This window comes from Impatiens glandulifera, chromosome 1 (assembly GCF_907164915.1).
Source record: "Impatiens glandulifera chromosome 1, dImpGla2.1, whole genome shotgun sequence".
NCBI lineage: Eukaryota > Viridiplantae > Streptophyta > Magnoliopsida > Ericales > Balsaminaceae > Impatiens > Impatiens glandulifera.
The window spans coordinates 16296762-16440940 of NC_061862.1; the positions used below are offsets into that span (position 1 = coordinate 16296762).

The following is a 144179-nucleotide window of genomic DNA, read 5'->3' on the forward strand; positions in this document are numbered from 1 at the left end:
TTGAAAGATTTTTGAAAACAAGTTTCAAAAACTGTTTTGATTGAAAACTCTCTAAAACTTTAGGTCATAACTTCTGATCTAACCGATGAAATGACTTGAAAATTTGACAAGTTATAGTTTACATACTCTCTAAGATTAGACTGTGTAAACATTTTTTAATCTAATCTAGACACATTGAGAGTGGATTTGTGTTAGAACCAAATCGAGACATGATCTAGTCTAATTTGAATTCCAGAATCTATCCACTTGTTTTCAAATGGCTTAAAAACTGATTTTCTCTTTATAAGATGAGCTCAATATTTGCTTTAAAATGTTGACAATGATGGTGGCTACTTATTTACACACAAAAAACATAGCTAATTTAAACTTCCATAATTTGAGTTTTTTCTCAAATGGGCCGAAAAGATAACTTTTCTTAAAAATCAAAAGTTAGGCCTGACAATTTCTGACCCTATACAAAAACACATACTTAGCGCGAAAAAAATAGGGTTGGGTCATTATCTTGGGTTCGAGTCATCAACCTGAAATGATCCAAAATAGACTCGTCAACTAGTTTTCTTCTGAAATAGAAAGACGAGAAACATCGAGTTGAATTCGGGTTGTATCAAGACAATCGGATCATATACAGATCAGGGTCGGTACACAAATGACTAAACAGGGTTAATACCCCTCGAACAACCTGAATTGACACCACTACCGAAACATGATCAAATAAACTTAAAAGGGTCTCGATTAAGACCACAAATACTCAAAATTTCATACTATATGATAACATTTGAGATATAACCATCCCTATCCCAACACTAACTTATACATTATATATAACTTATAGTTTATACTAACTAAACACACACTTATGATACATATACAAACCAGAAACAAAAGTAAGAGTGTCTACAATGTGGGTACCATAATCCAAACACTTCCCAGGATCTGCAAATACAAAGAAATACATATAGTAATAACTTCATCAACTAATTCACCACTCATTTGAAAACCTTTTTCAAACACAACTTCATTTATAACTAGAACCCCATTTCTCAAACTCTGCCAAAGTTTATCCAACAAAAACTCCAACAACGATCTGATTGTCTCAAACGTCACCCTTCCAGTCAAATCAACAATGAATTTCCTATTCCTCGGTGGTTTATTTCCTTCTGATATGTCTTCAATTTGACAATACTTGGTCGTCGGATTCGCCAAAACTTGATCTGTCGTGGTAACAAGAGTATGAATCGCACCATTACAGATCGAACCCAAAAGCTCTTTCATCTTCATATCATGTTTAGGATTCGTCAAACCAGAGAATATCTCATTATAAGGGTTTATATGCATCGTGCGATCAAGATAAGCAGCGACCGCAGTACCAACAAACATCTTAACACAATCTCCAATCAATTGTTTGCATTTCTCATCACAAACAAAGTTGAGAAGAACAGATTCTTTATAATTCGCCAACCCACCTCCCCCAATTGAATAAAACGCCATGACTAAATTCTTTGCAAAACTACCGACAATAACAGAAGCAAATCCAGACCCGGCTGCAGAAAATAGCTTATCAAAGATACGGTCGGAGAAGGCTGAGCCTGGTTTAATATCACCTCTTCTAATCTCAGATCTATACCCTTTGACGATTCCTAATGTTAAAGCTCTGGTGATTCTAACAACAGAGTCTGAAACTTCATCAGATCTTGCGATTTTTGTGATTTGTCTGAAACTGGTGGGGATGAAATCTGAATCGGATAATACGAATTCTTTGAAATCTCTTGAAACGACACCAATGGTTTCGGCGGTATTAGCTACAGCTTCTGCAACGAACATTAAGGCTCCCATAAGCTTTAGTAATTTCTTTTTCTTTTTGGTTAAAGATGGTGATTGGTAAACTTTGTATGCTCCATATCCGGTGAAACCAAGACCTGCTAGGATAAGAACCCAGTTTCCTTTTTTGGGGATGAAGTCTGATTGTTTCTTGAAAAGACCCAAATCCATGATTAAATTTGTGAACTAGAGAAGAAGAATGGATACGTTTTTGATCAGATGAGATAGAGGAGGAGGAGGAAGAGGGCTGACGTCAAAGCGGTGAAAGAGTTGTCAGCATGGGATAAAAGCGGCGCAGCGTGCATGTAATGGTGGGTATAAGTGGCAGCTTATCGTTTTTTAGATATAAATATAAACAGAGCAAAGAGACAAGAAGGGAAGGGAATGAAAGTCAATTGTGAATTACGGATCTCATTATTATTTTAATTCAATTTTATCTCTTTACGTCACCATTTTATTTTATTTATTTTTTATTTTTTTTCGTATAATAAGAAGTTAGGACAATATTACCAGCATCCTTATTTTCTATCCCTAAAATACTATAAAATATTAATATCCCTATTTTATAATAAAAAAATAAAAATTATCCTACATCAGACTTCCCCATCCTTATCCCTATATCAATTCATTATTAATTTATTCATTTACTTTTTAAAACTTCACTTAATTTCTCAATTACCTCAAACAACCACCTCAAAATTAAATGAAAGGTAATTAATAAGTCTCTTCATATTTGACCATGTCAAGGAGTAACATTATTCATTTTTCTGATCGGATCTTCACAAATTTCTGGATCAAGTTCCATTTGAATCTTCAAAGGTATGTTGGATGATATGTTGTTTGTTTATTCATGTATCTTTTGAAAATAAACTAGAATTTTATGTATACAAGTATTTTTTTTATTTTTTCAAACTATGCATAGTGGGTGTGATAGATCATAATATAAATAATGTATTATTTCCCTATTTCGTTTGAGACCTTGCGAATGATGTTTTTTATTAAGATCTGATTGTTTCATTTTTGGTTTGTACACAAATTTATATGGGGATAAATATCTCTATTTTTTAGTCAATATAAGTGTATGGTATGATTCATGTGATCCTCAATGTATGTAATACACATTTTTATGCTTTCCAGGTAAATTAACACGTGAAGGCGTGAGTTCTATACATAACACAATGAATAGTGACGAGAGTTTTCTAAATGAATTTTTGAATGGAAGCGATGATGACGATACAATTGAAATTTTAGCCTTGAGACGTGCAAGAAAAAAGCAAAACGAACAAAGTGCAAGCTCAAGGAAATCACGGAGCTATATTGACCGGGCCACTCTAGAAGGGCATAACCGCTTATTCAAAGATTATTTTGCAACGATACCAGTTTATTCATCTCAAATGTTTCGTAGGAGATTTCGAATGAGTCGTGAGCTATTTATGAGGATTCACTCGAGAGTGGAAGCACATGAGCCTTACTTTCAACAAAAAAGAAATTCTGCTGGCAATTTAGGTTTATCATCACTTCAGAAAATCACTGTAGCACTACGAATTTTGTGTTATGGGGTAGCAGCTGATTTCATGGATGAATATATACGAATTGGAGAAACCACAACTATAAAAAGTCTAAGGTATTTTGTTCAATCAATCATTGATATTTTTGGTCATGTGTATCTACGAAAACTAAACTCAGAGGATATTGCAAGATTACTTCAAATTGGCAAAGTTCGTGGTTTTCCAGGAATGTTGGGCAGCATCGATTGTATGCATTGGAGGTGGAAAAATTGTCCAACCGCATGGAAAGGTATGTTCACTGGTCATTGTCACGAACCTACAATTATATTGAAAGCAGTGGCATCGTATGATTTGTGGATTTGGCATGCATTCTTTGGGCTACCAGGGTCACATAATGATATTAATGTCCTAGAACGATCTCATGTATTTTCTGAAATAACAAGTGGTGAGGGTTATCCCGTTGACTACTCTATCAATGGTCACAACTACAATATGTGGTATTATCTAGCTGATGGTATATATCCCCCATGGGCAACATTTGTCAAATCAATTCCTTTACCTATGAATCGAAAGACCAAACATTTTACTGCTGCTCAAGAATCTGCAAGAAAAGACGTTGAACGCGCATTTAGTGTGCTCCAGGCTAGATTTGCAATTGTCCGTGGTCCAGCACGATATTTTGATCGTGACACACTTAATAAGATAATGATGGCATGTATTATTATGCACAATATAATCGTGGAGGACGAACGTGAACTTCATCCACAACCAGATATCTCTGAATATGAATAAATCTCTACAAGTCCTCTTGTTGCAGTCGTATCACGCACTCAAACTCCAGAACTTATGAATTTTATTCAACCGCTTCACAAAATCAGAGATAGTGCAGTGCATAACCAACTTCAAGAAGATCTAGTGGAACATCTATGGAATACATACAGCGAGTCATAAAAACTTCAAGAAGATCTAGTGGAGCATTTCAATTCTATTTCAAATTCTATTTCAGGCTTTCTTTCTATTGATGTCATTTTCTCTCTTTTCTACTTCTTGAACTGATAGTCTTGGATTCACAACAAAGCTTACACTAAGAGATGATAGAATTGAATAGACATAAGAGGATAGAATTGAATAGACATAACCATACTGCAAGAATTCCATAAACTTAAGTGGATGCAAACCTATAAATTTGATACTTTAAATAAGTCTTTTAAAATTATATACAACTAGAAGAGACAATAATTACTTTTATCACTACCCAAACCAGCCATATTACTTCATCCTTGCTAGTTTATAAAATGCATCCAAAAGTTGGGGTAGCTTAGATTTCATCAAAAGGCTACAAAATACACATCAATATAAGATAACAAAAAGTACTAGTTTAATTTTCTGGCTAGAATATCAGCTTGTAGTCTTGTAAAATATTCTCGTTGAACAACATTCTCCATCTTGCTTACATCAATCATCATAGTAGCAATATCTGATTTTTCTTGATCAGCGTCCATTTTAGCCTTTTGTATCTTTAAGTGTTGTTTGGCAATTTCCACTTTGATTTCTTCATTTTTCATTTTTTCCTCTGTCCATTTGATAATAGCATTATCAAATTCAGATATATCAGCATATTTACCTTTACCTCTTTTAGCTTCTTTCTTTGCTTTCTTTTGTCCCATTGGTCTCTCCAAATCAATAAAATCATTACTAGTATTTTCTTCATCATCGCAATTAATTGTGTCACCTGAAGATACTTTTCTTTTTGTTGGTCCTTGTCGCATGTATTCGATCCACTTAGCATTAAATCTCAACTTATTCCAGCAGTTTTCTAATCGAAATGGAGTTTTTTGGATCTCATGGTAGATCTTTTTAGCCTCTTGAAGCTGAAAGATAAAAGAACACGATTCAAATAGATAAATAGAAATAATTTATACATTTAAAGAGCTAAGAATATTTCATGAACTGCCAAAATTATATACCACGTCTATGCCGGTATCACCAGATTTACGGAGACTTCCTTCTCGTTGTGTGTAATAGCCGCAAAACTTGTTTACAGCTTGTTGGATTGTACTCCATCGATTTGTAACAGATTTGTCTGTCCGTGGCCCATACTTTGTATTTTCTATGGCTGCCTTATAATATGACCCTACTTTTCTCCAATATTGAATATTTGTTTGATCTGTCCCAATAATTGGATCAATACTTGTGTTAAGCCAAGCTGAAACCAACACAAGGTCCTCCTCCGGAGAAAAGTTTTTAGTTCGAATGGATTTTTTGCAAGGATCATCCGTCTCTAACTCTTTCAACTCAATAGGGATAATTTGACTATATGATGGCAGAAGTTGAGAGTAATGATCATCACTAATCTGGGATTGGTAGGGTTCACCATACACTTCACCATCTAGTCCTTTTGCCATATTTATAATTGGGGAAATACCATAAATATTGTTATTCATACCTAAATGTCAAAAGTAAATGATTTCAAAAAGGAAATCAAACATTTTATAAACATTTAGAATCCAATTTTAAGTCAAACAAAATAATATTAACAAAACTCATGAATCTTCTTGTTTGTAAACCATTCTAGTACACTATGACACAAACAGGTGGTCAAACACAACAATCTCAAAAATACTCAATAATCTTTTTGTTCTTAATCGTTCTAGCACTATGAGAGATGAATCAAATTAAACAGATAAAATAAAAGTGAATGAAACAGAGAACAACGCAAACAATAACAATAATAAATGAAGAGTATAAGAAAAATTGTTAGAGAAAGGAAGATGAAATATTACGATGATGGGAGATGAATTAATAGGGAGATAAAATATTACCTGTGAGAGAACGGGAGATGAATTAATTCTTTGAGATATAATGTTAAACATTAGTTATTGAGAGTTAATGTTGATGGCATTTTAGCGGGAGAAGGAACTCATTTGGCGGGATAGGAAGAGATGAAAGAGAAATAATAATATTTTATGTCTTGCCGATGCTACAGTATAAATTAAATATGGAGAAAGATTGTTCATCATCTCCAAAAAGATTTGAGGATACAGAACCTGATAAAGTCTAAATTCATTCATTTGTTGGTATTCTATCTTTATTTTAAAGATAGTGAATGATATACAGAATTTGGTACAACTGCCCTTAGAAGCTTGAATGAGAATCAAGAACACCGAACAAAGTTGAGGCAATACTCATTGGCAATGGGCAATAACAGAACAATATAGACGATTTCAGAAATTAGGTTTATGATGGGTTGAAAGTAATGAATAAAAATTGGGATGAACATGAAAATTTTGAAGAGAAAAAAAAATGTAACCGCAATATGTTCAGTGCTAATTTAATGTTAATTATTTTAAAAAAACAATTATTTATTATAAATATTATTTACATATAAATAAAATAAACACAACTAGTATGTATCCCGTGCATTTGCACGAATAATAATATAAAAAATATTGAAAAAAATATTACGGTAAAATTTTTATTTGCGAGTCAACCCACAATCCGACCCAAGTATCCATTTATTCTCACATATATCCAAATTAACCATAGCTTCAACCCGGCAATCCGGACACTTTAAAAATTAAGCATCATTATATATATATAGATTCGTTAGTTAAAAAGTTGAACTTATATTGTTAAAATGTCACGCGTTTATCAAATTTTAGGTTAAATTTAAAATATAAAGTGTTATTAGTCTAGTTGGTTAAAAGGTTGTACTTGTTTTGTTAGGTTGCAAGTTTGAACTATAACTATAACATTTTTAATTTTATTTTTAACCGTTTTAAGTTTATAGGCGGGTCAACGCACAATCCGACCCAAGTATTTATTTACTCTCACATATATCCAAATTAACCACAGCTCTCGACCCGGCAATCCGGACACTTTAAAGCATCATTATATATATATATATATAGATAGACTAGGGAGGTAAAATTATTTATTTTATTAAAATTTATTGTGTGACTTTTCAAAGTATTTATCATTACAATTATATCTTAAATACTTCATTTAATTTCTTATTTATTCTTCACTCCAAACATTGTCATAAATACACTACACTACAACTTTAATTTTTTTTATATTTCAAAAAAAATATTTTTTTACATAAATTTTCTAACTTCAACTTTTATTTTAACTAGCATGTATCCCGTGCATTTGCACGAGTAATAATATAAAAAATCGTGAGAAAAATATTACGGTAAAAATGTTTATGGACGGATCAACCCATAATCCAACCCAAGTATCCATTTACTCTCACATATATATTCAAATTAATCACAACTCTCGACCCGGCAATCCGGACACTTTAAAAATTAAGCATCATTATATATATATATATATATATTAGTTAGTTAAAAATGTTGAACTTATATTGTTAAAATATCCCGCGTTCATCAAATTTAGTGTTGAATTTAAAATATAAAGTGTTATTAGTCTAGTTGGTTAAAGGGTTATATCAATCTGACCCAAATATCCATTTAGTTTCACATATATATCCAAATTAACCACAACTCTCGACCCGGCAATCCGGACACTTTAAAAATTAAGCATCATTTTATATATATATATATATATATATATATATATATATATATATATATATATAACTTGTCTCTTATCCTTCTTCATATTCAATCTCTAATTATTTTTCAATTTTCATTCTATTTTTTCTCCACTATAATTTATCTTTAATAAGATCTACAAAAATAAGTATATAGGTAATTAATATTTTTATTTAAATTTTTAACATTTTCAATATTACTAATTTTAAAATTATTTATTAAAGTTGGTTATTTTTTCTTCAATCTTTATAATCTTATAAGTTTATTAATCGGATAATGTGTTACCCATCGGGGATCGGGTATCCGACGAATTGGAGATGGAGATAAATCGAAGTACAAATATTCATTGATTCGGGATCGAATAGTGAAATAAAAATCGGGTTCGGCTTCACTACCCGTCAGGTAGGGTACCCGTTACCATCTCTAAACACAACCTAAAAAATAAAATAATAATAATTAAACCAATTAAAAACTATGATTTATTTTATCAAATAAATAAAATTTTCAAATAATCTATAACATCAGATATTTCGATTTCAGGCTTAGACCGACCCTCAAGCCCATTTTTGGTATGGGCCTGGCCCAAAACACCATATTATTTGAATATATGCTCAAATTTGATATAGGCAAATCCAGATTATTCAGAAAGGTAATGATCCTATGTATTTAAGGAGTTTTTAAGTAAAAATATTTAAAGAGTAAGTTAGAAATAGGTAATGATTGAATAGTTATTTTAGTTAATAATTATAAAAATAATAATAATAATAATAATAATAAAACCACATGACAAAATTTTAACAGTTATTTTTTTTTACCAACTTAGGAGAGTTCTTTATTAATATTAAGCATATAAACAAAAAATTTGGATAAATTTAAGAAAAGATCCAAGATGAATAAAAATATTCTTCTCATATATATATATATATATATATATATAATTAAAATGAGAATTGGGTTCTATAGTAATTTTAATATATTTTGTATTCAAAATAATTGATATATAATATTAAAAATAAAATTAAAAAAATGTAATATAATCGTTAAATAACATTTTAGTTAAGTTTAAATTCTCTAAATAATATTTTTGTTTTGACATGTTAATATGACCTCAAATTTTGAAGCGTCCACCAAAGGGAAATTTGAGGAAATGACTCTAAAGAGGGGTCAAATAGCCGATGGTGAGGGCTGATAATTTTAATAGCGCTGGTGATCCCCAATTTTTTTAATGACCATTATACTCCTGCGTCACGCACCCTCCAGCTGCGTGACGCACCCTAAACCATATAAAGTCATAATTTTTTTTTCATTTTCGATTCATTTTCTCTCTTCCATGTCTTCCCCGTCTTCTCCGTCGTGAACCCTAATGGTGGCGGAGAAGACTTTCTCTTCTTTTTCATCGCCGAAGAGCCAATCGAAGAGGCACCGTCGACCATTCCACCATATTCAATGGCCTATAGCTGCGAAGAACTTCCAACGGAGACGAGTTTGCACAGCGCGGAGGATTTTGAACAAATTGACATTTCATTCGACCATTCCACTATATTCGTTTATATTTTGTGTTTATTTCGTGATTGTTTGTGTTGATTTCCTATACAGTTTGTGTTGATTTTCTTTACAGAACGTTCCCCATTGATTCGCCCTGATTCGTTGAATGCAGGTTATTTGTTTGGTAGGATGTGTCACGTAGGATGCGTCAAGATGGATGCATCAAGTCGGATGCGTCAAGATGGATGCGTCAATATGGATGCGTCAAGTCGGATGCGTCAAGTCGGATGCGTCAAGTCTAATGCGTCAAGTCGGATGCGTCAAGTAGGATGTGTCAAGTAGGATACAATGCATCACATTTATTTTTATTTTATATAAAAACCCAAATAAGCCTCGACCACTATTCATGCTCTCTCTCTCTCGCACCCGACGACGCACCTGCCTCGACGACGCACCTGCCTCGACATCTCTTCCTGCTCGTTTTCGTTTTCGTCTTCGTCTTCTCGTTCATTCATTGACTTCATCAGGTTAGTTTTAGTTATGTTGGTTTATGTTATGGTTTAGGGTTGCGTCTTGCTTGGAAATGGTTCATGCATGATTTATGCTCATGTTAGGTTTTAGGGTTGGTTGCTTCTTGCTTGCAAATGGTTCATTCATGGTTTATGTTAGGGTTTAGGGTTGCTTCATGTTTGCAAATGGTTCATGCATGTTTTATGTTAGGGTTTAGGGTTGCTTCTTGCTTTCAAATGGTTCATGCATGGTTTATGTTAGGGTTTAGGGTAGGTTGCTTCTTGCTTGCAAATGATTCATGCATGGTTTATGGGTTGGGTTGCGTCTTGCGGTTACGTCACTCAGTTTTGTCACGCAGTTGCGTCACGCAGGTTGCGTAACGCAGGTGACAGTTGTTTCTAGCTATTTTGACGGTTGCTTTTCTTCTCGTTTGTTTATATTTGTTGTGAAAGGTTTTCACAAACATTGTTGTTTTTGTTTTTCCTTTTGTAGATGGCAGACTTCACGGTTTATGATTTTCCTGGTAGGATTTCATTGAAATATGTCCTAGCCCTGAAAAAAGTATCTGATAGGTTTGAAGCGCTGGATCTTATGGAGAGAGCTCTAAATTCCCAATTTCAGTATTTATTGAAAGGAGTCCCAGACTTGTTGTTCTCAAGGACAATTTTACATCAGTTGCTGCTTCGGAAGGTTAAGGCCAATTTGAATAGGGTGATTTTCAACTTGAATGGGGAGGAATATACTTTTGGTATGAAAGAGTACGCATTGATTACAGGCCTCAACTTCGACAGATTGCCTATATACAAAGATGAATGCCGAGGTTGTCCACCATTGCTGATTAAATATTTCAAAAGGAATACGTCAATTCGAATGCAGGAGTTGGAATCTATTTTTATGAAATGCACCGATAAAGAAGACGCATGGAAGATCGGGTTGATCTGCTTGATTAACCAGTACCTCTTCTCATATGACCCAAAACGGATTTTAAATCTCAAAATCATTCATATGGTTGAAGATGTTGAAGATTTCCTCCGATTTCCATGGGGAAAGTTGTCCTTTAGATTCACCATGAGGGGTCTTGACCAGGACATGAAACACCACAGGTCCGTATATATGTCCAGGAAAGGGAGTGGAGTTACTAGTTCTTTTTCTTATAACGTTTATGGGTTTGTACTAGCACTACAAGTGTGGAGCTATGAGGTTATTCAAAACTTTGTCCCTAAATTCGCCACAAGGAAGAATGTTAATGGCCCTTTTCGCCCAAGGATACTATTGTATCAATCCAAAAGGAATAACACATTTCAGGAGGTACAATCTGCCTTTAATAGCTCTGTATTTTCTAAGATGGAAAAGTCCTCCACGGAGACGAGTTTGTACAGTGGGGAGGATTTTGAACAAATTGACAATTCATTCGATTATTTGTTTGAGGGAGTTACTGATGGGGGGAGAAAGAGAAAGGCTGATGAAGATCAAGATCAAGATGTTGATGAAGATGTTGATGAAGAACCTACTACTGTCCAACCTTCCAAGAGGAAGAGGAAGGTTGAATATGATTATATATCCCCCCAGCAAAGCAGCCACCAAGCGTCGTAGCCTGCGTCACATGAGTCCCCCATCCGCAACTTCAACACGTTCATCATCACCGGCACCTGCACCTGCACCGGCACCGGCATCTCCTGTTCAGATAAAGGATGCCGAAGTGATAAAGAAGGATGTCGAAGAGATAAAGAAAGATTTCGAAGAGATGAAGAGAGACATAAGAGACATCAAATTGAATCAACAAAACTACTTTATTCTGTTAGAAAAGATGATTCTCAGTCTAAGCAACCAGTTCGCCAACCATGTCGCCAACCAGGTAATTCGCCAACCTTTGAGCTTTCTGTTTTTTACTACTTTATGTCTGACGCATCTTGGTTATTGTTTGGTTCTGTTTGGTTGCTTCTTGATGCATCTTGCGTGACGCAGCTGCTTGACGCATCTTGCGTGACGCAGCTGCTTGACGCATCTTGCGTGACGCAGCTGCTTGACGCAACTGCGTGACGCATCCTGAATATAAATTCTTTTCAATTTTATAGCAGGAGGAAAAGGTGAATGACATTGGTCTGAATGACATTCGTGACGAAGAAGGGGAAAAGGAGAATGACATTGGTCTGAATGACATTCGTGATGAAGAAGAGGAGGAAAAGGAGAATGACATTGGTCTGAATGACATTCTCGATGAAGAAGAGTAGCAAAAGGAGAATGAGAAGGTTAATAATGGAGCCATTTTACAGGACAGTGTTGAATTGGAGCAGAAGAAGATTGAGAATGAGAATGAGAACGTTGTTGAGGATCCGCCGATAGAGAACATTCTTCAAGAGGCAGTGAATGAGAATGAGAAGGTTGTTGAGGATCTGCTGATAGAGAACATTCTTCAAGAGGCAGTGAATGAGAATGAGAAGGTTGTTGAGGATCCGATTGACAACCTTGTTGAAGATCCTATTGAGAACCTTGTTGAAGATCCTATTGATCCTATTGAAGGGGAGAACAAAGAAGAAGGGGAGAACAAAGAAGAAGGGGAGAAGAAAAAAGAAGTGGAGAAGAAAGAAGAAGTGGAGAAGAAAGAAGAAGTGGAGAAGTCAGTGAAGAGAAAGCCTATACAGAAGACTTTTCAGAAGAAGGTGGGGAAGAAGAAAGAGGAAAATGATGAAGATGAACTGAAAATAATTAATACTTCTCCTCCTCTTCCTAAGAAAGACATATTGGTCACGAGAAGGAATAGGAGGCCGGAGAATGATCCAGATTTCACCGACCCTAATATGAAACTACCCAAGTTAAAAGATCCTATCACCGTCAATCCATTTCTAAAATATGACGATCAACTTCTTCATCAATTGAAAACATGGCTTAAAGATCCAAACACTGACGGCACAAAAATTGAGCTCCATACTACGTTAGGTGATAAGGACTTATTTCGCCGAGTGCTAAAAAAGTTCAACTGGCTGCAAGATGATGTAAGTAATATTCATGTTAGAATAATTTCACAATTGCAGATTGTATTTTGAATGTTTTTCTCTCGTGTAGGAAATCGATGCAGGCTGCTTCATTCTGAGAAGAAAAATCTTGGCTATATCCAAAGACATATAAGAAGAACTTCTTTATTGGAGATTGTTGGCTCCACACCAGGTTCACTGCTGGTTACCCTGAATTTAAGGAAAGTCGTATTGAGTATGACATTGAAAACTTTTTCGAATACTTCTTGGCCAATGAAAACAACTTTATGAATAGTTGGAAAGTATGCGATGATATATATATTCCCTTGAACATCAAAGACGTCCACTGGATACTTTGTGTTGTCCGTCTACAGCAATGGCGCGTAGACGTATATGACTGCGATCCTGGATGTTATGCTGATCTTGATGAATTTGTGCTACCGATGTGCGAAATGATTCCGGTTATATTTGACAAGGCATTGCCTCATGAAGATAAACAAATATTTCCGCTGCTTAACCCTAATTCCGTTTTGCCATACACAAGACTTCCAGAGTCAGAAGTCCCCAAAGCAACTAAGAGTGGAGATTGTGGTGTCTTTGTACTAATGTATATAGAGTACTTGACTGCAAACTTGAATCTAGCAGAAGTGACCTCACATGAGATGAAAGCTTGGAGAGAAAAGTGGGCGGTGAGGTTATTTCATGGACTTGTAGATCCATAGGTTATTTATGAAACTTTTGTACTGATATCAAATTTTTGTAATGTTAATCCCAAACCTTTGTAATATGGTTGATTTAATGATATGAAACGTTGTTGATGTTATATATGTTATTGTAATAGGTTCTGCACTAATGTAAACCATGTTACATAATTATTTTAATGCCTTAAGTTACACAGTTATACAAACCATGTCTAATGTAATAGGTTCTGCACTAATGTAAACCATGTTACACAATTATTTTAATGCCTTAAGTTACACAGTTGCGTAATGCAGTTGCGTAACGCAGTTGCGTAACGCAACTGCGTCACGTAGTGAAAACCTTTAGCAGTTATCTGAATGCACCTTGTCCATGTATTACATCAGCCAGCTAACACCAGAAAATGAGTCTACAAAAACACCAGAAAACAACATTGACTGAATGCAAAGACAACATTAATAAGTCTACAAAAACACTAGAAAACAACATTGACTAAATCCTTGAAACAATACACTTGACTTGGTAATAAGTCTACAAAAAACAACATTAACACCACAACACAAGACTTGACTTGGTAATAAGTCTACAAAAACAACATTAACACCACAACACAACACTAACAAGTTCATTCTAAGCTAATGGCTCGTACGATTGAGATGATGGCTCGTATAGTTGAGATGATGGCTCGTAGAGTTGAGATGATGATGGCTCGTAGAGTTGAGATGATGATGGCTCATAGAGTTGAGATGATGATGGCTCGTATAGTTGAGATGATGATGGCTCATTCTACTGAGATGATGCTCTTGCTCTTGCAGTAGACGGTGCAGGCATCACTGCTTTGCATGTTGCTCTATTGTGTCCTAGACCTGTCTGTACATGAACTGCATCGTCTCGGGACCTTACGGACCTCACCTTGGGATGTCCTACGTTTAGTTTGTGGCCGACCTATCTTAACCTTGACAGGTGGTTTTAGACACACACATTGTTTGATAATATCGGGAATATCCCAATTCTCTTCATCACAAACCGGATAACATGTCTCCGCATATGCATTCAACCAAGATACAGTTGTATAATACCTATGAGAAGGAAAATAAAACGATTAAAAATAGGTTCAAAACGATTAAATACCTTGAGCATAAGTCGTAAGGAACCACATTCCTGTGACGGGCAGCAGCCAGTGTATGTGTACAAGGAAGACCGGAGACTTCAAATACCCTACAAGTGCAGTCCTTGTCCTTCAAATTGACTTTAAAATGTGCCTCATTATCATGCACATATAACTCAAATCGGTTAAGGGATGATACGGTATAGAATCTGGCTTTCTCAAAACCATCACATAATAACTTTTCATACGTTGGAGATAAAAATTCTTGGTGGTTGGACGTTTTTTCTCTTTTATCATTAAACCATACTTGTAATGTTGTTCTTAAAGACTCGAGCATTGCTGAAATTGGATACTTCCTGGCTTCCCTGCACTGACTATTCAAACTCTCTACATAATTGCTTGTGAATTGATTGTATCGCTTACCGGGGAAATATGCTCTACTCCATCTTTGAAACCCAATTTCTTCCAAATAGGCAGCAATCCTATGATCTTTAACCCTGATCTTGTCAAAAAAAACCTATTAAATTGGGGGATAGTGTACGCACGAGAAGACAAATCAAACTCGACATGACAATTATCAGTTTTGAATTTGACATTAATATTCATCTTTATGTGATATGTGCACGCACCGTGGTCTGCTTCTGGAAAAACAACACACAAGGCATTGGCGATGCTTGGGTTTCTATCGGATACGAAGACGAGATCATCAACTAATCCAATTGCTTCTCTAAGTTTTTGTATAAAATAAGTCCACGAGTTATTATTCTCTGAATCAACAACGCCGAATGCAACAAGATACAGTTGCTCATTGGCATCCAATGCAACAACCACCAATAGTTGACCTCCCACCTTGTGCTTGAGAAAACTTGCATCAACACATAATACGGGACGACAAAAGGCTTTGAAACCCCTAATTGAGAAGCCTAGAGACATGAACATATACTTGAAGTGGCCGAGCTCGTCTATCTGAATATCTGTTATGGTACCCGGATTATTCTTCTCCAACATGTATAGGTATGAAGGCAATTTTCCATAGGAATCCTCTACCGTTCCTCGCACCACCGTTAAAGTCGTTTCCCTTGCCCTCCAAGCCTTATTATAAGTCAAAAACATCCCATAAGCTGACTGCATGTTTCAATTATTTTCTTAGGCAAGTGGTTATGGTGATGGTCCATGTACTTACCCTTAATGCACTGCCCAATAACCCATGCCAGTGTTTGCATTTTTTTTTCGGCCTCGACAAAACTGAGCATGAGTGTTGTCGATTGAATTTCCGAATCTCAAACATCTCGGAAAACTTACTTTTCACAGCACGTAAGCTCCACTTGCATGTCTCATCCATACATTTCACATACCAAAGATGTTTTTGAGACTTTTTCACTTTGAATTCAAAATGATAAGTCATCGCATATTTATATAGCGTCAGTTGAAGTTCTTTTTTAGTATCAAATAACGTACCGACTTCCAATACGGTTTCACTAGTTAACGCCAATGCAAATGAAGGGTCTATCGGTGATACGTTTGTCGGTGATACGTCTGTCGGGTCTGTCGATGGTGTATCCATTGATGGTCTTGCACTAGATGGTGTACCATTGATGGTCTTGCACTAGATGGTGTACCCATTGACGCTCTTGCACTAGACGGTGCACCCATTGACCCTCTTGCACTAGATGGTGTACCCATTGACGCTCTTGCACTAGATGGTGTAGGTATTGACCGGTGCGGCGTGCGTGCAATTGCTGATGCAGGACTAGTAGCTTGGAAGTCACTAACCCGTTCATAATTAAAGTCAATAACCCGTTCATAATTAACGAGTTCATGATGAGCCCGTTCATCTTCTTCTCCTCCTCCTTCATTTTCACTTTCAAATAAAATCTGTTGAGAAACAACTCGAGAAACAACGCCAGGTATAGTTTTTTTAGTAAAGATTGGTAGTGTACTATCTTGACTTGGGTACTTCTCTACTAATGAGACACAAAGTGGTGACGAAGATGACAAACTTCGACCCGATATCAACCGTGATAAATACATGCCCACATCTTTATCTCCCTCAATAACAACAGGGGGAAGTTTTGCAGAAGGATCATACATGACTTTAATCACTAAATCATATGCAGACTTTTGCACGTTAATCGTCTCATAGATTATATCAATTAATTCAGCAAATGTAGTACATTGGGGTATATCCATAGTTTTGCATGATTGTGCAGAGAAAGACCTGGTACCATTGGCTGCAATTTTCCACTCTCCATTGTACACAACAAATACGTCAGCAAATACTTCAGCTACAATTAAAAAAATGATACTATCAATCGAGAAACACCATAACAATGAAATGCAAGTAAATAGCTATAAATGGTATGGGGTGCGTTACGCAGATGCGTAACGCAACTACGTGACGCAACTACGTGACGCAACTACGTGACGCAACTGCATGACGCACCCGAATTCCGCCGCAACGGTGGCATTCACCTACTCAATCCCTAATCACTAAACCCTAACAAACAAAGCGTGAAAAGAGAGAAATAAAGGAAAGAGGAAGAATACCAGTAGCAGCGGACATCTCCTTCGTTGGGATTCCGCCGTCTTCGTCGGGGATCGTCGTCGATGATTGTCCTTTTTAGAGAGAAGGAGGAGAAAGGGAAGTGAAGAAAGAGAACAAGAAAGAAAAAAATGAAAAGAAATGGGAAAACTGAAATTTTTTAATTATATACTAAGGGCATTGTGGACTTTCACAATGCCCTCGGGTGCGTCACGCAACTGGAGGGTGCGTGACGCAATAGGGGCATTTTCGTCAGAAAAAAAATGGGAGTCACCAGCGCTATTAAAATTATCAGCCCTCAACATCGGCTATTTAACCCCTCTTTAGGGTCATTTCCTCAAATTTCCCCACAAAATTGTATTATTTTTTATAAAAGTTTTATATTATAATTAATAAAGTTAATATAGTTTAATTAGTTAAGATATAATAATGTTTACTATGGTTATTTTCTTTACTCAGGTTTATTATTCGGTGAATAGTGTACTTCAAACCAAAAAAATAATATCGAAATGATTTGATACTTCAAAATTAAAGAGAAAATAATTCTTCAATTACAAATGAAATAAAAATGGGAGTCATAATTATGGAAAGGTGAAGCTTATAATAAACCCAACAAACCTATAAAACAAACCTATGAGTTAAGACAGATTAATCTTAAGATAACCCATCTAAAAATAATTAATAAATTTAATAACAAAATTTTCCTAATTTACTAAACAATCATTTATAAATAAAAATATAATTTATATCTTAACGTGAAAATAACCTATTGGCATGATTTATTTGTTAAATTATATTAAAAAAAAAATCAATTATTCTTACGAATAGCTAAGATGATTCTAAACGTCCATGGCTTTGTGGCTCACGTCAGCATTATTGAGGTGATATTAATTTTATATTGGTTAAGTTAATGGGTAAAAAAAATAAACATATAATAATGGGATATTTGTTTATTATTATAATAATATTAATCCAATATTTTATACGTCGTCTTTAATAAAATAAAAAAAAAAAAAAAAAAAGTGTTATCTTCTTCTTTCTACCTTTCTTGCACTTTCCTCAACTTCTCTCTCATCATTTCGCTTTGACATCCATCCATCCATCTTTCTTCTTAAGTTTTCTTCAACATTTCATTCCAAATCCTCAAAATTTCGTGTCTTTTCCGACATATGACTATCAAACCTTCATAATTCTCATCATTCTTACTATTTGTTTCATCATGTCTGAAGAACAGAGCAATTTTCCCAACAACAATTGGAATTCTGCAAATTATGGTGTACAAATCAAATTCAATCAGCTTAATTGTGTTTCCCCATACTTTTACAACCCTAGTTTGGATAATTCATTGGATCAGAACGATCCCTTTGAATCTACACTCAGTTCCATTGTTACTTCTCCAAACGCCGCCGGCAATGGAGGCGGGAAGACCATCGTGCTCAGTGAACTAGTTGATAAATTGGGTGGTTCCATTAGCGGAAACTTGCCAAGGGTTGATCATCATCATCATCAGAATCAGATCAGTGGGAATTTCCAAATTCCAGACAGTAATTTGACTGCCCGTCAAATATCTGTCCCATTTGCAGCCAATTTTTCATGTTTCAACAATAATTTGAGTGGGAATCCACGATTTGGGATGAATGGGAATGAGTTTTCTCATAAATTGGAGGAACCCATAAGCCAATTTGGTAAGATTGGTGGATCCCAAATTGGAGGAGAAGATAGACAGAAATTAGCTACGGAATTTGTTGATTCAAGAGAGGGATCTTCAGTTTCTTATCAGATCTCGGGTGGGGAAAATGGAAATGCCAGAAAGAGGAAATCAGTTGCCATAGGAAAATCACTGGTTAATAAGAACAATTCAAATGGCAAGAGAAACAAGGAGGCAAATGAAGATGATGAAGAAGATGAAGATGCAAAGTCAGAAGCAGCTAATGATAATAAGAGCAATTCAAAGCCTCCTCCAACAGACTTTATTCATGTCAGAGCTCGAAGGGGGCAGGCTACTGACAGCCATAGTCTTGCTGAGAGGGTATGAATTCATCATTCCTCAACAGTTTCTTCAGATTAAGATAAGAAAAAAAACCTTTTCTTTCCTTTATCAATGATCTTCTTCTTTGGGCAGGTCAGGAGAGAAAAACTTAGTGGAAAAATGAAATTCCTGCAAGATCTTGTACCAGGTTGCAATAAGGTAAGTGTTTACCCATCTCCCATTTCATTCCTTTTTTGGAAATTGTAAAATTTAGTAAGCAAATCTCATGAAAACAGGTGACTGGAAAAGCTGTAATGCTAGATGAGATAATAAATTATGTGCAGTCATTACAGAGACAAGTTGAGGTACACCTTTTAAACTTTGTAAATTCTAATAATCCTTTTAAGAAGAAGAAGATCATGATGATGATGATTAACAATCCTGTTTGATCTGTTCTTCCTGTTCTTCCTGCAGTTTCTTTCAATGAAATTGACCACTATTAACCCGAGGATGGATCTAAACTTGGAAAATTTTCTCTCAAAAGATGTAAGTAAATACTGTTTTAATGAAATTATCACAACTGTTCTTCACCAGATCTTCACTTCAATGTCACAGAATCAATTATCAGGATTGCCCCCTTTTGCATATGGATTTCAATATTCAAAAGGATCTGGAGACATTGCTTCTTCTTCTCAGGTGGTTTGTTGTTATTATTATGAATTCTCAATCATAGAACAATCTCTGCAGTTTCATTAACATGTTTATGGGTTGATCTATAGATGACTAGAATTTGGAATGATGATGAAGAAGAACTCCAGGGGGAGAACCTGTTTCAGAATGTTCAATGTGAGTGATAATATATTTCTCTGAAAAAAAGTACATTTGATTTTCATAATGTTAACAAATTATTGTCTCTTGTTTTCAGATTAATTTCTAGATTATTTTAAAGTGATGGGTGGGTTTACTAAACGTGGGCACAACCAAGAACACCCTGAGTTTGATTCTTTAATTAAACATTCAGACTGTAAATTTATTTGGAAGTCATCATAGGAACTTGTGTAAGATAAGATGATAATATGATAATATGCTTCTTTTCTTCAAAAACTAATTATGTACGAATTATTAATAATTTTTTCAAGTTTATTATTTTTGTATTACATTGAATTAGTTTGATTTTAAGTTTAAATTTTAGATTAAAAAAGAGTGATATTATTGTTACTATTCTTTAAATATTATTGTGGGGGTGTCTGATTCGAATCAGGTAAATAAAATTAGTTTGCGAATTAAGAAAGGTTACATGACGATGAAGTTTGAAATAAAAATTAAATTTATGATTTTTTAAAGTTATTTTTTTATTAGAATATGATAGTTGAACGCAAGTTACACATAAGACATTAGGTTGAGGGCACGTCTGGTGTCTCGTTTCATCAGGTTTTGGGACATAATTCTTATTTGGGATCATGTTAATTTTATAAATAATAATAAATAAAAAAGAGATATCATGTTGCATTTTACTAATAGAGATTTTTAAGTTGAGGGGCTTGAGGTGAAACATAATTATTATGAACTTTTTTTTTTCATAAAATATAATTTTAATTAACTAAAGATGTTGTATATTTAAAGTTGAAATAATTACCAACCGATCATGGTTGAAGAGTGATGTTGCAGTTCATCAACTCATATCTCAATTATATGATTTAATGGACCCACATTGATATAGTATTTTATTATTATTATTATTATTATTATACAAAAAATGATGCCACTGATTGGGGCTTTCTTTATCACTAGAAAATAAAGTATAACATATTCTAAACTCACCCACTCCCAATAAGTTAACCTTTGGAAAACAACTTTTATATAGGTTAATTCAGATATCGAAATCCTTTCAAATATAATAAAAGGCATATTTAAAAAGTATTTCAAGTGGGCTATTATAGAATTTATATTAACCAACAAATTAAAGTCAATTATTAAATATATATATATATATATATGTTAAGATGTTAAAATTTGATAAATGAACTTTTAATTGTGTCAAATTTTATCCAAGTAATAACCTAAATTATGTTTTAATTTGTAATATATCTAGCTAGATCCAAAATTAAGTTGACTATATATATAGTTACAAATTTGATAGATCTGAATATTTAAAATACATAAATATATTTAAGTAATTTTTTATTTAAAAAGAATAAATTTTTAATCTCTTATTTGACTCATTAATTATTCTAATTAACCTAAAATAGAATTTATATTAAAATATGAGAAATGATAAGAAGTTCGTAATTTTTTTACAAGAAGGTTGATGTGTATTTTCTGTAGTCAATTAAAAATTTAATATAAGAGAATTTTCAAATTTTTAATCCACGAATTTGTAGATCAATGAAACAGGTTTAGAAGGATGTCGTGATTATGAAAATTCATTCATACTTGGAGGTGTATTCGAGCAAGCGAAGAAACTTAAGTGCTTAGTCAAAATTGGAGTATCATTTTGATGAAGTTAGTAGTACTATATGATTTAACATTCACTAAGTTTCTGCTATTTTATTTTAAAAAAAATGTTTCTGCTATTTTGATGTACATTGATTTTTAATTTGTGTTAAACTTTCTGTTTGTTTGTCTTTCTTCTATGTCTTTTATTTTGGAAAAAATTAAAACTAGGCTTTTTTTTACCTTGATTTGATGTTTCTTCTCCCTTTTTGGGCTTTTAATACTAAGTCATTTTCTTAAAAAAATATATTAAAAAAATAAATAAATCTCCCTACTATATAATAAGGCTATACATATTATTTGATTTGAGTTGTTTTAGAATAAATATTTTAAAAAAAATGTATCATTTGTTAACAATTTCATTTAATACATGTAGCCTAAGCACTTAGATAGAGAGGAGTAGAGGACTCTAAGTTATGAAAAGCCCAAATACACCAGCTTCAAGACTTACATTTGGAGTTTGTGAGTTGTGACATAATTTTGTGGATAATTATTTGAGTTAAATATTGAAAACAAAATATAATAAAATTTGAACTTGGGCTTTGATACCTATGTTTTCTTTTATGGGATCTGTCTAAATAATAATAATTAATCCAGGAGCATACAAGTTCACTATGAAGTTTCTAACATCTTGATCATAATAATAAAAACATATAAATACTTTATTTATATACATATGAGTTGTCAATTTAAAATATTTAATATTTATTTCATAATTTATACATATATTTCATAGTTTATTTGAACATATTAAAAAATGAGTTAATATTCATATGATAAGTTATTTTATAATTTTTTTTTACTTCAATTTAATAAGATCTTAGATACATTTTTGTATCTTAGTCTAGACTTAAAAAAAATATTTGCATCATAATTATCAATATTATTTTAATTAAGTGGTTAAGTAAATTAACTCAATTCAACCGTTTAAATCAAACCAAATATCAAATCCGACCAAATCGAATTCATTACAATTTTGAGTCCAACAATTTTCAACTAACAACTATAAGTTTTGAATTATAATTATAGGTCATAACATACATTTCAATTAAAAACAATGATAGAACGAATAAACATTCTTAGTCTTAATTGTTGACCAACTCTTGGTATAATGTTAAATATATATTTTTAATATAATATAATAGTGTTTTTTAGAACAATATTTTTTAAATAGTAGATCTTATAATTCATAACAATATTGTTTGGTGTCCGACCCAACTTGGGCTAATAATATTAGTCAGCTAGTTAGATACATAAAACTAGACATAAAGAAAATAAATAAAAGTATAATTAAATATTGAGAATTACTGTTAAGAAAAATTATTCTATTCGATATTTATTTACTTTATGGTGAATAAGTTAGTATTGAGGTTTATTTATTTGTTTATTTATTTTAGTAAGTAGTGTTAGTGGATAGTATTAGTGGTTAGGATTAAATTCTTATTTTATTAAATTTAGGTAGTTTGATTATTTATTTGTTTTATAGCTATTTAAAGTTGAAACATATCCATAAAGATGTGTGGTTTTTCATTTCATTTATTCTTATTTCACATTTGATATGAGAGCAAGTGAAAGCTAGAAGCACCGAGTGATTGACATTTGAAAGAAAAAAATTCTTTGAACAAAGAAGATGGGCGAGGAAAGAAAAGCTTTGTCGAAGATTCCAGCTTGAATGGTCAGTTCTATGACCATTGGAGCGAAATGATGAAGAACTTTCTTAGGTCAAAGAATCTGTGGAGCCTTGTTGAAGATGGAGTTGAACAATCAGAAAGAGCGGATGTTCTTGATCGACAACAACAGACGAAACATTGGAGAGAAAGAAATTCTTTGAACAAAGAAGATGGGTGAGGAAAGAAAAGTTTTGTCAAAGATTCCATCTTTAATGGTCAGTTCTATGACCATTGGAGCGAAATGACGAAGAACTTTCTTTGGTCAAAGAATCTGTGGAGCCTTATTGAAGATAGAGTTGAACCACCAAAAAGAGCGGATGTTCTTGATCGACAACAACAGACAAAAATTGAAGAAGCCCAGACAAAAAATTACAAGGTAAAACATTACTCGTTTTGGCGCTAGATAGGGCTACATTTAAGCAGGTGTTAGACAGAAGCTCTGCGAAATCCATTTGGGTATCCCTTAAAGGCAAATATGGAGGAAATGAAAGAGTGAAAAGGTCTCTCTTGAATGCGCTGAGAAGAGAATTCGAGGTCTTAATGAAGAATGGTAAGCCATTAAAGACTAAGCTCCCAAAATGGTATTGCCGAAAGAAAAAACTGTCATCTACTCGAGGTAACTCGATCGTCGGGATGTGCTAATTTTGTCTACAAAAATGATGAAAAACAGGTTATTTAGTTTTTCTTCTACACAAATAGCACGATCTTCTAAATATGGTTCATCCAAACAATGTTTTCAAGCTAGCTCCGGAATCCTCTATTAACTCTACTCCAAGAAGACCCTCTATCAATTATGCTCCTGGTGTAAGGTCTTCTGAAAATGATTCATATATATGGCACTAAAGATTTGGACTTCTTAATTACAACATTCTTTAGAGAATGCATTCAAAGAGAATGGTAAATAGATTGCCAGAAATCAGAGCACTAGAAAAAAGATGTGATGATTGTCTGGTGGGAAAGCAGCATAGAGACAAGATGATAAAAAAGAGCACATTGAGGAACAAGAGAAAACTGCAACTTGTTCACACTAATTTGTGTGGACCTATAAATCCAGCATCTACCAATGGAAAAAAAAGATACTTTCTTTCGTTTATTGATGATTATAGTAGAAAGATGTGGATTTATTTTCTGGCTGAAAAATTAGAAGCATTTGAACAATTTAAGAATTTCATAGTCAGCATTGAAAGAGAATGCAAAGAAAATGTAGCATGTTTAAGAAGTGACAAGGAGGTGAGTTCACATCAAGAGAATTTGAAACATTTTGCAAAACAAAAGGAGTTAAGAGACAACTCACAACTTCATTCATGCCACATCAAAATGGAGTAGTGGAAAGAAGGAACCGAACCATTATAAATGCTTTAAGAAGTATGTTGGCTAATAAAAATCTACCAAAAAGTTTTATGCGAGAGGCAGTACAATGGAGTGTTCATGTGATGAATCGAAGTTATATAACAACTCTAGAAGACAAGACACCTGAGGAGATATGGTGTGGTTCTAAACCTTCAGTGGAACACTTTAGGATATTTGGGTGTTTGGGTCATGTACATATAAATGACCAAAAGAGGACAATATTGGATGATAAAAGTCATGTATGTATATTACTTAGTGTAAGTAAGGAGTCCAAAGCCTATAAACTATATGATCCTATATCTAAGAAGGTGATAGTGAGTAGAGATGTGATATTTTAAGAAAGTGAGTACTGGAATTGGAAAGAAAATGAGGTTGACAGAAGTCAAGAACTTGAATGGAAAGATGATTATCTTAGTGATGGTAGTGAGAATGAAGAAGAAACAACAATTGTTGCAGAAGATAGAAAAGTCATTCAATAAGATGCATCAACATCAAAATAGCTAGGAAATGAAGAAATTGATGCACCATCTAACACAGTCACCCTAGCAACTAAAAGAAGAAAAAGACTAAATAGGAGGGCTCCTAGTTGGTTGAGAGACTATGTAACTAGTGACTATGAAATAGATGAAGATAGAGAATAGATTGTTATGTATGCTCACACATATCCTATTTCTTTTGAAGAAATAGTTGAGAATTCAAAATGGATGGAAGCTATAAAACAAGAAATATCTTCCATAGAAAAAATGATACTTGGACACTAATGGATCTGCCTCAAGGAGCTAAAAGCATTGGAGTTAAATAAATTTTTAAGACAAAGCTCAATGAGTGTGGTGATAATGACAAGTTAAAGGCCAGACTTGTGGTGAAATGGTATGCTCAACAATATGGAATTGATTATATATAGGTATTTACCTCTATTGCAATATGGGATACAATTAGGATGGTAATAGCAATGACAGCTCAAAACAGTTAAAATATCTTTCAAATGGATGTAAAAAACGCTTTTCTAAATGGTAATTTAAGTGAAGAAATATACGTTGAGAAGTCCAAAGGATTCAAGAAAAAGGGAGAAGAACATAAGATGTACAAGTTAAATAAGACCTTATATGACTTAAAACAAGCTCCTAGGGCGTGATATAGTTGAATTGACACATACTTTATCCAAAAGGGGTTCGAGAGATGTCCATATGAACCTACATTATTTATCAAAACTATTGGTAACATTCATATGATTGTTATTAGCATTTATGTAGACGATCTCATTATTATAGGGAATGATGAATTTCTTATAAAAACTATTATGGAATAATTAATGCTAGAGTTTGAGATGACAAACCTAGGAAAAATGAAGTTTTTTTAAGAGTTGAAGTGTCTCAAACTGAAACTGGAATATTTATTAGACAACAGAAATATGTAACTAAGCTTCTAGAAAAATTTGGTATGGCTGAATGCAACTATGTCATTAATCCAATAGTTCCAGGTACAAAGATATCCAAGGATGAAGGAGGTAAAGAGATTGACAACACATATTACAAGCAAATGGTTGATAGCCTTAAATATCTAACTACTATTAGACCAGATATCTTGTATGTAGTGGGTATTGTTAGTAGGTATATGGAGAGAACTACACTTAAGTATAGTTAAGAGGATACTTCGATATTTGAAGGGAACTATTGTTGGAGTGATGATCAATTGGCTGATGTGATGACAAAACCATTGAGGACAAGTGTGTTTCAGAGGTTGAGAAGATTGATTAGAGTTATCGATTATACTAAACTAAATGCTGATGAATATTAGTTTAAGGGAGGATATGTTAGAAAAAATTATTCTATTGAAGTTATTTGCTTTATGTTGAATAAGTTAGTATTGACTTGGTCATTTAGAGGTTTATTTATTTTAATTAGTAGTATTAGTGGATAATATTAGTGGTTATGATTACATTCTTATTTCAGTTATTTTTTAAAATTTAGGTAGTTTGATTATTGATTTGTTTTATGGCTATTTAAAGCTTAAAATATCAATAAAGATGTGTGACTTTTCATTTAATTTATTCTTATTTCACAATTTCAGCGAGACGATTGAGCAGTCAAACGGTGTTGGTTTTAGCTCGAAACACAAATGGTGAATCCTTGTAAAGTTCTCTACAATCTAATTAGTCTAAATTTTTGTTTGAATTTCTCTCACATACTCTTTAAGTATTCCACTTCGGTGAGATCTTTTCTTGTCATTGCTCTTGTAATCCACCATTAATGGTGAAAACTTTGTAATAACGAACTTCTAGCGTGCTAATGAAGAATTTGGTGTAACTCACTACAATACAGTGAATATGTTTTAAGAGACATACAAGTTCCGTGGTTTTATTCTCGTTGGATTTTCTAAGTTAAAAATTGATTTGTCTCTGTGTACTTAATTTTACTGTTTGCTATATCGTTTAGTTCTCGTGATTATCTCATTAGGCCATACAAAGAGGGAAAAAATAATTATTCTGCAATTGTTATTATGTGGTTTTCCTAACAAGTGGTTTTAGAGCATTTGGTTGGATTGGTCAAATTTCTTATATATGTGCCCAATGGAGGAACAAAATTCGACCGGGATGATAAAGTTAACCTTGATGAACTTTTTGGTTTGTAAATGTAAGATGCTAGATTTGTTGATTTACAAAGATTTTTTTAGGCATGTACACGGTATGACAAAGCTAGACAAGATGAGCGATGCAATTGGAAAATTATGAATTTGAAAGCAGCTACTATGATCAGACAATGTGTTGACCAAAATATTTTTCACCACATTGCAAAAGAGAACGAAACGCAGACTCTTTGAAAGAAGTTAGATTCGATGTTTGAGAAGGGTTCTTCAAGGAACAAAGCGATGATAATTCGAACGACTCATGAACTTGATGTACAAAGACATAGAGAGTATGACAGAGCACACTAACTATGATGAACTACATGATGTACTACTTCTCAACTCGTTACCAGACAGTTGAGAAACATTGATGATTTTGTTGAGCAATTCAGTGAAAGATGGTATTCTATCCAAGATCATGGTTGATGATAGTTTTTTTAATGAATAGAAGAAGAGAAAAATGTGAACCAGTTTTAGAAGCCTTAGTAGGTGAAACTTCAAAGTCGCATGGAAGGAGTAAGAACAGATGTCCACATGACAAAAAGAAAAAGAATGACTCGAACAAAGGAAGATCGAGAGAAAAATGAAGGGCATAATGGTAAAAAGGAAACCAATGTGTAGAGGGCAAAACTATTATTATGTGCGAGAATGGTTGTGTTAATCCCATAAGTCAATATAGTGACTGAGTGATTGATTTCGATGCTTCTTTTCACGTTATTTATCATGACGATTTTTTCTCTATATATTCGAGAGAAGATTTTGGCAATCTCCGAACAAGTAACGACGGTTCATTAAAGATAGTAAGTATCAATGAAATTTTCTTAGAGACTACTGTTAGCTTCAAATTGATACTCAAAGATGTGATGCATGTTTTAGACATTCTCCTTAACTTTATTTTTACTGGAAAACTCGACGATGAGGGGTTCAAAAACTATTTTGGTGAAGGTAAGTGGAAGCTCACTAAAGGTTCACTTGTGATGGCTAGAAGAACGAAGACGAACACATTGTATGTAATGCAAGCCAAATTGTATAAGGAAAAGATAAACTTAATCCAGAAAGATGTGTGTATAATTTTCTCTCCATCTTACTTGCACTCAACATTTGTTTTGCTTATACTCTACACATTACTTGTTGTCAGTACTTGCTTTATTTACACTCAATGTCTTTTATATATCAAACATCTCTCTGATATAACTTAAAGTAGATTTAAACTGATAACTTAGTTATAAGTGAGAGATACCTTGATTTAAAGTGGAGAGTAGAATAGAATGGAAGGTGAGAATGAGATTCACAATTGCAGTCTGCAATTGAAAGTATTATGTGAGTAAGAAATTAACGATAAGGAAGAAGAAGATAGAAGATAGAGAGAAAAATTGATCTTATAAGGTTTATGTAAAAATGTCGGGATACCCTTACAGATTATGATCTCTTCTTTATATATCCATCATCTGCCATAATTAACTTCCCGTCAATTCCATATATTTGGCTACTACCTTATTAATAATTATTTATTTCCATATAAATAATTATTAATTAAGTATTCCATATCCTGGCTAACTAACTACCTTATTTATAATTATTTATTGTGCATAATTAAAAATAGAACTGCTGACATGGGTTACGTCTACCCGTCAGCTTATTTTAGGGTTAGGAAACCTAACCCTAACAATCCCTTGTAACACTCTCATGTAAACCATAAGTCATATGTGAATAATATTATCAAACGTTACTATCAATCTTCACTCTCAAAAGTTCAATATTCTACATGGTATTAGAGCGTTCTTGAGCTCTTTCTTGACAATTTTGTCATTTCAAAAATTGTCACTTTATATCTCGGCCAAATCTGTCTATATTCGTATCTCGACAGATTTTTTTCAAAAAAATATCACTTTTCACCTCCATTCAGCGACACTTCGGCGATTCAAAACCAATTCACAATCATCAATATTCAGCGATATTTCGGCGATTCAAAGTCACTCGCTGAAGTGAAAGAATGTCATCAATACTTCATCCTCTTGACATTATCTTCTCTGCAACTCACTTTGGCGGCACAATCAACTTCAACTGACCTAAAGCGTTTAACACTAACATAGGTACATGTAACTCAAAAGATTGGATTGTCGATGTAGGGGCATCCGAGCACATGACGAAAAACCTATCTCTGCTACATGATTTTCATATACAAAATCCTATGTCCACCGTTCGCGTGGCTAACAACGCATCCGCAAAAGTTCTAAGAATTGGATTAGCTTACGTAACACCTAACATTTGTTTAAAAAATATTATATATGTTCCAAATTTTGATTGCAATATATTGTTAATTAGAAAGATTTATCATTATTTAAAATGTCTTAACAAATTCTATCCGAATAGTTGTGAATTTCAGGATATGGGAACGAGGAGGATGATTGGAAATTATAAGTTGTGTTTGGGACTCTACATATTGCAACATTACCCACATATAGAGAAGGTTTCAAGTTATTCAACTTCTCTCAAACAAACGGCCCGAAATAATGTTATTGCATCGTATATTTGGACATCATAGTTTTTTGTATTTGACTAAAATATTTCTGAACTTATTTATCAATGAAATCACCACTTCTTTTCATTGTGACACTTGCCAATTTGCCAAACACACTCGATCATCTTACCCAAACATTGCATTTAAACCATCTAAACTATTTTCATTAATTCATAGTGACGTGTGAGGACCCGTCCACTAAAACTTTAAATGGTAAACACTAGTTTGTGATCTTTATCGATGACCACACTCGCCTCACTTGACTCTTCCTAATAAAAGAAAAACCTGAAGTTTGTCAAATTTTCAAACACTTCTTTATCTTAATTCAAAACCAATTCCAATCATCCATCAAAGCCTTCAAAACCGATAACGAACGTGAATTCTTTTCTTCAAACCTCGACGACTTCCTAAAATCAAAGGGCATCATTCATTTAAGCTCTTGTGTTCATACTCCTCAACAAAATGGCATTGCCGAAAGAAAAAATATGTCATCTACTCGAGGTAACTCGATCTCTTCTAATAGATTAAAATGCTCCCAAAATATATTGGGGAGATGCTATATCCACTGTTGCATTCCTTATCAATCGTATTCCATCACACATTCATCAATTCCAAAGTCCAATTGAAATTCTCTTAAAAATATTTCCCGATTCTAAAATTGCATTCAAACACACTCCCGTAAAGATTTTTGGATGCACCTCTTTTGTCTACACTCATAACCACAATCAGAACAAACTCGACCATCAAACCAGAAAATGTATCTTTTTAGGGTACTCACCAAATCAGAAAGGATACAATGCTACTGTCCTCACTTTAAAAGACTTTCTACTCCATGGATGTTTTATTCTTTGAAGATCAACCCTTCTACCACCATGTTGAGGGGGAGAACTCAACAATCTTCAACATGATGTTCCTCCCCAAAGTATCATTCCTCGTTCCTTAATACATGTACCCAAATATGTACTTGAAACCACAATATCATCTTCAATCAAAGTTACATCTGAACTTACAACCCGAGGAAATGGAGGGTTGGTTTTAATGAAAGGGCCAATCTGAAAGGACTTAGAAATCAGATAACGAAATTATTGATACTGGGAAAGAAAGGTCAAATCGTTTTAAGCAAAGAGAAAAGCCAACAGTACACAGAGCAGCTCAACCTACATTACCTACAAGACTGGAATCTCCTCAAAAAAGAGGAGTACGATACTATTGTGAGCTGGTCTATTGAAACTTTGAGAGATCTCTCTAAATGCCCCAAAACCAGAGTCTACTTCATCAAGAACAATTCTAATTGGAATGTAGACCAGGTCTGGAAGAAAGCTGAAGAATAAAGAAAAACTCAAGGGAAGGATCAGAAAACAGGGCAAAACCAGAGTAACGAGTAGAATGAACAACAGAAACAGAATGTAGGGCAGAAGAACATAGGGGAAACAAAAGCTGACAATCCAGTTCAAGAGAGGGGAAAGATTTTTCTTGGAACATTTAAGCCAAAAGTTGAAATTATCGGTTCCCCGTTTGAATTCAAACTACCCCAAGAAGTTGAGGAAAACTGCGTAAATTCATGGAAGAATGTCATAGTGGGAAACTTCATCGGAAGAAATAAGGTGCCATTTCTAGTAACCAAAAAAACTCTAATGGAACAATTGGGGGAAAATGGTCTAGAAAAGGTAACATCAAACATTCATGACTTGTACTTTCTCAAATTCAAAGAAGGATCAGATCTCGAAAGTATTCTGATCAATGGGCACACATTTGTTGGAAAAAACTACATGAAACTCGAAAAATGGACAGAAGGTATGAACCTCTTCAGCAAGCCCAAAGAAACTGCGCAAATCTGGTTCCAATTGCGCAACATCCCTCCCCACATGTATAACCCTGAAGCATTAAGTCACTTTGCGAGCCTATTGGGGAGTCCACTCTACATGGACCCAACTACAGAAAAAGGTGAGCATATGACTTATGCTAGGATGTGCATTGAGATACACCCGAGATCAAATCTTCCATACCAGATGACAGTAACAGACAGAAAAGGTGAACCCACAATTATGAGAATCTCATATGAGTGGAGGCCGAATAGATGCTTTGACTATAATACATTCGAACATGTCTGTTACAAGTGCCCGAAAATAATTGAAGAAGAAAGGAAGAAGAAGATCGAGAAAGAGACAAAGATAGAGACAGAAAAGAAACAGAAAGAAGAACAAGAAATGTTGGAAAAGGAAAAGGTTGAGAATGAAAGACAGAAAATGGTTACTAAAGAATTAGTATTGAGTAAACAGAAGGATCAAGATAAGGAAGGAAATTCAGAACATGGTTTTGAAGAACAGGGGAAGGAAGACAGAGTGGTAAGAGATTCAGAATCAAAGGCTGAGAATGAAGAGGTAACAAAGAAACTTGAATTGGAAGCAAGAATCAATAACGAAGAGGTTGTGGAAAGGGAAAGTGTGGGAGAAAGCAAGAAAGGGGAAGTGGGTGAAGGAAATGGGAAAGATAAAGAAGAGGAAGCTGAATCGATTGAAACTGTACAATCTCCAATTCAAAAAAAAGTTGACCAGAGAAACACAAAAATCCCAAAACAAGAAGGTAAGAAAATTAAGGAAAATACAATTCCTTATAGCCCTACTATATGGGAAAAACAGAAAGGAAGAAAAAGTAAAGGAAGGGGAAGTAAAGCTGGAACATCTTCTTTTCATTAATGAACTTAATGACATGGAATATTAGAGGGTTAAATGACCCCATAAAAAGAAGAGAAGTTAGAAGAATAGCAGAGAAGAATGAAATCACAGTATTTGGAATTATTGAAACAAAAGTCAGACAAAGTCAAATAGAGAATGTTGCCCAAGGTTGCTTCAAAGAAGAATGAGAATTTATTCATAACTCTGATGGGATTAAAAGTAGAATCTGGGTAGGATGGGATAAAAGAAGGGTTGAAATCAAGAAAATTTTTGAAAACAAGCAAGTTATTTTGACAGAGGTTATCAATTTGATGACAAGGGTAAAAATATTTTTTGCGGTAGTTTATGCAAGCAACTCTGGGACAGAGAGGAAGACACTTTGGAATGATTTAAGAAAAAAGCATTACGGACGACGAACCATGGGTTATTATGGGAGATTTTAACGTTACAAGATTCAGGAATGAAAGAGAGCCTGAGACAGACATAACACAAGACATGCAAGATTTCAACGAATGCATTCGAGACATAAACTGCATTGAACCGTCTTTCTCAGGTAATCTATTTTCATGGTCAACTACAAGAGGGGCGGACAACATGAGAAAGAGCAGAATTGATAGAGGCCTAGTGAATGAAAAATGGGTGGAATTTTACCCAAGAAGCCAAATACAGGTTTTGCAACCAGGTATATCTGATCACTGCCCTTTGAAATTCTTTTGGGAAAAGGAGAAAAAACAGAAAAGACCCTTTAAGTTCTTCAATTTCTGGATGAAAGATGAAGAATTTAATAAAATCCTTAATGAAACTTGGAACATCAGAATTAATGGAACAAAGATGTTTAGAGTTTGTGAGAAACTAAGATTACTTAAAGGGAAGCTGAATAAACTAGACCGGAAAAAATATAGTGGGATTTCTAAAAGAGTAGAGGAAGCCAGAATGAAACTAGAGGAAATACAAAGCAAGGCACTAAGAGCCCCAAATCTACCTTATAACAGGGAAGAGGAAAAAGAGGCTCTTACGCGATTCAGAGACCTCTGTTCTAAAGAGGAAAGTTTTGCTAAGCAAAAATCTAGAGAAAATTGGCTTTCATTAGGAGACAAGAATACTTCTTTCTTCTATAAAAAATGTTCATCAAGGAATTTCAGAAATCAGGTCCTAAGGCTCACAAACTCAAATGGAGATGTTTTACAGGGACAAAAAGCAGTTCATGAGGAAGCAATAAGTTTCTACAAAGAGCTGATTGGAACAGAAACTAGCACAACAATAGAGGACAACCGAAGATTGCTTCAACAGATTATGCAAAGGAAAATCAGTGAAGAAAGTGGTAACAAATTGATTACAATAGTTAGTATGGAAGAAGTTAAAAAAGCTGTGTTTTCGATGAAAGGGGATAAAAGCCCAGGGCCAGATGGTTTCAACGCGAACTTCTTCAAAGAAAACTGGGAAATAGTGGGTAAAGATGTAAGCGAAGGGGTTTTGGAATTCTTCCAAAACAGGAAAATGTTGAAGCAATGGAACGTCACAGTGTTGAATTTGATTGCTAAGAATTCAATTCCGGAAAAAATTCAGGACTTTCGTCCTATTTCATGTTGCAATGTTATTTATAAAATTATTTCAAAAATTATTTCGCAACGTTTGAAAACAGTTATTGATAAACTTGTAGGATTAAGGCAATCAGCATTTATTCCCAAACGCTATATTTCCCATAACATCCTACTCATGCAAAGCTTATTGAATGGATATGGAAAGAAAAACATATCGCCACGTGTGGCTTTCAAAATTGACATTAAAAAAACTTTTGACTCGATCAGATGGGGATCAATCCACGAATTCCTCCTTGATGCAGGTTTTCCAATTATTTTCATTGATTGGATTATGCAATGTGTTTCCACTCCTCACTTTGTTGTGAGCGTGAATGGTATTCATGGAGGCTTTTTCAAGGGTGAAAGGGGAGTAAGGCAAGGAGACCCTATATCTCCTTACTTATTCGTCTTAATAATGGAAATTCTTGACTGCATTTTAAAAATGCTTCTGAGAAGTCATCATTTCAAATTTCACCCGTACTGCAAAGAAGAAGCAATAACCCATATATGTTTTGCAGATGATCTATTTTTTGTGGCTTATGCGGATGTTGAATCTGTTAGTATAATCAAAGAAGCTCTAACAATCTTTTCGAGTATTACAGGTCTATACATCAATGAGGACAAAAGTCAGGCTTTCTATGGAGGGGTTAATGAAGAAAGGAAAGAAAACATTTTCAATATTATGAGAATCAAGGAAGGTGAACTACCAGTGAAATACCTTGGAGTACCCCTGTCATCAAAACAACTCCGATACAATCACTTTAGACAACTGGTAGAAAAGGTTAGAAATTCTGTTTTGGGTTGGGCTACGAAAAAACCGTCTTATGCAGGTAGAATCGAGCTCGTTAAAAGAGTCATTTTTGGAATTATTGGCTACTGGGCACAACAGATAGCCATCCCAAAGAAAGTAATGGCTGAACTCGATAGAATCATGAGAGACTACATATGGGGAACACAAGGCAGAGGAGGAAAAAAAGTCAAATGGGAGGATGTTTGCACTCCCATAGAAGAAGGAGGACTAGGAATAAAAAGTTGTGTTGAATGGAACAAAGCCCTCACCATCAAGAGCTTATGGGAGTTGGAGCAAAAAGCGGACTCCCTATGGGTCAAATGGGTGCATACAAGATTTATGAAAGAAGAGCAGAGTATCTGGACACTAAGCATCAACGAAAGAATGGCATGGTCATTGAAGAAAATCCTAAAAACAAGAAAAGATGCCTTTCAAATGGTGAAAACCACAATTGGAAATGGAAGAGGGGTACTATTCTGGCATGATCCTTGGCTGGATAATATTCCCATTATATTCAAAGAAGAAATGCAAGGAAACAGAGTTAGAAGAGAATACATCAAGTACTCATTTAGAGACGTATATGAAGGTAGATGTGATTCACTTTTGAGGCGTATTCCAGAAGGTGATAGAATCCTAAACCTAATGAGGCAGAAGCAACTCAATGAAAATAATGATGAAATAAGCTGGAAAACAGAAAGCAATGAGAAGTTTATTACAGGAAAGACATGGGAAATTGTTAGAACAAGAGGACAGGAGGTAGATTGGCATAATGTGGTATGGTCTCCAAAGATTATTCCTCGTCACCAATTTATTCTCTGGCTGGTATACAGGAAAAGGTTGACAACAAAAGACAGAATTCGAAAATATATAAACATTCCTGATATAAACTGTGTCCTATGTTCGGAAGTTGAGGAAAACATAAACCATTTATTTGGGGAATGCTCTTTTGTAATACAAATCTGGAGGATGTATGCTGCAAACATGAACATCATCAACTTTCCAAGAATATGGGAAGAAATCCAATAGTGGATGAAGAATAAAGCAAAAGGAAGATCCTTCTATGTAAGTATGTTGAAATGCTACTTTGGAGCAGTAATCTACAATATCTGGAAAGAAAGAAATTCAAGAACTCACAGTGGAAGAAGTAGAACCGCTGAAGATATTTGGAGAGATATAACTTCAGATGGAAATGCACTCATTCAATCCTGGAGAGGAATCGAAAGGAATGAAGAGAATAGAAAGCTCTGCCATATATGGGATATTTCGTTTGAGAAGGTCACAAGTAGAATAAAAGTAAAAACGTTGTAGGCGCTAATTGATTATTGTTATTGTCTGTAATTCAATTATTGTTTCATTGTCAAATCTAGAAATTGTCTAGATCTGATCTTAAACTTTTGTATTTTTTTTCCCTCTTTTGGGTTTTTTTAATGAAATGGCACTAAGCTGTTTTCCCAAAAAAAAAAAAAAAGAACTTACAACCATTTCTTCACCAACATCACATACCTTCACACCTATATCTGGATCTGTACCTGAAACCACAATATCATCTCCAATCGAAATTAAATTTGAACCCACAACCACTCTTCCACCAACCTCACATTAACCTCTTTTGGAAAAGAGTTAAAAGTCTACATTCGACGAAGATCATAACTTGCACTCATCATGGATCCTCCTCAGGACCGAGTCTAACAGAAATTTCAGGTACGATAGTTAATTATGATATTCCTTCTATTGATTTATCCATTGCTCTTAGGAAATGTGTTAGGTCATGCACAAATCACCCGATCTCAAAATTTGTTTCATACAAATGTTTATCAGTCATATTGGGCATGCATTAACAACCAAAATGGAAACGTGTTGTTGATGAGGAAATTGAGGCACTTATAAAAAATCATACATGGTCCCTTTGTGAGCTTCCAAAATGAAAGAAACCCATCGAATATAAATGGATCTTCAAGACGAAACATAACTCAAACGAATTGATTGAAAAGTACAAAGCTCGTCTAGTTGCCAAAGGATTTTCCCAATCATATGAGATAGATTACTTAAAACCTTTGCGCAAATTGTCAAATTCAACACAATCCGAATACTTCTATCTGTAGCGGCTAACAAAGATTGGGAACTACATCAATTCAACGTAAAAATACTTTTCTAAATGGAGACCTTAAAGAATAAGTCTACATGAACGTATCTCCTAGTATTAGTGCTTCACCTAACGAAGTTTGTCACCTCCATAAATCTCTCTATGGTCTCAAACAATCACCAAGAATGATTCTAAATTTTTTCAATCTCTATCATCGAGAATGTCTTCTTGCAATGTTAAGATGACCACACTATGTTTGTCGAGATTGTTCAGAATAAAAAGACCACAATCCTTATTGTCTACGTTGATGAAATCATTTTGATCATGAATAATGAAAAAGAGATTAAAAATTTGAATGAGTTCATTAGAAGTTGATTCGACACCAAAGATCTCGGACTTCTCAATTTTTTTTCTAAGAATGGAACTTGCTCGATCAAAGAAGGGATCTCCTTATCTCAAAGGAAGTATACCATAAACCTTTAATAGGAAACCAACATTCTTGGATGTAAGCCTGTTGACACCCCCCATGGATTTGGTCCACAAACTTGGAAATAACAACGATGTACTCCAACCGATAAAGGTAGATGTTAGTGACTCATGAGACGACTCCTATACTTATCTCACACTCGTCCCGACATTGGCTTTGTAGTGAGTGTTGTTATCCAATTCATGAATCGTCATTCAAAGATCATATGAACGCAATTTTCAGGATCTTAAGGCATCTAAAAGGTTTTCTAGGAAAAGACTTTATATTCACAAATAAAAACGACGAGTCAATTCATGTGTTCACCGATGTCGATTAGGAAGGAGACATTATTGATAGAAAATTTACCTTTAGATATTATTCATTTGTATGGGGAAATCTCGTCACATGGAGAAGCAATAAACAATCTGTTGTTGCTCGGAGTAGTGCCGAAGCTAAGTATGTTCTCTTGCACTCAAAATTTGTGAAGGAATTTGGATACGTCATATCCTTGAAGAGTTAGGATTGTCTCTTAATGGACCTATTCAAATGATGTGTGAAAACCAAACTACAATCAATATTGCAAAAAATCTGGTTCATCATGATAGAAAAAAATAAATTAAAATTGATCGTCCCATCATTTTTGAGAACGTCAATAAAGAGTTTATTACACCCTTTTACATTACATCACGTAATTAGGTGGCTGACATACTCACCAAAGCTCTTCCCAAGTCGAATTTTGAGAAACTATGTGGCAACTTGGGCACTCTCAACATTTATTACTCAACTTGAGGGGGTGTAGAATTATTTATCCATCTTATTTGCACTCAACATTTGTTTTGCTTATACTCTATACATTATTTGTTGTCAGTTCGTGTTTTATTTACACTCAATGTCTTTTATATACCACACATCTCTCATGTAAACCATAAGTTATATGTGAATAATATTTTCACTATTTACTCTCAATATTCACTCTCAAAAGTTCAATATTCTACAATGTGGATATTGATTTGTAACACAATAAGCTCGGCCACGTTAGTGAGAAGAACTTCAAGCTCTTGCTAGGAAACAATTTATTCCCGTTTTGCAATGTACGTCTCTAAAATCTGTGATGTTTGTTTAACTAGAAAAACACACAAAGTTTTGATTCATACCCTCCTTCCACATAGAAAATCAAATATTCTTGATTTTATTCATACTAATGTTTGTTCTATGCAAGAAAAATTTCTCGGTGAAACATATTATTTTGTAACATTTATTGATGATCACTCTAAAAATGTTTGGTTATAATCTAAAATCTAAAGATCAAGTGTTAGAAAATCTTTAAAGATTTTTAAATCCAAAGTTGAGAGAAAAACAAATAGAAAATTGTGATGCGTGAAGTCAGACAATAACGATGAATATAGGGGTTAGTTTGAACGATGTTATAAAGATCACGACATAAGATTAGAGAAAACACCTTCAAAGACACCTCCACACAACGATGTGGCTGAAAAAATGAACCGAACGATTAAAGAAAAGAGTGCAGTTTATGATGTCTCATACGAAGTTGCACAAGTCCTTTTGAAGGGAGGCAGCGAAAACCACAATTGGCTTGATAAACCTTTCTCCTACTACAACATTGAACATTACGTTCCGAATAGAGTTTGGATAGGAAAAATGTCTCTTACAAGCATTTGAGAGTCTTTGACCGTAGGAAGTTCGTTCATATCCCAAAAAATGAAAGGTCGAAACTCGACGATAAAGAGAAATTGTGTGTCTTCATAGGGTACGGTCACGAAGAGTTTAGGTACAAATTATGGGATCTGATGACAAAGAAGATCGTGAAAAATAGAGATGTTATGTTTCTTGAAGACCAAGTTATAAGAGATAGTGACAAAGTTGAAGAAGCTAGTTCTTATACTAAAATTTTTGTTAGTTTGGATGCAACTTCATTAGGGCTGCATATGAGTCAAGCCGCTTGTGAGCCGATCACGAACCGCTCGGTCAAAATTCGACTTGAGCTTGATTTTAACCGAGTTCGAGCCGACTCGTTTAATATTTGAGTCGAGCTCGAGCTCATATAATGTTTGCTCGATGCCTTGTTGAACTTTTTCGAGCCTCATAATATATAATATATTTATTTATTTAATATTAAAACTCAAAATTTAAATAATATTTTTTTTCTTCTCTCTTTCTCTTCAATGCTCATATGAAGGCTCGATATCCCTAAATTAAAACCTTAATTCTTAATGTATCTACGTGATTCTTCATCTGTTCTTCATTCATTCTTCATCATTTTTTTCACTCACTCTTCACCATTTATTTCATTCTTCATCTCTTCTTCATTCATTCTTCACCATTTTTCACTCATTTTTCTCTTTTTCTTCTTTTTCTTCAGTTTTCACAATTTCTTTCACTCTTCGTATATATTCTTTTTCTTATTTTTCAGTTTTCACCTTTCATTCATTCACAAGCCCACCCCTACCTCATTCATAATAATATATATATATATGCCTGTAAGCAAACCGACTGGACCATTGGGAACCGACCGAACCGAAGCTAACCGAACCGACTGTCAAACCGAACCGGTTAAACGAGAAACCGGTGGTCCGAAATAGCGTGAACCGAACCCATCCGGTTCGGTGCACCGGTTCTTTAGTTGTGGAACCGTGCCACCGACCGACCGAACTAATCGATTGTATTTAAACTTAAATGGAGATCTACATATCCTTCATTTACTCTCTTCGCACCTCTTCGACTTCAACGACTTCAACGTTGTAGATCGGGAATCTCCAGATCTAATTTGAGAAACTTAATTTCAATGTAATACTTTAAGGTTGAAGAGGAAGATCTTCTCTTCTGTAGAGAGAGAATCGATTATATGTTATAATATTATAAGCTATGGAGGCTAGAGCCGCTATGGAGGCTAGAGTCAGTGGAGCCGTATGACCAATATTTGAGTGTCTTGTTTAATATTTTTTATTGATTTTTTTTTTTATGTTTATAGTTATTTGTAGCAGATATTTTAAGTTTTTTAGAATAATAAATTATGTTTATTTTGTATGACTATAAATTTGATTAATAAAGTTAAATGTTTAAAATTTATTTGTTTTTTTTAAATACTTTTTTAAAACCGAATAAACCGACCGAACCAATTGTAAAACCAATCAAACCGAACCGTTTAGTAAACCGAAACCGACGGTTTGTGATTTAGACAAACCGACGTCAACGATTTGGTTATATATTTCGGTCTATAAACCGACTGAACCGAACCGCTTACACGCCTATATATATATATATATAATTCAGAGGAATGTGCACATATGGTTGAGGATACAATTTGAAGTTCTTTAAGTCTTGTTTGAGAGAAAAAAAAGAAGAAGTTAGGTATATTTATTTTATGTTTGTTTGATTTGAATGAATATTTGGATTTTAATTATATTTTAGAATTTGTCTGATATAATTTTTAGTATTTTTACAATTTATGAATACTTTTTATTTTCAAATTTATTTATTTTTTTATATTTAAATTATATTTTATAATAAATAATTATTTTATTTAAATTATTTAATATTAAAGTAGTATATTCCAATTTTTTAAAAATAATAATATTATTATTTACATAATACCTATTTTAATCTTTTTCTAAATTATATCTTATCATTTTTTTCAGTTACATATTATTCATTTTTTAATTTTTTTGTCACAAATATTATTTTATATTTTCTCTAAATCTGCCATGAATGAATCCGACATTAATAAAAACATATATAAGAAAGTCTTTTAATAAAAATTAATTATTGTAGAAAAGTTTTTTATTATTATTTACCGGTTACAAATTGAATTTGAAATATTTTATTATATAAAACTTAATTAAAATTTTGCTTTATTAAATTTATTTCGATTTTATAATATATATTTTTTAATATTCCCTTATATATAAGAATGACTCTTTCTCGGAGTGAATCTATGTTATAATAAAAAATAATATTTTGTTATAGTAGAAAAGGGACATAGCTCCTTCATTTTTTGTTTCATTTTTATTCATTATTTTCTTTTATAAATCTAAAAAAAATTAAATTCACGTTCATACCTCGTTAAATCTATAATTTTTTCATTATATTATTCAATCCCATCTAAAAAAAAATTAAACCCATTATAATTTTTTTTTCAAGTCCCTGTTAATGATAATTTCTAGGTCCGTCTTTACATCACTAGAAGAAAAAATGCTTTCTGTAATGAAATTCAGTAACGGCTGTATACAGCGGTTACTAATGTATTTATATCAGTAACAGTGGCATAGTACCGTTACTGATATAAATACATTTGTAACGTCTATATAATACCGCTATTGATCTTATATATCAGTAACGACTGTTAGATAAATAGCACCGTTACAAATATTTCATAAGAACTTCGTTTTTAAGATAAGATATCTGTAACGGTGTTAAGAGAAAGTCGTTACAGAAGTGTGAAGCTATCTGTAACGGCATTTGTGTTTAACCGTTATAGATAAGTAATTAAAAAAACGTTAAAAAGGAGGAGTATCTGTAACGGTGTTAAGAGAAAACCATTACAAAAGTGTGAAGCTATTTGTAACGACATTTGTGTTTAACCGTTACAGATAAGTAATTAAAAAAACGCTAAAAAGGAGGAGTATTTGTAACGGCGTTAAGAGAAAACCGTTACAAAAGTATGAAGCTATCTATAACGGCATCTGTGTATAACCGTTACAGATAAGTAATTAAAAAAACGTTAAAAAGGAGGAGTATCGGTAACGATGTTAAGAGAAAACTGTTACAGAAGTGTGAAGCTATCTGTAACGGCATCTGTGTTTAACCGTTACAGATAAGTAATTAAAAAAACGTTAAAAAGGAGGAGTATCTGTAACGGCATCTTGATTTAACCGTTACAGAAGCCTTTATGTCGATTCGTTTTCTGGGCGCGTTATCTGTAACGGTTCACAACAGTGTCGTTACAAATGATCATAAATAAAAATTTCCAGCCGCTTTCTTTCTTTCTTCTCTGCGCTCCCGTTTCTTCTTCTCCGTCATCGATCCACCGCTGTCGTTCATTGAAGTCGCCGCCGTTCGTTAAAGTCGCCGTCGTCGATCCACCGTGCCACCAGGTAAGGTTTCTTCTTCTCTCTCTTCCGCCTCCGGAGATCCACCGCGCCGCCAGTTCAATCCGATCTCCTCCCGCCCCTACAATCAATCGGTAAGTTAAATAGAAAACCTAATTTATAATTATTTGATACAGCAAGATTGTCTCCTTTGCTTTTGATTTCGCAAATGTAAGTTCATATGTTTTTGATTCCGCAAATGGTCTTCCCTTTTCTAGAATATTGTTTCTTTTGTTCTGATCTTAGAGTAAAACACGGATTAGATTTCCATTAATGTTGAACTGGATTAGAATATAAAACGAATTTCAATTTGCTTGAATCTGGTTGTGCAGTATCTTCTCACCATATTTATTCGCGGCATAACTATATTTCTCTTTCTCATCCATCAACATCATTCGAAACTGCACACAGATGCTCCCGATTGCTTGAAGATTCATTTGGTTTTGGATTCTTACTACTTGAATCATCCATTGCTGCAGTTTCTTTTACATTTCTCAGGTATATATTGAATTAGATGACTTGTTTTGCTTGTTCTAAATGTCAATGAGCAACTTATCCAGTTCTTCAATTCTTCAATTCTCCATGAAGAAGAACTGTATGCTTCTGTCTTAAGAACTGTTGTTATGTGTGTGATGATAGATTAGGTATTTGAATGTTTCAAGAATTGTCTTAAGAACTGGTTTCATTTCAATTTGTTTCATTTTTGTATGTGATGATAGATCATGTTAGGAAAGAAATTCTTTGGTGTTATGTGTGCCAATTTTCTGTTACCCCTTGTATCAGGTTAGGTATGTAATGAATTTTCTGTTCAATTTTGGTATCCTTTCATTTATTTGATACATATTATTTGATATAAAAAACCTAAAAAATACAGCATCTTTAGGAATGCATTTGAAACAAATTATTTGGTATCATTTCATTTATTTGATACACATTTTTTCTATATGCATATTTTATGCTTAAATCATGGCTGTTTATATATTTAATAACTTATATTTATGCATGTTTTATCATGCTAGGTTATATGTGTAATATGTTTTATCATACTATATTTGTTATATGATTGTGGTAGTCGCTTTTGATTCTTATATATTTTCTTCTTTTAAGTTTGAAGACTCTCTGCCGTTGATTGAAGTTGATGTTGTTGTTGCTGCTTCTACCGCCGCTGTCTTTCGTCGATATACAGGTTAGTCGATATCTGTATGTTATTGCATTATTGGATTATTTGCATGTTAGGTTATTGAATTGTATGTTAGGTTATTGAATTTTTTGTTAAGTTATTGAATTGTATGTTGATTAGGTTATGATATGATTATTTGTATGTTAGGTTATTGAATTGTATGTTGATTAGGTTATGATAGAATTATTTGTATGTTAGGTTATTGAATTGTATGTTGATTAGGTTATGATAAGATTATTTGTATGTTGATTAGGTTATGATAAAATTATTTGTATGTTAGGTTATTGAATTGTATGTTAATTAAGTTATGATAGAATTATTTGTATGTTAGGTTATTAAATTGTATGTTAGGTTATTGAATTGTATGTTGATTAGGTTATGATAGTTGATTGAATTATATGTTAAATAATTGGAATAGTTAGATTTATGATTCATTAAGAAATAAAAAACTTCATTTGACTTAGTAATATTTTGTCTAGTCCCAATGGAAGTTCCTGACAAAACATGAATGACTATACTTCGTACTAATCCAAAATATATCGAGGGGGTTGACAAGTTCATAGAATTTGCTGAAAAATCTACGGGTAGATCTTCAATTGCATGTCCTTGTGTAAAGTGTGCAAATCGAATATATGAGAATAAACATGTTGTTAGAACTCATCTGATTGTATTCGACATCAGACAAAACTATGGTTTTTGATATTTTCACGGGGAACATAGAATTGAACATGACAGTGTAATTGCTGCTAGTGAGAGTGATGAAGATGAATCAGATGATGAACTTGTAGAAGAACCGATAAATGATGTACAACAGAATAACGAGACTAATATCATCGACGAACCTGTTGATGTTTATGAGGATCACCTAATGAAAGATATTATCGCTGATTTGTACCCTAAACCCGTTGAAAATGATCATCCTAGTGAAAATGACCATCCTGTTGATGATGCTAAGGAATTTTACAAATTGTTGGATGATTCGAAACTACCTTTGTACGAAGGTTCTCGCATTTCCAAAGCCTCATCTCTTCTTAAACTTCTTCACATAAAAAATGTAGGCCAGTGGACAAACACGTCATTTGATTTATTGTTGGGTTTATTGACGGATGAAATTCTACCAGTTCCTAATCAGTTGTCAAAATCGTATTATAAGTGCAAAAAATTCATTACAGACATGGGTCTATCGTACGAAAAAATTGATGCGTGTAAGAATGATTGCATGCTTTTTCGTAAACAACATAAGGATTTGCAGAATTGTAAAGTTTGTGGGCTGTCTAGATGGAAAATCAAATTCGGAAAAAAGTGAATGGAAAATTTATTCCCAATAAGGTGTTGCGGTATTTTCCATTAAAACTGAAGTTGCGAAGACTTTTTATGTGTTCCAAAACTGCTCCAATGATGACTTAGCATAAAGATAACAATTCTGAAGATGATGTGTTGAGGCATCCGGCTAATTCAATGACATGGAAGACCTTTGATAACTTGTATCCAGATTTTGCTGCAGACCCTCGAAATGTACGACTTTCTTTGGCAAGTGACGAATTTCAACCATTTACTAACGGGAAAACATCGTACAAGATTTGTCCAGTAATTCTCATCCCTTATAATGTCGCTCCGACTATATGTATGAACACCAACAACTTTCTTTTGTCCATGTTAATTCCAGGACCAAAGAGTCCGGGAGATTGCATTGACGTATTTCTTAAGCCACTTATTGAAGAGTTGATGGAATTGTGGCATACCGGTATGAAGACATACGATGCAAGTAGAAAACATTTTTTTAACTTACGGGCAGCTCTTATGTGGACTATTAATGATTTCCCCGCATATGCAAACTTGTTTGGATGGGGTACCAAGGGGAAATTTGCATGTCCATCTTGTAATCAGAACACAACATCATTGAGGCTGACAAATTACCAGAAGGAGTGTTACATGAGTCATCGACGATTCCTCCCGCCTAATCATCGTTGGTGTAAAGAGACCGATACGTTTTACGGACGTACTGAGCATAGAGGTCCTCCAGTTCTACTATCGGGTTCCGAAATTCAATTGCAAGCACGAGATCTAATGGAAATTTGTTTGACAAAGTACATGCCTAAGAAAACGAAAGTTATTCATGAATCCCGGGGAGATAACTTGAACAAATTTAGTATATTTTTCCAATTGCCTTACTGGAAATCGTTGATGTTGAGACATAACTTGGATGTCATGCATATTGAGAAGAATATATGTGATAGTTTATTGGAAATCGTTTATTCAGGAATTTATTCCTCCCGCCTAATCATCGTTGGCGCAAAGATTTGATGGAAAATTTTTACTCCAATAAATCCCCGTTATTCTAATTAAGGTTTAATTGTGTTTATTAAGGCATGAGTTCAAATCGCACGTTTCTCTAATAAACATTACATTGTATATTTATAGCGACTAGAGGATTATGGAACCTAAGAAGGGTAGTGGCTTCGTGCATCAGTTAGAGAACCTCGTTCAGAGGACCGATGATTAGTCTGAGGACCCTTTAGCGTTACTCAACTCTATTAGTGGCATCGATTTGGACGAGGATTTACAGAGTGATGATGATATGGCCGTTGATGGTGTACCAAATACTATAGATGATGATGAGACACAACCCTCGTCTAAGCATGACGCAGGTACCGGTGTTTGATTATGTATGTTTTTATGATCCCTATATAAATTTGTGTTCATCTTTAGGATCTTCGAGGAGGAGACGGGGTAAGAACAAAAATACTGCAGTTGGTAAGTTGCAGCCTAGAGAGAAGATGTCACAAGTGTTTAATCCGACAGATGGTAAGCCCATGTGCGATAATAGGACTGCATGGTTGAGGCATATTGGGAGTGTCATTCGGAACTCCAATGCAGTACCGCATAGGACCCTACGTTGGACGGACCTTAGCTCCACACAGTTGGATCACATACGAAGGGCTATCACGGTAATTTATTTGTTTTGATGTATTAATTAATCACAATCTATAATTGTATTTTTAGATTAAATTGTTATTTTTTAGGATCATTTCGAGTCTACGGAGGGGAACATCAACACCTATCGGTGTGAAGGGCTACATCATGCAAAACAACTTTGGGATAGATGGAGATGTCATTGGAACACTTTGTACATTAAGCCCTTTGAAGATAACGTGACAGCGATTCAGGCCAATCCCCCCCGGAGATCGCACTTAGTGATTGGCATTATCTTCTAGAGCGTTGCTTCTTCACTCCGAAGTTCAAGGTAAGTGATCGCACTATTACTTTTTTAACGAACTCTTACTTTAATAATCTATTAAACAAAAAACTATTCAAAATTTCAGAAAACAAGTATTTCAAATACGAGTAATAGAGCGAATGTCGTGTATAAGAATCATGCGGGTAGCATCTCTTTTTCACAAGTCGAGAGGCAACTGGTGCGTTTTCTCAATTCATATAAAGTTTCGAATATTTTTTTGGTTTTATTATAATTTGTATCATTGAATTTGTACAGGAGAGGACTACTGGACAATCGCCTATTTCGCTGACTTATTTCTCCACACACATACTAAGAAACCAACTCTACAGGATCCAAATCCGGAGGTCCCCGCTATTATTATTGAGAAAGTGGTAAGTGTGGTTTATTTATATGTTTAATTTGTGTTTGTTTATGTTTTGTAATAATCCAAAATTAATTGTGTTTATAGTCTGCGTTGCGCACTGCTATAGAAGAAGACCCAAGTAGAAATGAACTTTAGTCGACAGAGTACGCTTTCGGGTCTTAAGGACATGGTAGAGTTGTAGGTATGGGGGCAGGCGTATGACCTACATCGTTTAGAGCAGATGCCCGGGGTTCTTCGAGTAGTCATCATCGCACTGACACTCAACAATTATGCGATGACAACCTGGTTCTACAGGAAGAAATGCGCAAAATGCGAGAGGAACATGAATTGGAGATGAGGAAGTTTCGAGAGGAGCGTGAAGCAGAGAAGATAGAGCTGCGAGAGGAGAATGAGGCTCAGAGACGACTGTCACGTGAAGAGATTGAGGCTGAGAGACAAATGTCACGTAAAGTGATTGAGGCTGAGAGACAGCGTTGCGAGGAAGTGAGAAAACGTTCTGAGGAAGAGAGACTATGTTCTGAGACTGAACGTGATCAAATGAGGAAAAAAATGCTTCAGATGAAGAATCAGATGGCAATGATGTTATCTATGTTTCCTGGTGGCCTTCATCCCCGTCCTCCACCTCCTACTTGATTTGGGTATTTGGGCATTTTGGGTGTTTGTGTATTTTGAATTATGATATTTGGGTATTTAGAATTATGATGTTTGGGTATTTTAAATTATGATATTTGGGTATTTAGAATTATGATGTTTGGGTATTTTGAATTATGATATTTTGGTATATTTAATGATATTTTTGTGTATATTTAATGATATTTTTGGGTATTTTGGATTATTAAATTTGCCTATTTTCGGATTACATGTTTTAATAATAATTAAAATAAAAAAATATCTGTAACGGTTTTATAATTACGAATGCTGTTACAGATAATCTTAACAGTAACGGTTCTTCGATTTCAATGCTGTTACAGATAATTCTATCAGTAACGATTTTCCTTTCAATTTCCGTTACAGATAGTGATAATAGTAACATCTTTTCCTTTCAATTGTCGTTACAGATAGTGATAACAGTAACAACTTTTCCCTTAAACTGTCGTTACAGAAACAAATAACAGTAATTGTTTTTCCCTTAAACTGTCGTTACAGAAAGCATTAACAATAACGATTCTACTGTGCTAATGCCGTTACAGATATAATCAATAGTAACAGCTCTTCCATTATAGTGTCGTTACAGATATTAATAACAGTAACGACTCTTCCATTATAGTGTCGTTACAGATAAATATAACAGTAACGGTATGAATGTCGTTATAGATAGTAATATCTATAACAGTGTTAGATAGCCGTTATTAATTATCCGTAACTATCTATAACGCACTAACGGCGTTATGTGCCGTTACAAAAGATTAATAGTAACGACATTTAGTGCTTTCTGTAACATCGTTAACCCTTATTGATGCCTGTTTTTTTACTAGTGCATGTAATTAAAAATTATTTTCACTTTTACGTTAACTATTGTTTTTTCTTTTAGATAACTTTGATTTCTTTTTGTTTTAAGGAAATCTAGCGAAAAACTATTTGGTTGGTTAACTCATCGATAAGTCTTGTTTATCATTTTTCATGTATTAAAAGAAACTTATGTTTATATATCTTTTTTCATGTATTAGGAGAAACTTATGCTTATATACATAGGGTTGGATGAATATAGAAAAACACTAATTTTCGATTCATATCAAAATATGATTGGTTAATATAGAAAAAAAAAACGGTCAACAGTATTATAGGGTTATAATAATTAGTATATTATATATAATATTGAAAGAGATAAAAAAAAAAATATTATTATATTATCTATAATAAAAATATATTATATATAATATTGAGAGATAAAAAGGTCAATATATTATATATAAGAAAAGTAAATAATTAAGAATATAATAATTAGTTTATTATATATAATATTGAAAGAAAAAAAATAATTAATATATTATATATAATAAAAGTATATTATATATAATATTGAATGAGATAAAAAAAAAATGTTAATATATTATATATAATAAAAGTAAATAGTATAGATATAATAATTAGTTTATTATTCGTATTCTGTGAAGGAAATAAAAATGGTTAATATAATAAAAAATGTTATTATTTTAATATTTATTTTTTTATTAATTATTTTTAAGATTAAACATTTCATATTATTAAATGTATGTAGTTGTAAGTGTGCTATGATGGGAGAACCTGGGTTAAAAGAAATTAATATATTGAATGTTCAAATAATTTATGTATTTTGTACTTTGATTTTGGAAATTTATTTTTAAAATATTGATTAATAATGGTGATTTAATATTTTGGACTATCATGTTTTATAATTTTGAATAGTTATGATTGTTTTATATTTTTATATTTTTATTTTAAAATATCATATTTTAAATGTTAAATATGTATGAAAGTTTGATATTTTAATTTTGAAAATAAAGTTAGTTTTAAATCGAGCTCGAGTTCGAGTTTGAAAATTTAATTTTTGTTCAAACTTTTCGAGTCGACCGAGCTTGTAGATAAATAGTCGAGTTCGAGCTCAAATTTATAAACTCATTCGAGCTCGAGTTCGAATCGAGCTAATAAATACTAAATTGAGTCGAGTTCGAGCTCAAGCTAGTTTGAGCTCGGCTCGACTCATTTATAGCGTAAACTCCACCTTTCATGAGTTTTGATAATGGGGGAGACACTCAGGAAGGCAACGATGATGGTGTTAACGACGATGAGCCAATTGAACACATTGAGGAAGAAACTACACTAACGCTAGTTTAGCAACATTTGAGAATATCTAATAGGGATAGTCAACCCTCTATTAGATATCCTTCTAATGAGTATTTCTTTCTCAAGGATGGAGGAGAACCAAAATCTTACCAAGAAACAATTAAAGTTAATGAAAAAATGAGTTATTGAATGCAAGAAGATATGCAATCCTTACATGATAATCACACGTACAACTTGGTAAAGCTACATCAAGGAAAGAAAACACTCAAGAATAATTAGGTGTACAGGTTGAATAACGAAATAATAACTCACAGCTTAACTACAAGGCTCGATTAGTTGTGAAGGGTTTTGGTCAGAAGAAAGGGATCAACTTTGAAAAATATTATATTCGGTGGTAAATAATTGTTTAATCCGAGTTGCACTATGGTTGCACGTCTGAACCTAGAGGTGGAAGAATTTGACGTAAAAACGACTTTTCTTTATGGTGAATTAGAAGAAAGATTTATATGGAGCAACCCGATGAATTAAAAATCAGAGACACGTGTAAATTTAAAGAAGCTTGTATGGAGTCAAACAAGCTCTAAAGTAGTACAAAAAAAATGACTTATTTATAATAAGTCATGGATATAGCAATACTACATCAATCACCGCGTGTTTATTAAAAAGTAATCAGACAACGACTTCATCATTCTATTGTTGTATGTTGACGACATGTTGATCATTGGTCGTAATATTGCCAAAAATAACAAACTGAAAACAGAATTGAGCAAATCTTTTGCAATGAAAGACTTAAGGTCATCAAAAAAGATACTTGTAATGAAGATCTCGCGTGACGAAAAATATGAAAAGTTATGGATATCTTAAGAAAGTTATATTAAGAAGGTTTTTGAATGGTTTAACATGAGTAAAATGAAAACAGACAACTCTCCACTTGTGAGTCACTTCAAACTTTTTACAAAACAATGTTCAACAAATGAGAAAGAAGAAGCGAATATGGGGAAAGTTTTCATACACATATGCAGTTGGGAGTTTGATGTATGTTATGGTCTGCACTAGACCGGACATCGCTAATGTAATTGGCGTTGTTAGCAGATTTCTCTCAAATCCGAGAAAAGAGCATTTAGAAGTAGTCAAGTGGATATTGAGGTATCTGAAAGGCACTTCAAATGCGTGCTTATGTTTGATAGTGACAAACATATTCTAGTTGGATACACGGACTCAAATATGGCTGGTGACGTTGATTCTTGGAAGCCCGTTTCATGATTTTTGATAACCTTCGCAGGAGGAGCTGTCTCTTGAGAATCTAAGTTGCAGATGTGTTGCTCTATCCACTACGGAGATAGAGTATATCGCAATCACTTAGAGTTATAAGGAAGTGTCGTGGATGAGAAAGTTCTTAGAAAAACTGGGTTTGCGACAAGAAAAGTACACTGTGAACAGTGATAGCCAAAACGTTATTTATCTCTTCAAAAATTCCACATTTCATTCGAGATCCAAACATATCGAAGTGATGTACCATTGGATTCGAGATGTGCTCGAGACGAAGCAATTAAACTTAGAGAAAATTCATACATGTAAAAATGAATCCGATATGATGACCAAACATTTGTCGAAAGAGGAACTTGAAGTTTGTCAGCGAATAACGGGCCTATTTGAGCCCATTATATGAGTCGGTTCGACCCATTGAGCTTGGACTAGTATAATATATAACGCCGAATTTCGAGAATAGTAAATTAAATATTTTGATGTGCATTAAAGTAAATAAAATCAGTCTAATCCAACTTGTTATCTCATTAATTTAAGTTGAAATGTGTAATTATTATTACATATTTTAATTTATTTACATAGTGTCTTCCGTTAACACAAAACCATCAACCGCGCGATCTGGCGATCAAGCGATATCTTCTGTGATGATCGTCTGCGGTCTTACAAAACGAGCGAATAAGCATCCATCCATAACCCAAAATTGAGCTCCTTTTTCTGTGCATTTACAGACAGGCTGCGGCGTAGTGCGTCTCCGTTCGTCAATTCATCCTCTCTCTCTCCCCTTTCTAGCTCTAGGGGTTGCAAGTCGCAACTTGCAATCTCTCCATCTGTAGTAATTTACTGTGCAAAAACCCCTCAAGTGAAACAGCAGCTAAGATGTCGGAGATGGCACAGACAGATCCAGAGGGAATCGACGGTGTTCGCATGACTTGGAATGCTTGGCCTCGCTCCAAAGTTGAAGCCAGCAAAATTGTCATCCCAATCGCGGCCTCAATCTCTCCGATCCGTTCCCATCCTGAAATTCCCACCGTCCCTTACCTTCCTCTTCATTGCAAGACATGCTCCGCTGTTCTAAATCCTTTCTGCCGTGTCGATTATTCCGCTCACATCTGGATCTGCCCTTTCTGCTTTCAGCGGAATCATTTCCCTCACCATTATTCCGCCATCTCCGAAACCAACGTCCCTGCTGAGCTCTACCCTCAGTACACCACAATCCAATACACTCTCCCGCAGAATTTAGCCAACCCTAACGCTGGCGCTGATTTACCTTATCAGCCGCCGGTTTTTGTCTTTGTGCTCGATACTTGTGTGATCGAGGAGGAATTTAATTACGCTAAATCTGCTCTAAATCAGGCTATCACATTACTCCCTGAGAATGCTCTGGTCGGGTTTATATCGTTTGGGACGCAGGTGCAGGTTCATGAATTGGGGTTCTCGGAGATGTCCAAGGTTTATGTTTTCCGTGGATCAAAGGAGTTGTCGAACGATCAGGTTTTGGAACAACTGGGGCTTGGTATGCTTGGCCGTAGGGTGGCAAATCCTGGCTTCCAGAAGCAGTCAACAGGTGGTTTTCTACCGAATGCAGGGGTTACTCGGTTCCTGTTGCCGGCTTCGGAATGTGAATTCAGCCTAAATGCGGTGAGATGATGAAAAACTACAAATCATCACTTGTAAATTCGTTTAATTTCAGAAATCTGAGGATTGTTCAATGCTTATTTAGTAAGAAAAAAGCTGAAATTTTTATCCAAATTTCAGTTATTAGATGAGTTGAGCAAAGATCAATGGCCAGTTCCACCTGGTCAGCGGGGATCGAGATGCACTGGAGCTGCATTGAGCATTGCAGCAGGCTTGCTAGCAGCATGTTCAGCCAACAGTAATGCTAGGATTGTTGCTTTGGTTGGTGGTCCCTGCACTGAAGGACCTGGCACGGTATGATCTCTGATCTGCTTAGTGTTTTTCCTGATGTTATAATTGTCATGTCATCTGTCTTTGCCTTCATTTTTTGGGATTGTATTTGCCAGATTAATGAATTCAGAATACAAACCTGGTGATTTTGATGAAAAGGGTCATACTATGTCACATTTGTGGGCTACCGTTTAATGCTTTGTGGTTATTTTAGGGGCACTTATCCCTTCAAGCAAAAGAGGAAAACCTCAAAGTTGATGTGAAAATTTCATTAAGATAGTTTTGTTAACAATACATAACCATTGGAGTAAAAAGTTTATGGCGGCCAAGTTCATTATTTTCCTCTACTTGCTTTGTGCAAATTTCTCTCAAGGGTTGGAGATTTCATGCATAGCTGTGTCCGTGTGTCAAAGATTTGGAAAAGCTCTGGTTTAATTTGTCTTTTTTACTTGATTGAGTGAAGCGAATGTATCGTGTAAATGATTTTTAATAAAAGTGGTTATTGTTTTCTTGGGAAAAGACAGTCTCTTTTATTATTTATAATAGAAGTGTCATCTTATTATACCACTTTCATAAATGAGGTTTAGTGTCATCTTCTCCTGGGGCAGGATGTGTCTACCGTATCAGTAGTTGATTCTTTGTTCTTGTACCTAAATGCAGATTGTGTCAAAAGATCTATCTGATCCGGTACGTTCACATAAAGATCTTGATAAGGACGCAGCTCCACATTTTAAAAAAGCTGTTCAGTTTTACGAGGAACTCTCGAAGCATCTTGTCAGCCATGGGCACATCTTAGACGTTTTTGCTTCCGCACTTGACCAGGTATTCTTTATGTGTGTACTTGTTGGTGTTCTCAGTTAGAATGATGTCACACTGGTTGTTTATTGCACTACTTTACCTATGATCCTTTGCTTACTAGTGGTTTACATCCAGTAGCATTACCATGTGGTTGAAGTTTGTGTTTGAGGAATGGACCTATCATTTTATCCTTTGTAGAGAGCATAGCTGGGTCCTTAGCACTGAAATAAGTGCCTTCCTAGCTCCACTTGGAGTCTTGATGGATGCAGCGAGTGGTACCCAGTGAAACTGGTGTCAAACTGGTTGATACGCTTTCAGGGTATCATGACTAAAGCTCGGAAGTTGCAGATTTTTCATTTACTTTCATGCTAGACTTTTTCAAGAGCCTTTAGATAACACTATTGAAAATATAATTTCGCGAGTCCTTAAAAGCGTATCAGTTGCGATTCATTTATTCACATCATTGTGGGTTTCTAGACTTTGCTCTTTAATCCAGTGAAGTTATCTTTGCTGAAGACTAGATTGTTCTTCACAAGACAAGGTCAGATTCTTATGTTTCTCTAATAAAATCTGCAACGTATTTTCAGGTTGGCATTGCAGAAATGAAGGTTGCTATTGAACGCACTGGTGGACTTGTGGTTTTAGCTGAAAGTTTTGGCCATTCTGTTTTTAAAGATTCATTCAAGCGAGTTTTTGAAAAGGGAGAGCAGTCTCTTGACCTGTCTTTCAAGTAATTTTTCCAGAGCTATATTGTTTTTCTTTTCTTTGGTTTCTATATAGTGAAGATTCTTTACCTTCTCTCTGTTTTTGGTAGCTTCTCAACTATCTTCTTGTGTTCAATACAATCTTGGTATAAATGATATTTCTCTAAGATTATTGCAATTTGGATTCATGTACCATAAAGTATGTTAGTTGAACTTTATCATCAACTGTACATCATACTTCTTGTGCTGCTGGATGAAGTTGGGTTATCTCTATTGACATGCACTGGCTTTATTGGAGCTGTTATGTCAAATTACTGTGGATTTTTCTCCTCTATGTTCTCAAATAGTATTAGTTCAATCAGAATAGTTTCATCACCAACCGGCATATGTATCTCTAGTAGTCATCTAAGCTCTCTTAGATGATCATAGAAAGAAATATTTTGCAGAAAGCCAAAGCAGTTAACAAAATAAATTCCCCTTGGAAGATGGTATTCATTTCTCTGTTCCCAAAAGGCATTGAGGGTTATTGTTTTCTGAAAAGCCCATATTTTGATTACTTTGTTGTCCCTAAAGACATGGGAGTTTTTTTCTGCAAATCTCATACACTGATTCCTCTATATCTTCCCCCCTTCCATTTTCAAGTTACTCTAGAAGTAGTAGAAGTCTCAATTAGAAGTGCAGAAATTTCTTAAAATGCACTTGTCTTATTGTAGCCTTAGGAAAACATTGAAGGTTCTTGATTATATTGCATATATAAGCCTATTTGACGAGAAAGGGCTTGATATTCATCTACATAACTACATCCTTGTCTGATAATGTTGTAAGCTGTAGTCTGATATTATCTGGTCAAACCACATTCCACCTGTATCCACTTGCATTTAGCAGACAGAATCTTGTTTACTCTACCTTTTTTGGTGGTGAAACTTGATTTTGATGTCATTCTTATAAATCCAATTTCCACTATTGTGGTCATGCGTGATAATAATAAGACAGTATTCCCCTGAACTAAGGTGAGATGTATAATAAGTAATATAAAAAAGGATCACAATCTAAACTTTGAGATTTATGTGTTATGTTGAAATATTTTGTTTTTTGAATTTAGATATTTCAGCAATATAATTTTGATTTTGTAATTCATTTAATGTTAGGACAAGTAATGACTTATGTAGGATGTCTTTGATTGCATTAGGATATATGTTTTCCTCTTCTAACATTTTTCGTGGAGATGTCTGAATGAATTGATTTAAGCTTGATCCTTGTAGAGAGCAGTGTTTTTAATGGTGGGTTTGTTCTTTGCTTTTCATGTGAAATGCAGTTTTTTAATTGCCTCGTTTCCAGCTTGGTATTTCCAGTTTATTTGTACTCTAAAATCAAGATTTCTCTTTTTTTCCATGATACTGATTGGTTGCGTATGATGTGGCATTGAAAGTTCATCGACTTGCATTTCAAGAAAGAATGATTGTGGGATCATGCATTTTTTTGTACTCTGTTGGCTCATCTCTGCCAGTTCAAAGCATAACTTGGCTCAATTACTTTTCTTGTCCTTGCATATCTCTCTATTCTCATGCTAATTGTGTTAACTGTCCTTTTTTTTCTTTATCTTTTTTGTCACCTGATGTGAAATGTATAAGCTATAAAAATAATAACCATTTCTTTGGCCATATGTAGTGGTACACTCGAAATAATCTGTTCAAAGGATATAAAGATTCAGGGTATAATTGGACCTTGTACTTCTTTGGAGAAGGTCGTTACTTTTGTACTCTTCTTTTATTTTGCAGTAATTACCTTATTCAAACATAGTAGTGATGAATTCCCCCTCCCTCCTTCAATCCATTTTTGCAGAAAGGACCAGCTGTTGCCAATACTGTCATTGGCGAGGGAAATACAACATCTTGGAAGTTATGTGGCCTGGACAGAAGTACATGCTTGACAGTGTTGTTTGATGTATCTGCTAGTGAAAAGCCCGACCCTTCAGGAAATGTAAATCAAATGTTATACATACAGATCCTAACAAGGTATATTAGGGAATCAATGAGTTATATTTCCCATCTGATTGGATATTAAAAGGAAGTCTTATTTTCTAATATGTAGCTTCATGTTGAATTTGTATACTTCTGAATAAGGTGCATATTTTCCTGTCTAATATTTGTTTCTGCTTATGGTTTGAGATGCAGCTACCTGAGTGCAGAAGGTCAAGCACAAAAACGGGTTACCTCCCTTTGTAGAAGATGGGTAGATAGTACCGTTGGATCAGAGGTAGTAAGAAGTGATTGTACGGTAGTTTATTTTGTCAGGTGTTATATTTTAAGGATTGAAAATTACTTTCAAAAGCACTTGTCTAGAGCCTCATGGAACTTATCTATTTAAATGAATCAATGACCTCGCATATGCTTCAACAGCTATTGATAGAACATATTACTACCTTGTTTCAAAATGAACGAAAAAGAAAACTAACTACATATTAACGGTTGCGGATATTAAACTGTAATAAAAAAATCCTTAAATGTTTATTTCTTTCTATAACATTTGTCTTTTTTGGACCTATTTGCAACATTTAGAGTGTACAAGCTCATCATACTCATTTTAAGCTGTAACCTATATAATACATTCATTTTGAAAAAAATGTAAATTGGCTTATTCATTTTTGTGATGGTGTTTCTCTATCCTAAATGAATTTCCAGCAATTCATATTCTTCATTGTTATCATTATATTAACGTGAAGCAAGTTAGAATGCAAATGATGCACATTTTCATACATTTCACTTGCACCAGTTTGATCTCAATAACTGAATAAGCCTTGTTTTCCAGGAGTTAGTACAGGGATTTGATCAGGAAACTGCTGCTGTAGTAATGGCCAGATTAGTCTCTTACAAAATGGAGATGGAGGTACTTCATAATCTTTGTTAAAATCTCTTGGGCTGAATAATCGGTCTCTCAGTCATGGCATGTCATGTTCTGCATTCATGTAAAACTTCTTTATTCCTTTTCTGCTAATAGAAGAGTGAACTGCATCACAAACTGGTCATACTTTAAGTGTAGGTAAAGCTTGACATCGTGAAGTTACATTGCATTAACAACTGTGTTATGCAATGAATCTTTTCTCACACTTTCTTCTTTTTTTGTTCCCGTAGTTTCTTTAATTTGTATGAAAATCTCTGTAATGGATTTTTCATTTACCAGGAAGGATTTGATGCAACAAGGTGGTTGGATCGTAGCCTCATTCGGCTTTGTTCAAAATTTGGTGACTACAGAAAGGATGACCCAACTTCTTTTACTTTAAACACTTACTTTTCCTTGTTCCCCCAGTTCATGTTCAACCTACGGCGCTCACAATTTGTGCAGGTAAATTCTTTTGACACCCCCACCTCCACCCCTAATTTAACACATCAAGTCTCACCTTATGCATTGCAGTTTTCTTTAACTCGTTTTGTGTCTTGTTGGCAGGTGTTTAATAATAGTCCCGACGAGACTGCTTACTTTCGCATATTATTAAACCGGGAGAGTGTAGTCAATGCCACTCTGATGATCCAGCCATCGCTAATGGCATATTCATTCAATTCATTGCCTGCTCCAGCTTTGCTAGATGTGTCTTCCATTGCGGCTGATCGAATACTCTTGCTCGATTCTTATTTTAGTGTAGTTATCTTCCATGGAATGACAATTGCCCAGTGGCGAAATATGGGTTACCATAAGCAGCCTGAGCATGAGGTATGATACTTATTTTCAACGAACATGTATCTATCTGTTTAGTATGCATGTTTTGCACATTCTGTTCCCTTTTAGATAGGTTTCTTTCCAGAGAGAATGTTTCGTCCTTCTCTCTGTGATGATTATGAATGGATAATGCGTATATCTTGAATAATCCATTCATACAGCTTTTGGTTACCAATGTTTAACTGTGATCTTAACAAGTGATTTTCCAGATAAGGGAACAATTTAGCATACCAACGATCTGGTAGTGTATATATATGATAAATTTTAAAAGGAATAAACTATTTTCATTAATCCACAACATGTCGCATGAATCGTGGTGAAACATCCACATAACAAATTCAAGTACAAGTATTGACACGAGTTAATAAAGAAAAATACAACATTCCAAAAAAACATCAGAGGGGACCAAATTCCCCAAACCAACTCAAGTTATCATCCTTGACTATGCAAAGAAGCCTTTAGAATAACTCTTATCATCCTTTAGGTGCCTCTGTTCACTTACCTCATTTTCTGTCAGCCAAACACATAATGCAAGCAAACTGAACTTTGCTGTCATGTTAATATGGAAATATATTGAGATCTGTTATTTCTGAATCTAATGAACACTGCTTCTTCAAATTTAGTCTTACCGAGATGTTGAGTTCACTGTGTTACAAATGTTATATCAGACTAGTTTTGTACTCTTTTCTTTATCAATTATTCTCTTTCCTCTCGTCTTTCTGAATAACATGCTTATAGTCAAATGGGTAGATCTTGAAATAAATAAATAAATCTTGGAGATTCTAAACTTTCATTACTAACTCCGTCCCATTTGATGAGATCCTTAAGGTTTTGTGGTGAGTTTTATGGAGGGGGGTAGTATGAAACTTAATATTCAGTAAGATGCCCTTAAATATAAAAGAGAGGCAGAAAGACTAAAAGTAAGTAATGATATTGAGTGATATGTGGGGGTAGCTTAGTGGCAAAAGCTTACATGTTTACCACCCTAAGATCTCAGGTTCGTTTTATTTATAAAATAAAATTGCATTTGTTTTAATATTTTTAAGACATGAGCTGGAATATAAATATTAAAACTTCAAAATTTTATTTTTTAAGTCAATGCATTTTAAAGTTTTTTTTATTAAGAAAAAAAAATCTTATTTTGAATACAATTAAAATTTGGGTCCATATTTGAATATTTCTAAAAACTTTAGGTCCCATTTGGTATGTTAGTCTTTATTTTACTAATGATAACTTATTTCACATGGATATTTTAATTAAGAATCTATTAATTTGTATCACAGGTTATGCTTATTTCCTTTCTCTTTTATTTCAATCAATGAGCTTAAGAAGCACATTAAACTGTTCTCATTATTTGTTCTTCTTCTATAGGCATTTGCACAGCTGCTCTTAGCTCCTCAGGATGATGTCCAAATGATTATGCGTGAACGATTCCCTGTTGCCAGATTGGTTGTATGCGATCAGCATGGCTCTCAGGTGACACTTATATTCATAGCCACTTTATTTCAGAATGAGATCGTAGTCCATACATAAGAATATTATTCAGATCCCTATTTCAACAGCTTGGGTAACACATTCTATACTGTTATTTCACTAGTGAGTGCACCTAAACTATCATCATTCATACACGCGTTGTGCAGAATAATATTAAGCATTCTCTAGACATGTTAGTTTATATTGGGGAGACATGTCAATAAGGTGTTGTGTGGTGATGTTACTTATCTTTAATTCTGGTTACAACTATCTGTAAAGACAGAGCAATCAGTTAATATTCCTACAATAAATGTTTGCTTGGAGTAAATTGTCTTGGTTTCCATATGTAGTGATAATTTTTTAAGTACTAGTAACATGAATAGAACATTTGGTGCTATGGTAGTATTTTTATTATAAATTGTTGAATGTATTCATTTTTTTTATGTTTGAACAGGCAAGATTCCTATTAGCAAAACTGAACCCATCGTCGACTTACAGTAATGCTCATGAAATGAGTGCTGGCACAGAAATGATATTTACTGATGACGTTAGCTTACAAGTTTTCGTAGAGCATCTTCAGAAGTTGGCTGTCCAATCGTCTTAATGATCTGATTTTGGAAATTGCAAAATGAAAGAGGAGGGACTATAAGGGGCTCGCAGAATTCGGTCTGTTTGATATCCATCCTTTTTTTGTTTGTTCCAATGCAAGCTGTGTTATATTTGTTTTCTCATGGATTTTTTGATGGTAAAAGGTTGAATATTTTGTTTTTGAGACAAACCGGGGTTGGGGAAAAGGAGAAATTAGAGCATCATCCTTTAGGGTTTGTTTATTGCGTGATTTATACAGAATTAAGGTAACTAGAATGTAAGTTATAAGAAGATATGAACTTACATTTCGTTGGATAGGAAATCTCTTTTTTGCCCCCTCCCCCATTCTTGTTATTGTTATTTCCTGTAATGAAGATTGTTTGTTTCTCTGTTACATTTTGCTACTTCTTTTGGGAGGGACAAACAAACAGCTCCTAATAATTTATTCCAGTTTTTGCAATATTTGCTCCTTTTTTTTATCATTTGTTTAGGAAGTCAAAATGTAAAATTAGTAATGCATGTTTGTGTTTTGAATCATTCCTTTTTCTCATTTTTCCAGTTCAATTTGAATAATATTGTAACTTTCCAAATGTTCTTGTATTGTTGAAATCATTTCATATAAAATCAAAATTTAAAAACAACTGCTAGGAAGCTAATATTATATTTTCTCACTTTTTATAAGGGTTAACATTTATGTAATATTTGTCTACATATTAATAATTTAATATTGTCGAGGTGTTTAAACTGAAATATTTGAAAGAGATTAATTATATATATATATTTTTTTTGTTCATATTTGATTTAATTTTTTATTAAACAAATTTCACAAAGATCAAATTTATATTCGATTCTTACTACGATGATTGGAATAAACAAATGTGGATTAGATGTAATGATAAACTTATTTAACCAATGGAATTTTATCGTTTCTCCACTTTTGACTTCGTTCAAAAGGTGAAATGATCATCCTACTCTAGTGATCATTTCTCTTATACATGAATGCATCATCATACCTATATCTGGCTCGAGAATAACCAAAAACATCATCAATGGCCTTTTAACTTAATCTGATCCGCTTAGATGATAAACCGACATTGGGAGTCTATAAATAGACTCTTCTAAGAAAACCAAAGGCATAAGAAGCCCTCAATAACCCTCTAAAATTAGAAAACCTTAAATTTAAATTTAAAAATTTTCAAAATCGAGTTTTAGTTTTTGAGTTGAAATACTTCTCCTTTTAATCTCATATATTGTATAATAAAAACTATTTTGAAAAACTCTAAAACTGTTTAAATCAAAATAAGGTTCGAAATATTAATGTTTTTTTTCAAGTGTTAATAAATGACCAACTAACTTGGTTTGTTTAATTTGAAGTGAATAGACTTTAAAAATTGGTTAGTTATATAACTCTAAATTAAATAAACAAATAGCGGGGATAGCTCAGTTGGGAGAGCGTCAGACTGAAGATCTGAAGGTCAGGTGTTCGATCCACCTTCACCGCATAAATTTTTCATTTTTCTTTTACCAATCTATTCTTCCATATAATACCTTTGAATATAAGATCACATGGGATTTGAGACTATAAAATCAGGATAATTAACAGTTTGGGAATGGCAATGATGAAATAAGGATTCCCATGAGAATCAGGTACAAGAACGTGATCAGACATTCATTGCAAAAGTAATAAACCTATTTGGACTAAATGTTCTTCCCTAACTTAAGGAAAGACGAGGATTATTGGACCACCAGTTCCAGATCTTAAGGAAAGACAAGGATGATGACTAATTTGATTTTGTACAGTTGGGCAATTTGGATAAGAAGGAACAAAGTTACTGTTATAAAAAACGCGCAAAAATAAATAACACCAATCTTCCAACAATACTTTCATTGCCGGTAAGGAGGGAGCTCCGTGCTCATTAATTGCATGTTTTATTAGGTTTTCCTCATGTAATGATGTTTAAACAACTTTAATTTTGTCAAGAACAGTGAACTTAAGTAGCTCTGCACATAAAAAAGGCAAAAGAAAAGAATATTCTATATTTGTTGTGTATGTACATTACATTGTCCATAAAGAATTGCAATTCTCTGCTAATTCCCTCCTCCTCTAAAAACAACAAAATTATAAATGCCTTTTCGACACCAAATCTCTCTTCTTCTTCTTCTTCTTCAAAACTACAACTCCATTGTTTATCTTCTTCCAAGGGACTTCTGTCTATATCCATATTTCATTCTTTCAAAGAGTTTCTCTCTTGTTTTCCTCTTCTTGTCCATTTTAAGCCTATATCTTTCTTCTCTCTCTCTTTCATATATACCTTGCCAATAAACTTCGCCGGTTAAGGGCCACAACCACATCGAAGAAGAAGAAGAAGAAGAAGAAGAAGAAGGATAATCGTTGTCGTCTGCAGCCTCTGCTAGGTCTTCGTCCATACTCTTTAATAACGTCAAATTGAAGAACTTTGTCCACATTTGTCCTTTACGCTTCTCTATTGCATGCTGCTCTTTAAGTATACCAGAATGTGGCTCAATGTATACCATTTTCCTACCACTATGGTATGCCCAAACATTAACCAACACTTCCAGTATCCGGCAGTAACAATGTTTTCTCTGCTCCATCATATCAAAAATAAACACATTACACAAATTCCAAGACACCCTAAAAAACTCAATTTGGTTACAATCTAGATTTACTTACCTCAATGTTGGAGGACCCCAGTATACAATGGGAGATTTCACTTGAATTATTATTGTGCAGCTCATTGAGAGAATCAGCAAACATCCTAACCCCAAAAGAAAATGAAAATAATGTCGTGTTATTGCGTTTCTATTCTAATTATCAACTGCATTATATTAAGAGATTTTTGTACCTGGAAAACATTATGAACTCTAGAAATGAAGGAGTTGGCATCACCCAGCTATGTAGAGAAGACCACTGATCTCCATCTTCAGGCATAGGAGGAAGAGTGTCAACATATAATGACAGACCATACATCCGTCGGAAGGCATCTCCAAAAGTAGTTCTGGAGAATGCATTTGAAAGTTCAACAACTTACTTTTGGTAAACATAAAATGGAGATTTCAGATCTACCTATTTATACATTTCACCCATGTGTCTTGTCTTCATTGACTATGAAGATTGTTAAAAATCAGGATTAAGTGTAATTGCAAAATACATCATTTTTTTTAAATAGAAAAGGATTGGATATTTTTAAATAGACTCCAACGCATTACTAAGAGATTGATGTTATTCAATAGACAATTAAGTAATGCATTGAGGGAAGATGCTCAAGAAAATTAGGGCCTTGTTTGATATGAGCTTATTTGAATAACCAACTTTGTTTGGTGTAATAAAATGTCCTAATTATTTTAATATCTTGGTTGATGATTTGATTGATCAGATGATAATTCCAAATAACACACATCAAACAAGGCCTAGGAATTCAGAACACCTAGTTCATGTTCATTCTCATCCTTAGTAACCCCCCTTTGGGATTTTGGTGGAGAAAGTGCAGTATTGACACAGCTTACCTGCAGTTTCCACCATTTAGGATATCACACATGGACCAAAATGAGGTAACGCCGTTATTCCCTGGAAGTCCTGAAGCCATGTCCAACTGCGACCAAAAGTATATCACATCTCCTTTACTTTCCTTTTGTATCAATTCTCCCAACACTTGTTCTGCTTTTGGAGACAAGGAAGCCTGCTTTTTGGAGAAAATTATGGTGAAAAGGTTTATGTCAGAATCTGGGGGGCAGACATTCAAGCCTAAAGTAATTGAGGAGCTTTGGCATGTTTCTCAAAATGAATTGATGATAACTCTATAAATGGCTCCAGGATCTATTCTCATTGTTTTTGTATTAGTTGTAAAAGTACCAAGTGGTATTACAAGGAAGAGAACACACCTTCTTACCAGCTGCATGCCATGATTGGAACCCAATCCATGGTCGCTTGTGGATATTATCCACACTGTTAGCCATGGCAAACATGCCTCCCATCTCACACAGAATATCCTTGTAGTACGAGTTGTTCAAGATGGGTAGCCTTCCAACAGCATCAATATCGTCTGACCTCAACCTCCTTGTCCTGGTAGACTGAGGTTATTTATAAGAAAATTAGATACTACTGATACAGTTATTATTCACTTAAACACTAACAGCCCAATTGAGTTTGAAATATTTAATATAACTGTCATGCCAATGGGATTTGTAGTAACTTGTTCTCAAACTTAAATTAAAGCTCTCAAATGTATTAATACAAAATCAACCCCAGAAAATAGATTCACTGTTCAGATCATCTGCTAATACAGGAAAAATGATTAAAAATGGAAGTTCCTTCGATTTGCTATTTCACTAAGAGCTTGTTTGATCTAGGATTATTTGAAAAAAAGTGGGTTGTTTGAGATTATTTGGGTTAAATTACTAAAATGTCCATTTAAAATTATAAAAAATAAAGTAAGGGTATTTTGGTTGATAAATTGAGTCATTTGATGGTTGAAAGGATAAGTGATTTGATAAAGTTTTTTTTTAATAATCAAATAATCCAAGATCAAACAAAATGTCAGATAGGATGCCTGATTGGAACATAAGAAGAATAGAAACTGAAAATGTGTCATTGCAAGGATGGTGGTAACTCACAAGGCTTAACCCACGGTATAAAGAGCCATGGTGTAAAAATGGCCAGGCACCTTCACCATCATATATTTCATATATGGACAAGGGTTGTCCTGTTCGTTCAAGTTCTCCTTCATCCCTTTCATTTGATTCAAACCTAATCTTCTCAGACTTTCGAGCATTACGATATATATCATCCCAAACACCAGAATCCTTCTCCATCCTTCCCTCTATCTGCAAATAATATGAGAAAATACGTCATTCATAAAGTAAAGGGGGTGTACATTGTAAGAATAAATTAATTATTCTGCAATACATTGCTATACCTCCTCCCTTTCCAGCCTTTCTACTTCATCCATGGTTTCTATTTCAGTCAAAATACTCCAATCCAATTCAGTGGGAAAATCATTCGCTATATCAGTTTCATTCAGAGAGGCGCTGTTTCCAATCAGTCTGTTAAGCTCTTCCTCAATCTGGTATATATAATTCGCATTTTTCATATTAGTACTATTCTCATCCCAAGTTCCATTGCTACCAAGACTCTGTTCCATTTCCATGCTGAAAAAGTTCCATTCCCATCCCACTCCTTTGAGCTGAGAAATCTGACTTGGAAGTCGAATATATGATGGATAAGTGAGAGTATCCTCCAATAGTTTTGCAAATGTGGCAATATAATCCAATGCCTGCATGTTTCTAGCCAACAGTTTCCCAGAAGAGGCTACTGAGTGAGCAAATTTAGAAAGCTTTCCATTAGATATTAACCGTGAAAAAGCTTTTTTTAGTGCTTCAGCATCATGCTTTGGATATACCAACCCATGTACTCCATTAAAAACCTGAGAATTTCATCAGTTTTATCAGGTATATTCCATAATTTCAAAGCTAGGGAAAATAGAACTTACATATTTTTTTATGTTGGGATAGTCTGGTGCAACAACAGGAACTCCATATGACAAAGCACGGAGTACTAGTGAAGGAAATCCTTGTTCATCTTGGGATGAACCATACAGCACAATATCCGACATCATTAACAACCCATTCACATCATCACTGAAGCCATAATGTCTTACAGATCCGCGTGGGATTCCTAAATGACTAGTTAATTCCTACAAAACATTAACAACCCATTCAGATCATCACTGAGGAAAAAAATAATTTTTTTAGGTCTTCTGTATATAATAAATATGTCCTCTGGTCTTGTCACGGAAAGGAAAAAAGTAACATAGAAATTAAGTTTCACTTGGTTTCTCTTTCTTATTCAGTTTTATTAGAATTACATTGTATGGATGTACATATGCAAAAAGAAAAAGGAAAGGAGGAAAAAATAACATATTGGATATGACGTATAAGAGAATTTGAGAAACATTCTAAGAATAAATTCACAAATCGTAACTCATACTTGCTTAGATTTTACCTTAATTGTTGCAACTAATGGCCCTCTACTTAAGAGATACAAAGAAGTTTAGTTGAAGCAAGAGCCTGACACTCTACATTTGGTACAATTTAGTTCTAGGTCCAAGGAAGGGGGTCATTCCATTTCTCCCTTCCCATGTCTATATATAGGACACAATGTGCATATTAATTAGTGATCAAGTTATCAGTCGCTTGAGCCTGAAACTCAAATACTACCATATACTTTGTTCTGGTTTAATTCTTCACTACAAATAACGAATGAGAGCGTAGAAGAGCAAGAACCTGTGGTTCATCCATTACACGAGAAGAGATTTGATAAATTATAATCTTGAATAAGGACGAACTAGGACATGAAACTCTTCTATGGTTTCAAGGTAATAGCTATCTCTAACATAATAACTTACTAAACTACTACTACTTGGCACAAGGTTTCCATTTGGAAACAATGTTTTAGTAAATTTGTATTTGTGGTTGAGTTTCACTAAGAAATTGTTCTTTTTTTCTTTTTCTTTCGAGAAACTAATACAGAGACTATTTGATATAAAAGTGTAGTTGGTTGAGGAAACAATCAAGGTTGAGAAATAGGTAAGACCATTTGGTATAAACGTGTGGTTGTGGCTAGGGTGATCTAATTGGGATGTGCCATATAACAAATGGTGGGTAGGTCTGTTATGATACCGAATGAAAGAAGGGGGGATGAGATTCAATAGACTTTCCGATAGAACAGGGTTGAGACACTTTAGAGATGGAGGAGAGAGAAAGACTGAGCTACTATCTTCTTATTCATCATATTATTCTACTGATTACATTGTCTTATATTAATACTACTATTGTAACCAACTAACAAAACTACAAACGAACATACTACCTACAATACTAACTACTATACTGACAAGTGACAAGGTCTCACTAGGAAACCACAAATTTATTTTGAGAAACTGATACAAGATCATTTGGTATAAAAGTGTAACTAATTGAGATCCCTGTAAAGGTTGAGAAACATATATAAGTTGATATAAAAGGGTACATGATTGCTAGGGTGATCTAGTATGGATATGCCAAAAAATGTCTCTTCCAAGAAAGGCCATCTAAAGCAGCATATAATCAAATGCGGAAGGCAACTCCGACCTATTTGATGAGCTTATAATGGAGTAATTTCTGATAAGTGAAAACATAGAGGAAATTAGCGTTATAAAAAATTATCAAATGAAAAACCCAATTGGAGATTATGTGCTTGGCTTATGTCACTATGACTTCATGAATGAGTTCTGTCCATTTCCAAATGATAATAATTCACTCAAAACATCAACATTGCACCTTTAAGCACGACACTTGAGTGAGATAATAGAACATAAAACAAACCATTAACCATTAGATTACCTGTAAATCATAAACATATTCACCCGAGGAATTTCCACACAGGAAGATGAACTTAAATGCATCTCCGGAATCTTTTTCCCTTGCATATTTGATTAGAAGGGGGCCTATATCATGCAACGCAACTGCATAGTCCCAAGATAGCTCATTGTAGAAGAATGCACTTCCAATAACTAGGACCAACATATCATCTTCACTGAATCCATATTCTTTTCTTAAATGGATCTTTGAGTGGGTTTTACTGTAGCTTTCTGAAACCCAGAAATCAATAGGTGATCCCGGAATCACAAAGAAGTTCCCGGTATCAAGCTCACTATATAACATCTGAGCAAGGGAGCAATGACTGAGAAACAATTTTAGATAAACAAATACAGGATGAAACTAGCATCACATAGACAACAATGGTATAAATCTAAGCTTACCGGAAGAGAATAATCTGGAAACACCACAACGTCAGCCCTGCTAAAAGTGTTTTTCCAATAGGAAACAAGATGTTCCCATCCCCTTTCCTTGTAAACTAGAAGACGGTTTGCAAGGGCATCTTCATGAATTGTCCATATAAGAGGGATAGAACAAAAAGGCTCCTGCATGAGGCTGCATAAATATAAACTTACTAATTCTAGCACGTAAATAAGTGTAGGACAATGCAATGTTCATTATATATGAAAACTGATGCCTAATAAAAAGCAGTCAAACACTTAAGATGGAGAAAGTTTCCATTATCAATAGACAACAATTGCTGAACTAAACTAGACAAAAATAAAGCAATAGATGGCAAAACCACAAACAATCATACTAAATGTGATGTATCAACATAAACCAGCAAATTCTCATTAATAAGTTACTTGTTAAAACCCTCAGAGTACTTACTAATTTTGTGTCTTCTCTTGCCCAAAATACACTGTTATTCACTAAAAATAATCCAAGAACCTTAGTTATTAAGTATGGATAAACATTAGGCATAACTTTTTTTCCATTTTAAATACTCTGAAGTTTATATAGATTATTAAATGTTTCACAAATACATTCATAAGGAAATCATTATTAAAGCTAAGGGAAGAGGCATGGCATATTAGAATAGTGGTAAACAAATAAACAGGCACCCAAATGCAAATAATTTTGGTGAGAGTGATGCAAATCAGTTAGTCATACCTACCTAGAAATAACATCTTTTACTTCAATTGAATCTGCAATTATACCTTGAAACCTGCATCAATGTTACAATAATTCAAATACATACTTACATATAAAAACAACTACAATCTGTTTATGTCTAAAAATTGTAACCGTACAAGACATTACATTGACCAATCAATGTTGTGTTCTCCCTCATGAGGTATGATTGAGATACGGCCTCCTATTTTCTCCCAAAATGAGCGTGCTTTTCCATCCTCCACCGCAAAGATCTGGCATAATGGCATTATTTAAGAGAAGCCTCAGGGTTACAACTTTGGTATCAAATTTAAGCTGATTTGTTTTCTAGTAATACATAGGTATTCAATCATTAAAAGGGCATGCCCTTACTCCTTATGCAATCAAGAAATATAGAAAAGGTTAAAGGCAATCACCTTAACCATGTAACCAAGTCTCTGCAAATTCTTCATCACTGTGAACAGCAACAATGCTGATGGATCTTCTTTCATGTTTCCTAACACCTAACAACCATAACTGGTTTCAGACATTTCCATATTCACATGGAAAAATGTAACAAAGAGATAACTCTATGCACATATCCTGCTAAAGAACTATAGTGACTTTGTTTGAACATTGTAGACTGAAAACAAAGGAAAACTATCTTGAGAACATGCAATCAACCACTTGAACCAGATATGTTACCAACAGTCAGGAACCCCATCATCCAATCAATTGTCACAAGAAAATATATTCGGAAAAAAGCTTCTCATGTGCTACCTTAAAACTACGGATAAGCATATCATACTGCGACTTTTTGGGAAGTAACTGCGATTTTATGGGTTAAATATACTGGAAAGAGTGGTCGGGACTAGTTTTGGAAGGGAAGAAACAGTAAATATATTCCAAAATAGCCCGAGTGGTCATTAGCTGAATCTGAGACCAGAAATCTTTTGTGGATCTTAATCTGCCAAACATGCACTTTCCAACAAGCTTATCATGTTCCCATACAAGCTTAAATGTATAATCCAACTGTTATTTGACAAATATGGCAAGATCTGTACAAGTTGAACCCACAACCTTTACTTAGCCACCAAAAGAACCCCCTTACTAGAACTAGAGTTAGAGAATTTTATGATCAAACCAACTAAAACTTAGTATATTATGTTCTTTCTTCATCAAAACCATAAAGCAGATACAAAATCTGTAACCATCAACTTGATACAGGAAATATGAAAATGAAAAATGTATGCTCACTAGTCCAAGTCGTGGTGGCCGGAGGCCAGACCTAGGCTCATTTCTCAACAAATCCTGACTAAGTTGCCGACTAAACCTCTCCTGCACAAATCTCAACGAACTTCCATACTTCAACCCTTGACGAACCGTCTTCCCTGTCTCGGTCCCAGCACGAAATACCGACGCAATAGAACTCTGCAGCACCATAGAAGCAAGCGCAAAGGAGAATACCGCAAAGAAAATGCAGAAGTAGAACATTGACCTGCCTCTACAAGGAAACAAGAGGAATCTCCTAGAGGAGGAAGATCGACCGTGATGATGTGACCTTCCAGCTCGCCATTGCCGATCTGAAGCAGCGGTGACTCTGGACCGATCCTTATCTTCTTGTTCTTCTTCGTATGCGGCGGTTTTAACAGGATTAGGGTTCCGTTTGAAGCGAATCTGATCATTAATCGAACGAAATAGCACGGCGTTATGACCGGAATCGGTGCCGGCGGCAATACCATCTGGCTGATCAGCATTGGCGTTCCAGGCCATGGATCGTGAAGAGAGTTAGTTTGATCGATAGAGAATTGAAGATTTGATAGTGAGAATGAGAATGAAGATTTATTCGTGTTGGCATGAAACAATGAACTACCAAAGCGGTAGTAGTGTAGTGTGTTTTTCAATGGATTCTCACAGCTATGGCTTTTATCAGATTCAGGGTCATTTGCACATGTGAAGTGATGGACCAACAAAAAAAAAGTTCGTTCTTATATAGCACGTGAAAACGCGTTATTGTTAATGGATTACAATTATTTAATTTATTCTAAAAGTTAATTGAACGTTTGAAAATTTTACTTAGATCCAACATTTTAAGAAAGTATATTTCCTTGTTAAATTATGTTATTACTAAATTTGTTATCTTTCCTAAGGTAGTATAAAAAAATAATAATTTGTTGTTTTTTTATAATTTTAATAAGGAGAACTTATGCCTTTTTAATAAAGAGTAAAAATTCATATTCACACTATTATAAGAGAAAATATGTTTAACTAATTAAACTAACACAATTGAAAAAAAAATATATATAGAACTTTTTTTTACTAGATCTCTTGCCCTTCTAAATTTGTTTCAAATGTTATGGATTTTTGTTGAATTAAGAGCTTAACAATACTTCATGTTAGCGTGTTTAAAATCAACAAAATATCATTTATTTATAAATAATTAAATATAATTTATTTTTATTTTATTTTAAATGTATATATATATTAAAAATAAAAAAAATCGTTTAAACAAAACAAAAACCATTACACGAAAAAGAAAAAATAAAAAATAAAAAAGAACGGTACTCAATAAATTATCGAGCTCTTAAATATTCGAGAAGAACGAATAACTTTCTGACAAACTCTAATGACTTTCTTAAACGAATCTCAGAAAGCGTCATAATAATAATATTATGAATTATGCGCACCAGTTATTCTATTAAAAAAACAATTGGGATGGTAATTCAAATATGTAGGTCCTCCATATCAGTCGTATCAATTTATATTTCACAACAACTACCAAAGATTCGGGCATTACTCAATCAAGGCTGTCAAAATCTCGAGTTGACTCTTAAAATCTTACGATTTTACAATTTCACATTAGACTAACGATCCTGATTTTAAGTAAACTCTTACGATTTTAAATTTACGATAATAAAATTTTACGCTTTTACGAGTTTATAAATAATTTCGATTTTACGATTTTATACGATTTTATTTAAAAAAACAAATTTATATTTAAAAATTAAAAAATAAAGTTATTATTTATTTAATTAATATAATTAATTTTGTAATTATAATTTTTTATAGTGTTATTTATTTATTATTATTTTTTAATTAATTTTATATTAAAATATATAATTTTTTAAAATTGGCTAAGTATAAAATACTTAATTATATATATAAATAATAATAATATATAACTATTAATTTTTTGAATTAAATTCTTACGATTTTATGTAAACTTTAAATTTTACGAGTTTACAATTGAAAACGATTTTACGTAAACTCTCAATTTTGATGGTCTTGCACTCAATGAATCTTAGTAATACTTCACAAAAAAATTCAAATATTAGTCACTCATCGACAATACAAAGGTAATTGAGTTGCAGATTCAACTTCTGCGTGACACAAACGACTACCATAATACAACATTTTAATGCACATATCATCCGTTAGAATTCCACCATGAATAACTATTGTTCAAAATAACGAGAACTTGGATAAAATCTTTAACTCTCAAAATTTTTTCAAAAAAAATAATATTAAATCATTTTAGCGAATATGTTGTGTAATTAAAAGTAAAAGTTTATATATAAAAGATGAATTTTAATTTTAATATAAACATCTGTGATGAGATCCTATAATAAGGGCATTAAAGTAATTAATTTTATTTTATTTTAAAAAATATATATCTTACTACCTCCTCTCTATAAGAGTAAACAAGGAACGTCAGTAGCAAAAGACCTCCACTACAGTTGCCATACTTATAATATATATATATATAATAATGTTTAATTTTTAAAGTATCCGAATTATCGGGTCGAGAGTTGTGATTAATTTGGATATTTATGTGAGAGTAAATGAATACTTAGGTCGAATTGTGGGTTGACCCGCCCATAAACTTAAAACGGTTAAAAATAAATTTAAAAATGTTATTTATAAGTTTCGAACTTGCAACCTAACAAAATAAGTACAACCCTTTAACCAACTAAGCTAACAACACTTTACATTTAAGATTCAACACTAAATTTGATGAACGCGAGACATTTAATCAATAAAAGTTCAAATTTTTAACTAACTAATATATATATATATATATATAATGATGCTTAATTTTTAAAATGTCCGGATTGTCGGGTCGAGAGCTGTGGTTAATTTGGATATTTATGTGAGAGTAAATGGATACTTGAGTCGGATTATGGGTTGACCCGTCCATAAACTTAAAACGGTTAAAAATAAATTTAAAAATATTATTTGTAGGTTTCGAAGTTTCAACCTAACATAACAAATACAACCTTTAACCAAATGTGATTGTGATGTAATTTTTCGAGGGATAATAGACTAGTATCATTTGAAAGTGGTTAAAGAAATATAAATCAAATATTTAATTAACTAAAGTGTGAGGTCACGATGCTAATTATTAAAAAATATGAATCAAATATTTGATTAACAAATTGAAAGTGTAAGTGTAAAGTCACGAAATGAGAAATTATTCGGAAAAAATATGTGATGAAACATGTGAGAAAATAAGTTGTTTTATCGAAGTGAATAAAATGTTGAATGAGAGCGTTATATTTTTTATTTTAATAATTTTAAACATTAAATAAATATTATTATAATTTTTTTTAATTTATTTTATTTTTATTTTTATCCGTGTGAATCGAAGGAAAATTTTCCTAGTTTTTAAAAATTTTAATAGTATTTTTGACTAAAATGTGAAACAAAATGGAAAATAAAAGGTTTGTATATACAAATACTTACAATATAACATAATCCATTATTTAAATAATCATCATATCTACTGAATCGTAGTATTATTAATAATAGCAATCTTTGGTCAAATTCATATTCACCCTTTCTATATAATCATACTGACTATTCGTCATTTTGTTAAGTTGGATAAAAAAATTAAAACAAATTTTTTAATCCTTTTTTGAAATCAGAGTTTTATTACTCATTCCAACACAACATATCATCCACCACACAAAGAGAAGTAATTTCTTCAATAAAAAAAATTAAACCATTCTGCAATGAGATATGCATGTATTTTGCTCAGCTTGCAAAGAGAAATATAAAAAATATATTAAAAGTACAGTTTTAAATATTTAGAGAACCAGGGAGACCTTAGAAAAAATCTTAAACCAAATCTATTAATGAGTAAGAAATATCACAAATTTAGCTCTAATGGTCCAACCACTTCAAGCCGCATTAATCAATTCTCTTGCAAAGCCTTGGTCAGGTATAATCTGCTGAAACTTTGACCCGCAGCACTGCACAAGTAAGTAGCAAATGAAATTATGAAAAAACCGCACTTGAGCATTCAAGACGGTATGCTATTTGTTGCCTCATCATGCTCAAGGAATTCAAAATACCATCATTCTGAGAAAGTTAACCAACTAGGCCTCAAATTTATATATGACTGAAATTAGTGTTATCATTGAGGATGAAAAAATTACCCCTGGATTTGGTTGCAATAGTTTGCCACTTGATTTGTGATCAGAAAACTATCTAGACGCGATGGTTCGGGAATGGGCTTAAAAACAGGGTTTGACGGATCTTCCTCAGGTAGAAGCTCCTCTCCTGCAGCTTTCCGTGCCATATTCTCCATCCTACAAGATGATTAAAAAATTAACTACTCACTAAGGTCTTCTTTGATGAAGGGTTATTTTTGGTTGGATTAAATCTAAATAACCCCTCATTCAAATCATCAACTAAAATACCCATACTTTATTTTTTTTATAACATTTTTAAAACATTGAATTTAAGAGGATGTTTTACTCAAACAAGTTTTTTTTCCAAAACAAAATGGTTTATTTCTAGAAAAAAGCTACATCAAACAAGCTCTAAGAATCACCTGGTTCCAAGTAGGATAAATGAGTGTTCACAACTTTTTATAAGGAGGGAATATGATGACACACACTACTATATTAGAAGTTTACCTTCTCTTCTGAATCCACTGTTGCTGCTGGGATTGTTGGCGGGACAAATTTCTGTAGTAAAATTGGAACTGAAAAGACAAGTATAAACTAGTTACATGAGCATCAATGTTAGCACGTAACACTATAATAGATAAAACCCCAACCTTTTGTTGTTCCATGGACAAGTCATCCATGCACTCGATCAAGAACTCAACATTTCTTTCCATATATGGGTTTGTTGACAAATGTAGTCTGTCATAGTCACACTACACTCCAACAAAATAAAGACTCAATATTAGACAATAACTAATTGAGATAGAATCTCATCTACAGTGAGTTACAACTTTACCTGGGTTACAGGAGAATCAGCTTCCAGCTCTGTCATAAAAGCACTGACCAGAGCAGAATTTGAAACCTTAATCTGTTAAATAGAAACAGCATAAGAATTCAATCAGAGAAAAATAAATCAGTTGTAAGAGAGTAATCAAAAGACAAATAATAATGAACATATCTTCATCACTAATGTATCTGAAATGTAGAAAATAAAATTTATGTAGATGACATTATGCAAAGCATGCTAAAGGTCAAATCTTTTTCTTTTTTTCGAAGAAGGGTCATTTTATGTATGATGTTGAGTCAACGACAAAAGAAAATCACACGGAAGCAAAAGTTAAGAAACAATGAATTAAAACATTTAATGACAACATTAAAATAAAGGAAACAAAGGTAATGCTAATTCATTCTCAGCTCCTCGAGAAGGTCTATAGTAGCCCCAACATAGGAGACAGGGAACCAAGTCAGTATTGAGATCTTAAAGCATCTAAAGTAAGAAAACGTAAATTCTAAAGAAAAAAAGCACAATAAGAAATAGAAGCATACAGGTATCTCCTCAAAGATGTCTACCCATGATAAATTTTTCTCTCTCAATCTGCAGCAGCAAAATAGAAAAGGTACATGTTAGATCAAAATGGTAAATTGCCACATAAGGTAACAAAGAATAGTTTCATACTTCTCTCCCGTGAAGTTATTGTTGCGGTAAAGATCCATAAAAGAATCAGAAAGCTTCAGGGCCTTGAGGGCCAGAACACCTTGGTTGGCCTTTGAAGGGTCATATATGATGCATACACAACGTCGTATATTCTCCTATAGTCGTCCATTCAAATAAATTAACCGAATTAGACAATGTTGGAAAAGAACAAAAAATGCAAGAATCTCAACAAAATTTTAAAATAATTGAACATTGTTGAAATCAAGTTACAAAATTATGCTTACGAAAATAATCAAATACAGACAAAAATTTGTGTTTTAAAACAAGAAATAATCATAACACAAGCCCTATGATGTGAAGATTGATTTCCAGTTTTCCATTAACCCAGTTACACCATCAGAAGGGAGCGTCTAATCTACCACGGCTTGTTGAGCAAAATTTCAACATTCACTACAAAATCTCATATTATGCGGAAATGTAAAAGAAAGAGGACCACGATATTTGTTCTTCTCTGTACTGTATCCACAATTAAGAATTTACCAAAACATTTTGGGACAAATCAATTTGATAGATTCATCAGAACATTCAGAAAGTGAACACTCATGATAGGACCTATGTAATATGCATCTACCCTATCAGTGCAGCCAAATTATCCTGGCATGAAAATTAACAGGCTGATGTTTTTTTCCAACACTATTCCAGTGTTTACAAATCCAAAAGGGCACCTTTTGCAAACAAAATGGTTTAACCAAATAAAGGACAATAGAAAATCTAAAACACAAACAAAAAAGTCAAAGAGCACAGGTACCTGGTAGTTCATAAATGTCTCAATGAGTTCTACTGTCTGGAAAGAACCCAACAAGGTTGACTGATACCTATGAGATTCAGAATAACACAATATCATTTTGAAAGTTCAAAGAACAACAAACATAAACATAAACAGAGGCCTCTTTTCTTTGTCTAGATCCTCAAATGCAATGTTGCAGGACACATACCAGCAACCAGGTTAATATGACAATAGAAAATGAACACTAACAATAGAGCCTATGTGGTAATACCACGTGGAATTCTGGACGAGTTCAATCACTATCATATCATTTAGAAAGCCTCACATTAAAACTTCAAGTGGATAATCAAATCTTGCCTTACAAGGTGTAATGGAATCCATCATTCCAACTTTATGGACAATCAGGCTTTTGTTTTTTAATCAAAATTTACTGTTTGATCACTACACTACTGACCTCCCCATCAGTTTTATCAGCATGAAGGAGGTACACTACATTATTATATCAACCCATTTTTATAACAATGAATTTCCATATTTCTAAACCACGTCACCATTGGAGCTGCAATACTCCAGTTAACTAATTATTGGTTTGTAGTAAATCCAAATACACTGATTGAGTATCAATCATAGATTCATAATCATAATGACTGATGATGAAACAGTCAGCATAAGCTCCTATCAAAGGCCATATCAGGAAACTAAAAAAACATAAAATATACATTTATAAATAAGAAAGGCTGAAAACTAATTTTCCCCCAAGCCCACGCATAAACAATAAGAGAAAAATTGAGAAGTAGCAGACCAAACTTTTCATAAACAGTAGCATATATCTAGCCATGAATATGACAGAAAATAAAACTCACCACCCAACAGTGTTATTATCAACATTAACTTCTCTCAAGCATCTCATCATTTCAAGTTGATAATTAGCACCATCTGCTTCAATCTCCTCGTCTTCTTCTCGGGTCTGATATTAACATTAATGGATAACAGATGTTATTATGATCAGCACATATGAACATGATTCAAGAAAAATTAGTGGAGAACAGTATTTCCATATCTCACAGATAAAATTAAGTTATAGGAATGTTTGATACCACTATTGTAACACTTAATCTAAACAGAATTAGTACTTCTTTATAATAGAATGGACTTAACAACTTATTATTAAAGTCAATTTAATTTTACTAAATAACACTGAAATTAAATTTGTTTAATCATATCAAACCTATAAATAAAATTTCAATTTCAAACAACTTTATTTAATCCAGCATATGATTTTTCACTGATCAAATTTCAACTTAATCCTCAGTTTTATCAATCACATAAGCAAAAATGACTACATACCGGGAAAGGGAAGCAGTTAGTAATTTCAAGAACACTCCCAACATCTAGTCCGAGAAGTTGACCAGTGACAAGAGCCGGTGAGAACTCCTTACAGTGCTTGATAATCTTCAAAATAACCTGTATTATAGAAATTGGATACCCTAGTAATTAATAATTAGCTATGAGTGAGTCACAAAGCATGCAAAGAAAGAAAATGGCAGAAAGACCCAGAAATGGGTGCAATAACAACAGACTGATACTCCACGTCTATAACCCTACAAACAATTCGCAGCTAGACAACATTGTAAGGTTGCTACAAATTATGAAGTTTACATATCATATGTTTCTTTTTAAGTTGTGCTACTTCAAATTCATTACTTTTCTACTTTCATCACCATTTACTAACAATCAAAAGGAAAATCGACATCATCTGCAATGGATAATAACAAAATGATCAGGAAAGATTAAGTTACCAATCCCTCCATCTGAACAACTCTCAAAGGGGCCACAACTTCTTCAGTCGATGCCACTTGTAAAAAGGATCGAGTTGTTGCTGCTTAAAGTGAAGGAAACCAGAAAACATAGTGAATATTTTGAAACAAGGAATCGAGAAATAGAGTTTGTAATTACAGACGACAAAACAGTGTATAGGCTACGCCACTAGATAGATAGAGAAAGAAAGGAAGACATACTGTTTGCCATGGCGTTATTGAAGCTTCAGTTCGCCTCAGAGGGAGTTTCTGGACTACGGCGGCTGCCAAAGAGAAGATGCGAACTATGGTTACGCTTCCAAACCCTATGTTCAACCAATATCTGAATCCAAAAAAGAAAAGTTCCTTCTTGGGCAAAATAAAAAAAATAAAAATAAATCCCACAAATTTATCAGAAACAACCCCCAATTCCTTTTCTTTTCTTTTTTTTCTACTAATATTTATTTTTTAACATTACATTTTATTTTTTAAAATTTTTAATTAACAATTTCATAAAAAATTACATTGTAGGTTAGTGGTAAAAGTCGGCTTAAGAAAACCAAAATGTCACAGATTTGTTTCATCTGAAAACGCATTAAGTTAAAATGGGGTTGGGGTGTATCCTAGTTATACTTAATTCAAAAATAAAAATTATTAAATTTGATTCAAATCCCACAATAAAAATGTAAAATTTCTTATAAGAAAAACATAAAATAAAGTATGTAATGCAAATTATTATAGAGTAAATTAAAACTTATAAAAACTATCGCTTTTAATTAATTGGTCTATTAATCTCCTGAATTGAGGACGCATTAATAAATTTTGCATATTAAATTGGTTTCAACAAAACAATATTAAACTTGAAGAAATAGGGTGAAATTGGTTTTTTTAAAATGATATTAACTTTGAGAAATAGGTTTGTAGAGAAATTTGTTTTAAAGAGATATATTATGTTTTGAAAATGCGTGGAGTTATACGAACAAATGTTATCAAATATGATAATATATATAATTAACAAATATTCAAGAATATTAATTTACCTAAATCAATTCCTCAATAAAACATTATACACAAATATAACTTTTAAATAAAATTTTAAAAAAATAATGAGTCAAACCTAGCTCTGTCTGGTCATACCAAACAAAGCAAAAGAGTTCTTGCCCAATATAAACTGGGAGAAAAAAAACATAAAACCAAAATAAAGCAAAAGACTAAACTAGGGGATATATGTCGATAAGATCGTAAAATTCTCATCGTGTACAAAAACTTCTCTTCCGAATAAAGGCAAACGTATGAAGCATAAACCCTTTTATTATTTATGTGTCACAACTCCTCTCTTAGAATGTTTTTTTTGTCATTTATTTCCAGATCGTCCAGCACCAGGTGAGAGAATGGACTTTTAGTTGTCTGCAATATTACTACAAAACTTTGGGAGACACATCCCATTAAATGTTGAGCAAGGTCTCCAAGAGGGTTTACATGTCTCTTGCAAAAACATAGTGAGGAAGGATGTGATCAATGATATCTTCACGCATCTCGTAAATACAACACATACTAGTCAGGTACATCTAGGGCTACAAATGAGTCAAGTGGAGCTCAAACCAGCTTGAGCTCGAGCTCGACTCGAACTCGAGCTCGAACGAGTTTATAAAATTGAACTCGACTCAAATATTACCTAAAGGCTCGTCTTGAAAAACTTAAACTAAAATTAAATTTTCAAATATTTATTAAGAAAAAATATTTATTTTAATTTTATGTTTTAATATTAAAATAAATAAAAAATATATTATTTATTATCAAACTCGAAAAAACTCGACAATTAATCGAGCAATTATTACATGAGCTCAAGTTTGACTCGAATATTAAGCAAGTTAGTTCGAGCTCGACTTGAATTTAGTCAAAGTCAAACTCAAGTCAAGCTTTGACTGAGCGGCTCACGATCAACTTGACTCATTTGCGGCTCTAGGTACATCCATTTCTATTGAAGCTTAACAATAGTGAGGACCCCCGTGAAGTGCTTCTCGAGCAAAATGAGACAACCTAGTAGGGGTTTTAGTTTTCTACACATCTTTTTAAGGAAAACGAGTTGGACCCTATAAGAGTTGAATGATAAATGGTATTAGCCTTGAAATTAGGAGACTACTTTAGTAGAAACTTATCATTTGTCTCTACATGAATGCAAACATGTACAAGTGAGTGAATAAGTCTTAATAGTCGTTCTTCTTCGTGTGAGAGTCTAGTTAAAAGGGGATATTCCAATCAAGATTTCCAGAGATAAGTCTAAAGCCTAACACTCTAGTTTTTTTTTTGTTGGTGAGCTTAAAGAGCCCATCCAATTTTTCAATTTGGAGTCAAGAGTCATTCCAAAAAGTCAATCTTTTACTATTACTCACATGGAAGATTAAAAGGAAATTGAGATTCTCTCACAATTTGATAATGCGTCCTGAGGAAGGATGTGATCAATGATTTTTTCACTCATCTCGTAAATACAACACCTATTAGTCAGATACATCTTGGACAACAAACGAGTCAAGTTGAGCTCAAACTAGCTTGAACTCGAGCTCGACTCGATTAAGTATTTATTAGCTCAACTCGAACTCGAACGAGTTTATAAAATTGAACTCGACTCGACTATTTACCTATAGACTCGTATCGAAAAACTTAAACTAAAACTAAATTTTTAAATATTTGTGAAGAAAAAATATTTATTTTAATTTTATGTTTTAATATTTTAAAAAATAATATATATATATATATAATTTATAATCAAGTTCGAAAAAACACGACAATTCATCAAGCGAGTATTATATAAGCTCAAGTTTGACTCGAATATTAAGCGAGTTAGTTCGAGCTCGACTTGAATTTAGTCAAAGTCAAACTCAAGTCAAGTTTTGACTGAGCGGCTCACGATCAGCTTGACTCATTTGCGGCTCTAGGTATATCTCTTTCTTTTGAAGCTTAATAATAGTGAGGACCACCGTGAAGTGCTTCTCAAGCAAAATGAGACAACCTAGTAGGAGTTTTAGTTTTCTACACATCTTTCCAAGGAAAACGAGTTGGACCTATAAGAGTTGAATGATAAATGGTGCTAGCTATGAAATTAGGATACTACTTCAGTAAAATTTATCATCCGTCTCTAAATGGATGCAAACATGTACAAGTGAGTGAATAAGTCTAAATAGTCGTCCTTCTTTTTCGTGTGAGAGTCTAGTTAAAAGGGGATATTCTAATCAAGATTTCCAAAGATGAGTCTAAAGCATAACACTCTAGTTTTTTTTTGTTGGTGAGATTAAAGAGCCCATCCAATTTTTCAATTTGGAGTTAAGGGTCATTCAAAAAGTCAATCTTTTACTATTACTCATCAAGAAGGTTAAAAGGGAATTGAGAGTCTCTCACGATTTAATAATGCGTCCTCATAGTGAGGAAGGATGTGATCAATGATTTTTTCACTCATCTCGTAAATACAACACCTACTAGTCAGGTACATCTAGGGCTACAAACGAGCTAAGTTGAGCTCAAACCAGCTTGAGCTCGAGCTCGAATCGATTAAGTATTTATTAGCTCGACTCGAACTCGAACGAGTTTATAAAATTGAATTCGACTCGACTATTTACCTATAGGCTCGACTCTAAAAACTTAAACTAAAATTAAATTTTCAAATATTTGTGAGAAAAAATATTTTGTTTAATTTTATGTTTTAATATTTAAAAAAATAAAAAAAAAATATTATTTATTATCAAGCTCGAAAAAACTGGACAATTCATCGAGCAAGTATTATATGAGCTCAAGTATGACTCGAATATTAAGCGAGTTGGTTCGAGCTCGACTTGATTTTAGTCAAAGTCAAACTCAAGTCGAGTTTTGATTGAGCGACTCACGATTAGCTTGACTCATTTGCAGCTCTAGGTACATCCCTTTCTTTTGAAGATTAACAATAATGAGGACCCCCGTGAAGTTCTTCTCGAGCAAAATAAGACAACCTAGTACGGGTTTTAGTTTTCTACACATCTTTCCAAGGAAAACGAGTTGGACCCTATAAGAGTTGAATAGTAAATAGTGCTAGCCTTGAAATTAGGAGACTACATTAGTATAAACTTATCATTCGTCTTTAAATGGATGCAAATATGTACAAGTGAGTGAATAAGTCTAAATAGTCGTCCTTCTTCTACGTGTGAGAGTCTAGTTAAAAGGGGATATTCCAATCAAGATTTCCAGAGATGAGTCTGAAGCCTAATACTCTAGTTTTTTTTTTGTTGGTGAGCTTAAAGAGACCATCCAATTTTTCAATTTGGAGTCAAGAGTCATTCCAAAAAGTCAATCTTTTACTATTACTCACCAAGAAGATTAAAAGGGAATTGAGATTCTCTCACAATTTGATAATGCGTTCTGAGGAAGGATGTGATCAATGATTTTTTCACTCATCTCGTAAATACAACACCTATTAGTCAGGTACATCTTGGACAACAAACGAGTCAATTTGAGCTCAAACTAGTTTGAGCTCGAGCTCGACTCGATTAAGTATTTATTAGCTCAACTCGAACTTGAGCTCGAACGAGTTTATAAAATTGAACTCGGCTCGACTATTTACCTATAGACTCGTATCGAAAAACTTAAACTAAAATTAAATTTTTAAATATTTGTGAAGAAAAAATATTTATTTTAATTTTATGTTTTAATATTTTAAAAAATAATATATATATATATATATTATTTATAATCAAGCTCGAAAAAACTCGACAATTCATCGAGCAAATATTATATAAGCTCAAGTTTGACTCGAATATTAAGCGAGTTAGTTCGAGCTCGACTTGAATTTAGTCAAAGTCAAACTCAAGTCAAGTTTTGACTAAGCGGCTCACGATCAGCTTGACTCATTTGCGGCTCTAGGTATATCTCTTTCTTTTGAAGCTTAATAATAGTGTGGACCTCCGTGAAGTGCTTCTCAAGCAAAATGAGACAACCTAATAGGAGTTTTAGTTTTCTACACATCTTTCCAAGGAAAACGAGTTGGACCTATAAGAGTTGAATGATAAATGGTGCTAGCTATGAAATTAGGATACTACTTCAGTAAAACTTATCATTCGTCTCTAAATGGATGCAAACATGTACAAGTGAGTGAATAAGTCTAAATAGTCGTCCTTTTTCTTCGTGTGAGAGTCTAGTTAAAATGGGATATTCTAATCAAGATTTCCAAAGATGAGTCTAAGGCATAACACTCTAGTTTTTTTTGTTGGTGAGCTTAAAGAGCCCATCCAATTTTTCAATTTGGAGTTAAGGGTCATTCAAAAAGTCAATCTTTTAATATTACTCACCAAGAAGGTTAAAAGGGAATTGAGAGTCTCTCACGATTTGATAATGCGTCCTCATAGTGAGGAAGGATGTGATCAATGATTTCTTCACTCATCTCGTAAATACAACACCTACTAGTCGGGTACATCTAGGGCTACAAACGAGTTAAGTTGAGCTCAAACCAGCTTGAGCTCGAACTCAACTCGATTAAGTATTTATTAGCTCGACTCGAACTCGAACGAATTTATAAAATTGAACTCGACTCGACTATTTACCTATAGGCTCGTCTCCAAAAACTTAAACTCAAATTAAATTTTCAAATATTTGTGAGAAAAAATATTTTGTTTAATTTTATGTTTTTATATTTTAAAAAAAATTATTATTTATTATTAAGCTCAAAAAAACTCGACAATTCATCGAGCAAGTATTATATGAGCTCAAGTATGACTCGAATATTAAGCGAGTTGGTTCGAGCTCGACTTGATTTTAGTCAAAGTCAAACTCAAGTCGAGATTTGATTGAGCGGCTCACGATCAGCTTGACTCATTTGCGGCTCTAGGTACATCCCTTTCTTTTGAAGATTAACAATAGTGAGGACCCCCGTGAAGTGCTTCTCGAGCAAAATGAGACAACCTAGTAGGGGTTTTAGTTTTCTACACATCTTTCCAAGAAAAACGAGTTGGACCCTATAAGAGTTGAATGGTAAATAGTGTTAGCCTTGAAATTAGGAGACTACATTATTATAAACTTATCATTCGTCTTTAAATGGATGCAAATATGTACAAGTGAGTGAATAAGTCTAAATAGTCGTCCTTCTTCTACGTGTGAGAGTCTAGTTAAAAGGGGATATTCCAATCAAGATTTCTAGAGATGAGTCTGAAGCCTAACACTCTAGTTTTTTTTTTTGGGTGAGCTTAAAGAGCCCATTCAATTTTTCAATTCAGAGTCAAGGGTCATTCCAAACGTCAATCTTTTACTATTGCTCACCAAGAAGGTTAAAAGAGAATTAAGAGTCTCTCACGATTTAATAATGCGTCCTCATAGTGAGGAAGGATGTGATCAATGATTTCTTTCATTCATCTCGTAAATACAACACCTACTAGTTAGGTACATCTAGAACAACAAACTAGTCAAGTGGAGCTTAAACCAGCTTGAGCTTGAGCTCCACTTAATTAAGTATTTATTAGCTCGATTCGAACTCGAGCTCGAACGAGTTTATAAAATTGAACTCGACTTGACTATTTCTCTATAGGCTCGTATAGAAAAACTTAAACTAAAATTAAATTTTCAAATATTTGTGAAGAAAATATATGTATTTTAATTTTATGTTTTAATATTTAAAAAAATAAAAAATATATATTATTTATTATCAAGCTCGAAAAAGTTCGACAATTTATCGAGCAAATATTATATGAGCTCAAGTATGACTCGAATATTAAGTGAGTTGGTTCGAGCTCGACTTGAATTTAGTCAAACTCAAACTGAAGTCAACTTTTGACTGAGCGGCTCACGATCAGTTTGACTCATTTGCGGCTCTAGGTACATCCTTTTCTTTTGAAGCTTAACAATAGTGAGGACCCTCGTGAAGTGCTTCTCGAGCAAAATGAGACAACATAGTAGGAATTTTAGTTTTCTACACATCTTTTCAAGGAAAACGAGTTGGACCCTATAAGAGTTGCATGGTAATAGGTGCTAGCCTTGAAATTAGGAGACTACTTCAGTATAAACTTATCTTTCGTCTCTAAATGGATGCAAACATGTACATATGAGTGAATAAGTCTAAATAGTCGTCCTTCTTCGTGGGAGAGTATAGTTAAAAGGGGATATTCCAATCAAGATTTCAGAGATGAGTCTGAAGCCTAACACTCTAGTTTTTTTTTATTAGAGAGCTTAAAGAGCCCATCTAATTTTTCAATTTGGAGTCAAGGGTCATTCCAAAAGTCAATTTTTTACTATTACTCACCAAGAAGGTTAAAAGGGAATTGAAAGTCTCTCACAATTTGATAATGCATTCTCATAGACTTCTTTCCTAGTACGATCTTTTTGAAAAAGACATTGAGTCGTGGTCACAAAGGTCATACTTAGAAATTAGTGTTTTCTTCCATATACTACCTACCACTTTCATTGGTGAACCTCTATCACTATTTACATAAGAGGGAGGTGTTGAAGAGAGAGAGGTCATTTATTTCAAGTCCGCCCTCAAAATAGAATAATTTCACAGTATCCCATTTAACTAGGTTAGAAGCCTTCAAATTACTCCAAAAAAGTTTTTCACATAGTTGTCAATAGGGCTCATAGCGCTAGCTATAGCGAATAGCGTAGCGTAACGACTATAGCTATTAGCAATAGACTAAGCACTTTCAAATAGCCCCGATTTTGTCTCTATAGCTCATATAGCGTCCAAAGCTATTGCCCCAATAAGTGTCTCTTTTTTTAAAAAAAATATTTAATATTAATTTATTGACTTTTCATTTCCCCAAATTTTTCTCATTTATTTAAATTTCAATTTTTTTTTTGACTCTTCGTCTTTCTTTGCACGTTTTTTTTCTTATTTTCTTCTCATATTACTTTTTTCAGTAGTTTTTTCCTTTCTCTTTTTCTCTTCCTATTATTTTCTCTTACTATCTCTAGCCTTTTCTTATCACATCACTTCTTTTCTTGATAAACATATATTGAACTTTTATTTTTGTTATGTTTTTTTTTTATTTTTGATATTTATATATTTTCTGCTTTATTTTCAAATAGCCCTCGCTACGCTATTCAGTTTACGCAATAACAATGAGCAACTTTTACGTTATTGAGCGCTATACACTATGGATAACTATGGTTTTTCATAATAAATTATATTCTATTAGCCACTAAGACAATGATGGGAAAGAGTGACATCATATAGGTGGAGATTGTAGCGAGTGAGTTGTTAATGAGAACCAATATGCCGCCCTTAGACATAAATTTGATTTTTCAGAGAGTCAACCTAGTTTCCATCTTTTCAATAACGGGATTACAAATGTCCTTACAACTCGATTTAGTTTCAAGAGGGAAGTTAAGATAATTCCAGGGAAGGGATTCGATATTTGAAGCCAAGAATACTAGATAGTGTCGGAGTGTTCAGAACATTGCCAATAAAAAGGAGCTCAGACTTGTCCCTATATAAACCTTTTGAATGAGCCTCTACGCTCAGACTTTACTCGGGCATAAATGTTGGGACTACAAAGTATCCTTACAATACCACTCATCTCCTTTTTGTCGATGATATTCTTTGCTTAACAAACCCCACAAAGTTTAATCTTATTTGTCTCAAAATGATTCTCATTAATTTTGAAGCTGGATGGGATCTCTGTATTTTTATTTTTATTTTAAAAATAAGGAGAACTAGAATGAACCCCACATTCATGGACTTCCGCATCCATTCAGAACTCCATATTAATAAAGACAAATTTGAAATATTTTTTGTTGGCAACATTCCTAACACCCAAGTGTTGGCATACACTTGGCTTCAAAATTGAATCTCTATCATCTAAATACATTGGCTTTTTTTAGTGCAAAGATTATAAGTATTGATACTTAGAACCTCATTAGTTATTAAGAAGATGCAACAAATGTTAACCCTTTGGAAGAGTAAGCTGTGGGAGACTCTCCCTTATCAAGAGCACTCTTTTGATGTTTATTCTCCTCATCTCGGCAATCACGACAAAAAGAGTGGAGACAGTTATGTGTAATTTTCTTTGGAGTATTCACGTGTCTCCAACTTGGTTAATTAAAACAATACTAAGTGTGTAAGCATGAGAGTGGACTCAAAATTAAGGACCTTCAATCTTTTAACTATTCACTCATTTCCAAGTGGTGGTGGAAATACCATAAAGAAGATAATAGTTTATGACCTAAATCAATTTCATCCAAATATATGATTAGGGAGTTCTAATGAATCCTTGTAGCCAACAATAGAGTTAACTGTGATTGTAGCATTCGGGGTCACATTAAATTATGGGGATCCTTCCATCCCCTCCTTCACTTATATTTCTGAAACGATAAAAAGATTATCTTCTAGACTGATCTGTGGCATTATGATGACACTCTTTATGTTGTTTTTCCCGATCTTTATGAAGTTATTAACAATAGGGGGCCACTGCTGAGGTTCACCGGTTCATTGGTGGGCAGATCGTTTGGTCACTTACTTTCAACCACGGACTCTCTATAGACGAGGCTTCAAAGTTGTTGATGCTTGTTTTTCTCCTTATCGATGCGACAATCTCTACAAAGTCAAAAAACAATTTCGCCTTAAAGGGATTCCCTAAATTTCAGCCGAGTTATATTTATTACGTCTTTGTCTCCAGGGGAGTTGATGAGCATTATCTTAGAAGGAGTTTTAGAAGCCAAATATTCTCTCGAAAATTTCTTTCTTTTTTTTTGTCTAAGAGGTTATTCATTGAGGTATTTTTATTCTGACAAGGTTAAAAGAATAAAAAATCTCCTTACTAACAGATGTAGTCTCCATCTTCAAGCCAAAAAAAAGTCAATCATATTCTCATTCTTCATTGACTCATGACCTTCTCTATTTGGTCATTTTTTAGAACGTTATCAATCATCTATAAAAAAATGCCTCTTAATATTAATATTAAGATAGAATTTTTGGAACAATGGATCTCAAAATACTTGAAAGGGTGATTAGTAATGAAACAAAATATATATCAATTATTATGTAGTTGATAATAGGGAAAGAACCAAATAAAAGAAACTTTCAAAGAAATAGTTTTGAGTAAGTAAATCAAAAGTTTTATTCTTTAAACTTTCTCAGAGTCTATTTTGAGCTTAACAGATTCTAACTTCATTGTATTTTATAATTTTATAATTTTTTCTTTTTTTCGTACTATTATGAACGTTTTTTATTTGACTCTCCATTTAAATAAAATATATCTCTTAATAAGAGTTAAAAATATCACTTTGAAAGAATTATAATTTGATTTTTTGGTTTATTGTTTATATATTCATGCAATTATGCAAATTCAATAGTTTTTCTCTCTAAATAATAAAATATGGATCAACAAAGAAGATAATTGCAAAATAAATTATAAATTTGTGACAATACATCTTTACCTATATATTTTTTTCAGTCTCTCATTGATAATATTAAAAAAAATATCTTTAATTTGTAAGAGACATAATCTTCTAATAACAATCATTAATAATTTGATTTGTACGAGACGAATCAAAAAAAATATTTTATCTTTTTATTAAAGTTTTTTTTTCTTGTTTTGAATGTCATTTTGTTTTACCTAACATTATTATACTTTAAAATTAAAAAGAATTTTTATTTTTTATTTTATTATAAACATTAAAAAATTATCCTATTTTTAAATATAAAATTATATTAATAAAACTATTGCAAAATCAATTTTAATAATTAAATCGTATAAAATTTGTATGAAATATTGTGTCACCACCATATTATTATTATTTCATTACTTTATAAACAAGAATAATTTATCATTCAGTAAAATTACCACTAATATTATTAAGCTATTTATAATTTTGTTTACATGTAATTTTTTCATTTATTATAATTTTAAAGAATTTCAAATTAGCTCAAATTTTACTATCATAGAATTTTATAAAATACCAACAAAAATGTTTTCAGATAAACTCAAAATTTTAAAATTATCTAAATATTTTTTATTTAAACTGCCTTATTTTATATATAATAACTAAAGCATGTAGAATAAAATTTTGGTTACTAAATAAACTTGCAACAGATGGATAATAAGCAAATCAAAGCAGCAGAACATATAATAAATCACAATTCACCAATAAAAAGTAAATAAACAAATATGGGTACTGCCAATTTCAAAACTCCACAAAACAAAATTCCTCACAAAACCATAAAATTCCTAGCCTACATGAATTTTCTACCATATTGTACATCACTCATGAGATGTATGCAAAATAAATAATAATAAAAAAGCACAAAATTTCCCAAAAAAATGCCATCAAATGATCAAAGACCCACCCACCACCAACCATGGCATACACCCTTGTATGCAAAAGAAAATCTTAAGAGTACGATATGCACCTCTTTGAAAACAGAGTAAAAAACAATAGAAAGTTCGAAAAATGACAGCAATTTGCCATCAAGAAAGACTCGGCCAAGATCTCGGGACTATGGCCAGTCTACGGCACTCTATACACCAGTATAAATAAACTCATGACAAAACTGGGAGTAAACAGATGGCTGAATGACTGACTATCAGCAAAACTTAATTCAGGAGGATGCAGATGCTTTCTCCAACTGTTCTTTTGCAATTTCCACCTTTCTCTGCTCGGCATGTTGAGCAACGCCATTAGCAAGTGCCTGATATCGGAAATCAAGCCCCTGCATAAGGCTCTGAAACTGCATTGGATCTGTCACTTGCAGAACTTGAGTCCAAAAAAATGAGATTTAGATAAGTGTGTATTATATATTAAATAACTTTGAATTTACAAGAGAATTTGAAAATGTTGAAAATTCACCTTTAACAGACTCCACGAAGAAAATAAAGGGATCCACATCATCTAGAGGAGATTGCATTTCTTCGTCGTCACTGTAGTCATCTTCATCGTCATCTTCGTCGTCGTCATCATCTTCATCAGCTGAACGGAAAGCCTTTGCCTGTGTGTGGGGGGCTCAGAATATTAGGAACTGTATCGAGCAAATAACATAGCAAAAATATGTGAAAAACAATTGCTACGAATTTTAGAGTGGCAAAAAATAAATTTAATTATAAATCCATTCGCTTCCCAGCTCAATTAAATTCCCCTCTAACTTCTGCTCCTCTTCAAATTCTTAATCACATTTCCAATAATCATGTGACACCTTTAAGACATAAATTAAACTGACTTTTCACCCATTCTCTCATCAGAACAATATGATTATCCTAAAAACGGTTGCAGAAGAAGACAACCATGTTTACCTCCAAAAAAACAGCTAAATTTATCTTTTTAGACCAGGAGCATCTTTTATTGAACAATCCAATTTTATGGAAATCTAATATTGTTTGATAAAAAGGTGGATTATTTAAGTTAAATGACTAAAATATCCTTAGTATTTTATATTTAAAATGTTATAAAAATAAAGGGGTAATTTTTATATTTTGGTTGATGATTTGATTCATGAGGTGATTGGTGATGGGATAGGGATTTATAACCCTTCATGAAACATAGAGAGGATTTTTATCCAATTGAGCTACCAAGTTAAAAAAAAAAAAATATATATATATATATATATATAATGTCAAATAAATTTTATTTCAAACCTTTGCAGCTAACTTTTTTAGCGTGCCGTCATCTTCTTCAACATCCTCTCCATCAAGTCCCATTTCTCGATCAGAGCCTTCACTTTCATCTTCTTCGTCATCAGTTTGTAATCCATTCATAACATCATCCAAATCAACATCCTCAATATCATCTTCCTCCTTTGCAGCTTCTATATCCACATTGGAATGAACAAACAAACATAAGGCTCTTTCAATGGACTAGTTACAAAATTAGCACTGTCTTCTACAATGAAAACGACTCTATAATATAGTGTGAAACCAACAACATATTGACAATAATACCAAACCCTTCCAAGAAGAAAAATATGAACCAACCTGCCACTTGTTCCTTATAGGCAACAAGAAGATCAAGGGTTGCCTTAAAAACACGGCCAAGAGCTTCCCCTGGCAACTGACCAGGAGGCAGCATAAGCAATGATGTCAAGCCCAAGCAGCAAACCTTCTTATCATTTTCTCTGTAAAACCAAAAATGGTGTAAGCACTAGATGTGAGCACAAACATACACATGTACAAGAGTGAAATTGAGAGAACCTTCTAAAATTAGTCATAACTCCACTTTTTTTAGTTTCCTGTAACATCTGGAACCAAAGGTTGAAGATATCAGTTGTGACGCCAAAGTTTTGTAGTATGTTCAGAGTCAGGGATGCATTGTAGTACAGAGCATCAGCAACCTGCCACAAAATGAGCCAAGAAACAACAACAATCTTATGATTTGATCGACTCTCTTATTGAATAAGCATGTTACTATCATAATGTATGAAACAAAGACATCTTGTAAGGAAGCAATAATGAATGACGCACAAGCAAATTAGAGCAATTAATTTAGTTAAGCACTATAATAATTCCTTGCTTCTGATTATCGAAAGACCATCGGTGCATGTCTCTACTACAGGGAGCCAAAATAGGCTAAATGAGAAGAGAAGAATCATGACTGCCTAATATCTGAAAAAATAATCAATTGAAGATGCCTCTATAATTCTAGGAAAACTTAATTCTTTGATTCTTACCACTTGCACTAGTAGGCATTTAAAATGTTGTTTTTCCGACCTTTGCAGCCGTTCAATAGTAATTTTAAGGTAGGGCTCAACCCATTGATCCACCTGGCCTTTGCAGTTCTGAAATAAAACTTGAATGAGTTTGGGAGCAGGCTCAATATCACCATCTTCTAAATTCTTGTCTGCCATGACCTGCAGATAAAAAATCCAACAGAAAATCATCAGATTGAGATTATTTATTTTTTTGGCGAAAAGGAAAAGTCTTTGTATTGATAATGAAAAGAAGATAGAGAAATTAAAACAATAAGAAAAAGGATGGTTTACTGAAGAAAATTAATGGACTGAAAGAAGTTGTCCCAAGCATAATTACTTCAGCTCTAACAGTGTTATTATTGTATAAGTTATTTGATAAAGTATAATCCCCACAAAGTTGAAGTAACTTACATGTGAAATCATATTCCAAAGGCTTTGCTGATAGTCTGGATCCTTGCAGGTCAAGAAGTGTGCTGTGCCTCGGGATATATAGTTATCCAATGGAACCAATATATCTAGTAAAATAAAATAAACAAATAGGTCAGTCTGAAGAATTTTCTATTTGACAACTCAGCCCATTTATCCTCATTAATACAGTGAACCATTTACAGCCGTGCACAGTTGTATAGTTTGATTATATATATATATAAGACATTTATAACAACTTACTATTCTAAGTTCAAGATCAATTTATTTTCTCACTTCTATGTCATAGGTTAAAGATATAGTGCCAAATCCTAGCAAAGACCATCAACCTATATCTACTATCATAGCTAGAATAGATTAGATCCAACAAGCTAAGAAATAATTTATATACATTGATGTGAGGAACATTCAGAATATTTAGCGAACATGAGGTTCTATTCTTTTCTGATGTGTTGGTTGATGGTTACTTTATTGCCTGAAATATGTGGTTTTATGGGAGTCATTATACAAAATTTGTCTTAATCAAACATAAGCATATGTGATTGCATAATAATTGTCTATAGAAGACTCAAAAAAATTTGTTGTTGCAAGTATGAGATAATAATTCTTCAACTAGCAATATTAGATATTTGTATGCTTCCGCATACTTAAGTTAAGTGCACGTGATATTTTATGTTAAAGGGTATCCACATCAAAGATTTATTATCTTCTATTTACTTGTTTGGTCAAGTGCCTGTAACATCTCAGCCACATTACCAACAGTTCCTCGTTCACATCATTCTCTTGGTTGCAACTAGATATTGCTAAAAAAAGCCCTACAGTGTCATCCTACAGTTAAAGAACTGGTAATTCCTTGATTCTGTCTTACCCTCTGAATCACAGTTCCTCAAACAGATAGCGAGAAGACAAACAGAGTATTCAGAGGGCAAACCAATTTTTCAGGTTATCATAAGAAAATTACAGAATGACATATCTAATTTATGATTTACTGACCCCTCTAAAGAGGCAGTTTAAGTGAGACAATAAAAGAAAATCAAAACCACAAGAAACATAAGCTATAGATGAATAGAAAGAAGGAAGAAACTTCAACTTGCAAACAAGTACATGGATCAGCTATTGTGAGTAGAAACATACTTGGAAAGAAATCAACTGCCCAATCAGCCAATGCATCCATCATCAATGGCCAAAGACTCCACATGTTAATGGATATTGTAGGTGAGAAGAAGGTCATATAAGACACAATTTCCAAAACTTCTTCAAATACCTCTGCAACAACAGTGTTATACAAGGAAAAGAGTTGTACTTTATCATCCAAAGATAATAAGGTAATTACATCATAAGGAACATATCACTAAAAGGAGACAATAGAACAGAGAGGAACTGCAGCAAAAACATCTAACAATCAGAGTAGCCTGCTTATTAAATTACAAACTGATCATCTTCACAACAGCATCCAATGATTGATGGATCTATCACATGAAAACTTCTGTAGCTATATGGTATGCATCACTCTAAAAATGCAACAGAAACACATGACTACCTAACAAGAAAACATGGTAAAAAGGAACAAATAACACACATGTTTGAACAATCAATTTCTCAGAGTAGTATCCATTTATAGTTTACATTAACTGACTACTTCCTTAGCCCAAGTTACATGTATAATAATTAAGATGGCTAATATAAATTCTCAAAATATAGATTTGTAACCTTATCTACAATATATTCAAGGACTATTCTAAAACCCTAGGATGTTATATGTGTGTGTTTAGTTGAGATATCCATAGTTCAATGAAAACAATTAATAGGAATTTCTACACGAACAAATATACTATCATTCAAGGGCCTTTTTTTTGTCATTCTTTCAATTTTCTATATCAAATGCTATCTGTATTTTGCAGCAATAAAGGAATTTCTGTATTTATCCTATCTTTATAATAAAATGCAATACTATATAAAGACTATACTCATGTATAGAGTTTTATGCCAGACAATTCAGCTACTGAAGATAAGCATACACTACAGTTTCTAGAAATCTACATATAGAAGATAGTACTACCTTGTCCATCAGTTGTCAGCATTCTATGCATAAGAGGAAGTAGAATTGGCTCAACTTTAACAAACAAATCAGGAAGCCTGCTAACTGATTCAAGTATTGTACTTATTGCACGTAAACAACCTACTGCAGCTAAAGAACCAGGGTCATCAGCTTCCTCTTCTTCTTCTGCAGAGTTCATACACTTCTGAAATGCGGCAGCCTAGGGTTGTAGAAAAACAAGTTACAGAATCAGTAAGAGAAAAAGAAATAATATGTTGATCAAAGGTATGGGTCTCTTCTCTACCAGATTCTCGCATAATCCAAAGGCATATGGCGCCATCTCCTCTCCAAACTTATCCACAATTGTTTCAAGTGTAAAGACAAGATCCTCATTCTCCACTTCATTCATAAGCTTAAAGAACTCTGAAAAATTAAGAAAAAAACACGTTACTGGTTAGTCAATAACGCAACTCATAAACCAACTTCCATCAAGAAGGAAAATACAACATCACTAAACCCAGTACACATACCATTAAGTAATTGGGGAAGAATGGGACGAATCTCATCCAAATCTGCATGATGAAATTTCCGGAGCTATGAAATCATTACCGTACAGGCAACAGCCCAAAAAACTATTTTAAAAGCACATGGCGTAAGTTACCTTTGCAAGCATCAATATATGACCGCAGAGCAAATACAGAATCAATACGAACCGGAAGTTCTGGGTCACGCATGCCTGCTACAACTTTGTGCAACGCGAATTGGAAATTTTTGGGGTCCGAGAATCTAATATGGGCATATTGACCAGCAACCCATGCAGCCTAATGTTCAAGACAACATGAACAAATGAATAAGACAATATAAAATGATATTTGAGAAGCTGATAACGAGAAAAGTCTCCTCATTAAAAAATGAACGACATTCACAAACAACTAAAGAATCTCTTAATGGGTAGAACTAACATTATTCCACATGTAAGTGAGCTCTTCTTTTAGTTGGAAACACCCAAATAAATGTCCCAAAATAATAAGATACAAATCCTATGTTTCTTTTTAGTTGGAACTTTATTATTGGCTTATCTGAATCAGCTTTGGGAGAGAAGTAGGGTGTTAAACTAGAAACCTAGACCTCCCACAAATATACTAAAAATATGTCAACCTCAAGTTCATTGTTTCACAGATATTGAAGAAGAAAGCCTTCTGACCAAAAAAGAAAGGAGAAAGCCACAAAAAGGAAACCTAAATTGCAGTTGAAGATTTTTATCCAGTTCATGCGTCTCAAACATTAAGAACACATGATACAGATGTAAACACATGATACAGATGAAAGGGTTAACAGCTACAACGTATAGCAAGAGCAGTTAAACAACAGAACAGTGTGTTAGTTAATAATGAGGACCTGAAAAATTGACCTGCCAGGAGTCTGTAACAACCCCTAGGAGAACCGCTACTTAAAAGCTAGACATTAAGGTGGGAGAGACCAAGGGTTAATTATTAAACCCACATTAGAACACCATAATTCAGATGTAGGATCCAAGTCCCATTCCTTAACCAATAGATAAGGGGTAAAAACAATGTAGAATAAACATGAAAGGAAAATAAATGCAAGAAACAGACCTTGGATCTCAGATGACCAACAGGACTGTTGAATTCAGGAAAGACATGTTGAACTAACATGCGCTCCAATTCAGATTTGTAAGGCTTTGTTTGCTTCAGTTTATCACATAGTGTTCCTATAGCAAGAAGAGCACCATCTTTTTGACGATATGGTTTATGCTCCGCAGGTGCCACTTCATACCTACAATTCAAGGAGATGAAAGTCAACCGTGAATTAAGCATCCACATAAAATATGTATTCCGGTGTCTTATTATGAGACTATAAACTAAATGGAAGTCCCTTTTATATAAATACTAAGTCATTACATCACTCTTACTAGGTCATTTGATTACTTTTAAGGAATGTATAATCTTTTTATGATGATCAATTCATTTGAACCATAAAATTTGTGTAGAACACTAAATGCTTTCATAAATAGAACACAGGGAAAAAAATATTAGAACAAAAAACATGGAATATACCTCCTAAAGATCTCCACAATGAATAGAACAAATTTTTGAAGGTTCTCTTTACCACGCTTTCTTACCAACTCACTAACAAAATCCATGGCAGCAGTCCTAGGACTGTACAGATCTTCAATTATATCTGCAAGAAAGTAAACCAAAGAGTTATGCAAAGCTACATTACATTTCATATCAAGTTTAGACTAACAACTAACCATATCCCTTCCTGACATATTCATGTGGATCTTCATCCCAAAGCTTTTGATCAGTGTCATTAAAACACATAAGTGGAAAAACAATCTCAAACAGGACAATGTCGAGCCTTGGTTGCAGCTGATTGTACATACTCAACTTTGAGAGACTGCATAGAAATTGATCAAAAGATTAAACATCCAATTGTCATATGACAGGAAAAAAGCAAGAAAATGTCTACCAAAAATACACAATTTAAAGGCTGATCTGTCATGCTATAAAGAACATGTCAGAAGGGTTTAACATTAGATCCATCAGCAACGTCAGAAAAGCTTTAAACAAATAACTATCGGTTGCAAATTGCACCTTAACTTGATGTTCAACCTTCAAAGGTGGTTCATCATCCCTATTCAAGGTTACAATATTACCAAATTTGTTAGGTTGTAAAATACACTTGCAACTCTAAGACTATTGACCAACACAAATTACAGGCATTCTTGCAACATTCAAAAAATAAGTAAAAATTATATGTTAGTCTCTGTTCATAATCTTCAGGATAATATGCCTGGATAGTTGGGGAAAAAACATAGACGACTTCTAATCAGAAGAAACAGAGTGAAAATATGTTTATAGTAATGGGGATCTTTAGTTCACAGCACAACTATCAGCGGACTGGCTGCAGAAGGAAAAGATAATGGTTATGGGATTGAGTGACTTTGGAAGATATCTAAACCAATATTATCCTTCATTTTCAGTGGTAGCATCAGGCTCTAGGCCACTATATGTAATTAGTAAGGAGTTTATCTCCTGTCATTCACACTTGAGATCTAGCATCAACAAGTAACATTACTTTGGTAATAAGAAATGGCATTCTCAGTTTTATAACTACAGCAAAAGCAAACAATTCAGATAATTACCATGTAGTAATGAAATAGAACATTACAAGCCAAACAAACCTGTTGCTTAGATATTGCAAAATGAGATTAATAACTCTGTCTGGCAGGTAGCCACCAACTCGAATCACATTCAACAAATTTAAATGGCATTCCAAGATTTTTCCGGCGTAGGTTTTCTGGAACATTTGGACAAAAGCTCTATTTTCTGGGCTTTGATCTTTTAAGTCCCCAAATCTATGCCACAAGAGAGAGCGTTAAGAACACAACACAATCTACACTATATTTTATCTTCTAAAAACTATTAATAAGAGAACAAAAGATGTTACCTGGTATATAGCCGGTTCAAAATATGCACTGTCCACTTTTTTACCTTCCACCATCCCCAAGACTTTCTGAGATCTGGGTCAGCAGGTTGGCCTTCTTCAGGGACAGGCCTCTCCAACATATTCAAGAAAAGAACCATCCAAGCGTTAAATACGTTTGGATCAAACAATTGCTTTGGAATCTCCAGCTGAAAAGATACGGGAAGGTGCTATGAATATATGCAAGCCCAATAAACTGAACCAAAGAAATCCTTCTTGTACATCCAATAGAATAAATGATTTAGAAAAATCTAAAAAACAGCACTTGTATCACATACTAAATCCTTCCATTATTAGATCACCATGGGGTAATTCATGATTATAATAATGGACAAATATATGAAAACTCAAGCTTCTATCTTAAACTTAATTAGTTTTCTTCTAAAATGTTAGAAAATAAATCTACTTATGTTGCCATTTCGTCTTTCACAATCTGGATTTTTATTTTCAAATAATGGAAAGATCTCAAAAAAAGCATCTAAAAGACGTAAGCATGTTCAAAACACCAGTAGAGGGGCAGTTCAAAATTAAGCTCCTATCCGCAAAATGGCTCATCCAAGTGTTCCAAAAATCAATAAAAGAAACAATATAAAAATTGATCTCTTTTTTTGAACAAATGAATAAACAAAATATTACATTTTACTAGGCACCAATGGAAGCAAGATATAGTAATATCAGGAACTAATGCACTTCATACTAGGCACCAGTGAAAGCAAGATATGTATCCAAGGAACATCACTCTAACATTACTTACACAACATAGTTTTCATCATGGTTCTTTCTGTGAAAAAAGTTTATTCACAAAATTGGAGTTCAAATTACTAAACGAATTAAGTAAAACTAACTTGTGACAGTTCAAATTACTAAACGAATTAAGTAAAACTAACTTGTAACAGTTTGATCATTTCAGTTATGTAGAGATTCGGGTTTTCTTTTTGAAAATCAAATTATAAGATAAAAAATAAAAGGTCTATTTTCAATAACCTCCCTTTTCGGGTGGCACATAAGGAGATGAAGAAGAAAGAAAACAGCAAGAGGAGGAAAGATTGTACCCACTTAGTTTGCTGCATGTATACCACGGGGTGGGGGTGGAGGGGGGAAGAGAATATCTAAAGGTAGTAAGCAACTAAGCATCAATGAACATTGCACTTACATATATGGATGACCAGAATACTTTGCAGATCAGCTTGATCAATTCAGCATAGTCAAGAGAAGGGTTGGGAACTTCAACAAGCCCGTTGAATATGTTGAGCAAATGAGGAAAAGTCTCCTCCACAATTTGATAAACAGGCACCCTATCCTCATCTGACTTGAACCTTCAAATTGCAACAAAGACCAAAATACTTAGTAATGGATGGTAGAAATCACTTTTTTTTTTCTAGAAGGCTCATATGTCAGCCTCAAGTTGGGATGAGATCTTGGAAATCACGGAAGGATATGTAATTAAAATTGAAAAGTTCGGACATAGGTTTCTCTAAAAATATGTAGACCACAGGTCCAATCTAGACTCAGAGATAACGTCTATGTCAGAATTTTCCAAATATATGGAGATTATTTTAATTTTTGAGTTACCATTTATTAGTTTTATAGAACCCCAAATTAAATCATTCTTAAACCTTCTACTATTCGTTTAAATTATAACAATGCACAATACCTTCTTTTTTTGAGGCACAATGTACTCATGTTATAAAAGAATAGTGCAGTGGCACTTAGAAAACCGATGCACACAACACACCAAAAGAGATTTTTAAGCCCATAAACAACGAAACAGAAAAAATACTATACATTTTACTAGTAACTATGTTTGGAATATGAGTCCATCTTCCTACAATATGTTGAGCAATTAACTAAGACTCAACTCCTGAGTGGGAGGTCAAGGTTTCATGACTCTAGAATATTTTTACAATTCCACTTGGCTGATGAAAGCAAGATATTTAAATATAAAGTTTATGATAATAATTTCCAGTAAATATGATCAAATGCAAAGATCAAGTACATCACATGAAATGGGATAGAGAGAATACATATGTATACATTTGATATGCATATGTGCACACTAAGCAATTGATGTATCATATACAGCCCCATGTTCAATAAAATTTTAAATAGACTCTAGGTGCAACACAATGTTCTATTTACATAAATTTGTTAAGGACTTACTCATATTTCCTAGAAAGAATCCTTAAAACAAATAGAGCTCCATATATTTGCTGAGCCTGGTCCTGCAAATTGTGTTTCACCCATTGCAAAAGATTTGGCCATTGCTCCGGGTAATCTGCATGGATAATCGTCTTGACGCATTCACCTAATTGCACTCTGCCAAAAGTTCGAAAAGAAACAACAGCATAGAAGTCTATTAGAAGTGATGTAAGGTACTATAAGCTTCCTAAACCCCAAGGAGAGACCGAGTGATCAAATTGTTTTCACCTTAGTATGGGAGGCACTTGTGTAACAAACCCAAGAATATTTTGTCGAACCAGGTCTTTATCACTGGGTAAGATTTTTGATTGTTCATCTGTTCCAACAAAATCACAGCAAAAGTAAACTATGAGTTCCTGGCATAGTTTAAGAGGAAGTAATAGTACAAACAGATCACAAGAAATATCTCATCAAACAAACCATACCTGAGTCAAGGGGTGACCAGTTCTTTCCAATGAAGTTCTTAAAGTGAATGCTGGCAACTTGCCGAACTCCCATATCACAATTACCATCTACAACAATCTGCAGCATTCTCAGCAAATGCTGGGGGGTGTACTGGAACTGCAAAAACAAGCACAATTCCAATTCAACCCATTGATGAAAACAACATATTTTTTTAAATAAACTAAAACCCAAAGGAACTCAACTCAATCAATAAAAACTATGAACAATTAAAGAATACCCACATAACAAAATTAAACAAAACGGGTAAAAAACTAATGAATTTGAATACATCATACAAAAACTAATTGAAATCAATTTAAACAAAAGATTAAGCCTTGATAAGAAAAAACTCTTTATCAATAGATTACCTGATTAAGGCTTAGTTCAGCAGCTTTCCTCTCATCGGGATTGGGACTGAGGGCAGCTTGAAGGATGACAGACAAACTCTGAAGATCCATCTTTGTCTGTCTTAGATGATTAAACAATGGAAAACTGGCACAAACAATGCCTTATGACGGCAAGAAACAAATCTCTGCGCAGGTTAACGCGCAGAGAGAGAAAGAGATATAGAGAGAGGATTGCAGCCGGAGAGAGAATGCTAAGAAATTATGTATTTAAACAACGATTCAGTATTAGGGTTTTAGAGAACGGTAAATTCGTTTAACGATCATCGGTTGTTCGATTCACTCTTCTTTTATATTCATTACTTTATTTTATTTTTATTTAAGAATAACAAAAAATATCAAATTAATTCGGGAGAGTATATTAAATAGTTTACTATTATTGTAGTACAAATTTTAAATAATAAAATAAAAAGATTCCATATTTTTTTTTTAAAATATATGTTAGTTATAAAATTATGGATATTTAAATTCTAATATATTTTATAATAAAAAATAAAAATAAAAATTATAAGAATGAATAGATTATCTCTTTTATTTATTGTTATAAAAGTAATTAAAAATTGAATTAATTTAGTTTAATTTATAAATAATGATATAATATAATATAAAAAAAAACATTGATAAAATATTACCAAAATTAAGAAAGTTCTGAATTCAATATATATTGTTAATATATATAAGATTTAGGATATTATTATTATAATCTCATATTATTTTATATTTTAACAATTTGAAATATATTTTTCATATATGTTACTTAACCTATTTTTATAAATATATCTATATTATTGTATTTATTTTCAATAATTCAATTTCTTCAATTTATTTATTAAAATATCTTGTTTTTATTTTATAAATATACAAAAATATAATATTATAATAATTTAACCCATTAAAATTTAAATAATTAATTTTTTTATTTAAAAATATCTTTAGGAAAAAACAAAAAAAAAATGCCCATCCCAAATATATGCATAATTCAATGAATCAAACTACCCAAATTTATTTTAACATGAACCTCAAATAATTTGTTACAAATTGAGAAATTCCATAGATGTGATTAGTATATATGATTTATTCTCTATAATTAATTTATTTATAATATTGTAAAGGAATTTTTTTTATAAGTGGATTCCGATCATTTTTAGAACTTTAATATGAAATAATTGACGACAACTTAAATCGGTTTCATTTGAAAATACTTCTCCTAAATCACAGTTAACATCACGTTTATCAGGCTTATTGATGATTTTTTTATTAGATTAAAAAAACATTAGTATTTTTGTGATATTATTTGTTTAATATAGATCATTGATTTGGATCCCTTGGTAAGAAAGATTTAACTATTATTTTGCCTTTTTTAAAAATTTTTATGTTAATGTTTACTTTTAAGTAATAACAACTCAATGTTTATAGAAGTTCAATTTGGAATTTGTGCTCAATTCAAATGTTTATTTATTTATTATTATTATTATTTATTTTAGAATGTTACCGTTTATCTTATAGTCATGTCCCAATTTAATATAAAACGTTTATTAAAAATTAAAATCGAAACATTTTATCTCTCAAACAAGACTTTTAACATTTTAGTTATCTAGTTTACATAATAGTCATACGTGACATTAAAATTACTATGAAATTAAAATTTCATTGAAATTGGAATAAATGAGATTTCATAATCTCAAATTAGCTTACTCTTGTCATGAAATTGGTATGTACGATTACTAAAAACATAAAAAATAAATATCTATGCGTTGAAATATATATTTTTCTCAATTTAACTCAATTCACATAATCTTGACACATTTAATATAATTCACAATTGTTCAAAATTACTCAATCCGGTCTAACATAGTTTAGAAGATTTATTATTTAAAACTAGCATTTAGCCCGTGCATTTGCACGATTAATAATATAAAAAACCGTGAAAAAAAATTACGGATAACATTTTTAATTTTATTTTTAATCGTTTTAAGTTTATGGGTGGGTCAACCCACAATCCGACCCAAGTATCCATTTACTCAACATCATTATATATATATATATATATATATATATATATATATATATATATATATATATATATATATATATATATATAGATTAGTTAGTTAAAAAGTTGAACTTATATTAATATTAAAACGGTCCCGCGTTTATCAAATTTGGTGTTGAATTTAAAATATAAAGTTTTTGTAGCCTAGTTGGTTAAAGAGTTGTACTTGTTTTGTTAGGTTGCAAGTTCGAAACATACCTCTGACATTTTTAATTTTATTTTTAACTGTTTTAAATTTAAAGGCGGGTCAACCCACAATCCGACCCAAGTATCCAAATTAACCACAACTCTCGACCCGGCAATCCGGACACTTTAAAAATTAAGCATCATTATATATATATATTTATATAGATTTGTTGGAATCTGATGTGAAATCAAATATATTATTATAAATAGACGTTATAAATAATAATTGTTTATGTATAATAATTTTAAGTAATATATGATAGAGACTTATAATTCAATGGTAGCGTTTGTGTCTTTATACCATGTTTATTTATAAAAATATATTGTAATATAAATAGCCTAATAAATTGAATTTAGATGGGTAAAAAAAAATTAAATAAAGACATTAACCTAACAAATGACCTAATTAAAATGAGTTAGTTTTAAAGAGATAAACTTGGTATAAAAAAGAATAGATTGAAAATTCTCGAAATGAGTCTCACTGGAATTGATTACCAAAATTGTCATAATTACATTACGTCTGTTACACATCATTAATTTCACCAACTATCATCCCCTTAATTCTATTACATTTTCAATCACTTTCTTTTCATAACCCTAATTAATTACTTTATGTAATTAGGACTAGTTTGATACACCTTAGTCTTTTTATTTTATTTGTTAAACACGTGCTAAATATATTTAAGTGAGAATATGATGTTCATATATGATTAATTTTATTTATACGTATTATTATTATAATAACTTATTCATATTTATAAATTAAATCATACTATTTATTAATAGAAATATAACGTATTTAATGTGATATTTGATTTTTTTTGTTTTCAACCCATTTGTCAACCAATCATAGAATATTTTATTATTAAAATTTAGTGAGGTTAAAAAGAAATAAAAGAAAATCTAAAACGGTTCTGTGTGTAATCCAATTTTTTTTTTCGCTCTATCATTTTATCTGTCATAATTGTTTCACATCATTAATCATCATATCTTTACAATTTTATTCCGATATACAATTTATTTCTCTAGACCATTTACGGTTTTTCAGAAACAAGCTCACAATTCTTTGTCGAAATCTTATTTTCACAATTTTTTTCAGGAAGCAAGCCTCGTAGTTCGCAAAAATGGTACACTTTTGAGAACTACCAAAATTCTGTTTTGTTCGTGTTAAATGTTATGTTTTGTTTGAATAACTAACAAGATTTTGTTTTGTTAATATTTTAAAAAAAAATTAGTCGTGTTATCTAACAACATCAACGATAATGATGGACAATAGCGTATTTCATTCCTACTGTGTTTATAACATTTCAAGTTGACAATAATGACGGGTTCAGTTTTATTTCTAGTATTTCATGTGAAGCGCCAAACATGAGAGCGCGAATCTCTTCAGAGTGTACATCAACTCTGTGTTAAGCGCTAAAAATCAATAATTTTATATTTTTATCGCACTAATCATTTCAATGTCGTTATTACTGTAATTTACAATTTTTTTGGTATTCAATAATTTTGACGCCTTTACTCTTTAATAAAACTAATATTTATAATTTTCAATTTTATAAGACGGTTAGATTTAAAAATTTAAAAAACAAATGAGTGAATAGACTATTTTGTCCTTAGATTATTGATGAGTAAAGGAAATAGCCTACCCTAGCCTATATATATATATCGAGAACTTTTGTTAAGCTAATTATTAATTAGTAAAGAATTGGTAGTTCCGATCCGGCGTAATGAAGTTGAGTTTTCCGGCGACGATGTTAATTGGAATGGTATTAATGATGACGACATGGAGTATCATTAATATTAAGGGTGAAAAAGAGTTCATATGCAATACAACGCTGCCGGGGCTGTTGAGTTGTAAGGCGGCGGCAACTCGGCCGCCGCCTCCACCGCCGGCGCCAACAGCCAATTGCTGCAAGGTACTGTCCTGGGCCAACCTTTCCTGTCTCTGTACTTACAAGAATTCCTCTGTATTGGCTGTAATCGGAATCGATCCTCAACTCGCCGTCAATCTTCCCGGAAAGTGCAATATCCCTCATCCCACCTGCTAAAACTAACCCTATACTAATTAATTATATGCATGCATGCATGCTAAGCCTATGTTTGTGTGCTTAACTATGGTATTACAACTTTGTTAATTTCAGTTTAATTACTCTCTAAATCAAATAAATATGTCAATCACTTTAACTTAAGACGTTTTAAGTAATAATCGAATATGTATAGTTAAATATTTAGACATGTGCCCACATAAACTACTTTTGCTGTTTAATGTTTGGCTAACCATCCTTATTACATTATAAATTACTAAAATACCCTTCCCCAACCTCACTACGGACTCGTTTGATGTACTGGTTTTTTGGTTTTCTTCAAAATTTTCTTAAAATTCAATCATCATTCCATTTATTATTTCAACTATCTAATCAATCATTTTATACATTTAAATACCAAAATAATACTTTATTTAATTAATAAAATTAATTTATCTTTAAAAATTAAGAATATTTTTATACTATTAACCCTTAAAAACTAGTTTTTTTAAATGATTTATGGATGAATATCGAGACAAACATATTGACACCCTTAATTTGAAAAATTAAATTTAGGATCCTTAGGCTAATGGAATGAGACAAGGAAAGTAAATACAGTTACTAGTAACCTTAAACTTCTTCATTTTCTTATGTATATAATAACATTGATACAACATTATATAACAGTAGTAATTGTTTTGAGAATTCTATCATTGGTACAATTGTGTTGTTCACTTGTACAACAAGAAGAATGGTTAAAGGAACCCTTACTAAAATAGGATAAGAATGTATGAGGACATACACGTATGGATATAAAAAAAGAAAAAAAAAGGTATTGAAACCTTAAATCTCTCAACCCATCAGGCATCAACATTGAAGGTGCCTGGATGAAGATCCCTTCAAACTACGCCAGAAGATTCTTTGCTAGACTCCCCATTTGAGCCATAATTCCAAAGGGTTTTTAACTCACCTCTAAATAAAGCCAAAATAACGGCAAATCCTGATGTAGAAATGCGATTCAAGGATAAAAACTTTATCAGGAATTCGGAAAGAGGCAAGATAAAAAAAAAAAAAAAAGGAAAAGAAAAGAATTGCACAATCTTCTTATATGGAAGTCTGATAAGGGTTACCTAATGTGCAAGGAACAAGGTATAAGAGAGCAGGTTGGCCATATCCATCCATTAGGTACAAACCAAGGTATGTTAAAATGAGTCCTGCAATAAGAAAATTTTTACCATTAATTTTAAGCACAAGGAACGAAAACCAAAAGTGAAATGCAAAATGCTTCTATTCAATAAAAAGTTTACTTAGTAGATTTGGTGCGTGGTTTGAAGATGATCAGAGGAGAAAATACCAATATTTTACATATTTTACCAAATGCTCGCAAGAGCTTAAAAATGAATTACATGGAACCAGAAGAGATCACGTTTGGAAACAGAACTTAGTCAAACACAATTTCAGAAACCTATTAACGGTTTCTCATCTAGATCCAGATCCAAATCCATAGACAAAAAGTATTTCCAAACGGCCCCATTAATATTTCCACAGCACAAACATAAAGCATTAAAAAAGAATCCTCTCAACAAACATGGACCATAGACAGCAATTGGGATATTTTCTACATTCATTTCTACCATGTTTTTTGTAAACTAAAATACCTGCATATATACTACAGTACATGACAATTTGGGGGAGGGGATATTTTCCATACACATCAAATACATAAACGAGCCCATAGATGACAGATAATACAAGATACATCTAATAAACAAAAGGCATATCAAGCTTCATGTATTTGTATGTTCAAAGAAGTCAACACAAGGGTAAAAAACATTTTCCAAGTTAAAAGACAATTGTTCCATGGATAAATAAAATGAAATGCATATCCCAACAAATAAATAACAGTGTATGAGTACTCACCACAGCCATAGCCAAACACCAACCAAATGAAGTATCCACCAAAGAAGGTGTTCTTATTAGCTTTGTCAAATCTGAAACCATAAAAGATACAAAGATGATTGAAGTCACAACCCAACTACTTCAACAAATTCAAATTGTTATTTTGCATCATGTATAGATAAAAAATCATCTGAGGCTGCAAAGAAGAAATTGATAACACACGATGTTAACTAGAAAAACGAAGGCAATAATCACCCCACTTGGCAGTGTCTTGCCTTTCACCTTGCTGTTACCAATCATGAGCTGTTCATGATGGATGTTAAAGTTGCTGTTAAGAATCTAAGTTATCTTAGAATACTAGATGAAATAATACCTGTAAGTAAATGTTTTGACTAAGTTATGAGGATCTCATTTGATCTATAATGTCTTATGTTATGAATTATTCATCAAATTCTAATTGAAATTAAGATTCAAATCAATGAACCAATTTTGTTTTTTAATATTTCTACACTTTTTTTTTGAAAAATGTAATTGTATGATTTACATAAAAAAATAAAATAAAAAACCTACATTTGAGTAGCATGCTCATATATTTACAAAGCATTTTATCTTTAAGAATGGTTAGTTGTATGCTGTAGCTTGAGGGGGACTAAAGTGTATTAGTAATTTGATATATTTAGATGATAGAATAATTAGCTTGCTCTCTAGCATTAGTAAAATAACTCTCTCCTTTCCTCTTTCTCCTTAACTATTAGACTATGTTTAGATAGAAAGAATTTGAATTGGAAATAGAATTTAATTTCCAATTCTATAAAAATTGGAATTGAATTACAATTCAATTAAATTCCTATTGTTTGGAAAAATCATAGAACTATAATTCTTAAAAAAAATATTTAATATTCTTATTTTATTTTATTCTTCATTAATACTAATATTATATACAAATGACAAAATAATAAAATACTTTAGCCTTGTCAACTTCAAAAAATTGTTAGCCCGACAGGCCTGGTGGACCAAAACCCTAACGACATTGAAACCATGTATGTATGTCCTGTGGACTAAAGCCTAAACAAGACATACCGACATAATAAAATAAATTGCAATTGCAATTTGTAAGTGGGCATGGTGGAATTGAAGATTAAAAAATCATATACAGTTTAATTAATTCCAAAATTATAATTATAATTATAATTGCAATTCAAATTCCTTAGTTTAAATGATCAAAAACATACAACAGAAGTGGAATTGGAACCATCAATTCAAATTCAATTCCAACCAAACATATTATAGTTTTAAAATGAATGCTAGCAATTATCTAACCATTTGTATAATGTATTTTAGAAATTCTCAATCACATATCAATATTTGTGTTCTTATATGTGTGCTTCCAGCATTTGCACCATCTTTATCCCCTAAGAAAACACTTGTTTATTTTCACTTCAGAGGAGAGTAAGATGAAAGTGAGTACATGGAGAGCATACAACTTTTGCATTTTTCTTAATTTACTCTTTAGATGCTATTGGATTTGAATTACCTTATACCACTAGTCATTGCTATCCACATCATAACACAATAAATTAGAAATGTAAATCATGAAAAGATTCATAAATTACCTGCGAAAAAATGAGACTAGAAGACCAGGGAAGAGGATATCCCCAAATCCAATCATATTATAACCACCCCAAGGATCAAACATTCGAGGAATTCTCAGAAGCATAGGAATAGACTCCCCACCAGCATTGTCACCCTTTGCTACCTGTCAAATATCAAGGTAAAATATGATTAAGAGGGAAAAATGGGAGAAAATAATTTATTTTATAAACAGAATTACATGAATATCATAGATGCACAGTGTTAACAGCATTTTTATTATTTGCAGCTCTTAAAAAAAATCAAATTGAGATACAAGTTATCCTAGACTAGGTTTGTCCAATGTTGTTAATTTCACAGTTTCTAAGTAGTAGCACGCATCGCAAAAGGAGCAATGTATTTCTGAATAAATGATTCCCATCTTCCAACCAACTTAGAGACGTCTTGCAGATAAATGGCTCTAATGAGATTCATGGTCAACTTTTTGAATGGAATATTCCGGTGTTATATTACCAAGACACTTGAATTTGGAGCAGACTCCAATTATATATTCAGATACTCTATATTCCTTACAAAACTGAATGCATTTGAGCCAACAACTTGATCATATAACATAACAGCTACCAGTAATCTCGTTAGTTGTTATGGCCATTAGAGTGAAGTAAACAATAACATAGTTGAGATTGAACAAGACATTAAACACAAAAATTCCCTCTCATATTCTGAGTTTGCATCCGAAAATATCATAAATGCTAAAGACTAGTTCATGAATCACAAAAGAATCTTCTGGAAATCAAAGATTTTAGAGATGCTTACAGCAATCATAACACTGTCGTGGAAGATCAATGGTGACAGAAAGACCCAGAATATATCATAAACAAATGCGCAACAAAGAAGTACTGTTGCCACCTGAAGTCATTGACAAGAATATCAGATGAAGATACATAACTGAAATCCAAAACAAAACTAAAGGAGAAGAAAATAAATCCCAAAACCTTTATATTTGGTAGTCGAGCAACTTGTAGAACTGTTATCATCATGCAAATACCCTGTTAGCAACAAACTCTCTTAAGAACCCAATTCCACCAGACAAAATCAGATAATTATTTCTACATAATGGAAAGGACTGCATCTGGAGAGAAAAATAAGTGTAAAATTGCATGGTAAGTAATCAAAGTGGAACTCCCCATGGAGAACATCATTTGGAAGCGATCTCATGGACACTGCCTCTCAAGTACAACATGTCAAACTTCATCCTAGGAAATTGGAATTTTGGTGAAGAACACTAATAGTGGCTATAACAGAATGTGTTGAAAATTTATAACATACAAGCACATCATACATCAGTTCACTCTCAATGTTTGATAAATATTTTAGTACATATTAGAAATGTCATTAAAAACAGATGAAACAGCATCCACACCCATCAGTCAAACAATTTAACTGGAATCATTAACAAGAGTTAGACCTAAAGTTGAAGAATGAAGATTTGTCAACTATATAAAGGAAAACTATGAGGATGTATGTATAAGTTTCTGACAGATGAAGATCATCTAAAAAGATATACAGATTATAATTTGAATTTCCCTACAGCTAGCCTACATATTTTCTCTGTACAAATATGGAGGGCTTTCTGGCTTGAACTTCTAATATACCTAAGAAGTCTCCTGCATTTTCGAGAGGCGTGAGGTATGGCTTATTTAGAATGTCAGAACATAAACTAATCACACTTCTTCCACCAGCACTTTTTCCCCCCAAAGAAAGTATTTGAGTCATGAAGTGGTTTGGTGAGCATATAGACTGGGCCTAAAAGGTTTACAGAGATTGGACAAGCATGCAATGTGATAGTGAAGATGTGGAATTGATGAGATGCAATTAATGTGTATATGGAAGCTAGCGGCTATCCGGAAAGAGAATTGGTGAAAAGGTGGTGGTAGGCTCTAAACCTTCTTGCTGTCTGGAATTGAAGGTATCCATTCAATATTGAGTTCATTTAGGAGTTCATTTAGGGGTGGATACATATAATAGGAAGGTGCAGAATTTGAATTGAATAAGTATGCAACGACTTAAAAAAATAGAAACTCAAGCCACAATCTACAATAACAAACCCCTCTAAGAATCTGTATCAAAGCTAATAAAAAATAATATAACCAAAGAACAACAAAGACTGGAAAGAAAATAATGAAGACAAAACTCACTAGAACATCTTGACCAATCCATGAGAAAGATGATTTCCTTGTGGCAGCCCAACCCACAGCAAACACAAAGCAAAGCAATAACACCAGAAGAGAAAAGACTGAAACAGTCCCCACAAAAGGTAATCGTAGTTTCTTCTGCCCACAATTTCTCCAGTTCCTTCATTCAAATGGGTGAAAAAGATCATATCATGTCACCAACAGTAGAATCCAGCATAATCAATAACTTAACTACAAAGTGGATCAAGGCTGTTACCTCAACACCAGAGACATTATACAAGCATGCATTCCCTGTAAGAGTAACCAAATTAAACAACTAGATTAAGAACTGACCAATCTCTGCTATTCACATCTTCAATGGATAAAACATTCAAATAAGAGATAATTGGTATTTTGCCCTCTGCACCTTGATTTGATTTTGCCCCTAGAACTATTGAAATGTTTTGATTTTACCCAACTAATGGCCAAACATCGTCAACTGGGCAAACTTCAAAAAGTTGATGCAGTTTGCGGGTAAGAAAAAGAAAATTCAATCTGGGGCAAAATCCAAACTGGAACAATGTACAACTGAATGGCATTTTATTATATAAAAGATGCTAATATCGAACCTTCAAAATGGTACAACTGAACGCCATTATCACTTTAACTAATGACACAAAAATAGATTTTAAACCGGCCAAACCGTTTCCCAAAAAAATATTTCTAGAAGAAATGTGACCAATAAACTAGAGATGTGTGATGATCCTTGGAAATGGAAGAAAAATAATTATTTGGCAAAGTTGAAAATAGTTTTAATACCTCAATACCGCCTATGCAGAAAATGCCGATTAACAGCCAAACAAACCATGCTGACATGAAAAGATACAATAGGACGAGAAAAGAAGATGCTGAGATGACAAAGATGACAGCACTGTACACAGTAATATCAAGCACTTCTCTATCATCATCCTCAATTGTTCCAGCATTGCCAGATTCCTAGAAATGGAAAAATTTAAAGCCAGATCAATTAGAATATAAATTCCATCAGCACTAAGAAAATTAATGCATCACCTCAATGAATGGGATGTAGAATCAACAATGACAACTGCTAAACAAATATTAGGAAACATATATTTTATGACATGGTTAAGGAATCAAACTGAACTTCAACAGAAAACATGACACATCATGCAACAAAGACAAATATGCCCCCAAAAAAGAGTATTTGGGACCTTAAGTGGAAGTTGATTGTAGCGTTCATCAGTCTCATCGGTCAAGGTAAAATCTGACCAAAGCGACGCACAGAAAACTGTCCCAACAGCCATCAGCCATAAGAATGCCACAGAGAAGTCAATGATAGGCCGATCTGGCGAATATAACTGAAGTTCCACTACATTAAACCATACATCACTAGTCATTTACAGGATGAAAATATTAAAGGACTATGCATGAACAAAGTTTTCCACTAAATTTTTCACTTGCACATGATGCTGCCCGAGAATCAAGATAGTTTGGAAACCAAAAGCTCACCTTTGTGTCCGCCAATCATAAATCTTTTTATAGCCTCTCCACCAGACTGGGTGATCAGGACAACAGGAATAGTGATATTTTGGTCATTGCTCTCAGAACATGACATCTCAATAAGATCTGCAAGAAAGAATAGAAGGCAAAAGAAAAGATATTATGATGTGATAGTGGGGTACCAGTAGAAAGACACAAGATCAAATGAGTCGTGTCATTTCATTCATATCAAAACGGGAAGTATCTTAGGGTGAGGTACCAGAATCTATACAAAATAAAAGAAGTTTTATCCTTTCATTAATATCAAGTGCTTAAATAGGATTCTAAAAGAGTTCAATAATGTGTAATAAGATACTACAACCTTCTCCACTATTCATCACCAATAAGCCTGCAGCACCCCCTGATTCCGCAATTTCAGCCTTGGTAACAAATTCACAATCACCACGGGTGGCCAACGCAAACACTCCAGTGAGCTGAAAAACAAATGTATGAGCTTTTGATCAGAATAATACTTCCAACTTTGACCATGAGTGGAAATATGGCAGAGTTAAAATTCAATAAGATTGGTGTACATGGGATCCATTTCTAGAACTACATAAATATAAATAGGAGCCATCTGGATTATGATATGCCAGGCATGCAAAACTTTGAACACATAAACCAATCAAATAACCATATAAGCATCTGTTTGGCTTGGTTAAATGAATTGTTTTACCATTTACTAACAAGGCCAATGAAAGACATCAGAAAAGTCTCACTGAGTCTGAAATTATTAGTCTGCAATAACTCATTTCAAGGTAATAACTAAAAGAAAAAAGATTTTACTTCAATAACAACGAATAAATAAATAAGAACCAAGAAACACCATATACCTTTGATGATGAGTTGGAACAGCCATTTATGGGGTTTGAAAAGACAGCTGGGAATTTGTGAGAATCTTCCACACTTTTGGGCAAAATGCCTCCAAATTTTGCAGTCACCCCACCTAATATCTCATTTTTGTTACCATCAACCCACATCCTGACCTTAACCTGGAAAATCAATAGGAAGAAAAAGAAAGCTACTTTAATCTTGCACTACTACTTGCAAAACCTATATGCATCTGGGAATTTGTAAAAAAAACTCCCAGGTCAGTATGTGGATAGAATATATATAGCTTCTACAGTGTATATCTTCACAACGTACGCAACAAAAGGCAATACAAAACACATCCATAAAGCATAACTGAAGTCACAGATTCACAAGTGGACATGGAAATATGTGGGTATTGGGGATACTAATATAGAAACAATAAAAATATGGAAGACTCAGATTCAAGAGATATGGTGATGATAAATCAGGTACATAGATATGCAAATAATTATACATAAGGGACTATTAAATGATGCAAGAATTAATCATGGCACAAACACTATCATTTATAGAAATACACTCCCAAGGTGTTTTTTGTTCCTTACATAATATTTGCATATAAAAGTACCCACCCTAACTGCAGTTAGACAAGTAAAATTTGCAGCAAATACTTCCATGGAGGTACTGTACTGTGGTTCCATCCTTTAGTGTTTTGCTTTAAAAAATGACAAAAGTATTTAAATGTGATGTAATCTTATTAGCTTAAAGGTAATTAATTAGACTATATGTTAAGACAAGTTACGATGCCATTAAGATCAAAATAATCCCATCCCATACAAGCCCTTCAAAATAGAGAAGTAAACACCTGAAGCCCAAATTGATACTTTAAATACTTTGACATAACAAGTTACGAAATTTCGTCTTAAATTGGAAGTTTAAATACTATAACAAAAGATCAGATCACAGTTTATTAGATTAGATTATACAGGATGGATGACAATATAACTTTGTCGAACTAGAAGTAAGTAAAAATGAAAGTGTTTAAAAGAAAGCAGTTAGTTGTATTAGTATTACCAATCGGAGAATATTGTTGCAGGAGGCAGATTCGGGAGCAGAACCGACGTGAGAGATGTCATCGGCCGATGTAAGTGAGAATAAGAAGAGAATGAAGAATGTGATTATCATCGTACTGGAAACAGAGAACGCCATGGCCAAATTCCTCTCTCTCTGTTGTCTTCCTCCTCGTCTCTCTCGAAGCCCCTGATTTCTTTCTTTCTTTCTAGTTTACAGCACACATTTTTTTTATATTATTTTTTTTTTAGTTTTTGCTAAATACAAACGCGGTTGATAGTTAGGTGGGAGAATTGTAGAGGAGACATTTAGGGCTTAATTATTGGTTCTTTCAAATTATTTGCATTCAATATTATTTAATAACTTTATTTTATTTTTATAAAAAAAATATTTTTTATTTATTTATACATCTCTCAAAAAGGGAAATTTGAGGAAATGACCCTAATAACAAGCTTAAATGCGCATGGTGTGAGCGCATAATTTAATTAGCGCTGGTGACCCTCTTTTTTTTCTGACGAAAATGCCTCTATTGCGTGACGCATCCTCCAGTTGCGTGACGCACTCGAGTGCATTGTGAAAAGTTCACAATGCCCTTGCTATATAATCAAAAAATTGACAATTCTTCCCATTTCTTTCTTTCTTGTTCTCTCTATTCACTTCCCATTCTCCCATTCTCTCTAAAATGACGACCCCCGACGACGACCCCCGACGAAGACGTCGGAATCCCAACGAAGGAGATGTCCGCTACTACCGGCATTCTTCCTCCTCCTTCCTTTATTTCTTTCTTTGAACGCATTGTTTTGTTAGGTTTAGGGATTAGGGATTGATTAGGTGAATGCCACCGTCGCGGCGGAATCCGGGTGCGTCACGCAGTTACGTGACGCAGTTGCGTGACGCACCCCAAACCATTTATAGTTAGTACTTGCATTTCATTGTTACGGTGTCTCTCGATTGATAGTATCATTTTTTTCAATTGCAGCTGAAGTATTTGCTGACGTATTTGTTGTGTACAATGGAGAGTGGAAAATTGCAGCCGATGGTACCAGGTCTTTCTCTGTACAATCATTCAAAACTATGGATATACCCCAATGTACTACATTTGCTGAATTAGTTGATATAATTTATGAGACGATTAATGTGCAAAAGTCTACATATGATTTAGTGATTAAAATCATGTATGATCCTTCTGCAAAACTTCCCCTGTTGTTATTGAGGGAGATAATGATGTGGGCATCTATTTATCACAGTTGATTTCGGGTCGAAGTTTGTCACCACTTTGTGTCTCATTAGTAGAGAAGTACCCAAGTCAAGATAGTACACTACCATTACTTACTAAAAAAACTATACATTGCGTTGTTTCTCGAGTTGTTTCTCAACAGATTTTATTTGAAAGTGAAAATGAAGGAGGAGGAGAAGAAGATGAACGGGCTCATCATGAACTGATTAATTATGAACAGGTTATTGACTTTAATTATGAACGAGTTAGTGACTTCCAAGCTATTACTAGTCCTGCACCAGCAATTGCACGCACGCAGCACCGATCATCAATACATACACCATCTAGTACAAGAGCGTCAATGGGTACACCATCTAGTACAAGAGCGTCAATGGGTACACCATCTAGTGCAAGAGCGTCAATGGGTACACCATCTAGTGCAAGACCGTCAATGGGTACACCATCTAGTGCAAGACCGTCAATGGGTACACCATCTAGTGCAAGACCATCAATGGGGACACCATCGACAGACCCGACAGACGTATCACCGACAAACCCTTCATTTGCATTGACATTAACTAGTGAAACCGTATTGGAAGTCGGTGCGTTATTTGATACTAAAAAAGAACTTCAACTAACGCTATATAAATATGCGATGACTTATCATTTTGAATTCAAAGTGAAAAAGTCATGAAAACATCTTTGGTATGTGAAATGTATGGATGAGACATGCAAGTGGAGCTTACATGCTGTGAAAGGTAATTTTTTTGAGATGTTTGAGATTCGGAAATTCAATTAACAACACTCATGCTCAGTTTTGTCGAGGCCGGAGAAAAAAATGCAAACACCGGCATGGGTTATTGGGCAGTGCATGAAGGGTAAGTACATGGACCATCACCATAACCACTTGCCTAAGAAAATAATTGAAGACATGCAATCAGCTTATGAGATGTTTTTGACTTATAATAAGGCTTGGAGGGCAAGGGAAACAGTTTTAATGGCGGTGCGAGGAATGGTAGAGGATTCCTATGGAAAATTACCTTCATACCTATACATGTTGGAGAAGAATAATCCGGGTACCGTAACAGATGTCCAGATAGACGAGCTCAGCCACTTCAAATATATGTTCATGTCTCTAGGCCTCTCAATTAGGGGTTTCAAAGCCTTTTGTCGTCCCATATTGTGTGTTGATGCCAGTTTTCTCAATCGGATCATTCTCATTCTCAATCTTCTTCTGCTCCAATTCAACACTGTCATGCAAAATGGGTCCAATATTGACCTTCTCATTCTCCTTTTCCTCCTCTTCTTCATCAAGAATGTCATTTAGACCAATGCCATTCACCTTGTTCTCCTCCTCCTATAAAATTGAAAAGAAATTAGATGCAGGCCAATATTGGATGTGTCACGCAGTTGCGTAACGCAATTGCGTCACGCAGCAACCAAATAGAACATTTTTTCTATCTAATATTGTCAAAAACAGAAAGCTCAAAAGGTTGGCGAATTACCTAGTTGGTGACATGGTTGGCGAACTGGTTGCTTAGACTGAGAATCATCTTTTCAAATAGAATAAAGTTGTTTTGTTGATTCAATTTGATGTCTCTTATGTCTCTCTTCATCTCTTCGACATCTTTCTTCATCTCTTTGACATCCTTCTTTATCTCTTCGACATCATTCTTTATCTCATGACGTATACACTGAATAGGAGATGCCGGTGCCGGTGCCGGTGATGATGGAGGTGTTGAAGTTGCGGATGGGGGACTAATGTGACGCAGGCTATGACGCTTGGTGGCTGCTTTGCTGGGGGGATATATCATCATATTCAACCTTCCTCTTCCTCTTGGAAGGTTGGACAGTAGTATGTTCTTCATCTTCATCTGATTCAGCCTTTCTCTTTCTCTCCCCATCAGTAACTTCCTCAAACAAATCATCGAATGAATTGTCAGTTTGTTCAAAATCCTCCCCACTGTACAAACTCGTCTCCGTGGAGGACTCTTCCATTGTAGACAACACAGAGCTATTAAAGGCAGATTGTACCTCCTAAAATGTGTTCTTCCTTTTGGATTGATACAATAGTATCCTTGGATGAAAAGGGCCATCAACATTCTTCCTTGTGGCGAAACTAGAGATAAAGTTTTGAATAACCTCATAGCTCCACACTTGTAGTGCTAGTACAAACCCATAAACGTTATAAACAAAAGAATTAGTAACTCCACTCCCTTTCCTGGACATATATACGGACCTGTGGTGTTTCATGTCCTGGTCAAGACCCCTCATGGTGAATCTAAAGGACAACTTTCCCATGAAAATCGGAGGAAATCTTCAACATCTTCAACCATATGGATGATTTTGACATTTAAAATTTGTTTTGGGTCAAATGAGAAGAGGTACTGGAAAATCAAGCAGATTATCCCGATCTTTCATGCGTCTTCCTTATCGGTGCATTTCATAAAACAAGATTCTAACTCTTGCCTTCGAATTGTCATATTCCTTTTGAAATATTTTATCAGCAAGGGTGGACAACCTCGACATTCATCTTTGTATTCAGGCAATCTGTCGAAGTTGAGGCTTGTAATCAATGCGTACTCTTTCATACCAAAAGTATGTTCCTCCCCATTCAAGTTGAAAATCATCATATTCGAATTGGCCTTAACCTTCCGAAGCAGCAACTGATGTAAAATTGTTCCTGAGAACAACAAGTCTGGGACTCCTTTCAATAAATACTAAAATTGAGAATTTAGAGCCCTCTCCATAAATCCAACGCTTCAAACCTATCAGATATTTTTTTAGGGCTAGGACAGATTTCAATGAAATCCTACCAGGAAAGTCAGAAACCCTAAAGTCTGCCATCTACAAAAGGGAAAACAAAAACAACAATGTTTGTGAAAACCTTTCACAACAAATATGAACAAAGGAGAAGCAAAGCAACCGTCAATAGCTAGAAACAACCGTCACTTGCGTGACGCAACTGCGTGACGCAGCTGCATGACGCAACTGCATGACACAACTGTGTTACGCAACTGCGTGACGTAACTGAGTGACACAACCGCAAGACGCAACCCTAAACCTAAACCATGCATGAACCATTTGCAAGCAAGAAGCAACCAACCTTAAACCCTAACATAAACCATGCATGAACCATTTGCAAGCAAGAAGCAACCAACCCTAAACCCTAACATAAACCATGAATGAACCATTTGCAAGCAAGAATCAACCCTAAACCATAATATAAAACATGCATGAACCATTTGCAAGTAAGAAGCAACCCTAAACCCTAACATAAATCATGCATGAAACATTTGCAAGCAAGACGCAACCCTAAACCCTAACATAAACCAACATAACTAAAACTAACCTGATGAAGTCAATGAATGAACGAGAAGACGAAGACGAGTAGGAAGAGTCGTCGAGGCAGGTGCGTCGTCTGTTAGAATCTTTAATCTAAATATTTAATCCTTAAGTTTATAATCTATATACTTTATGTCGATAAATTGAGATAAACTGTAATTGCGGAAACGTACTTGGGTCTGGAATGAAGAACAGTTCATTAAGTCGTTCTTTGTTATTCTCTTCTTCTTGATCTTGGATCTTCTTGTTCTGGATCTAGACTTGGATCGGAATATCTGATGTGGGTGGGGTTTAAGTCTTCCAACCCTATATCGATAGCCTTCTTGAGTGTTCTTGAGAGATGAACATCAACCTTATTGTTCGATGAGAGAAACAAATAGGTAGACTATCTATATGGGTTGAGGACCTAGCCCTAATATACCCATTTATTATTCGACCCATCAACGAAATAATAAATGGTATTTCTGCTTCTACACAAATATGTCCCCATATTTATTATAGATGTCTAAATAAGCCCATAACTTTTATATTTTAATAGATCACTTTAATTGGGTTTTAATCTTTATTATGATAACAACTAATATACAATTATTAAATAATATATGTACCCAAATATTTGAAATAATTCCAACAATCTCCCACTTGGGTCATATAATATTTCCTTCAATTGTATATTATAACCTTAAGAGCTCAAAATATTGTTATCATTTCCAAATACATCTATATCAATCTCGTCCATCAATTATAACAACATAGGATTAAAGCGGTTTTTGTTACATTATTTCGTAACTAAACCCTCAATAGTCACATATGTCAATACAATCAAATGATATAGATTAAACATGAGTGTGTAGTGTGGATTAACATGTAGTGTGATCTTTAACATGTTTAATACCAACTGATCCTTCTTTATTCCTTATAGAGATCAATCTGAATAACTTTATAATCTTAATTTCTTTAAAAACTGAATCTTTAATTTCTGTAAATACTGAATCTTTAATGTGCACACAAATTCCAAATTATATCTATACAAGCATCACAATACAAACTCCCACTAAAACTGTATATCATCTAAATATGCAACATCCATATGAACAATATGTTCATGAAAGACCTCAGATAGAAAATATTTAGATAACTGATCCGTAATTTTAGAGTTTGTCCAAATATGTTCAATAGATAAGTAAACATTATGATTTTTTTTTTATTTTCCAAATAGTCCGACTTAGTCAAACTCATATTACTCTTTAAGTAAAAGAACTGCAAATTATTGTCACATAATATCTTTATTGGTCTTTCTAAATCATTCATAATTTGCAACCCCGTGACAAAACTTTGCAGTCAGATTCTTTAATTGGATGCCACAAAACACCTAATAAATTCTGCCATCATGTTGAAATAATTCTAGTGTCTGCTTAACACTCTTACAAGAATTAATTCTTTAAACTAATAATTAAACTAAAATTATGTGGCACGAATTTCCGACTGTTTTGGTATCCAACAAAATTTGAATCAAAATACCAAATGATCTCTATCCGATTCGATTCACTATATGAGTATGTAATGTTTTGTTCTTAAAATATCACATTATTTGTTTGGTTGCTTTCTTAATGATCCAAACTAGGATCCTTCAAGTATTTGTCCAACTTCATAAATATACTTAATTTCTTGATTCATATAATCTTGAACATACATTAGATTCTTGCTTAAAGAGTATTATGTATATACTAGGAAAATTTCCGTGCGATGCACACGGATAAGGATAAAAATAAAATAAATTAAAAAAATTATAATAATATTTATTCAATGTTTAAAATTATTAAAATAAAAAATATAACGTTTTCATTTCACATTTTATTCACTTCGATAAAACAACTTATTTTCTCACATGTTTCATCACATATTTTTCGAATGAATCTCTCATTTCTTTCGTGACTTTACACTTTCACTTTGTTAATCAAATATTTGATTCATATTTTTTAATAATTAGCATCGTGACCTCACATGTTAGGATCGAGATCGTCCTTGGAGGACCGGGGTTCCGGTTTCTAAGGATTGACCGCTTACAACACAACACACACTTTGATTGGTGATAGTCCGGTTAGAGACTACAACCGTTCTTAACACTACACAAACTGTCACAGACTCTTGAATCGGGTTCAAGGGCGGAAATGTCTGTTTTAGCTTGAAGCAACACACAAGACTTTGGATGATATTTGTAAGGGATCGGTTAGAGAGGATAGATAGACCGGTTTGATTAAGGATTATGTTTCGGTTAGTAATAGTTCGATTTTAGAGTAGGTAAGCAGGAAATAAGGAAAAGACACAAGACGAGATTTTTTATGGATGTTCGGAGCAAACCCTCCTACGTCACCCCTTCTTCTCAAGTTATGAGAAGGATTTCCACTAACTTGAATGTTACAACACTCACACAATGCCGGACGAGCCTTAATCACTACTCGCCGGTTACACCGCTTCACTCTAATGTAATACAATAACTCAATACAACAACAATGCTTTTAGTAATTTAAACAACTATTTAGGATCGCGCGTGAGATTTCTTTCTCTCTCTTAAAAATGTTCAGAACCGTATTAATTGAAGTCCTTCGTCTTCTTTTTATAGTGAATAATGTCCTAACGGTCATTTTCTTCTCTCTCCGTAGGATTGGTCATTCCGAAACCACGCCGGTTCAGAGATGTTGCGTGCACGTTTCATCTTTCTGACACTTGGCAAGCATGCGTCCACTGGTCAGGTTCTGATGACGTGAGCGGCTTGCAGTTTTGGACACATGGAAAACATGCACGTTCCGGCCGTCTAATTCAGATTTTGCTTCGGATCTTGGATAAGCAGATCATCATTGTTTTTATAACATGCTTTTGATCCGGATCTTATCTTCTTGCATTTTCCCAAGAAGCATCTATTTCTTCATATTACGTCATCTTATATTTCGAAGTTTCCGGTTGATCTTCTCGTAATATGGTCCGGCTGGAGTTGATAACTTTCTTGCTAGCCGGTCTGGTTGAGAAGTTGAAGCCGGTTCCTCTTGATCATGACTTGATCATTTGGAGCCGGATTACTTTGGTATATTCTCCAGCCAGTTTATGCTATTTGATTTGTTCCTGCACATAAAAGTTGAGATTAATTTAGTTCTCTGACCAATTAAAGTTAACCACCTACTTAATTTTTCTAACAATTTCTCCCTTTTTGATTATTTAGAATAAATATTCAAAAATTGTAGTGTATGGCCGGTTTAAAGTTTAAGAAATTAACTTACTTAATTTTTCTAACAATTTCTCCCTTTTTGATTATTTAGAATAAATATTCAAAACTTGTAATGTGTGGCCGATTTTGAAAAATATGTTTAGCAATTTCTCCCCTTTTGATGCTTTTCAAAGAAAAGTTTCAAAATAAATTAGTTTTTCAAAGATACTAATTATGATATAAATTTAAGATCTTACGAAAATAACTAAGTTCTTTAAAAACTACGATAGGTAAAGCAAATAGTTCATAGAGTAAAGTTCATAAAGTAAAGTAAGGAAATAAGTTAAAGTTCGGATGGTCCCCCTTTTTCTTTTTCTTTTTGCCTAGCCTCCTCTTCTTTCCCTTCCCTCTCTCTTCTGTCCGCGTCCATGCACCAGCCGGTAAGAAGACTTGTTCTTCCGGGAGGACGTTGGTTGAACCGGAAAAGACCACCCGCTGGTCTAGGTGGTCGAGATGATTGAACAATTATCGGTCCATGGCTTGGTGATGCGACTGATGATGCTACGGCTTTCTTCTTCCTTGGGTTTAGGTGTTCAACATCCTCTTCTTCTTCTTCATCAAGAGGTTCTTCGAGCTGACCAACCGGTTGTGAACCTTCAAGTCCGGTTTGTTCCACTTGTTTTAACAGGCTCTCAATTTGCTTTCTTTTACCCTTTTTCCTTGTTACCATTGTATGCTGAACTTGAGTTGGCGTGGATTCCGGTTGTGCGGATTTTTCTTCCTTATCGTATTGTTTGGCCAACTCGTGATCCTTATCTTCGGTTTCCTTTCTTAGCCGTTCCCTGTCTTCCTCTTCGGCTTGAATTCTGCGAGCTGTTTCGGCATCCAATCAAATCTGTTCTTGAGTTCTAGCCGCTTGCTGCTTAGTCAGCTCATCAATTTGAGCTGCCATAACTTGCATCATCTCGAGAAGCGGTGCGGTTGCCATTTCAACCGATCTTTCAACCGTTGTCTTGATAGATGCCTAAACCGTCTCAATCAATTCAGCTTGAATGGAGGCGATTCTGGCTTCTGTGACTGTGTTGAATTCGTTAAATGAGGAGGCGATGGTATCGGTAATGACCCCCTTTATCTGCTCGAGTCCCAGATTCTGATCAGCCTGAGATGGAGATTTGACCCGGTTATCCTTGTTTTCAACTTCTTGTGGCTGAGGTCCCTCTTGCCCGTTCCCTGCCGACTTGGAAGATTCACCGATTTTGAAGATCGGTCTACTTTGAAATTGTTCGGGATGTAGAAGAAGAGGTTTGCAGCTTCCTCTCCATTCTGCCTCTAGCTGGTTAACATTACTGATGAGGTCATCTCGTACTTTATGGAACCGCTTGAACATTTTCAATTCTATCTGATTTAATTCTTCTCCATCCGCTTTCATCAAAGCGTTGGTTACCGCCTTCAACTTAGCGTATTCATCAATCAGCTCCGTTTTGACATAGGCTGCTTGGATAACTTCAGTGCCTGCAATTTTGAGAGCCTCCTGTTCTAACCGCAAAAGCTCCGTCCAATATTCGTTACCTATGAAGTCGGGGATCATGTGGGAGAGCTTTGTTTCACTTCTGAGTCTGACCCATAAGTGAAACGGGTCGGCTATTCCTTCAGCTTCCTCATTCATATCGCCGATGAATTTTTGGAACATTGCTTCTTCTTCTTCCTCTAAAATCGGAACCTCAGCGTCGAGTGTGATTTCAAGTTGTCTGGGACTGGTTACATTTCTTTGCGAGTCACTTCCTCCTTGTACCGGAGGGTTTTCGATCATTACCTCTTTTCCTTTGGAGACTTGAGATGGACCTTCAGGTGTGATAGATGGATTGGATGGCCCATCTTGAGCCGGTTCAAAATTTGATCCGGTTGGAACATATTTGTCCCCAGCTGAGCCGGATGGTTGCCTTTCATCGTTGTCTCCCCCCCGCACCGAAGGGATAATGTTTTCAGAGTTGGCCGCTTCTTCGGCCGGGTTAACTGTGGTCTGACCGGTTGCTTCAACCTGATCAGAGTTCTTGAGAGTACTTGTCACATCGTCTTCAATATCACAATTGACATCTTGGACCACGTTTTCTATCGCCTCCGATGTTCTCAATCCGATATCGTCGATTACATCGTTAATATTTTCAGACGGAGACTTAGAGTTTTGAGAGTGAGTACTAACCTCTTTAACCGGAGTCTCCTTTAACTTGGACAGTACGACTTGGCTCCCCGAAGATTCGGTTTGCCTTGATGGAACTGCTCTGGCTAAGTTTGTCTCTTTTTCTGGAGGAGGAGAGGAATGGATCGATATCGGACGGACTACATTTAGTGGAGTTGGTTGAATCAGCTGATCAGACGGCTTATGAGTTTTTCCCGAAGACAAGATTTTCTTGGAATTTTGGAGTTGATCTGCCGGTTTCTTACCGGTTTTCCTTGCTGAGGTTTTTACTCTCCCCTTTTTCTACGGGATCTCTGTTTGTTTAGCCTTTCCTTTTGGATCAGCCTCTTTGGAACTCTCACCAACCAGGACAGCCGATTCAGCTTCCTTTGTTACTTTGGCCCTTGTAGCTCTCGACTTGCCCGGTTTAACAGTTCTTTTACTCATGTGTTCAGTAGTTAATATTTTGGAGAGGGAGAGCGGTGTACCTTCGCCGATTTCGACATGTAGGAAACGCAGAATCTTCCCAATCTGCATGGTATAGGCTTGTTGATAGGATTGACTTTATCGATAGAGACATGGGTCTGGCTAAGGATGAAGGCTTATGAAAAACGGTTTGAAAGAAATCCTGTTAGGGATTTAATTCGCTTTCTATTCTACGCAAACACTTGTAAACACTTGAAACAGATTCAAGGCAGAATTGTTTACTTGGGTTTGAAGCACAAGATGAAATATGAAAAGATGACAGAAATGAAAGAACACAGCAGTTTGTTTATGGATGTTCGGAGAAAATCTCCTACGTCACCCCTTCTTCCAACCACCGGAAGGATTCACTATAATATGATTCGAATCAAATACAGTTTACACACACTTAGCTCACTATTGAATAGAACACTTTATGTTCAATTACAAGATGAAGAATATCACTCAGCTAAAGGTGTTTTGATTCTAGCTCTCTCTTGATTCACACACAGTACAATCAGAAAGCAGCTTCACAGTATGAATTCAGTAAGCAAGATGATTGAGTAGTTTCTCTCTCTGCAAAATCAGATTGCTTGTTCGTTCTCTAAGGCAAATTCGTAAGCCCGATTGTCCGTTGTCCTTTAAATTTGTTAAATACTGAGCAGGAGTTAACTGTCGAATCTTTTAGAATGATACGTGGCACTATTCCATTGGAAAACCTCCATTATACACAACAGGTTCTGAGCATAGGGATCGTGGCCGTACATCATTGGTAGTGCACCGAATATTCCATCAGGGATGTACCTGCAAAACAAGTAATGTGAGGAAAATTCTCTTACGTGGCATTCCTTGGTTGGTTGCATATAGCTGTTGTACTAATCTTCACTAGAAAGTGGAGCAGGAGTACGGTACAGCTATAGCACGCGGGTAGGAGAAATGCTAGCTTCAAGCATACTACTTAAACTGAGCATTAGACGTATTTCAGTTAGACGGATTGTAAAATCAATCTAATGAAATTACACATCTCCTTTTAATAATAACGTCTATTAGACCGCCTGGTCTAATAGAATTAGACTCACGTCTAATTACAATAACCATTAGACTGCACGTCTAACTCCACTGAGTTAGACTACACGTCTAATTCCGGTTCTACCTCAGACTTGTCTGAAGGAGTTAGACGCACGTCTAACTTTCATTAATTAGACTACATGTCTAATTATCCAATAACCATTAGACTGCATGTCTAATTCCACTGAGTTTGACTGCACGTCTAATTCCGGTTCTACCTCAGACTTGCCTAAAGGAGTTAGACGCACGTCTAACTTTCATTAATTAGACTACACGTCTAATTATCCAATAACCATTAGACTGCACGTCTAACTCCACTGAGTTAAACTGCACGTCTAATTCCGGTTCTACCTTAGACTTGTCTGAAGGAGTTAGACGCACGTCTAACTTTCATTAATTAGACTACACGTCTAATTATCCAATAACCATTAGACTGCACGTATAACTTCACTGAGTTAGACTGCACATCTAATTCCGGTTCTACCTCAGACTTATCTGAAGGAGTTAGACTCACCTCTAACTTTCATTAATTAGACTACACGTCTAATTATCCAATAACCATTAGACTGCACGTCTAACTCCACTAAGTTAGACTGCACGTCTAATTCCGGTTCTACCTCAGACTTATCTGAAGGAGTTAGACTCACGTATAACTTTCATTAATTTGACTACACGTCTAATAATCCAATAACCATTAGACTGCACGTCTAACTCCACTAAGTTAGACTGCACGTCTAATTCCGGTTCTACCTCAGACTTGTCTGAAGGAGTTAGACGCACGTCTAACTTTCATTAATTAGACTACACGTCTAATTATCCAATAACCATTAGACAGCACGTCTAACTCCACTGAGTTAGACTACACGTCTAATTCACGTTCTACCTTAGACTTATCTGAAGGAGTTAGACTCACGTCTAACTTTTACAAGTCTATTAGACTACACGTCTAACTCTGATGAGTTAGACTGTACGTCTAATTCCGAAATATTTATTAGACCATCCGTCTAATTACAAGTCTATTAGACTACATGTCTAACTACGATAAGTTAGACTATACGTCTAATTCCGAACACATTAGACTTACGTCTAATTCCGTGTATATTAGATTTACGTCTAATTCCATACATTCATTAGACTATACGTTTAACTTCGATGAGTTAGACTGTACGTCTAATTCTATGCATTCATTAGACTACACGTCTAACTCCGATGAGTTATACTGTACGTCTAATTATATGCATTCATTAGACTACACGTTTAACTCCGATGAGTTAGACTGTACGTCTAATTCTATACATCTAATGTCAAAATCGGTCTAATGTCCCTCATTAGAGCCAAGTCTTATAAAATATTGTTTCAATACACCTGCATCAAAACTCATAAGTCATTTCATCATCAAAATCTCAATGGATAAATTATTTCAACACTTAGTCAAAATAATTTGATCCAACAATTTCCCCCCTTTTGATGAAGAAATTGCAAACATGCATACATATACCAAAATATGCATTCATCATATAAATAAACTGAAACTGTTTGCATGCAAGTAAAACATTCAAAAGTATCCAAATCAATCACACATGAGTGTTTTCAGAAGGAACACACAAAACATTATTATCAAAAATAACCTAAATAAGTTAACATCAAAACATTAAACACATGTTTCAAAAACTTTCATCTTAAATGAAGATAATTTCTATTATAATCTTCTTCTTCTTCCTAGTCTTAACTTCTGGAGAGGATAAACTTCAACCTAAGAGATCTCTAAGACTGCGGTTAGAGGGGAGTTGGAGTCTTGTCTTTTCCTTTTCTTGGACTTAAGCGTCTCCACCCTTTGAACATAATCGACAACCTTCTGGAAATTCAAAATTTTAGAAGGAAGTGGAAAACTCTTATCGGGTTCATTCAGAAGGAAACAAAGAAGAGAGCTAAGAGGGCCATCAAAGCCAAAAATCTTCTTCCGAGCAATAACCATTCTAACAAGATTTCCGAAGAGAAAGTTTGTCCAGTTGATAGGAACACCCCTGGTGATGGCCACCATTATCTGAAAAACCTTCGTACAATACTTGTAGGAAGACTCCTTAAAAAGAAGGGATTTCGATACGATGTCACTTAAAAGAGCATATTCAACCTTCAGAAGGTTTTTCTTTCCATGAATGTCTACTTGAGGGGAATCAGAAAACACTTTCATCATCGTATACATTAGATCAGGAGGAGTGGTTGAGAACTCATCAATACCTACTTTTGGAAGTTGGAAAAACGTACCGAAGGACTCTTCGGTGATGCAGATCATTTGGCTCATCACGGCCCCAACAATAACTTTATCCTGATAGAAGCCAGTGGTTTCGAAAAATTCGTTGACTAGCTGTTCGTGATAGAGTTCATGAGGAGAAAGAAACTTCCTAAGCCCGGAGGCTTTAAGAGACTCAAACATCCTATGCATTCTCGGAGATTGGAAAGTGGATACGGATTGAAAATCCACTTGAATCGACTTTGGACGGAAAGACGACATTTCGATTTGATGAACAAGGGTTTGAACGATTCGAGTTCTAGAGAGATTGATTTCTAAGATCTTCTTTCTTTTAGAGTGAATAACCCTATAAATATCAAGGTTTAATCATGCAGAATATAACTAATGATTACTCCTACCGTCAGGAACTTCAAAGGTCTGTTCCCAATTAACGCAACATTTAATGTAAACATGAAACCGAACGTTTAATACTAAGTGTACAAGCAAAAGTTGTCAGAAATATTAGTCATTCCTTGCATATTGAGAGACACGTGTCTTCAATTCTTTTGAGGAATGACTGATTTAGTTTTCGGCGGGAAAATGAACTTGAGCAGAAATAATTAAAGGACAGCTGTCCAAATAGCCAGAAGATGAAGAGTCTAATTACACCAATAGTTGGACGTTTATTCTCCTTTTCACATTTTCACCTCCCTTTTGAAAATCAGTCTATTAGACGTATCCGTCTAATTATGCAATAACATCACGTGAGACACGCGCGTCTAGTTAGACATGAGCATCCTCTTGCTCATGACGTAAAAACATCTAACGTCTATTAGACGTGTCCGTCTATTAGATGCATCCGTCTAACCATTCAGGTTAGAATAACCAAGACGATAATTTCAGATGAAGATGAAACTGCTAAAGTAGACGAGTGTCTAAGTAGCTGTGTTTCTCAAACTCTGAATCCTTATGACAAATTAAGACCTTTGTCTTTCATATCTGTTCAGTTGCGTTTTGAACAATATTTCCCCCCTTAATTTATGCACGTAATCACATCAATCAAGATCAACAAGACCTAACATGTTTCTAAAGTGAGAAAACTTAGCTTCCGGTAGGGGTTTCGTGAAAATGTCTGCAATTTGATGATCTATAGAGACATGTTCAAGACGAATCTGTTTCTGATTGACGTGTTCTCGGATGAAATGATGCCTGATTTCAATATGTTTTGTCCGAGAATGCAGAACTGGATTGTAGGTGATTGCGATAGCACTTGTGTTGTCGCAGAAAATTGGAGATTCATCAACCTCAATCCCATAGTCTTTGAGCTGTTGTTGAATCCACAGAACTTGAGAACAACAACTTCCAGCTGCAAGATACTCTGCTTCAGCTGTAGACGTGACAACCGACGTCTTCTTCTTGCTGAACCATGTGATTAAACGATCTCCAAGGAACTGGTAAGTTCCACTTGTGCTTTTTCTATCAATTTTGCATCCTGCATAATCTACATCTGAGAAACTAATTAAATTGAAACTAGAATCCTTCGGATACCACAGTCCCACATTTTGAGTTCCCTTTAAGTATTTAAGAATACGTTTAGCAACAGTAAAATGAGAAAGTTTAGTATCAGCCTGAAATCTGCCACAAACACCAACAACAAATTGAATGTCTGGCCTGCTAGCAGCTACATACAGCAAAGAACCGATGAGTCCTCTATATGTTGTTACATCGACACTTTGGCCACCTTCATCTTTATCCAATTTAATTGAAGAACTCATTGGAGTAGCTGCTGCAGAACAGTTCTCCAAACCAAACTTCTTTAGCAGTTCTTTGGTGTATTTGGCTTGATTGATAAGAGTTCCGTTTTCTAGACGACGAACTTGAATCCCAAGGAAGAATGTAAGTTCTCCCATCATGCTCATTTCAAACCTGTCTTGCATCAGCTTGGCAAATTTCTCACACAATTTGGGGTTAGTTGAGCCAAAAATAATGTCATCAACATATATATGAACAAGTAGAATGTGAGAATCTTTAGTAAATCTAAACAGAGTTTTATCCACTGTTCAAACAATAAAGTCATGATCAAACAAGAAATTGGTTAAAGTGTCATACCAAGCTCTAAGAGCTTGTTTCAGACCATACAATGCTTTGTCAAGCCTATAAATATGATTTGACAAAACATGATCTACAAAACTAGGGGGTTGCTCAACATATACTTCTTCACTTAATTTTCCATTTAAAAATGCACTTTTCACATCCATTTGAAAGACTTTAAAATTCTTAAATGATGCATATGCTAGGAAGATTCTGATTGCCTCTAGTCTTGCAACCGGTGCAAAAGACTCATCAAAATCAATACCTTCCTCTTGTCTGTATCCTTGAACAACTAACCGAGCTTTGTTTTTAATGACTAATCCATCTTCACTAAGCTTGTTTCTAAAGACCCATCTTGTTCCTATGACTGACTTGTTAGTTGGTCTAGGAGTAAGATACCACACTTTATTTCTAGCAAATTGGTTTAACTCCTCCTGCATAGCATTGATCCAATCTGGATCAACTATAGCTTCACCAATTTTCTTAGGTTCAATTTGAGAAATAAATGCAGAATTGGCCATTTCATCCATCAGTTGACGTCTTGTCCTTCGAGGAGAAAAAGGATTTCCGATTATCAGTTATGGTGGATGATTTCTGTTCCATCTGAAGTTGGATCCAAGGGGGTTGGTCATCTGAACTAGTGACACCGCGACATCCAAACTCTCAACTTCTTGTTGAACAAGAGTTTGCACGTCTAGTTGAACTTCAACCGGATCAGCCACATGATCAGATAGAGCCATCCGCTTGTCCAAGGTTTATTCTTCTTCACTTACAGACTCAAGACTAGTCGCTTTTAGTCTGTCAGCAAGATCAATGGGTTCATTAGATTTGCTCTCAACAGGCTCATCAAAAACTACATGGAGAGATTCTTCATCAGTCTGTGTTCTTTTGTTGTACACTCTGTAAGCCTTGCTTACTGATGAGTAATCCAACATGAATCCCTCATCTGCTTTAGCATCAAAAGCGGTCAAATAAACCTTTCCATTGTTATGGATAAAACATTTACACCCAAATATCTTAAAGTAAGAAACTGTGGGAATTCTCCCATAATACAGCTCATAGGGAGTTTTATCAAAATGTTTGTTGATTATTGACCGGTTTTGAGTATAACAGGCAGTACTAATGGCTTCAGCCCAGAACCTCTGAGGAACATCTAATTCAACAAGCATAGATCTCGCTGCTTCCTTCAGAGTTCTCACTCTTCTCTCAGCAATGCCGTTTTGCTGTGGAGTTCTGACACTAGACAACTCGTGCCTAATTCCAGTCTCCTCGAGATAAGATGATAGGTATCTGTTAGTGAACTCAGTTCCCTGATCACTTCTAATGCACGTGATATTCAAAGATTTCTGATTCTGAATTCCTTTAAATATCCTAATCAAATTTTCAACAGTTTTATCTTTTGATGGTAAAAATGCCACCCATGTAAATCGAGAGAAATCATCATTGACGATTAAGACAAATCTCATTCCTCCTATACTCTTTATAGGGATTGAACCAAACAAATCCATATGTAAAAGTTCTAGGATACGACTGGATTGTGATTTCCCTTTACTTTTGAACGATGATCTACCCTGTTTGCCTAACTGGCAAGCAGTGCATATCTTGTCCTTTGAGAATTGAAGTTTGGGCAAACCAATAACTAAATTGTTTGAACAAATGTTATTGATGGTTTTAAAATTCAAATGGTTTAAACGTTTATGCCATAACCATTTCTAGTCATTCTTGGAAATCATGCACATAGGATCAGAAGATTCTTTTTACCAATTCATTTTGTATGAGTTTCCTACTCTACTTCTAGTCAATAAAATGTTTCCATCTTTGTCTTTAACTAGACATGCATGAGTTTGAAAATCTACTGATAAACCATTATCACATAATTGACTAATACTGATTAAATTATAGCACAGATTGTCAACAAGCAGCACGTCATTAATAGTTAGGTTACCATGGATAATCTTACCCTTACCCATGGTCTTACCCTTCTTGTTGTCACCAAATGTGTTCTTAGGTACAGAGCAATCTGATATATCAGTGATAAGCCGTCTGTTTCATGTCATATGCCTAGAACATCCTCTATCAAGATACCATACAAACTCCTCCAGTCCTTCGTTTATTTGTACCTACACAAATAAATATTTACAATCTTTTGGTACCCACTTTCAATTGGGTCATCGGTCAATCAGTCCCTTAGGAATCCATATTTGAGTTATTCTGATGGATTTCTCATTTTGAGTTGTGATTAATGCGTATGTTTTTAACTTAGCAGACGACTTTCTGCTAGCCACTGATCCTTTAGCTTTTGAAGAAGACTTTCTTTTAAAACTCCTTGACTTAGAGTCAGGTTTTCGATTCCCATACTTGTTAGCTGCTTCTAGCTTATTCTTAAGCCAACTAACAGTAGACGGAACATAAATTATTTCATTTTTGAAAGCAACTTCTTCATGAATAGGATCGGATTCAATATGAGTCATACTTCCTTTGACAAAGTTTATAGGCTTAAACTTGTCAGTTGAAGGAATTGACTTTTTGCAGGACAGATTAGGGTCATTACTGTCATATCCCAATCCAGATCTAGATCTAGTAGGTTTCAACATACTGATATGATGTTTGACAACATCTCCAGATCTTGTCCATATATAATTTAATCTCTTGTTTTCAGATGAAAGAATTTGAATCTGTTCTTTGAGCATCTCATTCTCAAAAGAGATCTCTGTTAAGTTTTCATCAAAAACGTTTGGTTTAGATTCTTGGTTTGAGGAAAGAACAGTTGATTCATATTTAACTTTCATTTCATAAAAAGAGTCAGTTAACTTCTTGTACTCAATAGCCATTTCATTGAGTGCATTAGTTAACTCCTCGTTTGTGAATTCTGGTGCAGAGACATTATTTACCTTGGATTGATCATCTGTCATAAAAAATGTGACAACTTCATTCTCTTTTTTAGCAGGAGACTCCTCTGAATCACTGTCAGCCCAATTTGATTTGTTTTTACTGCATATGAACGCTTTCTGGTTCTTCTTTGCTTGAGTGCTTGCACCGTAGATCTGATTAAGCTTATTCCATATCTCTTTAGCAGTGGAACATGACTTGATCTCATGGAACATATTCATGTTGAGCGACTGGTACAGAATATTCTTAGCAACATTATCCAGGTTGTTGGTCATCTTGTCTTCAGTAGTCCACTCACTTCTTGGCTTCGATATCTTTATGGGGCCATCAGTAATAACGCTCCACATATCATAGTCAAGAGCAGACAAGTGAGCTTACATTCTTATCATCTAATATTCGTAGTTGTCCCTTGATAGAAGAGGAATTTCATTGATGATAGACATGCTTCAGGTTCTTGATGCTTGAGAATAGAAACAAGGCTCTGATAACAATTGATAGGATCGACTTTATCGATAGAGACAGGGGTCTGGCTAAGGATGAAGGCTTATGAAAAACGGTTTGAAAGAAATCATATTAGGGATTTAATTCGCTTTCTATTCTACACAAACACTTGTAAACACTTGAAACAGATTCAAGGCAGAATTGTTTACTTGGGTTTGAAGCACAAGATGAAATATGAAAAGATGACAAAAATGAAAGAATACAGCAGTTTGTTTATGGATGTTCGGAGAAACTCTCCTACATCACCCCTTCTTCCAACCACCGGAAGGATTCACTATAATATGATTCGAATCAAATACAGTTTACACACACTTAGCTCACTATTGAACAAAACACTTTCTGTTCAATTACAAGATGAAGAATATCACTCAGCTAAAGGTGTTTTGATTCTAGCTCTCTCTTGATTCACACACAGTACAATCAGAAAGCAGCTTCACAGTATGAATTTAGTAAGCAAGATGATTGAGTAGTTTCTCTCTCTGCAAAATCAAATTGCTTGTTCGTTCTCTAAGACAAATTCGTAAGCCCGATTGTCCGTTGTCCTTTAGATTTGTTAAATACTGAGCATGAGCTAACGGTTGAATCTTTTAGAATGATACGTGACACTCTTCCATTGGAATGCCTCCATTGTACACAACAGGTTCTGAGCACAGGGATCGTGGCCGTACATCACTAGTAGTGCGCCGAATATTCCATCAGGGATATACCTGCAAAACAAGTATTGTGCGGAAAATTCTCTTACGTGGCATTCCTTGGTTGGTTGCATATAGCTGTTGTACTAATCTTTACTATAAAGTGGAGTAGGAGTAGGGTACAGCTATAGCATGTGGGTAGGAGAAATGCTAGCTTCAAGCATACTGCTTAAACTGAGCATTAGACGTATTTCAGTTAGACGGATTGTAAAATCAGTCTAATGAAATTACACATCTCCTTTTAATAATAACGTCTATTAGACCGCCTGGTCTAATAGAATTAGACTCACGTCTAATTATAATAACCATTAGACTGCACGTCTAACTCCACTGAGTTAGACTGCACGTCTAATTCTGGTTCTACCTCAAACTTGTCTGAAGGAGTTAGACGCATGTCTAACTTTCATTAATTAGACTACACGTCTAATTATCTAATAACCATTAGACTGCACGTCTAACTCCAATGAGTTAGACTACACGTCTAATTCTGGTTCTACCTCAGACTTGTCTGAAGGAGTTAGACGCACGTCTAACTTTCATCAATTAGACTACACGTCTAATTATCCAATAACATTAGACTGCACGTCTAATTCCGGTTCTACCTCAAACTTGTCTGAAGGAGTTAGACGCACGTCTAACTTTCATTAATTAGACTACACGTCTAACTTTCATTAATTAGACTACACGTTTAATTATCCAATAGCCATTAGACTGCACGTCTAACTCCACTGAGTTAGACTACACGTCTAATTCCGGTTCTACCTCAGACTTATCTGAAGGAGTTAGACTCACGTCTAACTTTCATTAATTAGACTACACGTCTAATTATCCAATAACCATTAGACTGCACGTCTAACTCCACTGAGTTAGACTGCACGTCTAATTCCGGTTCTACCTCAGACTTGTCTGAAAGAGTTAGACGCACGTCTAACTTTCATTAATTAGACTACACGTCTAATTATACAATAACCATTAGACTGCACGTCTAACTCCACTGAATTAGACTGCACGTCTAATTCCGGTTCTACCTCAGACTTGTCTGAAGGAGTTAGACGCACGTCTAACTTTCATTAATTAGACTACACGTCTAATTATCCAATAGCCATTAGACTGCACGTCTAATTCCGGTTCTACCTCAGACTTATCCGAAGGAGTTAGACTCACGTCTAACTTTTATAAGTCTATTAGACTACACGTCTAACTCCGATGCGTTAAACTGTACGTCTAATTACGAAATATCTATTAGACCATCTGTCTAATTACAAGTCTATTAGACTACACGTCTAACTCCGATGAGTTAGACTGTACGTCTAATTCCGAACACATTAGACTTACGTCTAATTCCGTGTATATTAGATTTACGTCTAATTCCATACATTCATTAGACTACATGTCTAACTCCGATGAGTTAGACTGTACGTCTAATTCTATGCATTCATTAGACTACACGTCTAACTCTGATGAGTTAGACTATACGTCTAATTCTATGCATTCATTAGACTACACGTCTAACTCCGATGAGTTAGACTGTACGTCTAATTCTATACATTCATTAGACTACACGTCTAACTCTGATGAGTTACACTATACGTCTAATTTTATACATCTAATGCCAAAATCGGTTTAATGTTCCTCATTAGAGCCAAGTCTTATAAAATATTGTTTCAATACACATGCATCAAAACTCATAAGTCATTTCATCATCAAAATCTCAATGGATAAATTATTTCAACACTTAGTCAAAATAATTTGACCCAACACTTGTACCCGACCGTTCGTTTTGGCCACCATCTCGCAAAGTTGTTCGAACAAGACGCTTCCCTAGTCGATTTTGTCACCGCGGACAATCGCCATCAACATTTGCAGCTTTAGTTTGGTCAGATTGTCAAAGTTTCCTCCTTTTCCTTGAACAGATCTGGAGATGATGTCCACCAGCCATCTGAATTCTGGCTTGAGCTTGTTCTTCCGGATGGAGTTAGACACCATATCCGTTTCATCTTTTGAGATAGTCAGCCGGACTGCATCAGAGTCAGCTTGTGATAGACTTGTTTTGAAATCTCTCCCGGTGTTGGGCAAACCGAGATCTTCCGAAAATATCTCTTTAGTTATAATGACAGCCTTGTCGCACACGGTGGCGGAAATAGTTCTTTTCGTCAGAGTCTTCGTCCTTAAGAACTCTTCAGCTTCAGTCTAGTGAACGATGAACGGACTAGAAAGATAGGTCTCTAGCCGAGAATCTTTCACGGATTGTAGCACTGCTTTGTGTTCGTCAACAACATATTCTTCGATATCATTGAAATCGACCTGCAAGATGTAGTTGAAAAGTGCGTGATCTGATTCCATGGTGAACTGATTTGAAGGAGATGAAGAACGTAAGAGATATGGATGCAAAAGGCTTTAGAAATTTTTAGAGAGAGAAAGCTTGAGTGAATAATGTGATGTTTCTAACTTATATAGGGGAGCGGTTTTTGACGATTAAGAAGATGAACCGTCACTTCATTCTTTGTTTTGGCGCCAACTTTCCTTCCAAAAGTTACTGTAGTAACTTTTGGCGGTAATTTTGAAGAGTTAATACGGGTGGTAAGATTAGGCGGTAAACTGTGGGCGGTAAACCGTTTGATGGTAAGTTTGAAATTTAAGATGTGTTTTTGAGATTTATTTCCTTAACCGGAAATTTTGTTAACCGGAAGATTTGGTTAACCGTAAGTTTTGATTAACCGCAAGTTTTTAGTTTTTGACTGAATTTCAGAAAAAAAATGAGGTTAAGACCGGAAAGGAATTTGTGTAATAAACCGGAAGATTGAAATATGAAAATCTTATATTAATCCGGAAGAAATGATATCATAAAAGGTTATCTGGTCGTACAACAAAATGACTAGAGTAACCGGAAGCTACATAAAGGGAAGAAAAACCATTCTCCTTCTCTAATCCTGTCGACCCATTCCTCCACGGTGTTGTCCGTCCGGTTTTCAATTCTTCTTATCCATCTTTCCATCATGGAATTGGTCATAGTGTTGGACGGTCCTACAGGAACCCCCGGTCCGAGGTTGGAAAAGTTAGCTCGCAGGTATCGGCTTATCTGGGGAGCAAAACCGATTCTTCCCCTTGGAGCTTGAATGAGCTTCTTCAGATTGTTGAAGAGGTATGAAGCCCAGTTTATGGGCAAGGGTGTGAGGATTGCGATCATGAGGTCGAATACCTCGTGGGAGTAGTTTTGGTTTGCCATTCGGTCCAGAATGGACCACTAGACCAAGTCATGAAAGACTTGGTAATTGGGTGCGAGTTCATCTTTTTGACCGCAATCATCAACCGGATGAATAGAGCCGGAAAAGATGAAAGAGTAGTCCTCTTTTTCTGGAAAGTTGGGTGTTGGAAAATCCGAAACCCTTCGGATGGAAGTTGGAAAAAGTTGGCGAATGACTCTTCGGTGAGCCGATGTTGTGATCCGTCAATGATGGTCATGATGCTGCCATCAATGCATACGTGTCCGTTGTTGAAGAATTCATACACCTCCTCTTCGAGGATGGTGTTCGAACCTTCAAGGAATCTTTGTAGACCGGATTCGACGATGGGTGAAAATATGGTTTCTTCGAATCTGGAGTTCAGCATTTCATAGAAGTCAACAATGACGGTATTTCGGATTTCGGCATTCATCTTTGAAAGGCAGATTGAGGGACGAATGAATAAAGGTTTGAAGATTCAAGCTTAGAGAGAGAAAAATATTTCTGAAATGTGATTTGCTTGAGGAGGGGTAAAGTCCCTCTTATAGTGCAGGCGGTTGAAGTGCATTTAATGAGGATATTTTTGAAAAATCAGACCGTTCATGTATGGTCATAAATGCTTGATATTTTTCAAGGGAATAATCTGTTTGGGAAGGATAATTAGTAGGTTGTCTAGTCTATCCGGATTAGACATGCTTTTTGGGAAGAGAATATTTATGTTTCCGAGGTTGATTTGATATTGTTTGATGCGGATCATTTAATGTTTTTATTTTTTCAAGATTTAGCTGGAAGAGGAAATAAAGGATTTTCATTAATAAAAGTACCAAACCGGTAGTACAGCAAAATTACCGGTTTGATAAAAGAAAGATAAAGAGGAAGTTAGACGTTGGATGATCCAGCGGTTAAATTCTTCTTAGCCGTTGCCGCTTCCCACCGGTCGATCAACTCTTGGATTCTCTCCTTTGTTAGCACATGCTTCGGGTGGAGAGTTATGAATGAGCCGGAGTGGATGTCTAAGCTTTCACAAAAACCGCTTAGCTGGGGAGCGTAGCCGGTTTTGTTTAACATGATCATCTTCTTCAGATTGCTGAAGATGATTCAGGACCAGTTTACCGGTGTCCCAACCGTGATGGAAATCATCATTTCGAACATTCTCTGGGTATAGTAGTAGCTCTTTTCTCTACCCAGAACAGATTTTCCCAGAATCTCACTTAGAATCTGGTACTTATGAGAGAGTTGGCTCTTAGCACCCTAGGGCTTAACCGGGATGTTAGAGTTTGAGAACAGGTGACACATTTCGTCAATGGTCACCGGGGAGTAGGTGAGGTCGGTTACCCCTTCAGTGGGTAAACCGCAATATTCAGTGAAGTCAGTCTCGCTAAATATGAAGGATTGGCTATAAACTCGTGCCACGATAATGTCTTAGTGCACCTCTTTTGCTGTTTCGAAAAACTCATCGACTACCAAATAGTCGATGATGAATCTGTTCTCCAAAAACTTTCTTAGCCCGGTTCTTTCAAGGGCGAAGACATTTCCTTGATGCCATGATCTTCATATTGGTAGATGGAGTTGAAATCGGCCAACAAGATCTTTTTAGAGAGAGGTGAAGAGTTCATGTTCTTGTGTAGAGTTTAAACTCGAGAGTTTTTTGAATAGTGAATTTGTGAAATGTTTTGAAGATTCAAAGGTTGTTTATATAGCCAGGGGTTCGGCTAGGTTAGTAGGTTAAGTGTGCTTAGTGATGTCATCGGTTAATTAATAGGAGTTAACTTGTTTAAGTGTAGAATGTTTAGTTCCAATGCAATATTAATCATTACTAAAGATTTTCATGATGACAATAAATATATGGACAAGATGTTAGTCTTCCTCTCTTGATGATGGACACGTGTCGTCATCTCGATTGAGGTAGACTATTTTATGATTCATAGGTTTCATTTTTCAAAAGGTGCATGAAAACGCGGTTAGCCGTCCCAAGTTAACCGGAAAAGTTCAATTTACCGAAACCATGATGCATTTTACTGGTTAGTTTTCCATGACCGGTTTTGTTAGGATAGCTTGTTCCGGTGTGAAGAAATATTGAATCAGATCAACTTTTGTTCAACTTTGGATTAAACTATCTGTTTTACCAAGTCATTTGAACCACTCAGTATGTATACATGTGGTTTGATATTATGAATTTGTCAGGCATAACCGGAGACTTCCTCCCGGTTAGCATCCTTAAATATTTAATGTCCTATTAGGGTAAAGTTTGAGAAGTGAGAGCTTCTCCCTGAACACATACCCCGGTTTTTCATGATGATGTATGTTGAAAGCATGAATTGATGATTATGACATAAGTTGTTTGCTATCAGTAAGTTCTAAAATATTTCTGAAATAAGAGAACTTAGCTTCCTGTAGCGGTTTGGTGAAGATGTCAGCCACTTGATGTTCAGTCGAGACATACTCCAGCCGGATGTGTTTCTGTTGAACATGCTCCCGAATGAAATGATGTCTTATGTCAATGTGTTTTGTTCTTGAATGCAACACCGGATTATATGTGATCACTATTGCACTAGTGTTGTCACATAATATTGGCGACTCTTCAGCAATCACACCAAAATCCCTTAGTTGCTGTTGGATCCAGAGGAGTTGTGCACAACAGCTTCCGGCTGCTAGGTACTTTGCCTCTACGGTTGATGTTGCAACTGAAGTTTGCTTTTTACTATTCCATGAAACTAGCCGATCTCCCAGAAATTGGCAAGTCACACTTGTACTCTTTAGATCGATTTTGCAGCTTGCATAGTCCACATCTGAGTAGCTTATGAGATTGAAGCTTGAATCTTTTGGGTACCAAAGTCCTACGTCTTGAGTTCCTTTCAAATATTTTAAGATCTTTTTAGGCGCGGTGTAGCGTGATTGCTTTGGATTGACTTGAAATCTCCCACATACTCCGACCGCGAATAGGATGTCCGGTCGGCTGGCTGTTAGGTAGAGTAGTGACCCAATGATTCCTCGATATGTTGTGATGTCGACGAGTTGACCATCCTCATCTTTGTCTAGCTTTACGGAAGAGCTCATCGGTGTAGCCTCCTCAGCACATGTGTCCATTCTAAATTTCTTCAATAGGTTGGCTGTGTACTTTGGCTGGCTTATGAATGTTCCGGTTTCGATCTGCTTAACCTGAAGCTCTAGGAAGAAACTCAGTTCTCCCATCATACTCATTTGAAATTTGTCAGTCATCATTTTTGAGAATTTATCACATAGTTTTGGATCGATTGATCCGAAAATAATATCATCAACATAGATTTAAACAAGTAGTATGTGTTCCTTTTTCTCAAATTTGAAAAGAGTTTTATCAACCGAACCTATTATAAATTTGTGATCAAATAAAAATTTGGTTAGTGTATCATACCAAGCTCTTGGAGCCTGTTTCAAACCGTAAAGGGCTTTGTTTAGCCGGTAAACATGATTTACGTGTTCTGGATTTTTAAAACCTGGAGATTGATTAACATACACTTCTTCATTTATTTCACCATTTAGAAAAGAGCTTTTAACATCCATTTGAAAAACTTTGAAATTTTTGAAAGCTGCAAATTCTAGAAATATTCTAATGGCCTCAAGTCTAGCCACAAGAGCAAATGATTCTTCAAAATCAATGCCTTCTTCCTATTTATAGCCTTGAGCCACTAACTGGGCCTTGTTTCTCGTAACTAAACCGTCTTCATTGAGTTTATTTCTGAATACCCATCGTGTTCCTATGACCGGTTTGTATTTCGGTCTAGGAACTAGGTACCAAACTTTATTTCTCTCAAACTCGTTTAGTTCCTCTTGCATTGCTAAGATCCAATCGGGATCTAACAACGCTTCATCCACTTTTTTCGGCTCAATTTGTGATATGAAAGTTGAGTTTTCATAGTGTTCCAAATTTTGTTGCCTAGTTCGGACGGGTGATGAGATGTTACCTATTACTAGTTCAAGAGGATGATTCTTATTCCTTCTGAGATTTATACGAGACGTGTCTTCCAAGCGTTCGGTTGGCTGATCAAGGTTAGACTGATCGGTAGGCTGAACAGAGTTAGGCCGACCGATTTCTTCAGTTGAAACTGAAGAGTCAACTTTCTACGGTAAAGCAGCTTGATCAGGCTAAGGTTCAGCATCAACCGCTTGATCATTGCCAAATCGTCTATAAACCGGAACTTCATCTTCATCATCAGAATAGATATTGAAATTTTCCATTTTGTTGTGAAGGTCGAAGGGTAATGTAGTATTTCGTTCAACCGATTCATCAAAAACAACGTGAGAAGTTTCTTCAACTGTTAAAGTTCTAGTATTATAAATTCTATACGCTTTACTTACAACTGAATATCCCAACATTATTCCTTCATCGGATTTAGCATCAAATGCGGTCAAATAAGTTTTGCCGTTGATGTGAACATAGCATTTACTACAAAAAATTCTAAAATACCGGATGTTTGGAATTCTGTCATAGTATATATCAAAAGGGGTTTTAGAAAATCGTTTAGTGACTAGAGACCGGTTTTGGGTATAACATGCGGTATTGATAGCCTCAGCCCAAAACTTTTGAGCAACACCCGAATCGGCTATCATTGACCTTGCGGCTTCCTTGAGAGTTCGGTTTCTTCTCTCAGCCAGACCGTTTTGTTGAGGAGTTCTGGCAATAAACAACTCGTGCCTAATACCAGAATCATCAAGAAAAGTAGTTAAATTGCTGTTTGTAAATTCGGTTCCTCTATCACTTCTGATTTTGTTTACCCGAATAGATTTTTCATGTTGTATCCTCAAAATCAGTTTAATCAGGTTTGGTGTTGCTTGATTTTTGGAAGCCAAAAATGTTACCCAAGTAAATTTAGAATAATCATCAACAACTACCATAGTATATTGCATGCCTCCTATGCTTGTTACCCTAACCGGACCAAATTGATCCATATGCAAAAGTTCTAGACATCGTTCGGATTGATGATTTCCTTTACTTTTAAAAGAAGACTTTATTTGTTTACCCATTTGACATGCAGCACATACTTTGTATTTTGAAAACTTGACATTTGGAAAATTGTAAACTAATTCCTTGGAACAGATGAAATTTATTGTTTTAAAATTCAAATGATTTAGCCGTTTGTGCCAGAGCTAGTTTGGGTCATTTCCAGCTATCATGCATACATGGTTTTCAATCTTAGTTTTCCAATCAACTTTGTAGATATTCCCTATCGGTTTTCGGTTAGTAAAATGTCATTTTGATGATTTTTTAACTAAACATGCATTTTTATGAAACTCAACCTTGTATCCTATATCACACATTTGACTAATACTTAGCAAGTTAAAATGCAAGTTTTCTATCAACAATACATTATTTATAGACAGGTTACCATGGACAATCTTACCTTTACCCACGGTTCTACCTTTTGAGTTGTCACCAAATGTGATTATTGCTCCGGTTTCATAAGTAATGTCGGTTAGTAGTCCATTGTTGCCGGTCATATGTCTTGAGCATCCACTGTCCAGATACCATTCCGAGTTTCTTAGCCGGTTGCTTCTCTTAACCTGCAAAAACAAATATTTACACCTTTTTGGTACCCACATTCAGTTGGATCCGTGGTTGATTAATCCCTTTAGGATCCAGACTTTGATAAGTCGGATCACTTTCCCGGTAATGGTTCTAATGATATTTGACTTAACCTCTTGCTTTTTGCCCAAGAGTGCCTTGTATTGTGGTGATGAAGAATTTTGATTAGTTTGAGTTTGAGATACACGTGTTTTGTTTTGTTTATCTCCTGACCGGTTGGCTCTCCTTCTCTCGGGATGCAGCCATTTCTCCGAATTAGTTGGACTTACATATTTAAGTTCAAGTTTTATGACAGTTTCTGCCTCATTGTTGGTTGAAGAGCTCTTGACAAATCTTACGAAAGGAAAATTGTCTTTTGTGAGTTTCATCCCGTTAGAGTGATTTGATTTGTTGGATTTGCTTTCTTTGTATCCGATACCAAATTTACATTTAGGGTGCCTCTTATACTTGCACATCTGATTTACAGCTTCACGGGATCTTTCCCAAGAAGCCGTAATATATTGTGTTCGTTCATTTTCTTCGGTTACCGGTTGAACTGTCTCCTCATTTTCTAAGGATAGTCCAGCCGGTTCATATACCGTGGTTTCGCATGGCTCACCAGCGGTACCACTTGACTATCCGAATTCATGTTCTAACCGAGTCGGTATGTATGCAGATATGTTTCTGAACTCAGCGACCATTTCGTTGAGTGTAGAAATCAGATCTTCCTTAGTAAATTCATCAGAAGAGAAATCAAATACCTCTTCGTCGTTTGCCATGAAGTAGGTTACTTTTTCTTCATCATTTTCGTTGTCGGAGTATGCCCAGTCGCTTCCACCGTCGGATGCGATGAGTGCATTTTGTATTTATTTTCCTTCATCGGCTTGCTGGTTATCGTTCCTTCGGTAATCGTTTCTTTAGTTTTCATTCCTCCGGCAATCGTTCCCTTGATAGTTGTTACCCTGATAACGGTTACCTTGATAGTTGTTGTCTTGATAGTTGTTGTTTTGGTAG

General features: G+C 34.2%; 10 protein-coding genes and 1 non-coding gene across 12 annotated transcripts; 5 read left to right on the forward strand and 6 right to left on the reverse strand.

The window, feature by feature from the left end:
• Window positions 1-748: 748 nt before the first annotated feature.
• LOC124919145 (protein PHLOEM PROTEIN 2-LIKE A10-like) lies at window positions 749-1989 on the reverse strand. Its single transcript, XM_047459316.1, has one exon. The coding sequence runs from the start codon at window positions 1987-1989 to the stop codon at window positions 895-897; it is 1095 nt and encodes a 364-aa protein (XP_047315272.1). The 3' UTR covers window positions 749-894.
• Window positions 1990-2996: 1007 nt separating this feature from the next.
• On the forward strand, window positions 2997-4118 carry LOC124919157. Its single transcript, XM_047459326.1, has one exon. It carries the CDS (start codon window positions 2997-2999, stop codon window positions 4116-4118), a length of 1122 nt encoding a protein of 373 aa, XP_047315282.1.
• Window positions 4119-4328: 210 nt separating this feature from the next.
• Window positions 4329-5731, reverse strand: LOC124919167 (glutathione S-transferase T3-like). Its single transcript, XM_047459338.1, has 3 exons — window positions 5294-5731; window positions 4781-5197; window positions 4329-4469 (listed from the first exon to the last, which is right to left on the reverse strand). Exons 1-3 carry the CDS (start codon window positions 5729-5731, stop codon window positions 4329-4331), a joined length of 996 nt encoding a protein of 331 aa, XP_047315294.1.
• Window positions 5732-18221: 12490 nt separating this feature from the next.
• On the forward strand, window positions 18222-20324 carry LOC124921280 (transcription factor bHLH62-like). Of its 2 annotated transcripts, none has more exons than XM_047461913.1 (6): window positions 18222-19230; window positions 19324-19389; window positions 19467-19535; window positions 19645-19716; window positions 19765-19866; window positions 19950-20324. In XM_047461913.1, the coding sequence occupies exons 1-6, from the start codon at window positions 18421-18423 to the stop codon at window positions 20022-20024; spliced, it is 1194 nt and encodes a 397-aa protein (XP_047317869.1). In that variant the 5' UTR covers window positions 18222-18420; the 3' UTR covers window positions 20025-20324. The 2 variants fall into 2 exon arrangements, with proteins under 2 accessions (XP_047317869.1, XP_047317870.1); XM_047461914.1 differs by having other exon boundaries at window positions 18223-19230; window positions 19786-19866.
• A 31660-nt stretch (window positions 20325-51984) lies between these two features.
• Window positions 51985-60981, forward strand: LOC124919579 (protein transport protein SEC23-like). Its single transcript, XM_047459847.1, has 12 exons — window positions 51985-52977; window positions 53095-53268; window positions 53905-54066; window positions 54630-54772; window positions 56415-56490; window positions 56589-56761; window positions 56921-57002; window positions 57555-57632; window positions 57927-58088; window positions 58191-58454; window positions 59832-59936; window positions 60388-60981. The coding sequence occupies exons 1-12, from the start codon at window positions 52216-52218 to the stop codon at window positions 60535-60537; spliced, it is 2331 nt and encodes a 776-aa protein (XP_047315803.1). The 5' UTR covers window positions 51985-52215; the 3' UTR covers window positions 60538-60981.
• A 969-nt stretch (window positions 60982-61950) lies between these two features.
• On the forward strand, window positions 61951-62023 carry TRNAF-GAA. The gene has a single exon. It is a non-coding gene; the product is annotated as a tRNA-Phe (tRNA).
• A 500-nt stretch (window positions 62024-62523) lies between these two features.
• On the reverse strand, window positions 62524-70999 carry LOC124920798. The gene is made up of 14 exons (XM_047461359.1): window positions 70305-70999; window positions 69485-69571; window positions 69219-69322; window positions 69073-69123; window positions 68339-68510; window positions 67920-68240; window positions 66029-66232; window positions 65456-65962; window positions 65154-65363; window positions 64422-64610; window positions 64047-64219; window positions 63386-63538; window positions 63214-63298; window positions 62524-63125 (listed from the first exon to the last, which is right to left on the reverse strand). The coding sequence occupies exons 1-14, from the start codon at window positions 70818-70820 to the stop codon at window positions 62709-62711; spliced, it is 3189 nt and encodes a 1062-aa protein (XP_047317315.1). The 5' UTR covers window positions 70821-70999; the 3' UTR covers window positions 62524-62708.
• A 3015-nt stretch (window positions 71000-74014) lies between these two features.
• LOC124920052 (eukaryotic translation initiation factor 3 subunit H-like) lies at window positions 74015-78892 on the reverse strand. The gene is made up of 12 exons (XM_047460450.1): window positions 78741-78892; window positions 78522-78601; window positions 78070-78186; window positions 77586-77689; window positions 76744-76810; window positions 75957-76090; window positions 75827-75875; window positions 75297-75368; window positions 75112-75213; window positions 74969-75036; window positions 74486-74638; window positions 74015-74299 (listed from the first exon to the last, which is right to left on the reverse strand). Exons 1-12 carry the CDS (start codon window positions 78748-78750, stop codon window positions 74242-74244), a joined length of 1014 nt encoding a protein of 337 aa, XP_047316406.1. The 5' UTR covers window positions 78751-78892; the 3' UTR covers window positions 74015-74241.
• Window positions 78893-89596: 10704 nt separating this feature from the next.
• On the reverse strand, window positions 89597-101348 carry LOC124919585 (importin beta-like SAD2). The gene is made up of 22 exons (XM_047459854.1): window positions 101128-101348; window positions 100741-100876; window positions 100544-100631; window positions 100277-100432; window positions 99270-99432; window positions 98081-98265; window positions 97815-97988; window positions 96882-97027; window positions 96685-96808; window positions 96223-96403; window positions 95268-95427; window positions 95137-95178; window positions 94911-95029; window positions 94628-94826; window positions 93703-93834; window positions 92554-92657; window positions 92122-92301; window positions 91646-91785; window positions 91430-91569; window positions 91094-91263; window positions 90312-90450; window positions 89597-90218 (listed from the first exon to the last, which is right to left on the reverse strand). Exons 1-22 carry the CDS (start codon window positions 101215-101217, stop codon window positions 90064-90066), a joined length of 3123 nt encoding a protein of 1040 aa, XP_047315810.1. The 5' UTR covers window positions 101218-101348; the 3' UTR covers window positions 89597-90063.
• Window positions 101349-105129: 3781 nt separating this feature from the next.
• LOC124919177 (putative lipid-transfer protein DIR1) lies at window positions 105130-105450 on the forward strand. The gene has a single exon (XM_047459350.1). It carries the CDS (start codon window positions 105130-105132, stop codon window positions 105448-105450), a length of 321 nt encoding a protein of 106 aa, XP_047315306.1.
• A 601-nt stretch (window positions 105451-106051) lies between these two features.
• Window positions 106052-114751, reverse strand: LOC124920690 (signal peptide peptidase-like 2). The gene is made up of 14 exons (XM_047461243.1): window positions 114537-114751; window positions 113483-113641; window positions 112972-113083; window positions 112620-112736; window positions 112322-112479; window positions 111909-112085; window positions 111367-111401; window positions 111114-111270; window positions 109911-109964; window positions 109732-109824; window positions 108939-109081; window positions 107347-107417; window positions 106557-106640; window positions 106052-106426 (listed from the first exon to the last, which is right to left on the reverse strand). Exons 1-14 carry the CDS (start codon window positions 114669-114671, stop codon window positions 106326-106328), a joined length of 1596 nt encoding a protein of 531 aa, XP_047317199.1. The 5' UTR covers window positions 114672-114751; the 3' UTR covers window positions 106052-106325.
• Window positions 114752-144179: the final 29428 nt, after the last annotated feature.

Excerpts from the sequence above, each read along its gene's own strand:
- LOC124920690 (XM_047461243.1), bottom strand. The coding sequence starts at position 114,671 with ATGGCGTTCTCTGTTTCCAGTACGATGATAATCACATTCTTCATTCTC. Across the intron at positions 111,271-111,366 it reads ATAATGTCTCTGGTGTTGAG|GAACTGGAGAAATTGTGGGC; the intron begins GTAACAGCCTTG and ends ATTTGAATGAAG. Across the intron at positions 109,965-111,113 it reads GGATTGGTCAAGATGTTCTA|GGTATTTGCATGATGATAAC; the intron begins GTGAGTTTTGTC and ends TGTTGCTAACAG.
- LOC124919579 (XM_047459847.1), top strand. The coding sequence starts at position 52,216 with ATGTCGGAGATGGCACAGACAGATCCAGAGGGAATCGACGGTGTTCGC. Across the intron at positions 54,773-56,414 it reads TCTCTTGACCTGTCTTTCAA|TGGTACACTCGAAATAATCT; the intron begins GTAATTTTTCCA and ends GGCCATATGTAG. Across the intron at positions 58,089-58,190 it reads GGCGCTCACAATTTGTGCAG|GTGTTTAATAATAGTCCCGA; the intron begins GTAAATTCTTTT and ends TCTTGTTGGCAG.
- LOC124919167 (XM_047459338.1), bottom strand. The coding sequence starts at position 5,731 with ATGGCAAAAGGACTAGATGGTGAAGTGTATGGTGAACCCTACCAATCC. Across the intron at positions 5,198-5,293 it reads GTGATACCGGCATAGACGTG|CTTCAAGAGGCTAAAAAGAT; the intron begins GTATATAATTTT and ends TTTATCTTTCAG. Across the intron at positions 4,470-4,780 it reads TTGCTACTATGATGATTGAT|TATGGTTATGTCTATTCAAT; the intron begins GTAAGCAAGATG and ends GAATTCTTGCAG.
- LOC124919157 (XM_047459326.1), top strand. The coding sequence starts at position 2,997 with ATGAATAGTGACGAGAGTTTTCTAAATGAATTTTTGAATGGAAGCGAT.
- LOC124920798 (XM_047461359.1), bottom strand. The coding sequence starts at position 70,820 with ATGGCCTGGAACGCCAATGCTGATCAGCCAGATGGTATTGCCGCCGGC. Across the intron at positions 69,124-69,218 it reads CACAACATTGATTGGTCAAT|GTTTCAAGGTATAATTGCAG; the intron begins GTAATGTCTTGT and ends ACATTGATGCAG. Across the intron at positions 64,611-65,153 it reads TATACCGTGGGTTAAGCCTT|TCTACCAGGACAAGGAGGTT; the intron begins GTGAGTTACCAC and ends AAATAACCTCAG.
- LOC124919177 (XM_047459350.1), top strand. The coding sequence starts at position 105,130 with ATGAAGTTGAGTTTTCCGGCGACGATGTTAATTGGAATGGTATTAATG.
- LOC124919585 (XM_047459854.1), bottom strand. The coding sequence starts at position 101,217 with ATGGATCTTCAGAGTTTGTCTGTCATCCTTCAAGCTGCCCTCAGTCCC. Across the intron at positions 96,809-96,881 it reads ATATGTCAGGAAGGGATATG|ATATAATTGAAGATCTGTAC; the intron begins GTTAGTTGTTAG and ends ACTTTCTTGCAG. Across the intron at positions 95,179-95,267 it reads ATATATTGATGCTTGCAAAG|ATTTGGATGAGATTCGTCCC; the intron begins GTAACTTACGCC and ends TTCATCATGCAG.
- LOC124920052 (XM_047460450.1), bottom strand. Across the intron at positions 76,811-77,585 it reads GATAATAACACTGTTGGGTG|GTATCAGTCAACCTTGTTGG; the intron begins GTGAGTTTTATT and ends TGAATCTCATAG. Across the intron at positions 75,369-75,826 it reads ACATCTTTGAGGAGATACCT|ATTAAGGTTTCAAATTCTGC; the intron begins GTATGCTTCTAT and ends TCTATTTAACAG.
- LOC124919145 (XM_047459316.1), bottom strand. The coding sequence starts at position 1,989 with ATGGATTTGGGTCTTTTCAAGAAACAATCAGACTTCATCCCCAAAAAA.
- LOC124921280 (XM_047461913.1), top strand. The coding sequence starts at position 18,421 with ATGTCTGAAGAACAGAGCAATTTTCCCAACAACAATTGGAATTCTGCA. Across the intron at positions 19,536-19,644 it reads CATTACAGAGACAAGTTGAG|TTTCTTTCAATGAAATTGAC; the intron begins GTACACCTTTTA and ends TTCTTCCTGCAG. Across the intron at positions 19,867-19,949 it reads ACATTGCTTCTTCTTCTCAG|ATGACTAGAATTTGGAATGA; the intron begins GTGGTTTGTTGT and ends GTTGATCTATAG.